The sequence below is a fragment of the Hemicordylus capensis genome, chromosome 4 (assembly GCF_027244095.1).
Source record: "Hemicordylus capensis ecotype Gifberg chromosome 4, rHemCap1.1.pri, whole genome shotgun sequence".
Lineage (NCBI taxonomy): Eukaryota > Metazoa > Chordata > Lepidosauria > Squamata > Cordylidae > Hemicordylus > Hemicordylus capensis.
Window position 1 is genome coordinate 308022227 of NC_069660.1, and position 144179 is coordinate 308166405.

Genomic DNA, 144179 nt, shown 5'->3' on the forward strand with positions numbered 1-144179 from the left:
GCAATGTTTTTCCTGGTCCCGGCGACTACCATGAACAAGGAGTCCAAATGCCCCCAACAGTCTGGTCTCCTCACAACACATACCCATGTGTTGGGGTTGGGGTTTTTTTTTTCCCCCCTGCTGGGCCACCAGCCTGCCAGGGAATGCAGAACGCAGTGGGCGCTCCGACCAGGGATGCCCCACAGCAGCCAGTTTACACACACCGCAATGCTGGCTCCAGCCTGGCAAGTCTAGCTGTGGATGTAGGATTCATCCCCTGTCTTTCCCAACTCCATGCACCTGAAATTGCTCAGACACATGGAGCAGACTGGGCTGCTTGGAAGTCTGGAAGGGTTGAGTGGAGCTGGGAAGGTCCAGAGTATGAGTTCTATTCTTAACCAGAGATATGCGGGGTGTGTGTGAGGAGCATCAGCAGGACCTCCTAAAGTTGGTGGCCTACCTCATGAGAGTGCAGACCAATGGAGACCCGAAGTTCACAGAACCTCTGGGCCTCCCTAGTGGACTGGCCCTCTCATGAGAGGGTGAATCCCCATTGGAAAGCTGACACAGGAGTGTGTTGAGGCTTCCAGGACTACTTGGCTGGGTCTACGAGTCCAAGAGCATCCTTTGTCATCGTGGACCAAAGCCCAGGATCCTTTGCCTGCCCTTATATCCATACTTCCTCCCAGGAAGAAGTCATGATCCCTTCCCAGAGCAACAGAAAACTAGTGCCCCTCTCCATTCCCAGTGCCAGTAGTTGTGCTTCTGTGAGAACGTATGGCTGCAGGACTCTTGCAAGGGCAGCAATTGAGGAAGGGGTTAAATGTCTTTTCCCTGCCAGGGGTGGGTGATCCATGCCAAGGCAGCATGATCGCACCAGGCACGCCCCCTTGAAGATTGTGGCCAATGGTTGCCACTCTACTGACGCTGTGACACCTTGCCCGCAGTCTGGCGATGTTCGCAGCAAGGGGCTTGCTGGGATGAAGCCTTGGCAGACCAGGAGTCCTCTTGCCCAGAAGGCAGAGGTGGTGAAACCACAGCTGGACAATCATCTGCAGAATGGCTTCTGGGTTCACATATTGACGGGTTCATCTACCCAAAGTTTCACGTTATGTCCGAAGGCACCCAGATTGTGTGTTGAACATAATGTGTGAATTGGGACTGGCTTCCAACAATAGTCAGCTGGATGTCCCACAAGCAGGATAACACAAGGCCTTTGAAGCTGGGGAAGATGAGGGTTGCAATCTATCAACTTCTGGGGCCCCAAGGAGAGGAGAGCTGGTTTCGTGGTAGCAAGCATGACTTGACCCCTTAACTAAGCAGGGTCCACCCTGGTTGCATATGAAAGGGAGACTAGAAGTGTGAGCACTGTAAGATATTTCCCTTAGGGGATGGAGCCACTCTGTGAAGAGCATCTAGGTTCCAAGTTCCCTCCCTGGCTTCTCCAAGATAGGGCTGAGAGAGATTCCTGCCTGCAACCTTGGAGAAGCCACTGCCAGTCTGTGAAGACAATACTGAGCTAGATAGACCAATGGTCTGGCTCAGTATATGGCAGTTTCCTGTGTTCCTAATCCCTGCTCCAACCAGTTACTGATATGTAAGAGGACCAGCCTTCTTATCCCAGAACTGCTAAATGTATGCAGGCATTTTTTAAAAAGTGCTTTGTTAGAAGCGTTTTGGAACTCCTAGTATACAAGTTCTAAGGCTAGCGAGAGTACAGGATATTGACAGATGTTCACAAGTACAGATGGGTAAAGGTATTATGCTAGGTAAGCCAAATTAACAGTGAGAGCTAAATGTAAAGAATGCACTTCTGCAGCTTGAGTATAAAATAGGATCACAGCACATAATTGAAACATTGCCTATATTTGCTGGAGCATCAAAGCATGGGTACCAATTGCTACAACAGCAAATGGAAGACAATTCATTTTAGTTGTGAGATAGCAAGGCATTAACTCGATACAAGAGATGGTGCCTGCAGAAATCCATATTCCAAGAATCCCAGCTCCTCTTCATGTTAGGCCTTAAGGCAACGAGGACATGAACACATATGGGTGAACTGAGGGTACACACAGACTGCTAAACTTTTCTTGCTCTTAAGGAATGCCATGCAAGCTTTGCCCGTCTCTTGGCCAACAGATTATGCTGCAGAAAGGCAACCATGTGCCAATTTAAAATTACACAATTTGGGAGTTTGGGGCAAATTCTGATTTCTTGCACCATGACTAGTACACAACCATAGAACTAGTGCTAAACAGAAACCAATTCAGACAACACTCCAAGGGGCCCTTTAAACACATGGGGAGGAGTGTGGGTACAGTCTAATTGGTTATGAACATATGAAGCTTTTTATGCAGAGTCAGTTCATGGGTCCAGGTAGCTCAATATTGTCTATGCAGATGAAAGAAAAAACAGGAAGCACCCAGCCAAAAAAGCAAAATGAGACACAAAATCTCAAGGTGCTATGAAGCATTTATTTGAGCCCAAAGCATTTCAGCCACAAAAGGCTCTCTTCAGGGGCAGCAATTTATAGTGTTCCAAAGATAATTCTACAAGTAATATTTTGCCTTCTCAAACATCAGTTGTGGCAGGTTGACTGAACTGAGAGGGGTATGCCCATTTTAAAGAACAAAGACCTGTATTTCCCCCAAAGATTGTCAACATGCTCAGAAGACAGAACAGATGCAAACCACTGCAAAGTTACAAATTTATTTTTTCTTTGAAATAAATACAAATAATTCATTAATAAACTTTCCCCAAATAGACAAGTCCAACCTCTCAATTACAATCTTCTGTTCCTCCCTACAAACCACCCGGGAAACTCAAGTTGTCAATTTTTTTTTAAAAAAAAGGTGATTAACCTACATTAGAGTTCAGTTCTCTTGAACTACCAAAGATATTCAGGCATTGAGATACGATGCTTTAAATCCTCAATATCTGAAAATCATTAGCTATATTAAGAATTGTGATGTAGCAAATAGATAAAAAGCCAGCGGCCAAAAAACCCCCTGTAAAAGTTACATTCCTATCGATGCTGGAAATCTGTTGGGTTGCCCACTGCTTCCCAAAATATGGCTCAGCATACATCAGGAGGATAGCTTTAAGTTGCAGAATCAATGTGTGCCTTTACATTTATAGTCATTTATATCTTCAGCCTAGTTTTGCATCTCTTTCCCTCAAACATTGGGGAACGTGCTTATCCCATACCAGGCCTAATCATGAATTATTAGGGCCTGATCCGCATGGTAGTTGAATATACAGTACATTTCCACCTTCTAAGACAATTTTCTGCTGGATTTGGTTAGAGAACCCTGTATGTGCACAATTGCCAAAAACACTTTCGGCCAGCAGAGACCAGAGAAGACAACTTGCAGAGAAACTGAGAGGCCACATCCGCCACTCCTCCTTGCCAGCCAGGCACAATCACCCTGAGTGGTACAACTCTGAAAAGTCACTTTGCGACCTCCAAATGCCCAATGAGATGCAAGACCGAAGACTGAATGCTAGTATACTTTTTATAGCGATTTGAACTTTGCCTTTACTTGGTTAAGCAATAGAAGTTCTAGAAGGGGGAACACTGCAACTAAGCTTCAGACATCAAATTGAGGCGTAAAGATTTCGTTTACGTGAAAGTTGCATTAGGTCCCCTATTTAAATCACATATTAACATAAGAAAACCGGCCTTAAACACTACTCAAAAGGCCAAAATGCACAATACCATTTGATTATTTAAATATGTACAGTTTTGAGTAATTCCAGCTTCAACATGAGGCTGCAACTTTTTAAAAAGCCTCCCATCATGCATTGCTTTACCCAAAGCAAATCTCACTCAAATGGGGCATGTTTTAATAAAGTGTCAAAAGAGGCAGGAGGCAGAATATTTACTTCAAATATTTTCTCAGCAAGACTCTCAGTAGGTTTAAGTTTCAATCTTGGCGCTCACAAATGCTGTTAGCTTTACTACTGGACAAGTTTCAAAGAATCTAAGATTAATTGGATAAAAGAATAGCAGCAATCTCTGCTAGGAAAACAGAGCAATCGAGATGTTTGGTTTATTGGTCCCTGTCGAATGCTGGTGGGGAAGAGAGTGATGTGTTACAGTAAACACTTCAGGTTAAATATCAAATATTGTGATACACAGTGGGTGCCTGTTGGATCTCAATTCCAATTCAAACCCTTTTCATTTAACAGGAAACCTCCATGGATTTGGGACTCGGTTGCTCAGCATTGTTTGAGGAGTTAGGAGTGAGCTCAATGTGGGTGTCTGTGTGAGCACGATTCCGGGAGGCATCACCGGTATGGGTCCGACTTCTGACCCCCTCGCCGGTGTGGGATCGGCTCCGGGCAGCTTCACCAGTGTGGGTCCTGCTCCGGACTCCTTCAAGGGATGCGGTACTGGAACCGGATGCTGTGCGGGATCTCATTAGCCTGGTCATACTTGCAGAAGGCACTACAAAGAAAGTCTACATGTTAGGAAGCTGCTAATTCCTGCAGACCTGATTGTTTTCCCAATTCAAATTATGCAGATCAACGATCATCATATGCTACACGGAAGACAGAATGTACAGATAACGGAAGTGTTCAGAAGTTATGGTCAAGAGAAAGATTGGAAAACTCAGAGTGGTGGCTGAATCAAATGGCCCATCACCAAGATGCACTGCTTTCATCAATCTAACTGCCACCTGGCCCCGCTTTTCCAAGAATGGCACCTTCTGGCCACCATTTCAACCAGGCTGTAGCAGAAGGCAAGGCCAGGTCATAAGGCCTCACCCTCCAGCCTCAGAGGCAAGATACCTCTGAAAACCAGTTGCAGGGGAGCAGCAGCATGAGAGAGGGCACACCTTCGTCTCTTCCCTGTGGGCTTCCCAGAGGCATCTGGTGGGCCACTGCGGGATGTTTGGCTAGATGGACTTGGGCCTGAGCCAGCCAGATTGTTCTTAAGGCCTTCCACTAGTCTGAAGGATGCTTTATCTAAGTCTATGGATTCCCCAGGGTTTACTATACGTGTTTGTGCTGTATTGTGGCATGGCCACTTTTCTTAAACTATATTTCAAGGCCTCTGTGCCTAAAAGACGAGATACAAGTCTTGCAAATAATCCATCTGAAATAGAGCAGGCGAAGAACTGTGGATGGTAGGCCAAGATGCAGGGACCTGAAGGCAGGTGGCAAGAGGTAGAGGCAATGCAAATCTGAGGAAAAGGCAAACATCCTTAATGCTTAACAGAAAGGCCCGTGGCAAGTAGTGGGCAGATGAGGGAGCTTTGCAAAACAGAAGTCAGAGGTGGCATGGGACTGGGTTACGTCTAGCTAGTTAGCCAGTGGCGCCTGGCTGCTCACCATGGTGGAAGAAGGCAGAGAACACTTTTAGGAATCAGTAAAGTCTCCCATCGCAGTCTGGCCTCCCACACAGCCAATCTGCCCCACACCTCACCCCCACTGCCAATGTGCATGCATAGCAGCCATTTGTGGGATCAGTATGGCAAAAGCTTGCTGTTTTGCTGTGCTGATGGGATGAGGTGAGAGGAAAACGGGTCCTGTAGGATAATGGGCAGTGGTGGGAGGTTTTACCGATCCTTAAAGGTATCCTCTGCCTTCAACACCCCACCACACCCTCAGCTCCAGCAAGCACTGGCCACCACTGCAGTTAGGGTTCAATATTGCTTCAGAAACCTGGTCTAGGAAGCAAAATGGTCAACGTTTTGTTCCACTTTGTGGAGGATTCTTCATGCCCTGGAGTTTCCAAGCATCTGGGACAAGCAGGGCCTCCCATTTCTTCAACAAAGAGGCAGAAGCCCTCTCCCCCACATCAGTCCACTAGTTCCAAGGATGCTCAGCCTTGACACAGCCATAAGAACAACCCTGCTGGATCAGGCCCAAAGCCCATCTATTCCAGCATCCAGTTTCCTACAGTGGTGCACCAAATGCCTCTGAGACACTCACAGGCAGGGAGATGAGGTCTTGCCCCCTCTCCTGCTGTTGCTCCCCTGTAACTGGTATTTAGCAGCATCTTGCCTCTGAGGCTGGAGGTGGCCTATAGCCACCAGACTAGTAGCCATGGATAGATCTGTCCTGCATGAATTTGACTAAGCCCCTTTTAAAGCCATCCCAGCTGGTGGCCACCACCTCTTCCCAAGCCCATGGTTTCCATCCATTCCTGTGCATGTCACATTCTAACCACAATTCTGGAACAAAAAAATATCAAGCCTCTATTGCAGCTCCAGCAGTGTGGCACCTAACCACAGCATATGGCTAGTTTGTGTCAAAATATATACTCACTGTATCCCATTCCCTGTATAAAGTATTTGAAAGCTTCAGCAAGCTTTGCAGGCTGTAAAAGAAAATAGTGTTGAATTAATTGCATGTAGTAACTTGTAAATGGGAGGCAACATTCTATTCCTCCCTCTTGTCAGCAATATCTGCTACATCAGTAACTCCCGATGACCAAGCCCTTGACTGCTGAAGGGTCTGGGGCTGGCATCTATGGCACCCAAAAGGTTATACGTGATAGCACCCCTCCCCAGCCTAGATCGGTGTTGCCTGCACACTAGTGGATAAAATGGGACAATGCATGAATGCCACCCTGAGCTCTCTTAGGAGGAGAAGTCTGTGACTAGAGGGGTTACTTTAAAACCTGTGTGCCTTGGGGAAGAGGCTGAAGCTTAAGCTATGGAGCTCATGCCTTCAGCTCCAAAAGTGACCACCAATGGCTTTAAACAAGTTTGCTGTTTTATTAGAGGGGTATTTTTTTGTTTTTTTAAAAGATTGTAATCCACCGCGAGCGCCTTGGCACAATAGTACATAAATGCGGTAAATCCAAATTAGAAATAGTGAGCAACATCCCAACTAGGTTAGTCATGACTAAGCATCGATGAAATCAGTAAGGCACAACTAACTCAGTCTCAATTTCAACTGTATTTATTCATGACTAGCTAATCTGGATGTTGCTCAGGAATATATTACATAGCCAGAAGATTCACAGTAGCTTGATGGTACAATTTGAATGAACTAAGTGATTTGGGCTATGGGGAGTTTAGACCCCACTATTTTTGTGCACTAGGAGGATTCTACCAAGAGAGACTCTGATCTCCCACACAGTGTCTTTTCCAGCTGTACACAGACAGCCAAGCTTAATATATGTTCTCATCTTATCCCAGAGAAGACAGGGATGAATATAGAGGAGAGCTGGTCTTGTGGTAGCAAGCATGACTTGTCCCCTTAACTAAGCAGGGTCCACCCTGGTTGCACATGAATGGGAGACTAGAATTGTGAGCTGTGTAAGATATTCCCCTTAGGGGATGCAGCCTCACTGGGAAGAGCAGAGGGTTCCAAGTTCCCTCCCTGGCATATCTGAAATGATTCCTGCCTGCAACCTTGGAAAAGCCACTGCCAGTCTGTGAAGACAATACTGAGCTAGATAGATCAATGGTCTGATATGTATAGATAGTTAGATCAATGGTTGTATATGTATATGTATATGGCAGCTTCCTATGTTCCTGTACAGTAGCAGTAAGCCATGCTTGTCTGAAAACACCATCTTCTGTTCTCTGCTATGCTGTGTCCTGAAACAGGCTAGCAGAGAACAGAAGACAGTAATATTTTCAGATAAGCATGGATTGCTGCTACTATGAAACAAGATACTAATAGGCTCTACTAATAGCAATTTTAATTGAGCAATCTACCACAGTTTAGGGTCTGTGGGCTGCACTACCCTAGAGAAAAGTGCACTGCAATTAAGTTGATCATCTGCGGGGGCTGCTATGATGTCATTTTAGAGATGGGCATTTTAGGAGTACAAATAGATGTTGGCAGCTTGTAACAGGGATTTTAAGAAAGCCATCACTGCAGGGCTGGAAGTATGTAGGTCCAACCTAGTAACAGTAGGCATTATCACTTGAATACAGTATTCTTGAAGGACAGCGAGAGGAGCTAACTGGAGTCTCCACAGTGAGTTCTCTCTACTCAGATCTTACCTGGGAAACCTGAGGAAGACCACCACAGTCTGCCATCTGCAAAAAGGTAAATGAGTTTGCTTTAAAATTAAGGGACCTTGTGGTAGTTTTATTTTGTACACATCTACAGTTTACTCACAAGCAAGATATTTTGCTAAAAGGCAGTGTGTGACTGGCCAGCAGCACAGACTGCTGTTTACATCTTTGTCTCGAGACGTGTGACAGCAGGTCACACAGTCGTAAACTCCGTTTCTGGATTGACTACAGCAAATACAAATATAAATATTCAACGTATTCATAATATTCATGCAGTGAGACAGAAGCCTGCTTCCAGTGGTTTTTTTCATTCATTCATTGATTTGATTTGATTTGATTTGATTTGATTTGAATACTGCCCTTCCAAAATGGCTCAGGGCGGTTTACAGCATGATAAAAACAATTAAAACAAATTAACAATTAAAACCAAACTGTTAAAACACAATAAAACCAATCAAGCAGCTAAAAGCCCTGGAAATCAGGGCAACAATTTAAAACAATGTAAAACAGTTAATCATTTAAAACCCTGGAAGGCCAGACCAAACAGATAGGTTTTAAGGGCTCTCCTGAAGAACAGCAACTGACAGCCTCAGTTAAGGTGTCAACTGAGAAAGGCACATCTGCATGCCAAGGCAGCATCAAGAGGAAAAGGATCAGAAGTGTAACGGCATCCGCCTGCACCCTGCAGACTGCAAATGCCTCCAACAGGAATGAGCCAGTTTGTTGTTTTTTTAAAGATGACCTACACAGCTAGAACAGTGTTTTACTGTACTACTGATATCCTAGTGTCCTCTCATGGATTAGTTACAAGCATGTTATGCTTCCAGGATAGCAGAAGGATTTAACATTAACCCTTAACCTCAGTGGGGCGGGGTGTGTGTGTGTGTGTGTCATCTCCCGGCTGCAGGTGACCAATGGACTTGAACCACATGAAGAACAAGCAACCATCCCCACAAAGACTAGGAGGTCAGAGCCTGTGCACATGACTGGCTTGCTCGTGGCAGCTGTTGGCGTCTTGCACACCATTGCTTAACCCCCGCTTTCCCCCATGAACTTCATAAATCCTTGTAAGCAAGTCAGCGGTGTGTGCCAACCTGCTCCCAGCAGTAACCAAGATGCACTGTCAGATTATTTTTATTTATTTACTTACTTACACAGTCAGACAGGTGTTATTGACTGGTTTGTTTTATCCAGACATCATCATCATCATCATCAATTTGATTTCTATACTGCCCTTCCAAAAATGGCTCAGGGCAGTTTACACAGAGAAATACCAAATAAATAAGATGGATCCCTGTCCCCAAAGGGCTCACAATCTAAAAAGAAACATGAGATAGACACCAGCAAGAGTCACTGGAGGTACTGTGCTGGGGGTGGATAGGGCCAGTTACTCTCCCCCTGCTCAGTAAAGAGAATCACCATGGTAAAAGGTGCCTCTTTGCCAAGTTAGCAGATTAAAGTTTCTGACAAAGAGATCATTTAATTTTTTTGTTTTCTTTTGCTGCAGACTGGATGTTCACCGACTCCCACACCTGGATATATACACAAGTATTGTAAGGAGCCAGTTACACTTCTCTATATAAGAAGGTTTGGTATCCCACATCATACAGGACAGAGCTTGGCATTTAACCTGAAAGTAGTGTTCCGGGAATTTTCCATTCACGAAACATTTGGGTTTTGTAGCTTAACAAAATTCCCCAGAGACTACTAAATTATATTAAAGTAACTACAGCAACAAGAGCATGCAAGTGCCCTTTCCTTTGGCTAAACATGTTATTGCCACACAAAATGAAATTCAGCAATTTTTGTCTAAAATCCCAATGTGTTATTCTCCTTGGTTAAAACCAGAAGAGTTTTGTAAACCGCCCTGAGCCATTTTGGAAGGGCGGTATATAAAATAAATAAATAAATAAATAAATAAATAAATAAATAAATAAATAAATAAGAGGGAAGTATCTGCTAAAGATCAGCAATTAGCAGTTCCTTAACATAATAAGTATATTTTGTTTTCCCCTCCTCGGGAGTTTCCAGCTGTGGCACACAAGTATGTCAACAAAAAGTCAAGATTCGATACATGAAGAAAACGAAGGCACTGAGGCACTATGACTAGAGGTGCAAGGGTGTAAATTCAGCTCCTGAAGAAGCAGCCATGCTGATCATCTCCCATGTCAGACTTTCCATCTAACTAAATAGCTTAAAAAAAAATTAAACCATCTATACCAGGGGTTCTCAAACTCGGGCCCCCAGTTGATGTTGGATTCAGCTCCCATCACCCTCAGTAACAGGGGCCAAAGGGGATGAGAACAGGATGAGAATCTACAACATCTGGTGACCCACGTTTGAGAACCCCTGATCTATACGCTAGCAGAGAGGTGGGCAAACCTGGCCTTCCAGCTTTTGTTGAACTATAACTCCCATCTTCACCAGCCACAATAAATTGTGGAGTTTGCCCACTCCTGTTCTAGCATAAAGGGCCTTGGCAGTGTAACGGCAAGCCACAGAACGTTGACATGAGTGAGATGTCAAATCACTGGAAGACCTCCATAAACACTGAAGGAGTTAACAGATTTTTGCTTAATTAGGCTGAGTGCAAATGTGCCTTCTCATTAGCTCAGGGGCAAAGATGGTAGGAGAGGAACTGTTGCACTTTGCTATACGACCTTCTGAAATCAACCCTTGCCAGGATTAAAGCCCATTATGGAATGAGTTTCTAAATGGAGCATTGGTGGCATTATCTCCTGACCTCTAACAATGCTTAGAGTCCTAATGAGTACGTCAAAATATAGGTCAGCAGCTCTGCATATTGTGGAGTGAGGGGAGGAGGGGAACCAGGATCAGCTGCACCACTTGAAGTCCCTGCATTAGCACTTGTCAGTGTTTGCTAGCTCAGGGGAAAAAGGTTCATTTCTTTAGCTTTTATAAAGATTCTTTCTGACAATTCTTCTCTTACCTTTAGGAGCGTGGTCTTTGTTGGGTCAAGTTTAGCATTGCAGTCAACCTGTTTGGAAGACGAGAAGGTGAGCGACCCCTTTACATTTAAGCCAAACACTTGTCTTCAGCTCTGCTGCAGCTCTGATTTCAACATCAGAGGACTTCCTGTGTTTCTTTTTCTTTTTCAAAGAGTATTCACACATGGTGCACAGTGCTTTCCAATACTGAGAGGATAGATTGTGCTCTAACCAAACTCCTAAGGGCTGTTTTATGCGGTATTCTCTCCAACCTGACGGTTTCTTCCCAATGCAAAACACACACAGGGAAAAGCCAGTGTGGCTCAGGGGATCTGATCTGTGCCTAGGGGGAAGTAGCTACACAATCATGAAGCTTACGAGGTGGCCTTAAGCAAGGTTAGGCTGAGACACACGACTATAGCACAGGGCTGATTTTGAGGTTAAGTGGAGAAAGACCACAGCCCTATTCTGTACACTCATACATGTTTTGTGGGAATGACTGTGCCTGTATTCATTTTAAAAGTGAACCTGGGTACAGCACCCCCCACCCCAATGCATGGTACAGATAGGAAGTGTACTGCTGTACCTGCATTCAACACATGTAAATAACTGTACCTGTGTACAGTGTAAACTTGTACAAGTGCTGGAAATATGTAGGAATAGGGCTCATGTATGTGGTTGCAGGTTTCTTGGAAGAAGACTGAAATAAATTTAGAGTAGCTTCCACCAAAAGGTTAATGTGTGCCAATAACTGGAGATCAGGATTATGAACTGTTACAGACATGGGGCCACAGGAAGTCACCTTGGACAGAGTCAGACCATTTGCCCATCTAGCTCAGTATTGTCTACACTGACTGGCAGCGGCATCTCCAGGCGGGAGTCTCCCTCAGCCCTATCTTGGAGATGCCAGGGAAGTAATTTGGAACCTTCCGCATGCAAACATGCAGATGCTCTTCTCAGAGCAGCCTCATCCCCTAAAGGGAATATCTCACATGTCTCCCATTCATATGCAAACCAGGGTGGACCCTGCTTAGCTTAGCAAAGGGGACAATTCATGCTTGCTACCACAAGACCAGCTCTCCTCCCATTAGACCAACTCTAAGCCATAGGGGTAAGTGGCTATTTTGAAGAGAACACAACAACAGCAACTTGACAATAGTGACAAGGGCCTCCAACTGGTCAAGTTTTTAAATACCATGTTTTCCATTTCTTTCTCTTGAGTTATATCAATTCTCTAATTCTGTCCCAGTGTGAAGCTATAGACAAGAATACAGGAATATGAACTGTACACCATGCATTACCATTAGCCATTCAAAAGCTAGCAGAATATTGGGTTTGAAATAGGGTTCAAAAATAATCAGGCCAGCCTTTGCTTCCCCATCTGCACACCTGGGCCAGTGGGCTACGTTGCATGGTTGTGGAGGACAGGGCAGTAAAGCACTCTGGACATTAAGTGCTATACAAAGATTAAGCACCACAACACAAGCAGAAGTACAACCGAGCAAACTATTTCCAGCATTGGATTAGTGTGAGCCGAAGATGGAACTAGACATTTCGGACTGTACATACCACAGCATCAACTGCAGGAGAGCTGTCTCCAACCACTAAGAGTGCAGGGCACCTAAAAGGAAAGCATTAAAATAGCAGTCAGTTCTGTAATTAACATTTGATTTTTTTAAGGAAGTTGTTAACAAGTCACTGAAGGCTTTAGGTTGTCCGTTCAACAACCCAGAGCTAAACTGGCAGTGTTACAGAGAAATGGAACTGCCTGCTTACTGTGTTTTGAGCCATTAGGATTGTTTTATTAATTTACAGTTGCCTTACAAGCACTAGGTTGCCATACACAGTGACATACTAGTATCCAGACCAGTGGTTCCCAACCAGGGTTCCTGCAGATATTGAGGAACTACAACTCCCACATCCCCAGCTACAATTTACCAGCCTAGATGACTTTAGAAAGAGACATTCATGGAGGATGCCTCTGAATACCAGTTGCAGGGGAACAGTTAGAGAGGGCAGTTCGACCACATGTCTCACTTCTGGGCTTTCCAAAAGCATCTGGTGACTACTGTGGGGAGCAGGATGCTGGACTCAATGGGCTTTTGGTATGTTCCAACAAGACATTTATGTTCTTGCCTCTTGGCTGTTGTATAAAAGCTGTAAATTATCTAATAGTTTCACATATGCGGGCAGGTTAACCATCACCAAGGAGAGAGAGAGAGAGAGAGAGTGTGTGTGTGTGTGTGTGTGTGCGCACACACACACACACACACACACTCTCTCACACCCCTTTCCAAAGCATCATGAACAGATTAGCCCTGTTATGGGCAGCAGCTGATAGGCCGTTCCAGACCCAATTTCTTGTGGTACAGATTAGGCCTCTGCAAACAGGCAAGTATTTGATTCAGATTCAGTATTCAGAGGATGTGCTACTTGATTCACTATTCAGATTGCCCCCTCTGTTTTTTGTATTTGGATCTGCATATTCATCCATGGGATATAATGGAGAAAAGCACTAAAATGCCCATGATATCTTCACTTCTTTGTAGAATGGGATCAAAACAGGGATGCTAGCCCATTAAATGGAACTGAAGCCCATCATTTTTCAAGACTGAAAGGAAACAGAGGGCAGAGCAAAGTCACTGGCCAGCTGTGTGTGTCCATTTCACTCTCAGCCCCTCTGCATATTCTCATTCCCTCTCTTTGTCACTTTTAACAAAGTATATTATTTGCCAAAAGAAAATGGAAAAAAAAGCCTCCAAATATGTTTTGACCCAACAGAGATATTTGAGCCCCAACTATTCAGTTGTGTGTTCAGTGAGTTATTTGGACTGAATATCACCAAATCTGAAGAGCCAAACAAATATCCGCACAACCCTAGCACAAATGACTTCCCAAAGAGCAGACATATGACTCGGCCATCGGCAGAAATTAGCTCTCCGAATGGTGACTAACAACCATATCCACTGTAAAGTGTACATCAAAGAAGCAGTTAGACAAGGCAGCTATGCTGAATAAGTGCACAAGCACTAAGGCCCTCTACAGTGATCCCCAGTAGAGCCATTTATGTACGGATGGAATAAGAAGAGACAGACATTTCAAACAAGGAAGGTCATGGGCCTTTAATTCCTCCCAACAGAATGGTTAGCTAAGATTTTATTTTTGGTATCTACATTTCACACACACACACACACACACACACACACACACACACACACACAAACACCCTTTTCCATTTACTTAGCTGTTTATGACTAAGAGAATTTGGTTTTTCAGATTAAATGTTTCTGGGCCGTTTTTATGCCAAGAAATTGGTTATCAAGAAGCCACATCCATTGCTGAGTCTCAGAACTGGGACAGCTCAAGAATAAGCCAGTTACTGCCCATTTCTAAGCAGTTGAGCCCCGTAAGCTTCAGCTTGTTGAGTCACCAGAGGTAAGAGACTAAGATCTACCCACCATCACCTTTCATAAATGAGCTTAGTAAGCAGTTTGGTACCACTTCATCACATTTACGGTTCCAGATAATAGTATTTTTAGGGCCGTGGAGGAAGTGGCTGAGTTGGCAGGGGAAGAAGGAGAGACTGCTAAGGTACCACAAGTAGGGCAGGGCATGAAGTCACAAGGAGTCCTTTGCAGATGATGCTCTAATTATGAGCCTGACATTTCTGTCTATCAAAGTAGGACACTGTGACCTTTGGCTCCATCCATTCAGGTTCTTGCTATCTGTCCAAATGGCTGGTGGCTACAATTCCCAAGAGTTATAGGGCTAATTCTGACACACCAGCTTTACCACCACAGATTCACTTTTTAACATTACATGTGAATATTTACATGGGGACTTTGCCCAGTTTGCCTGGGCAAAACTGCAAGTGGAATCCCAGACACAATGTAAGGATTCAATTCAGGAAAACACATGCAGACAGAAGACTCATGTGGATACATGTATATGCAGGATCCCACTGCTAGTAAAAGCCACAAGAATCAATGCTTGAGCTTCGATACTTAATCATCCCTATTCGACATTTGCTAATTCAGTTAGTTAGCAATCCATTTGAAGTGCAGTATTCATATGTACTTACTTTGAATAGCTGCTTATTGACTGAAGCAGTCATGCTGGTATTAAGTGCTGTTACTTATATAATTCATCTCTTAGCAGACAGACGGGCTTGCATCAAAAAGCGCATTGCAACATTTTCATGATTTCCTAAGACTTTGTTACTTGTGCCAGAAGGAACCAGAAAAGACACATGCTCTCCCTCCCCACACAGAAAATGACCAATACTTACTGTAGGGTAACAACTTGTGATCCAGGTGCAGGACGCTCAATGTCTAGATCTCTTCGGCTGCAAAATGGAGACAAGCAAGCATGAGGGCTTTAGACAGTTCCTATGCAGTTGCCTTGAAAAGGCAACTAAAACTGGCAAAAACGTGACCCATATGCAATCCCCAAAGTGCCTGCATAGGCCATGGATGCTTGTCAGTTTTAAGCTCTAGCTTTCATTCATGTTTCTGGCCTTCAAGGTTGCCGAAAACAAGGCCAGTGTTTGAGACGCTCAGATACTGCAAGGCAGATAAAGTCACCGCAAACATCCTTTTAAAACCCAGGCTCTCCCTGCCTCCCACTCTCTTTCAAGGGAAGAGGACAAGACTCGATTTTGGGGGCAATAGTCAACAAAAAACCTGACTGCTGGAAGCAATTCTGAAGCCAGGTATAAGCCTTCAGCTTTCAGTTCTTTTGAAAGAGTGACATGCAGGGATGGCCTTCCATGAGGGTGAGATTGTAGCCTCAATCACAGATGCTAGGAGCACTTTGCCAGCATGGCCTGAAAATGCTGAGGACCCATTCACAGTTGGGGCCATCATAGTGTCCTTGACATCAGGCAGCATAACGTCTTGGACCACCCCCAGTAGATACCAAAATGGCAAGTCTGTTTGGAATAATCCAAAATTTAGCACTGAACTGAACTACTATCTGGAAGACCTCCTGAGGTCTAAATGGGTGCCAAGGACATACTCTTAAGGAGGGGCCCAATAGTGGTTTACCTGTTGTAGGAGTTGACAAAAAGATGCAGATTGTTTTGATTCATATCATTCATGATGTGCTGGCGATACGTTTGGATCAAATCCTGGTTGTTGTGAATCTCATCCTGCATTTTCAAAGTGCTCTGATAAATATCACTAATAAACTAGAAATGCATACCATCTGATGACACCCAGTGCTGGGTTCTCTTAATAGGGGCTTTTACACACAGCAGGCTTCACCGCAAGTTTACTGGGAGGCTTTACTGCAATCTCAAAGTTGTCCCCCAAAGCTGACGCAAATAGTGGATTTTTTTACCCCAGATATAAATCTAGCGTGGGGCTAAACTCTAGTTTGCAGTGAAATACCCAAATCGTGTGTGAACTGCTCCCCGATAATTCACAGAGACTTCAGGGTAGATCTGGCATATATGTGAACACACACTCTCCATTCCGGAGGAGAGGCAGGTTAAAGGGCTATAAAAGCCTCATATGAAAAACTTCCAGGCAGTATACTGTTTACGTTAGAAGACTTTTTCAATACCAATACTCCCCATATATATGCCTAATCTCCAATCCTACACCTCTTGTGTGGTTTTACAAAGAGGAAATCCCTCCCAAGACTGTTACACAACTAAGAATTTACTTGACTGTAGGAATATCAAATATGGAGCTCTGTTTCGGAAAGGCAAACAAACTACACAATGAAATATTTTAGCAATGTTCAGTAAATACTTCTTGTAGTACCAGTTGTGTACTACACAACTATACTTCTTGTAGTACCAGGAGGTCTTCCTGTGTACCAGTTATGGGGGAGTAACAGCAAGAGAGAGGGCATGCCCTCAACTCCTGTCTGTGGCTTCCAGCGGCATCTGGTGGGCCACTGTGCGAAACAGGATGCTGGACTAGATGGGTCTTGGGCCTGATCCAGCAGGGCTGTTCTTATGTAGGCAGGACTATTGAAATATCATCTGAATTCACACCCACACTCCCACTCGGGCTACACAAATGACTTGATTTTAATTCTAAGTGTAATGCATATTGCTGAATTCCAACATGAGAATTCACCAGATTGAAACGGCAAGCTGGGCCCTGCCGCTGCTCTTAGAAGCAGTATCTTTATGAGCTGAGCAAGAGAGATGTAATTCAACTGAACAGTGTAAGAAACCCTAAAGTAGTATGATCAGTTACGCATGACCATGAGGCACTGAATCCAAGGCATGGCAAGCTAGGGTTTCATGTCAACTCCAGCACCTCTTGTTCGTATGGAAAGAGGCACCACTTTCAGAGAAAGCTGAATCTTTAAAAATTTTGATGTGAATGTCGTGAAGAGTTTTGCTAGAAAAACCTATCTCCGAATCCAAGTATGTTTAGATAAGCATGTGTATGTCTGAATGAAGTACAACATACAATGTTAAGAGGAATCAAAGAGTTTTAAAACATTTACCTTGCCAAAAAGATGTGAGATTACCATATCAGGTAGGGCATGAGCCCATCCAGAGATCTAGAGAATTCAGAAAAACACCACATTAAGGCAGTTCAAACACACACTCTCAGGTTTTAGTGGTCAAACTCACTCAGCACGATCTTCATATGTGACAGCAGACCATACTCAAATGAAATAGTCATTCATGCTATGACTGAGACCTTTATTTTAAGCACTGATATTTGCTGTTTAGCAACATTTTGTTGTTTAGATTTATACTCAGAGAATTATATTCATGCATCACTGGCATCTACAGCACCATGAGTCCAAGGATCAATAATTTCAAGATCAATATATTTTAAACAACGAACTATGGAGCATTAACAATTAACACCAATCCTTTGAGCAAAGAGATGTACTGATAAAGCACAGGCCAAAATTGTGAGGGTCTCTTCAAGAAGAAAATTCGATTGTTATCTTAAAATATATCAAAATCTCTAGAGTCGATTGCCCAAACTGCCAGAATCAAGAGACACAAAGGAGAGTCAGGAAAGGGCAATGCAAAAGGTGCCTAGAGAGGACTAACACACCATATCCTGTAGCCAGAACATTTTGTGTACAAGCAGCATAACTGAGTTGTGTCAGGGATCTGCTACCAATGGGAAGGAAGCAGCAACAAAATCCCACATGGAGTCAACAATGCCCACTCTTGCCATTGAATATGGGACTTCTAGTTCACCTTCAAGCTTGAAAAGCTCTGCATGCTACTACTGTTTGGTTTCAAGAGTTTTCAGACACTAAGGCAAAGAGGCATGATCAAAGTCGGAAGCAGAAAACTACTGCAGTACTATGGCACAACTGGCTAGTACATTTCAGATGTCCTTGTACCATCTATGAAGCCCAAAGCAATAGTCTGAATCTGCAATCATATTTTAGTCTAACACATTTGTTCAAGCTGAAAATCAACAATGGTATTTATGAAGTGTTGAGTGTAAAATACTGATGATACCCAAATATATTTCTCCATGTCATCATCATCATGAGAAGGCATAACCTCCCCAAATGCCTGCCTGGAGGCAGTGATGGGCTGGATGAGGGAGAACAAACTGAGACTGAATCCAAATAAGATGGAGGTGCTTATTTTGTGAGGTCAGAACTTGGGAGACAATTTTGATCTGCTAGTTCTGGATGGAGTCACATTTCCCCAGAAGGAACAGGTACACAGTCTGGGAGTGCTTCTGGATCCAAACTTCTCCCTGGTGTCTCAGGTTGAGCCAGTGGCCAGAGGGGCTTTCTATCAGCTTTGGCTGATACACCAGCTAAATCTGTTTCTAGAAATAAATGACCTTAGAACCATAGTACATATCCTCCATACTTGACTACTAAAATGTGCTCTATGTGAGGTTGCCATTGTACATAGTCTGGAAACTGCAGTTGGTTCAGAATGTGGCAGCCAGGTTGGTCTCTGGGTAATCTCGGAGAGACCATATTACTCCTATATTAAAAGAACTACACTGGCTACCAATAAGTTTCTGGGCAAAATACAAGGTCCTGGTTATAACCTATAAAGCCCTAAACAGCTTAGTCCCAGAGTATTTAAGGGAGTCTTCTTCACTACGAGCTCCATTGCCCATAGAGGTCATCCGGAGAGGTTCGTCTGCAGTTGCCACTAGTTTGATGGCTACTCAGGGACGAGTCTTCTCTGTTGCCACCCCGAGACTCTGGAATGTGCTCCCTGCTGAAATAAGAGCCTCCCCATCTCTGACAATGTTCAGAAAGTCTCTAAAAACACATTTATTCATCCAAGCCTTTTAACTAGACTTATGGTTTCAAGTTGTTTTGAGGACAATTCCCGCCCCCAATTTTTCAAATTTGTTTTATGTTGCTGTAAACCACCCAGAGATGGAAGTTTGGGGTAGTGTATGAATGAATGAATACAAACAAGCTTTAAACAGGCACAGTGTTTACCTTGGTTGCTGCCCAATCCATCCATCCTTCGGCACATGGGTTGACATTGATAAGAACAAGCCCTTCCACCATGTCAGGATAGTTAAGCTGCAGGTTGAGAAATCATTTGAATATGCATGTGAATAAATAGCCAAACACATTAGAGGTACAGGATGCAACACTGAATATTTCATTTTTAAAAGGAGAACTTAGATGATCTGGGGCAGGATACAGAGCATACCAATATCTTCATTTTGAAGGAGTACAAATCGTGAAAGTGTTTTCACTAATGAAGTTTGGCCGTGCAGTTTTCTGCCCCTATTCTGGTGAAGAGAACTGGGCTTGATGCAAATGTCCAGGACCAAGACACGACTCATCTGCTAGCCCTGGGCAAGCAGTACTGGCACATGAAAGTTATGAACCATGTCTTAAGGCAAGGATAAAAACGTACAGCATTTCCACCTAACCTTGTACAACACTTTCAGCTAGGTTTTGGCTACACACATTTTTATCCAGATCTTTTTAATGCAATAATTCAACTGAGAAGTGATGGGCTTTGATTTTTAAGCTAGCCATATGCTAGTCAGTTCTATTAAAGTTTATATACTACTTTTCAACAACAACAAAACACCGTTCTCATGGCATGCCGCACGTCAAGAGAGCATGCTTCTACAGTGCAATATGAAACTTCATGCCTTTAGAAAAGCCCCATCCTAAAAAAGACAACCCCCACTTACCGCAAATCTGGTTAAGATGTAGGCGCCAGCTCCAGTCCCCATTCCAATCACACTTTTCAATCTATAAAGGGCAGTTAAAATGAAAGTTTTCCTTTTTTAAAAAAAGGTACGGTACACTAAACCCAATCCCAGCTTAAAATAGGCTTCCCAATTGTGGTCACACCTATTTCATACTAAAACTGCACTCAGTAGTAGCTCTGTCAAGGCCTTGGAAGTAGTGAGACATATGAACAATATCACCTCCTGTTAGTCATGGTTCTGCTCTCAGCATGCCTAATGACCCTCAAGTTGCCAAGCCCTTTCTCATGAGCCCTAAAGAGCTTGCCTCTTACCTATAGAAATCATTTTTTAAAAATAAATAAATAAATAAATAGATAGATAAATAAATAAATAAATAAAAATAAAAAAACCTCCCCGCTGATTATCATTTCACCTTCCCTGAGTTGGTAAATTGCCCACCCAGATGAGCACCGCCTGTTGCCAGCAGATCCGAAGGTCAGGGTGCTGGGACGTGCCACCCCCCCCCCCGAGCTCCAATAATGTACTGCGGGAGTTCATGGTGTATTATGGGGACCCCCCTCCCTTCCCCAAGTCTGTGAGCCATGGCTCTTTGCAACCACAACTGACAAACAATCCAGAAAATGAGGTTACGGGAGCACTTGCTTCCTTAACCTCGTTTTAAGAAGGAGGCTTCATTGGGTTTGCCGTCGTGGTGGCACCGGGATTGGTCCCGATCCCGATGGTACACACATTTGTGCAAAACTGGGCTGGACTCCCTTAGCCCAGTGTTGCATGTGCGTGTGAATAGCCTCACCTTGTGTATCAGCCCTGTTGTCACCTCCAGTGCCCCTACCCTGAAATGGTGTGGCTTTTATGACGCAGCCTTTCTACCAGAAAATACGGAAAGCATCTGATCTCTGGACAGCTCAAATCGCTGCAAAAAGCAAGCTTTGCCACAAACAGAAGCACCACCAAAATTTTCCTGATCAATAGCTTCACCTTATCAGCAGCACTGACTCTTGACCAGGACAAATGTAAGAGTGCAGGAGAAGCAAGTAAGTTCCACAGTTGCAGTGTCAGGGAATGGAGACATTAGAAAAGCAAAGCTGACTCTTATTTACTGTAACAGATCAGCAGGCATCCTTATTCAGACAACCAGGAGATCTCCCTAGGATAGCTTCTGCAGTCACTGGGGTTCATATGGGATGGGTTCACACATACAGCAGCATTTGAGGTTTGTGCAAGCAGCTGGTTCCCAGGGGGTGTGCTTCCCCCCCGCCGGCCCCAGTCTTTATCTCCTGCCCTGGTGCCTATATGCCAAGATTGGTGGGTTCAGATGACACAAGCAATCTCAGCATATCCTGCCCTATTTCCATCAGGGAGCCAGACATCTTTAACTTATTTCAAATCTATATTACAGAGGTTTGGTTCCCTGAAAGAAGAAGAGCAGAATATACCAAGACTGGTGCATTTGGACAACACAAATCTTGGCATGGTCAACACAGTGGCAGGAAGTAGTGGCTCACACGGGAAGCATGCCCTCCCAAGTAACTGGCTGCTCACAGGAACCTCAGGTGGTGCATATGTCTGGACCATGGATAAGATCAGGCTATAACCCAAGGGTCTAATATACTTTGGATTACAGGCTTACTGCATGGCAAATTCAATAGGCTGGAAGTGACAGTACATCAGGTGTTAAAATAAACCTTCTAATAGTATGGTGCAATGGGAAGACTGCTTGTCACAATTTGCACTGGAAATCCTAAGCAACTTGGCTGTAGGCGAACAATGCTACTCACCCAAACTGTTTTAGAATTCCAGGGAGCATTTCAGCCAGTTGATCCATGGAAGGGTACATGTATCTAAGAGAATTGTTGAAGAAAAACATGATTTAGTCAAGCTTCAGTTAAAGGACAGGATGCTACACCTGAACAGACAGCAAATTGGAACATCTCTAATGCAAGTTTGATTACCGTTGGCAGAAAATAATCTATGCTAGTTTGCCAAGGCTGAGACCAAGTCCCATGAGACTGAGGTCCTTCAGAAACAAGGCAGAAACTGTTTATGCATATGGATGCTGCTAGTTCAATTCATGTATAATAAATATGGGGTAGCAGATCGCTCCACTAGACTCATTCCAAACTTTTAAGGTTGTATGGTGTGGTTTGCCTTGCTATTAAAGAATAGCCTTCCCATAAAAGGATATCTATCTATATATTTAATTCTCTAAGGCATACCTGTAGCTAATCCTATGCATGGCAGCTCTTGCGAGAGTTTGGAGAACTGCCGGATAGCCATGGGACAGGTGGGAGGGAGGGAAGAAGCTGGCCCACCCGTCAGCCAGCCAGAAAGGGGGGGTGGAGAAGAAGCCAGTGCCCAGCTGACCAAAAAGCGGTGGGCAGGCCACCTGGCCAGAAACAGAGGAGAGGGAGAAAAAGCCCACCTGCCAGAAAGCAGGGGGCAGGGTGGGAGAAGAAGCCGGTGCCTGGCCAGCCAGAAAGCAGCAGGTGGGCCAGCTGGCCAGAAAACAGGGGGCGGGAGAAGGAACCAGCACCCAGGTGGCCAAAAAGCGGCTGGGGAGGGGACAGGAAAAAGGTAGTGTGCGGGCCGGTGGCACAGATGCTCTGTGCCCGGCCCAGCTAATTTCAAATATTCCATGAGACACAAGCACTGCAGAACAGAGTGCACTAGAATATATACTGGACAAAACATTTTATGGACTCCCATAATACTGTAGTGGTAGTATAGCCAATAGCAGTAATAGCATGCATGTAGCAAGTCATATTTCCAGCCACATGCACTGTACAGGGAGCCGGAGGCTGGGATTGGCCACAACTCTCTACCAAGTGGACATGCATTTGCTGCCAAGCAATGACAGAAGCCATGCTGGGTCACACGTTAATCTAAATCAGACTTCCAGAAAGCATTCCTTAAAAGCTCAAGGGTCCCAAACTGGTTTAGATGGCAATTCTGAAGAAGGCACTTGGACTTCAAGGAAACCAATCCAAAGGCACATCCCTTCTCACTGTAGAGAGCCTAGTCCCTTAACCTTCTGGCATCACCAAGGCACAGAAAATGAGACAGGAGAGGTTATGGAGAAGCAAGAGGCTCTCCTAGCAACTGATGTTACTCCTTTGGGAGTATCCTTTCCAACCACACACAAAGCCTGCACCTTGGGGTCTTGTTTCAGATTTTTAATAGCCAAGGAAGTAGCGAATCCACCTCGGGTTCCTCTGAGCACAGCCAACAACAAGTGGGAGGGCCTTTTCTGCTGTGACATCCAGCAACTGAACTTCCTGCCACGGAGATCTGATCAGCTCCCACTCTTCCAGGGTTCCACAAAAGTGTTAAAAGTATGTTCTAGCCAGCTTTTGATTTAGTTTATGCACCGATTGGCTTAGGCCAGAGATTCTCAAACCCACGTCCTCGGATGATGCTGGGCTGCAACTCCCATCACTGCAGTCCAATATCATCCAAGGACACATGTTTGAGAACCCTTAGTTTGGGCATGTGGTGTTACTGATTTCAGACAACTCGTTGTAATGCACCTTGGGCATGTCCATAAGGAGAGGATGGACATGATGTGGTTGCTTTTTTATATATAAAAACCAAGCACCATTTATGAACCGATGTATTCTTTAAGCTTGTCCCTCTATAGCCTTGCTCCAGGAATGCACACCACCCAAGTTTGAGCAGGTAGCAACCAGGGAGAGGGCCTTCCCTGGGGTGATGCCTCACTGAAGGAATTTGCTCCTCAGAAATATCCACTCTGTGTTAACTTATCTTTTAGGCACCCCATTAAAAAAGTGAACAGGCTTTTAATGGATTACCCCTGTTCTCGGCCATTTTAACTCATTTTTGCTTTTATTATTAACATAAATATTATAAGCTGCCTTGAATGCTTGAAAAAAAGCAGAAAAGCGGGACATAAAATTTTAAGTGCATTTCCAGAACCAACTTACCCTGTTGGAAAAGAGGCGGCTCCATCTTGCTGTCCAGGGGCATCCACATGGCAGACTGCAAAGTGATGTGTGATTTCTTGCATATCTTCATAATTATAGAGGGGGTTGAAACAGGTTTTATCTATAGGGAAGAAGAGGAGAGCCATGAACAGATGTGTGCATCTGAAACAGGAATTGTGCCCCCACCCCGCACATGTACACACACACAGCTAGAGTCTGTTAACATCTGAAGCAACACTTAAGGCTTTACTTTGCAGGTAAGTGTGGCTGTCATCACCTTGTTCCCAAGGTGGCAAGGAAGTTCCCAAGGAAGATCTCTTAACAGGGAGATCATCAAGTCATGTTTTAATACCAAATTTGTCTGATAGGCACCAAGTGGGGGAAAAGTCTTTCAAAAGAAAAATAGCCATGGACTGCCATAATATGTTCAAGCCAGTGACAAACTCAAGTTTTTACCTGTGTTTATTCCCATTTCCATCCCATTTCCATACTACTGTTGCTGATGCTGTGTTTGTTCTCACTGCATTTCTACTTAATAACTGCCCACGTTCTTTTTGGAAGGTGAGGTATGAATTGTTTTGGGGGGGAAATCATGTTTAGGATAGGCAAGCCTGAAACACCAGAGAACAACCTACAGGCTCATTTCCATCATAAATGCTGATCTATGCTCAATTTCTAGGCTATTCTTTTCATGAGCCTCTCAGAGAATTTATAACCATGAAGTAGCCTCCAAGGATGCATTTCTACAAGCCCCTGAAACTGTGCAGAGATGGTATTGAGAGAACATTCAGCTGGTCTTAAAGATCACAAGGAGAGGGACAGCGACAGCCCAGTTGCCCTTGGACCAGGCATATTTCAGAAGCGGAAAGGTTTGTGCTTTCAAAAGCACTGAAGCCAGGACTTTATTATTTTCTCCAACTTAGAATTATTATTATTCCCTTTATAGATGTAATCTTGAACTGGCCTTCCTCTGATCCCATCCAAACAGAATACAGTAAACCTGTTAGCCTCAAGTACACAAGGAACTGCGGGTGAGGTAAAGGGATGGAGAAGGGGGAAGGGGTAGAAGGTTTAAGAGGAAGTACAGGAATCTAGGTTTATAAGGTGGAAACTCTTCTTAGCATACACATTCTGGAACTGCAACATCAGCTATAGGACCCTAGGATACGATAGGATAGGATACAAGCACAAACATTTTTTAAGTGGTCAACTTTTGCAGACTGCCTTGTAGAGACCAAAAAGGCCCTCATTTAAAGGCAGCTTTGGTTTATTCTCTATTGTCCAGTCAACACACTGAGCAGCATGGCAAAGAGTGATGCCAGCATTACCTTCTTTTCCACTAGGATAATTTGTTATAAGACGAATCAGTTACTCCTTTACCACCACGTCTGCTGTTACTATATTTTTTAGTAGCTAGGAAGGTTTTGCTGCCTTGTAAGTGAAATCAAAGGGATTGTTTGCACAAACACTTCTTACTTAAGGTATTGCATAAACTAGATCATACATGAGAATACAGAAGACAGCTCTTCACACACACCAAGTTATGGGATGTCCCAAAGCCAGCTCATCATCACACTTACGATTCAGTCCAATATCATGGTATGTTAGAATGGCAGGTCTGTTTCCTCTTGGAGTCCCACACATGGTGACATGGACCGAACCATGCACCGTCTCAACATCTTGTTCCTGTGGAAGAGAAGGACCATTGCTTATGAGCACTTTCCTCAGCAGCCAGGGACCATGTCTCACCACCAGCAAAGGGATACCCAAATTCCTTAAGTCATCAGATAACACCAATCAAAAACAGGTTCCCGTATCATAATGTGTTCCCAACCATATGTCCAGTGGTAAAGTAATAGCCATTGCCAACTAGGGACTTTTATCGAGGGCATGTGACTATTTGGGAGACCAAACAACTATCTGAGGGGCCCAAAGACTTTTTTTTAAAAAAAATTGTTATGTTGTCGGAAGTTCTGGGGGGCAACTGTAACATTTTGTTGGCTGAGAACACTTTGCTCCCATGAGCAGCTTCTCTTCCTCTGTCTGCTTCCCCTTCTTGCTGCCCATCCATCCAATGGGGAAGCCAGAGGGGAGGTTCTGCTTCAGTGGCAGCTTGCTGAGTCATGTGATGCAGGAGCACCAATAGGTGGGCCCGGCAGCTGCAGCTTGCTTCCTGCATGTGGTGGCAGCAGTGAGAAGTCCGCAGTTAGCTAACTTTACTCAGTCAGCAGCTTCCCCTGCTCACTGAGTCAAAAGGCACCTTTTAAAGTGGTGAATCTCTTCTGTTTATCATGGAGAGAGCATCTGGCCCTATCCAAACCCATCGCGGCATTCTTTCAGTGGCTGATGTTGCTGTTGCATTTTGTTTTAGATTGTAAGCCCCTTGGCATCACAAAGGGCTTATTTTTGGCATTATTTTTCTTTGAAAACCACAGTGAAGCCTTCTGTTGAAATGTGAGATATAGATGTTTGTAGTCAGAGAACAGCAAGCGAGTGGGAGACCACGCATACACTGCAGTGCCAGCATGCAAAGAGGCTGGCTGCCCTGCCTTGAGCCCAGAGGGGAAGTGGGGAGGAGAACAGAGGACTGGGGGTGTGGTAAACCTAACCAGATGAATCCAGAGTTAAGGAGCAGGGGCCTTGAGAACTCAGCACCTAGGTAACAAACTGAGCAGACATACAGCTCATCTGGTCATCAGCTTCACAGTGATGAGCTGTATTTATTCTCAAATTATCCATTTTAAATTAAAATATGCATATAACACATCAACAACCATATAGTAAGTTTTAGGGAAATTTGAGACTTTTTGTGTGTGTCAAAAGGGTCCTCTATTTCTGCCTTTTTGGTGATTGATATCAACTTTTTCTACCATCTGGACCTGGCAACCCTATTAGCCACTAGTTTCTGGTGCAGAATTGCTCAAGAGTAGGAAAAGTCTTTGTTCATTCACACACACACACACACACACACACACACACACACACACACACACGGTACTATGCCCTGGGAGCTTATATTTGATCAAGTGATTTGGCCATTTCGTTTTCTCCACAAGCTAAAAATCTACTAGGAATTTGAAGCCTGCTTTAGAAACATTGCAACACACTAAACAATATTAAGTTTCATTATGCTGAAAATGTTGAGTAGATAGAATAGCACTTGTTCTACTTCAGATCCCAGGCATAGTTTGAAGAGACGTGATACAGAAACCTAACTAAAGCTAAGCAGGTCCAGGTCTGGTCAGTGCCAGTGTGAGAGATCTCTTGGGAACCCCAAATACACCATACTACCTTGAGCTCCTTGGAAGAAAAGTGGGATACCTATTTTGACATTAATCCATTAGGTATTGGTATTTTAGGAGTCATGGGAGATACGTTCTGTATTTCTACACGCCAAGCTTGCTTGAGATTTTCTCTAAGGTCTACAAAAGTAGCTTTAAAACAGCTGTCTGAAATTAGTACATAGAAGTTTATAAAAATGTCTGCACTGTTAGCAGTTACCCTTTTGTGGTGCCATTACAAAAAGTATTAGTAAGAGACTGAGCAGAATAGATGGGGGAAGATGCATGCATATGGGAAACTGACAAGTTTATTGCCAATTTCTAGAAATTTACTCCTATTATATGTATTAGTATCTGCGTTGCTGCCAGTGAGTCTGTCCTCCCTCTTCAAATAGGAGATTTTGTAATTTTGTTCTAAACATTCAGTATCTACAACATGTTCCCACACGCAGTGCGAGAAGAAAGTCAAAGGGCCAGTTACATGCTGTTGCTTCATAGACTCAATGTTTAGAGCTCTGCACTGGAAGGTTTCACCCAGAAAATGTCCTTTATTATACTGTACACCACAGTGGGTAGCATCTAGTGTTGCAACTTGCCAACTGTCAGAAGCTCCTTCTGCAAGCAAAAGGCATTGTGCTTACACACAACCCCGTCTGCTCTTACAAGAAGCTTCCATCAACAGGACACGGTACCAAAGGTCTGGATGCCACCCAGTGTGCTTCCAGAGCATCTGTTCCTTGCTGCAACGAGCCTTAAAAAATACACAAAACTCATTCAGGGGTACAACTCAGGAACACATCCCTTTGCATCCAGTATTAAACACACTGGTGAAAACTAACTCACAATCAAAGCAGCAAAGTTCTGCTAATTCTAAAAACTGTTACCATAATTAAAGTACTTTGGTAAAGAGGTACTTGGCAGTGAGGTCAGTTCAAAATTGCTCCAATACTAACGGAAGTCAACCCCCACAAAAACTAGACCCTTCAAATTTTCGCCATGTCTTCCTCATTAGAATACTTACAGCATTATGCAATAAATAGGCAGTATCTTCCACATCCAGCACCATTTTTAAACAGTGCAGTTTGGTATTAATCTCAAGGAGTCCAAAGAGAAAACGAGGACCAGATTTTACTTGGACTTTGTGGTAAGCTGGGTTATATAGCCAAGCTGCTGGTCCGCCTAAGCCCACAGCTCCCAGAATGCCTCACAGAAGAACACTAACTAGTCCAGAAGGACGTCATTCTTAAGCAGGATTTAGAACAGGTTGACCGCAAGAGCCCATGCCGCACAGCTCAGACCTGAAGGGTGGGGGCGGGAGAGGGAGGAGAGAGTCAGGGCCTTTCCAGAGAACATCACCCTATATCGGACATGTAGCAGCACATTCATACTAGTGTTGTATAGGAGCCTTAACAAAATAATCCATGCCAACATAAATGGACTGCCTTGCTTTGGGACAACAGCAATGTTCCTGTTTCTTTTGGACATAGCTGCAGAGGTGCCCTCCTAGTCTTCTCTTTGTCAAGGTCACCCAGTTTTGTGAAAGGATGAGGCACTCCATGAATTAACAAATTATATATATATATAAAAATGGCAAAGTGTTCCCAGGGGTGCAGCTGAGGGGTAGGTGGTGGCATGCAGGTATGTGCATGTATGGGTCTGCGCATGAACGGGAGGCAGGGGGTTCCATCCCCCCACCGCTGCTGTCTCCAAAAAATGCTGGCGTGCCAAGCACCGGCCACTTCAGGTATGATGCTGACTGGGGCTGCAAGGAGAGATGTAGCAGCCCCACACCAGCGTTTTTGGAGACAGCACCATTGGTGGGAAGATGGGCACCCTCTCCTTAAAGGTAACCCCCACCACCACCAGACCTCTGAACCAGTTTGCACATCCCTAGTGGCATGGACATTTGAAGGAAAGAGTCTTTTTTAAAGGTCTGATCTGTGTGGCATTGAATGCAAGTGTAGCTATTACAGGAAGCAAGTTCAGAGTAGCTTCCACCTAGAGGTTACAGTGTACCAATCACTGGAGGTCAGGATTATGAATTGCTGTAACCCCCTCTAAGCCGTAAGGGTAAGCTGGGTGCTTTGAAGAGTGCACGGCAAGTGCATCCTCTGGCCCATTTCCTGAGCACACCAAGCTGTGCAAGAAGCACTTCTTTGTGGTGCCCCCCATGCAACCACATGCCAGGCTGCCAACTGGGTGGGGAAATACCACTGCAGTTGGCTTGTTGTGGATAGCCTGTTTTTGTGTACCGCTTTCCCCCAAAAGAGTTTCAAAGCAGTTTACAAAGAAAAAGAACGATGGTATATATGGGGCCCTTTAACGAACGCTCAAATGAATAGCCTCTGAGGTGCGAGCCAACTTATTTTCATAATTCTCAGATCTGGCTGCAGTATGGAGACAGCCATAGCCAGGAGCAGTCTCCCTTGTGAACTGCTGCACAGGAACCATGTGGAGCAACAGCCACATAGGGATGTGTTCAAGCTATGTCTGCATGGCAGTCATTTTGTGAGAAGTGATCCATAACGGTAAGAACCTCATGCAGCAATGATGTTTCCTGTGGCAAATGTATGGCGAGAGAAAAGGGAAGATGTATCTTTTAGCATCTACAAAGGAACTGCAGCCAATTCTGCGTCCCTGATGCACATCTCCATGTGCTTGTGAGATGTGCATCTCCCTTTCACACCATGCACTTGCCGCAATAAGCATCAATATCATTGCAAACACCATTGCTGTATGAAATGACTTCATCTGCAGGTACTTTGACTCTTGGCTTTGTTGCAGAAAACATGGTTATTGGTGTAGATTATAACTACTGCCTTCCAAGCCAACCCCATACTTCTTGATTATATACTTTGCCAGATGGTTAATTGGATTCGACACTTTCTCATGCAAGAGCAAGAGTTTTACTCACAAAAGAATTTGAAGGCGCACTAATTACACTAGCAAGTCAAAACCCTCTCCACATTGACAAAGCTCCCAGCTTCACTTCACAACTGACCTAGAAACCTGCTGGTGTGATTTCAGGAAGAATTCTTCTCTGAAGATGTAGCACACTAAAAACAGATGGAAGCACATCCGAATCAACGTCAGTGTTATAGTAAGAGGCTCTTTACTGACCGATTTGTATTAAAACACTATCTTGGAAAAAAAATATCCAAGGTACACTAATCCGCTAGAAGGATAAAGACAAAACGTGCCATCTGTTCTTGTCTCTCTAGCTTTTCAGCAGGCACATCCCTGCTTGTTCGGCTAAACAATGGCACGTGGCCGTTAAACACAAGTCTGAAGGGTGCCAACACCGTCTGAACTGTGACAGTTTGACTGACAATTGTCTCAATTAGAGGAGACATTTGTATGTCAATGCCAAATGAAAAGGCATTAGTGGCAGAATGCACAAATGTCTGGGCTACATTTAGAAGCTTAAAGAAACTAGAAAGGGGAAAAGGTTTCAGAGACGGAGAATAGGTTTTCTGTGTCCCTTTGACAACTCCTCCTTTTTCATTCTTGAACCTGCAGTCTTTCCCTCTTTCATACATCGAAGAAAAACTACATAGAAGCAGTACACACACACACACACACACACGATCACTTGACTACAACATCAAGTGTGGTTTGTCAAGCAGAATTCTTTACAAAACATCCACCACTGGGAGAACGTTCATGTAGCTCTCATATAATACTTCCCAAACCTAGTTCACAACCTCAGTTGCAAGATATATTTCATTTCTCATCATAGCACATATACATGGTAGAAGACAGCCTGGCTATATAAGCTGTTACTCTGGGGTTTTGCCCCATTTCTTTCGGCAGACTTAGCAGCTCCTGCAAGACATTGTGGGATTCTCAGGGAAGCACCAAACATTTATGGCTAGCAGTTCCTCAGAGAGTCTTGCAGATCTCCAACTTATTTTATACCAACTTTTGAGTCAAGAAAGGCTCCACAAGGTGAGCAGTAGCTGCATTATAAGTGCACATTAATACAATCTATAAACCAAACAAGTTGTTCTAGTAAGAACTAATCAGCCTATTTTCCTTTCAGTGTCTCCACAATTGGACTAAATTTGGTTCAAATCAAGATCCACAAGTTAGATCTCTTGCACCTCAAATGTTCATGTATCCACCATCTTGGATTGGAGTGGATGACATCACAAACTACGCCACTGAGGGGTCCCTATGTGTCCCTACAGCTGCAGCAAATTTGGTTCAAATTGGTTAAGCGGTTCACAAGTTAGCTCACTTGCACTTCAAATGTTTACACATCCGTCATCTTGAATCAGCATGGATGACATCATCACAAGCTATGCCATTGAGGTATGCATGTGTGTCACTCATTGCAACTGTACCTAATTTGTTTTAAATTGGTTAGACAGTTCACAAATTAACCTACTTGTACCTCAGATGTTCATGTGGCCGCCATCTTGAATTGGAATGGATGACATCACACACCATGCCATCAGGGCATACCTATGTGTCCCTACAGTTATAGCAAATTTGGTTCAAATCAGTTAAGCGGTTCACAAGTTAGCCCATTTGTGCCTCAAACGTTTACGTGTCTGCCTTCTTGAATCAAAGTGGACGACATCATCACAGGCTATACCATTGAGGTGTCCCTATGTGTCCCTACAACTGTACCCAATTTGGTTCATATTGTTCCAGGCATTGCGAAGTTGATATTGAGAGACACATGGAGACACAGAAAGCCAGGTGATCTCATAAGCTAAAAACCAATTGGATTCAGCAGCAGTAAACCAAAGCAAAGAACCAGCAAGACGACTTCGGCAGAGCAGCCCTTCAAAACCTCAAACTCTGGAAGACCAACACAGGCCTACCAGTAGAAAAGAGTCGTCCACAGAAGGGAGTTAGAGAGGCTTCATGGTTTGAAAGATGCATTCCTTCCTGGGGAGCTTACCACCATATTCCTTTACACAATAGGGCTGGCAAATGAAAAGATAAATTAGTGAACAAGTTCTCTGCATTCATCCGGCCAGGAGTTTAGTATGCCATATGTTGTTCAGAAATTTCAACACTCTTTAGCCATTCTAATACATGACTAATCATTTACTCCTTTGGGCCTGTGTAAGTAGATGCCAAATCAAGTTCAATTTTAGTTTATTTGAGAAGCAATACAGCACATCAAGCTCCTACTTTACAGAGGCAACACACCACAGTGCTACAGCACCAGGCTGGGAGTCGAGCAGCCATTATAGCCAAGGCTACCACATGCTACAGTCCTGACCATCTTATATTATTTATTAGATTTGTACACTGCCCCAAACCGCCGTCTCTGGGCAGTTTTCAGCAACATAAAATAAAGTACATCAGAAATTAAAACCATGAAGCAATTTTAAACTACAAGTCTTGATAAAAAAGCTTGGGTTAATAAATGTATCATTAGAGACTTTCTAAAAGTTGTCAGAGATGGGGAGACTCTTATTTCAGCAGAGAGCGATTCAAGATTCTTGGGGGCAGCACCAGAGAAGGCTTGTCCTTGTGTAGCCACCAGACCAGCCGATGGCAACTGTAGATGAACCTCGCCAGATGATCTCAATGGGCAATGGAGATCATAGTGAAGGAGATGGTCTAAACCATTTAGGGCTTTATAAGTTATAACCAGCACCTTGTATTTTGCCTGGAAACTTATTGGTAGCCAGTGTAGTTCTTTTAATCTAGGAGTAATATGGTCTCTTCAAGAAGACCCAGAGACCAACCTGGCTACCGCATTCTGTGCCAACTGCAGTTTCCAAACTGTGTACAAAGGCAGCCCCACATAAAGCGCATTGCAGTAGTCAAATCTCGATTATGGCAATCAAGACAGGTCTGTGTTATAAGGTCCACTAATGTGTTTTTTAGCAGTAGAGCAGGATTTGTTTTTTAAAAGCACGCATGCCCAAACAAACAAAATTCATTCTGTGGAATGAATGGTTCTGAAAAAATGCAGGAAAGTTAACAACAGTTCAGTACAGCTGTGCTTCGGAATGTCCCAAGTTGAATACAGTATGTATACTACGCTTCAGAAATGTGTGGAATAGGGGTTTACATGAACCACAGTTTGAGCACTGGTTCGATGCCATGGAGTGTGAGCTTTAAAAAAAGAGGAGAGCAGATCCTTACTTGCTCTCTGACACCCCTTGCAGCTTCCTGCTGGGGTGATGCTCATCCCAAACAATCCCACGTGGCACCAGCACGCACATGTGTCCACAAATGTGTGGGTGCCATCTTCATGGTTAGCATGGTGTTGCTTACCACACAAATGGTATCATAATGGATATCATGTGCATGCTGGTGTCACATGGGGGTACTTGGGATGAGCGTCACCCCAGCAGGAAGCTGCAAGGGGTGGCAGAAAGTGGTTTTGTTCCTGGCAGCAGTATCAAAGCAGTGTGCACGCACATGCATTCAGAATGGGACCTTCCTGATTAAACCTGAGCGGGATCTAAAATGAACTGTGCGGACACCCAAGAACTTGTGAACATGTGCATGTGGCAGAGAGCAGGTAAGGACCTGCTCTTTTTCTTAAAGCTCCCATTCTCCTCCCCATGGCACCGAACCAGTGCTCAAACCATGGTTCATGCACACCCCTAGTGCAGAGGCTCCCAGCATGCCCATCTCCATGCAACACTACACACTTCTGGTGTGGGAGTATGTGCTTTTTTATGAGAAGTAAAGCCCAGTACTGCCCCAGCAATGGCTGGGTAGGCATGTGAGGAAACACTGAGGTTTAACCCTTTCTCCAATGAGCTCCGTGGGGGAAGAGACCATACCTCTCAGCACTTGCCACATACCTTCCCAGCCATCGCTGGGGTAGTATGGGGCTCTGCTTCCCATGAAGGAGTTCCCTACCATTGGAAGCGTGCAGTACTAAATGGAGACATGTGCTCCCAGAGCAGTGCACGGTCCCAAAGAGGTGGAATGCATTATTCAACTAGATGTTCCAAGGCACAGCCCTGCAAACAGTATGCTTACAGTAGGGGTCATTGTGGCTAGGGATTATGGGAGTTGAAGTCCAACATCTGGGGACCCACGTTTGAAAACGTCTAGTTCACAGAGTATGTACTTTGGACCTACAGGTATATAATGTGTGAAGCTGTGATGGCCTTGGAAGTTGTGACAGCATTTCCTACCATCAGTTTCCTCCTAGACAAGCAATAGCACTATCCTACCCAAGCAGAACCTGCTTCAAAGCTATTCTACTGGTAATTGTTATTTATGTGTGTAACAATGCCAACCAAGAGGTCCTTATGATGGTTATCTGGGGTCTGGGAGTGTACCACTTCAAGCTATAGGTGGGGCTCACATGATTAATGCTTCCCCAACAAGAAAATTCCTTCAGATGTCTCTGCAAGTCAGAGAGCCGGCTACCATTTAAAACCAGGCAACTATGAATTAACTTGCCGGCTCACCAGTGGCGAGTGCCTCCAGCCCTCTGGCAAGCAGGATACCCAGCACCACACATTTCTCCTCCCTAGAAGTCTTGTCTCCACTGCCATTTTTGAGACAGTAAGCAACAGCTGGAATCCTTTCTGAGCAGTAGCAAAGGACTCCCACCATTTCTTACCATCTCCATATCCCAGTGCAAAGAGCAGAAGACCTGCCTCTCTCCTAAGCCCTCTGCCTATTTGGCAGAAAGGGATCTGGGGGAAGAGAAGGGAGTGGTGGGGGAGACCACAAAGCCAAGCCTAAATTTATGGATCCCCGCCTTTAGCCCTCACTATGCCAGTTTCCCATATGAAGGTTCTCATATGGAGCACACTCAATCATGCAAGATTCCACCTGCGTGATTCACCACCTCAGCCACAACCATGTCTAGATCGGCTGATCTGGCAGTTGAAAGCACACCACAGGCTTGACTAGCATTGTATGAGCACACACCATCCTCCAGGCTGCTATATCTGGCATTTTTAATGCTCTTAAATGCTCAGGGCACAGCAGAGGATATACATTAGGTGCTCACTTTCAAGGGCGCTCTTTGGACCGGATTTCTAGGACAAAGTCTGGTCCTCAGCACTGACTCCTGCGGGGGTGGGTGGGGTGTCTCCAAATGTGCGGGTGGGTGGGGTGTCTCCAAATGTGCAGCCTGCTTGCGGCCTGCCTGACATGCCCACAGGGCTCACCTGCTGATCTCCTGTTGGATGTGGTGGGGTGTGGGCTGGGCTGAGAGCCAAGCAGGCCTGCTGCCTGTGGTGGCTAAGGCAGTGGGCCTAGCCTGGGCGCCCATGATGCTCATGCCGGAGCGATTTTACTAATGAGTGGCACAAATGCATAACTAGTACATAAAACAGTCACATAGTTGTAATGCACACGTGTCGCACTGCGCAGGCATTAGCAGCCAGACCCAGTGCCTTAGCCACCAGCAGCAGCTAGGTGTGCTCGACTGTCAGCTCCAACCCCCCACAGCGCCCAACAGGAGATCAGCAGATGAGCACAGCTGTGGGCTGCACATGTGGACCCCCCCCCCCCACCAGCCATTTGGAGGCCACCATTTGGATAGCCAGGAGAGCTGTGGGCATGAATTGTTTTTTTAAAGGTTTCAGATTTCCCTGAAGTGGGTGTGTATGCTCCAAGGCCTCTTAGGTCTGGGCTCCAGAATTGCCTAGGAGTGCCACTGCTCACCTTTGAGTTCTATTTACTAGCAGATATCAAACTTCAGGAATATTGTGCAATTGCAGAGCTAGGAGTAACAGTTAGAGGTGTGCACAAAACTGGCTGGCCGAGTTCGGTTCGAGTCCGAACCAGACCCACACTGGACTGGGCCAATTTGGTTTTGCCCCCATCGAGCCCCTTCCTCGGTTCGGTTCGGGGGTGTGTGTGTGTGAACATTTGATTTAAAAAAAAATTCCTGTCCTAAGTTTCCCTCTCCCCCCGCCAGCCTCAGTTCGGGCATTCTTCGGCCCATTCCAGGCCTTTCCCCCTCGCGGTAGCCATTTTTGGAAGGGTGGTATAGAAACTGAATGAATGAATGAATTTTAGAGGCTGCCACACATGTTCAGTGGCCTTCAAAATGGACAATGTGAGGAGGAAAGGCTTGGAATGGGCTGAAGAATGCCAAAAAATTGGTGTTTTTTGGCAAAATGGAGGCCAGTGGGGAGGGGCCCTGTGCAAAACGCTCCCTGGCCTTGGAGAAGCCCCCCCCGAAGGGGTAAGTACTAAACAATTTTTAAATTAAAAAAATCACATGCAAACCACCAGCCCCCCATGGCTGGAGGGATGAAAGAAACGTTCAGTCAAAATGTCAAACCTAACTAGTTAGATGTCGAACCTGTTTGCACATTCCTAGTAACAGCTACCATTGTTATGAAGTTGCAATACCTTGATGCGATGCAAACTGTGTCTTAAGGGTTGTGCTATTGCACTACCACATAAAACACTGACTGCCCTCCTGTCTAATCAAGCACTCGCAGAACTGAGGCATTTGGGGGGTGAAGGATAAAGAACTGAGTCAGATAGAAGTGACAAGAGATGATGGTCTAAACTGTCTGGAAAAATTAAAAACTAGCAAAACGCCAGGGTCAGATAGCATCCATCCAAGAGTCCTTAAAGAACTCAAATGTGAAATTGCCTACCTCCTTGCTAAAATATATAACTTATCCCTGCAATCAGCCTCTGTAACAGAGGACTGGAAAGTAGCCAATATGATATTCAAAAAGGGATCCAGGGCGATCCAGGAAATTACAGGCCAGTTAGCTTAATGTCCATTCCAGGCAAACTGATGTAAAGCATCCATAAGGATAAAATTGTAAAGCACACAGAAGAACAGGCCCTGCTGAGAGATAACCAGCATGGCTTCCGCAAAGGTAAATCTTGCCTCACCAACCTTCTGGAGTTCTTTGAGAGTGTCAACAAGTGTGTGGATTGAGGTGATCCAGTTGACATAGTCTACCTGGACTTCCAAAAAGCTTTCAGCAGAGTTCCTCATCAAAGACTGCTGAGGAAACTTAGCAGTTATGGAATAAGGGGACAAGTAAACGTGTGGATTGCTAACTGGTTGAAGGACAGAAAACAGAAGGTAGGTATAAATGGAGAGTTTTCACAGTGGAGGGAAGTAAGAAGCAGGGTCCCCCAGGGTTCTGTAGTGGGACTGGTGCTTTATCCATAATATATTCATAAATGATCTAAAAGTAGGGGTAAGCAGCAAGGTGGCCAAATTTGCAGATGATACCAAACTCTTTCAGGTAGTGAAATCCCAAACGGATTGTGAAGAGCTCCAAAAGGATCTCTCCAAACTGGGTGAGTGGGCGACAAAGTGGCAAATGTGGTTCAATGTTGGCAAGTGTAAAGTGATGCACATTGAGACAAAGAACATTGGGACAAAACCACCCGAGCCATTTTGGAAAGGTGGTATACAAATTGAATAAATAAATAATAAAAACCCCAACTTCAGGAGAGGGATCTTGGGGTTGTGGTGGACAGCTTGTGCAAGATGTTGACACAATATATGGCAGCTGTGAAAAAGGCCAATTCCATGCTAGGGATTATTAGGAAGGGGATTGAAAATAGAACTGCTAATATTATCATGCCCTTATAGAAAACTATGTTGCGGTCACACTTGGGAGTACTAGAAAGGGGGCAACCAATAAGATCAGGGGCCTAGAGCACCTTCTTTATGAGGCAAGGTTACAACACCTGAGGCTTTTTAGTTTAGAAAAAAGACGACTGCAGGGAGACATGATAGAGGTCTATAAAATCATGCATAGTGTGGAGAACATGGAAAGAGAGAGAAACATCTCTCACACACATAACACTAGAACCAGATGTCATCCCATGAAATCGGTTGCCAAGAAATTTGGGTCTAACAAACCGAAGTACTTTTTCACACAACACGTAATCAAACTTGTGGAATTCTCTGCCACAGGATGTGGTGTTGGCTATTAGTTTGGATGGCTTTAAGAGGGGTTTGGATAACTTCATGGAGGAGAGGTCTATTAACGGCTACTAGTCTGAGGGCTGTAGGTCAACTTCAGCCTCAGAGGCAGGATGCCTCTAAATATAAGCTGTAGGGGAGCAATAGCAGGAGAGAGGGCATGCCCTCAACTCCTGCCTGTAGGCTTCCAGTGGCATCTGTTGGGCCACTGTGTGGAACAGGATGCTGGACTAGATGGGCCTGATCCAGTAGGGTTGTCCTTATGTTGCTGCACAATATCCTTCTGCAAAACTGTAGGCACTTGCCACATATGCAAAGTCTGAAGCACGCATTCCAGACGAGTGCTGCACTACTGCCAACATGCTTCTGCAACAGTTATGCAATCCACAGCAAGCCTCATTTGCTTTAAGGGGAACTTTAAGTGCCATTCTGCAAAACCCTGTCCAGTACAACAATATGATCTTGTGCCAGCACAACTTTGCTCATCACACAAGCTCTTAATTACTCAGAAAGTTGGTCAGTATTTTTTTTTTAATTTTGTATGGGTTGTGGAATTGTCGAGCAACCAGGATTTTCAGTGAGAAAAAAACTATGCAGAGTTGTGACAGCAACCATCCAATTTAAGTCACAAAATCAGAGCTTGTATGGGGAAAACCTGTTCAACAATACCATATAAATGAGACAATCTAGCCCTCCAACAATACAACAATGATTCAATGTTTACATTATTCCAGGATAAGGCATCCTGGAGAGGCTGGAGCCTCAGACCTGAGCAATAAGGTCTGCCCAAACACTCACACAAGCCTGTTAAAGCCTTCCTTGCAGTAACACAGACCTTCAAGGACCTCAGGGTGGTATACACAGTTCTCTCTGCTCCCATTTTATTTTCATTAACAGCTCCGTGAGATAGGCGATGCCAAGAGAAAGTGGCTGGTCTGAGGTCACTCAATGAGCTTCAGGGCAGTGGAGTAATTTGAAGCTGAGTGTGAAGGTTGCCAGCAGCTCCAGTCCTGGTAATCACCTTGGAAAGCCCAAGGAACAGGATTCCAAGGGAGGTGCTTTAGAATGGAGCAGAGAGTGGCAGTTAAACCATCCTATTGTGAGCTCGGAGTGTCAGAGAGGGCTTAGAGACGCCAGGAGATGGGGGGGGGTGTCTGTTCTGATACTGGTGGGATTCCAGGGAGGGACTGGGTAGGACAGGATCAGTGCCCATAGGCGATCCGCAGTCCCTCTGTGGCAACCTCAATCAGATTGTTCTTTATCTGCCCATGTACACAGCACAGAACGTCTGCCAGTGGGTGAAGTCTGCGTGTCACAAATCTTACATCATACCATCTGTACACTGTAGCCAAGCCTTGTTTGTGTTGTTATAGAAACCATTACGAGTGTGGAGCTTGCTTTGGCAGAAACCTTTAAGCTGCTTGTATATAAACTTGTTTTTCTTTTATTTAGAAGTCCATCCTGTGTCCAGAGTGCTATACTTCCTCCTCACGGAGCCCTCAGCTCAGGGGTTGTCGGGATAAAAACCCAAAGCAGAAAGAGCTTGGTGGCGGCAGAGAAAGCTAGACACAGGGAAGCAGAGATGAATACATATTTCTCAATCATATCGGTCCACATAAGTATGAAGTTGTTAACCTCTCTAGTTTTGGTACAGACCCTCTCACCAGGTGGAGCAGAGTGCCGATCGTCACACGGGGGGGGGGTCTCCCTGGTCCGAGTCCTGCTCTAACCACCCTTGCTCCCTCCAACAGGGATACCCAGATGTTGACTACAACTCCCACAATCCCCAGCCCAAGGCCACCATAGCCAACTTCTCAAAGCAGCACTAAGCACTCGTCATGGTCCTAAAGCTGTGAGAGCTGGGAAAGGCTACGCATTTCCAGAGAGGGAGTTCCATAGCCTTGGGACAACTGTGAAGGTCCAGTCCTGTATACATGATGATCAAGCTTCAGAATCTAGTTAAGCCGTCTCTGAAGATCTTGGGAGGAGGGTAGATTCCATGTGGAAGTAGGTTGTCTTTTAGCTATTTTGGACCCTAGTTTTTAGGGTTTTAAAAGTCAAAACAAGCACCTTGAACTGAACTTTAGAAGTGAATTGGCAGCCCGTGCAATTTTCAGTACTAGGGTAAAATCATCCACTTGAGCAACCTGGCAGCCACAAATTGCAAGAACTATAGCACTTCACACTCTTGTGTAGACAGGAGGTAGAAACAATGGTTTTTAAAAATTTAACACAAGTTGTGTTGTTAAGAGACCCACCCCACACCATGGAGAATAGGACAAATGAACGACTCTTTGCTATTAGCATACACATTACGATTTCCCCATCCCCTGCATTTTCCATATGTGGACTTCTAGGAAGTATTGTAGCAGGTTTTTTTAGTGCAGTGTATCATGTCTGGCTTGCTCGCTGGCTCTTCTGCTCCAGGAGTGGAAGAGACAAATGCCTGCCTTCTCCTACCTCCCCCATATTCCAACATAAACAGGGAGATGAAGAAAGGGTGGAGGAAGGGCAGGGGTCCAGCAGAATGTAAAAAAAAAGTCTGAGTTCTGACCAGATAGTTTTATAGGGGCATGTTGGCCCTCCTGACAATTTTTCCATTAGATCAGATTGTATCTGACATTTCTCAGCATGCAGAAGTCTAGTTTTTAGTTCTGTTCAGATCATCACAGCATAGTGGAGTCTAAAATTAAGAAGCAAGCTGATTTTTAACAGTTCTGAATTATGTTCTACCAAACTGAAAATGCACTTACTTCAACATCAACGTCAGGCAGAAGACGTGAGATCACCTAGAAAAAAAATTTAGTTGTGTATAGTTACTAAAGTAGTTCATGAAAGAAGACTCTAAAAGACTTTATTCCAGTGCTAAAATGCAGATATAACAGGTGCTTAATGTTGGGTTTTAGCAGTTCAGAATTTTTACTTTTAACAACTAAACTGTGCTGAAACATGTACCTCAAAAAAAATGGCCTGATTGTGAACAAGTCTAAGTGATCTGCAGGTTCACATGCTCCCCACACTTTTCCTATACCCGAGAACAAATATGTGGTTTTCCTTTAAAAGAAATTACAATTTCATGCTATGTATGATCTTAGGAAACTATGTTTTGCTAACCAACGAGAAATGGAACAAGGCAGGACATTAAACCTGGGTTTCAAATGCTGGTTTGTTTCATCTCTAGCTAGTTAAGTCCATTTTTCCCAAGTTCATCTGTAACAGTACTGCAGTTTGAAGGAAAAATCAAATGCTTTCCCTCTCTTCCTCTTGTGTGCAAGAGCCTATAGCTCTCTTTGGTTCATTCATGTAGTGCTAAACCATGGTTCAGAATGGTACCTGATCTGGAATAACGATTTATACTGAGGGAGGGGAGGGTGCAATAGCAGAGATGTGGCTCTCTCTCACAAACATCCATCCACCCAGGGATGAGGCCGTAACCCAGTGACAGAGAATCTGCTTTGCATGCAGAAGGTCCCATGTTCAATTCATGGCCTCTCTAGGTAAGGCTGGGAAATACTCCTGGTTGGAAACTTGGAGAACAAATGCTAGACAGTGTAGACACTGCCAAGCTAGATAGACCAAGGGTCCATCTAGCTTCCTACATACTCCATGGAAACTATCAGTACGTCAAGTCAACATGAATACTGCATGACAGCCATGACAACACATCCAAGGTGTTTCGCTTATACTAGAGCAGAGACCCTGGGGACTTAGTGGGACAGCTCTGCATTTCACCAATCTAGGCAGCAAGCTCAATTAAGCAGCAGCAACAATTGAGATAGATGCATCTCTCCCATCTAGAATCCCTACCGTGTCTGTCATTGTAAGGCCCAGGGACCAGTGGCAGCCCATCAATCTTAAATGTGGCTCCACTTGTTTATTGTGTCTGTGTGATGACTTAGCCAGAGCTGAACAATCTGCACAGTTCCCCTGGCACCATGCAGAGGTAACCATTTCCACGATGCAGTGCTCCACTTTGTAGGGATGTGCACGAACTGAGGTTCATGCAAAGGTTTGTCGCAGACGGGTGTGTGGAGCAGGATTTTTTTTAAAAAGGAGGAGAGCAGGTCCTTATGTTCTGGCACCGCGAATCGGTTCTTGGGACAAGCGTTGCTGCAGCAGGAAGCTGCATGGGGTGGCAGAGAGCAGGTAAGGACCTGCTCTCCTCCTTTTTAGAGATCCTGCTCCCAGTTCTTCCTGCAGAGCTCTTAAGAGAGGCCTCTGTCTCTCTTAAAAGGCCCTCTCAGCACTGGAGAAATGCACAGCACTGTGTGCAGGTCAGCACAGTGGAGAGAAATGTTTTTTTGCCAAAGTGGCCCCTGCTTGAAAAATAGTGAAGATCACTGCCTTAGGACATTAATGTTTGCAAGCAAGACAGTTGTAGTAGCATAATATTCCTTTTCCCCGCCCATCAGGGCCACCATAGAGCATTCTGCTAGCATCTCAACAAAACAGGAACCTTGCCAAGCTATCAGAAGCCAATTCTTGACCCAACCCCAAGCAGAGCATTGCCGTTCAAGCCTACCTCATCTCTATCTACTAACGGTTTCACCTCTGCCACATGAGAGTCGTGGGTTTCTGCCGACATTGTCAGTAGCTGGTACCTGGTTAAAAAAAAATAGGAAGCTGTTTTTAGCTGTATAATGCAATACTGAGAAAGTTGAGAAAAATGAAATATGCATCTTATAACATATTTGCCCCCCCCACACACACCTGCCATTTTAAGCTTAAATCCTTAAAAAAGAAAGCATAAAATTGCAAATAGGCCACTGCTGAGAAAATGGAAACTTTCGCAGTAATCGACTATAGAAACAGAACCAAAACATGCATGAACCAAGTACCTGTTGACTTACAAAGCTTTTTCAGATTTCCAATTACGGCAAAAATTGTTGTTGTTAATTGGTATATTATTAAACAACAGACCAACAACTATATACAAATATACCACCTTCAACCTAGTTTCTTTGGATTAACAGAAGCTACACAAGAGCAGAATATCGGGAAATGCAAGGCTTATTAGACTTCTACCAGTACATGGAAAAGGAACATACCAGTCTATTCACTTCAAGTAACTTGCATAAAAATAATGAAGGAAACTGCAGGAGAGAAAGCTGGTTTCCTGCAGTTTTCCAGCAGGTGGTGGTTCATGGAACATGCCTGAGGCCCTTGCAACACATAATGAAGTTTATACATAGTAGCTTTGGGTTTCAAGAGGTCAGCTGCGGAGTCTTAGCTGCCCTTTAAACACGAAAGCAATCCATCAACAATACCTCATAAGATTAAGAACTAAACCATTACATGCTGAACAGGTTTTTGGTAATCAAGCTTTTTATATGGCTAGCAGTTGTTTTTTTAAACAAGGATTAGATATTTATACCATGTTAATCTGGTGATTTTTTCCAAGTTTTGAGTTAGTGCAAAGAAAATAGATTACATCAAATATTAGTTGCCTAATATTTAAGTGAGAAACGATGATATGCTGCACGAAAGTCAATTACAAGAAGGTGGCTGGAACAGTTTTACCAAGGGCAGAGGTCTACAGAAAGTCGGGGATTGCCTACTGAGGGACTGAAGAACACATGACGTGAAACCACTCTGCCCTGGCTCCTTTGAAGTAACCAAGGACAGGGTTTTCTAAGTGCCACTTTCTGTGTTATAAATTTAAGCCATGCAAATACTTATGCATATAAATATGTGGAGCATTTACATAAGACTAGTCACAGTTGGAAGGATCCTTTTAATACAAGATGCCCCTACAGGATCTGTCCTCCTTTGGCAATGAGATATACCATATCTCTCTCTTGCCTTTCCTCCACACTCCAAATATCCAAAGTTTGACTTGCACACAAACAACTAGGGCTAGTGTTTGTGGGCTAGGGCTTACTTTTCATTTATATACTGCCCATCCAAAAATGGCTCAGGGCAGTTCACTATAAAACTATAAAACCATTTAAAATATTAACCTAAAACTCATTTAAAGACACTAAAGTCCTCTTAAATACTATTAAAAGCCAAGGTCTTTATGGCTCTCTTGAAAGCCTCCAGGGAAGATAAACCTCTTACTCCCGCAGGGAGAGCATTCCAAAACCTAAGGCCTGATCCCAAGTTGCCACCAGACAAATTGGAGGCATGCAGAAACAGACCTCTTCTGATCGTTGCAATGGGTGGTGGGAATTTTGCAGAAGATCACCATCTTTTGAAGTGGAACTGTGGGGAAGGTACCTTCATGACGCAGGTTGGTTGTTTTGAGCCGTTGTCCATGCAGTTCTGATTTTCATGATACCAGTGCAAACCTGGGCCTGATTATTTTTAAGACCACTGATAAGTCATTGGTAGGGCATGTTTTCAGAGAGCCTGAGGTCCACAAAGCCTAGGCATCTGCAGGAAATTTATTTACATTTCTAGCCTGCCCTATACCCAAAGGTCTCAGAGCAGGTTACAATAAAAGCAATATAAAACAAAATTCAGCATCATAAAATCAAACACACAGTAAAAAAAAATACATTGCTTGAGAGGGGAAGAACCACTACATCTCTAGTCAAAGGCCAGAGTAAAGAGGTGCATCTTCACCATTTTCCTGAATGTACACAATGTTGGAGCTTGGTGCACCTCAGAGGGGAGGGCATTCCACAGCCTAGGGGCCACCACAGAGAAAGCCCTCTCACGTGCCCCTACCCCTTTAACTGCTGACAACGGTGGCACTACCAAGAGGGCCTCTCCTACAGATCTTAACTGACAGGCAGGTCTATATGGGAGAAGGCATTCCTTCAGGTACACCCAGGTTGTTCAGTTTATAAGTCAGCATTAAAACCTTGAATCGGGCTCGGTGGCAAATTGGCAACCAGTGCAGTTCCTTTCCAGTGCATCTTACAAGGGAGCATGAATTGTATACATTAGTGTTCATTGTATACAATTGTATACGTAAACAGAAATCAAGACGAAGGCCATGAACCCACGAGGGCAAATGACCCTCCCTGCCCCCAGATATCCATGCTGAACATAACTTCATATCTTTACTCATGCAGCAAAAAGACACCAGTTCATCTGACAAGTTGTACACAGATTACTTCCATCAGACTGATTCAAACATCAGCTGTGTAGCATGTATGAATTTGACCCAACTCTGTACTGCACAGAGAGGCTTGTGTCTTGAAAGGATACTGAATGCACACAAGAAAGCAAGTTATGAATTACTTTCTCAAGTGTTTACAGCTGCATTGAGCCTACTGAGTAGCTCTGCTTTGAGGAACAAATGCTATTGTTTCCTATGATGAGTTTAAGAACTCCAGTCCTAGAACAGGATCCCTGTCCACTAAGATGCAGCAACTTCTACAAATCAGTAGGTTATCATGCTTCTACGGGATGCTACAATGGGAACTTGGAGGCTTTATCCTCTGTGCAAATCACTGTGCAGAGACTTTTTCATAGACTATAATACAAATTGAAACTCTCTCTCTCTCTCTCTCTCTCTCTCTCTCTCTCTCTAAGAAACCTTAAAACAACTCCGCTGCCTCTCCCAGCTGGCATCTGCTCCTCAGTTGCCATTGCAGTTTTTAGAAAACAAAATGTGGCTCTTCACCCAGACTTTTATATAAGAGCACAGTTTTTACTGCTGCTGCTTTTTGTTTTGTGAGTTACTGTTTTATATAGATTTTTACACTTTTAAATAGAGATATTTTTATATTTAATATTTGTACTTTTAATTTGTATTTTGATCATACATTTTTAATTATATTGTAAACTGCTTTGGGATTATTTTAATTAAAAGCAGTATAGAAGCAGAATAAATAAATAGGACTATAAATTCTGGTTAGCTCAATAGTACAGCTATAACACTGGTTTTAGAGTTAACTGGAGAACCTTTCCCATCTTCCAAAGGTTAATTCTATATCTGTAGTAGTTGGTGCTAGGAAACATGCAGCTCTGTGCTAAACAAGTTCTCCCCTTGATTCTCTCACCATTTGTAGGGTTGCCAGGTGCAGATGGTGAAAAAAGCCAATATCCATTGCCCAAAAAATAAGGAATGCTTTTCACTAAAAAAATATATCTCTTTAAAGTCTCTATTTTGCATAAAATTTGCAAATGTTTTTATTGGTATTATGTCTGCCTATTTTGATAAAAATGGGATAATTTGAGAATAAATGCAACTCACCACTGAAACTGATGAGCATGTGAGCTGTACGTCTGCTCAGTTTGCTGTCTAGATGCTGAGTTCTCAAGGTCCCTACTTCTTAACTGTTAATTCATCTCCTGGTTAGGTTCACCACACATAAAACCCTCTGTCCTCCTCCCAAATGGGCTACCCAGCCTGCTCTCCCCAGCCAGGCCAGCAACTTCACATCCTTGCTTGAGGCAGGGCAGCCACCTAGCTATAGAGCCAGCCTCTGTGCATGCTGGCACTGCGGCGTGCGCACCATCTCGCTTGCTGTTCTCTACAACTACAGACATTTGTATCTTGCATTTCAACAGATGGTTTCGCAGCAGTTTTCAAAAGGAGGGTAAATAATGATGCTCCTGTCCCCAAAGGGCTCACAATCAACATCAGCCACTGAAGGAATGCTGTGCTGGGGCCTGATAGGCCCAGTTGCTTTCCCCATGATAAGTAGAAGAGATTCACCGTCACCACCACATGAAGGAAGCAAGCCACACCTGCTGGGCCCATCTATCCATGCTCCTGAATCACATGGCTCTGTAACCTGCCTCTGAAGTAGAACCTCTTCTCCTGCTTCCCCATTGGATGGATGGTCAGTAGGATGCCAGGAGGAGAAGGAGACAGAGGAAGAGAAGCTGCTCATTGGAGCAAGACATTCTGAGCCAACAAAATGTTCCAGCTGCCCCCAAGAACCTCTGACACCACAACAAATGCACACACAAAAAGTCATTTGCTCCCCAAGGTAATCTCATGTCCTCTATAGAAGACCCTAGTTGGCAACCCTAACTATTTGCCAGTTCAGCATTTTAGAGATCACAAGGTCTTGCAACTGAATAGCCTGCTTACGTAGTTCTAGTAGGCTCCCATCAACTTCAATCTCATTAAATGAAATTCTGGCCAATTTAGTTAAGGATTAAGGCTCAACACTGTCACACTTGTTAGAATTAATGGACCTTAATTGTGTGGCATTTCCCCATCCAACAGATGTTGCCAAAATGGCAAGGAGGAAAAGGTCACGAGACCCCAAATTTATAGCCCTACAGTATGACTGAATACCTTTGGTGTTCCAAGATCATACAATGCCATTGGTGGTGCAATTTACCCCTTATGCACACATTTCTGCTCTAACAAGGGTACACACATGGAGAACCCAAGGAGGTAGATTTCCCCATCTGATCTGCAAAGATCTCTACCCACACCTTTGCCTCACTGCATGTAGCACAGAGCCAGAACAGATATCTATGCACAACCATTTTCCAAGTACTTTGCTGCCTTAAATTCCAAAAACAAGGGTACAAAGTTTACTGTTGATTCGGGTTTTTCTTCTGAATATAGTTTTGGCTGTTATTCATCCTACCTGGACAGTTAAGGGCTCCAGACACCTCATAAAGATGCCTTTTTTCACCTTTCATTTGGTAGTTCATTCAAAATGGTCCTATCTTCAGCATTCTAAATAGGTGTCTACAATTAATATTAAGGATGTGCAGAACTTTTTGCCAGCAAAACGTTGGACTTGAAATGGGCTATTTTGAGCTAGAAACAGAACACCCTTTAAATAAAGGGCCTGTTTTGAGCTTGAAGCAGAACCACCCCCATTTCAAATGAAATGTTTCGACATTCCGAGCACCATTTTGGAGGTCTGTTTTTTCCTTTGCTGATTGGTTTTCTGGCACTGGCTTCCAATTTGCTTGTAATCTCCTTGCTTTTTGGTTGGCTTGTTATCATACAGATCAAGTGTTGTCATGGGCAATCGGGCCCCTTTGGCTGGGGGCGAGGGGGAACACACAAGGAGGGCATTTCAAATTCAAAATTTAGTCAAAGGGACTGGGAGGTTTAGAGAGAGAGAAAGAGCACACCCTTATACTGTGCCTCTCTTGAAGTAGAGGATACCATCAGGAAAGAAGGTTTGATTTTGTGGTTTTCTTTTTTTCAGCAGAGTAGAATATACTATTGCTGCTAAAACTACCTGATTTTTGCTGGATCTCAGATTGACTACCTTCCTTGTGTTGTGGTTTGTTTTGTTTGTGAGATAGTGTTGTGGTGAGAAATGGTCAGTGGCAGCTCTCCCTCTCTCTGTGAGAGTAATATTTCTTGGTGATTGCTGTGATGAGCTCCATGTCTGGCCTTGAGACTAACCTGTGTTTCACTCTCTGCTCTGCAATCTACACTTCAAGGTGTACTCAGTCAAAATGTGTCTGAAGTTGCTCTAGTTGAACTTATGGCTAAGCTTGCTGCTGCTAAGGGTGCTGCTGTGGCAGCTGTTGAAATGCTAGGAAGTAAATAAAGTGAAGAGTAATAAGTGTGTGTGAAAGAGTAACTTGTGTCAATGATGTTACTACAGTGCAGGCACTATGGCTGGCAATGGATTCTGGGTCAGTAATTCACATTTTTGGACTGTGTTTGAAATGTGTGTTCTGTGTTGGGAGCGACAGATTCCCTTTTACTGTTCTTCTGAAGTGTTTTTCAAGGCAGTGCTGCAAAATGCACTGCAAATGCAAAACATGTGCATGTGCTCAGTGAGTGCAGCTTGTTCCTGCCATAGGGAACAATAGGGAACACAAAACACCCCATTGTTCCCTATGGGTAGCTCTTAGGGACACCGAAGTGGGTTGGTGGTAGGGCATGATCGGTGCTACCTACCATCCAATCCACAAAAGAAATGGGCAATCAAGCAATTTTAACCTTTCCCCAAAACCCCCATAGGATTCTATGGGGGTTGTGCAGAAAGGTCAAGAAAAAATGTTTAGAATTGCCAACAAGTCCATTTCTTTTATGAGTTGGGTGGTAAGGTAGCACCCATCATGCCCTCCCACCAACCCAGTTTGGTGTCCCTAAGAGCTACCTATGGGAAACAATGTGGTGTTTCAAGTTGCCAATTGTTCCCTATGGCCAAAACACTCAAAATGTTTCGAGTTGTTCCATCAATACAGCCAGCTCGACTGCTGTTTCAATGGAACATTTTGTGTTTTGTTTTGAGCTCAAAACAGAATGCAAAATCCATGTCTTGGGGGTGTTTCTGGACGCAACGCTGTCCTTGGAGGCACAGGTGGCAGCGGCGTGCAGAAGTGCCTTTTACCAGCTACAGCTGATGCGCCAGCTGCAGCCCTACTTGGTGAAGTTGGTCCTGACCTCAGTCACTCATGCTTTGGTAACATCCAGATTGGACTACTGCAATGGTCTCTATGTGGTGCCGCCCTTGAAGATGGTTCGGAAGCTTCAGCTGGTTCAGAATGCTGCCTCAAGGATGCTCGTGGGTACAAATTGCTTCATGAGTATTATACCCATCCTGAAGCAGCTTCATTGGTTACCAATGCACTTCCAAGAGTCAAGTTGCTGGTATTGACCTTTAAAGCCCTACGGGGTACCTGCCAGACTGCATTCGCCCATATGAACCTGCCAGGACCTCCACTCATCATCTCAGGCCCTGCCACTAACAGAGATCCAATTGGTGGGGACTAGAGACAGGGCCTCTTCAGTTGTGTCCCCTTGGCTTTGGAACGCCCTCCCTGAAGAGCTTCGCCATGCTTCCTCTCTCAGTGTTTTTAAGAAACAACCAAAAACACATCTTTTTAAAGAGGCCTTTTAATGTTTCACCTGTTCTTTATATCTGGTAGTTTCTTTAGTTTTTATTATTCTTAGTTTTTAGCTTTAAGATTTTAATTTGGAATTTTAAAAGCATTTTAGCTTGGATTTTTAACTTGTTTAATTTGGTTAATTTTATTAGTCTGATTTTATCTTGTAACTGTTTTATAAATGTTCTAAGTGCCCCGAGCAGTAATGTACTGGAGGGGCAGGGTATAAATGTTTTAAATAAATAAATAAATAAAATAAATGCACACCCCTAATTAATATCTGTTTTACAGAGCTGAAAGTCAGCCCATTATTAAGCAAGAGCCCACGTTTTTTTCCAGAACTGAAAGCAGCCAGTTTTCAGGAGATTGTATGTTCAGTTATGCAAGGTCCCCTCCCCAAAAAAGTGTTTTTATTGTTCCACTGTTGGCACAAGGCACACATCAATGTTTTAGGAATGTAAGTTGATAAATGGAGTTGGGTGCAAAAAAAATAACTCACAATCCACCTCTTTGCCAACAGCCTCTATGACCTTTTGCTGAAAGTTTAATGTCTTGAAGAAACCTTTTGAAACTTGGTTGCTCCTAGCTTGGCACTCAGAGAATAATATGTAACCCTTATTCTCTACTTGTTTTCCACTTGTTCTTGCTGATCAACTGTATCTTACCCAGTTTACAGGGATTTACAGGGCAATCACCTATGTGCACCAAGCCATCCTAGCAAGGACAGAACCAGTTTTAACCTTGCTGAACATTTACTATCACTTTTTAGCAAGTGAATTTCAAAGTACATCTATAAAAACACCCTGAATGAGAACCTCTAGCTTGCCTCAATGTGTGTGACCACATAAGGAGGGGTACATGGATTTGCAAAATTTTAAGATTGCCTGTCAGAAGAAACATCTGTAATCCCTAGGAACACAGGAAACTGCTTTATAGAGAGTCAGACATTGGTCCAACTGGCTCAGCATTTTCTACCCTGACTGGCAGCAGCTCTCCAAGGTTTTAGGCAGGAATCTCTCTCAGCCCTACTTGGAGATGCCGAAGGCTGAAACTGGGACCTTCTGCATGCAAAATGGATGCTCTACCACTGAGCTTTGACCTCATCCAAAAATGTGCAATGCTTATTAGGATCAACCTCACAATTAAAGCATCAGACAGCAAGCTTTGGAGAACAGATTTGTGCTATCGAGGTTCACCATAATATCATCCAATTGGGCCCTAAACAGGTGGGCGTTTTAGTGTTAACAGTGCCTGTACAGAAGATGGTGCAAGTCAATGCAGACATCACAAACGTAAGCTACTGTTAAACTCAACCCCTGCTAACTTGACAAAGAGGCACCTTTTAATGTGGTGATTCTCTTTATTTAGCAGGAGGAGAGCAACTGGCCCTATCCAGCCCCAGCACAGCATCCCTCCAGTGACTGTTGCTGGTGTCTGTCTTATGTTTCTTTTTAGACTGTGAGCCCTTTGGGGACAGGGATCCATCTTATTTATTTATTATTTCTCTGTGTAAACTGCCCTGAGCCATTTTGGGAAGGGCGGTATAGAAATCGAATTAATAAAATAAAATAAACATAATTCCCCCCAGCCAGCTTCTTTAGGGCTTATCTTCATTTACAGTCATTGTCGAAAGAAACGAATCTTGCCACCACACAGTGTGTGTCAGCATGTGCCCATGTTTCTCCTGAAGGCACTTGGGCACTTGTTTTAAAAATCATTTGAAGTGCTGGCAGGCAGGCATTTCCTTCGGTCCACTGCCAAAAGGAATGCAGAGGAGAATAATTCTGTGCCAGGTCAGTGCTTTCCATTTATAGTTGAACATGCTTTAAATTCCAGCTCAAGGCTGGGTCTCAGGCTGCAGGAGAAGGCTAGGCTACCCCCTCTCCCAAACGTGCTAGTTTTCTATGTGCAAGGCATTTTCAGTGGAGGAGCCCTCACTTGTAACCTGAAGTTCAACCTGAGCCCGACACATTTGCCGCTTCAGTGAGAGCTAGGCCTGGTGCTCCCTGGAGCACTGGCTGGAACGAGAGAGATGGGCTTCACTTTTATCAAGGGACCTCAAACTTGGGTCCCTAGTTGTTGTTGTTGTTGGACTTCAACTCCCATCATCCTAGCCACAATAGCTCAGGTTTGAGATTAGCTGGCTTAAGTGAAGCTCAACTCCATTGCAAACAGTGTTCCCCTCGAACAGGGATTCCCAGATGATGTTGACTACAATTCCCAGAATCCCCAACCAAAGGACACTGTAGCTGGGGATGCTGGGAGTTGTAGTGAACAACATCTGGGAATCACTGTTAGAGGGAACAGTGATTGCAATCCGATCTTACCTTGTGGTATGTGGAACAGGATCCTCCTCAATGAATTCAAAGAGCCTCACTCCCAAGTGTGCATAGGAACAAGATCTTGGGCAGAAAATATTCCAGCCACCCCACATATACAATACCTGCCCCCCGCAAGTCACAGTATATTAGGTCTTTCATTATATACAGTATCATTTCATTTCATATACAGTAGCTATGTTCCACCATCTTCCACAGTATTTGTCTATAGGACATTTGAGCTAATACACGTTTTAACATTTTTACAATTACATGTTGCCTATGAAGCAACAACCTGCTGCAAAATGCCACTTCAGAGGCCAAACTGCTGCTCCGGAGCGGGCAATTCTCAGGGAGAAAATGGTGCAGGGGGAGTTTTAAACCGTCCCCTCACCAGACACTACACTGGGCAGAAGTGGGGCTATTTTCCACCCTCTAAAGATGCATTTAAGGTCATGTGGAGTTTGGCACTTGGCCTCAGTGTGTTCAGCACTGCTTTCAGAATGCCTACTAGGCTTCTGGGTGAAAGAAGAATGGCTGGTTCCTTGTTTTTAGAAAATAAAATCTAGCAGTTAGGGTTAGGGTCAGGTATGTAGCTTTGGAGTGCTCCTGGACCCAAAGCTCTTTCTCTTCCCAAGTTGAGGCAGTGGCCAGGGGTGCTTTTTATCAACTTCAGCTGATACGTCAGCTACATCCTTTCTAGAGGTGAATGGCCTTATAACAGTGGTACATATGCCGGTAACCTCCAGACTTGACTACTGTAATGCACTCTACGTGGGGCTGCCTTTGTACGTAGTCCGAAAACAGACAATTGGTACAGAATATGGCAGCCAGATTGGTCTCTGGGACAACATGAAGGGACCACAAACCGGTACTAAAACAAGTGCACTGGCTGCCGATATGTTTCCGGGTGAAATGCAAAGTGCTCGTTATTACCTATAAAAGCCCTTAAAGGCTTGGGTCCAGGCTATTTAAGAGAACGCCTCATTTGTCATAAATACCCTGCTGCCCATTATGATCTGGAGAGGTCCGGTTACAGTTGCCACCAGCTCAGCCAGTGTGGTGTAGTGGTTGTTAGAGTGCTGGTCTAGGACCAGAGAGACCCGAGTTCAAATCCCCATTCAGCCATGAGACTAGCTGGGTGACTCTGGGCCAGTCACTTCTTTCTCAGCCTAACCTACTTCACAGGGTTGTTGTGAGGAGAAACTCAAATATGTAGTACACTGCTCTGGGCTCCTTGGAGGAAGAGTAGGATATAAATGTTAATAACAACAACAACAACAACCCCCAGTGAGGCACTACCTTGGCGTGGTTGTGGGGCTTGCGTGCTCTGAGGAAGGTGAGAGCTATGCCAGAGGTCCAACCATACTGGACAGGTCTCACCAGAGGAGCCAGACAAAGAGTGCCTCTCCCATCAACAATATGGTGAGACGTAACTTTAATAAATCTATACCGGAATGGTCATCGCCCGGGTCAACAAGGACTGCGCCAGGTGCTATAGTCCCTGGACATCTGGTGGCAAGTGGGCAACAGGACTCAGGATCTTCAGTTGAGCAACCAGGGCTGAAGACAGCAAAGTTACTGGAAGAAACGCCGCTTAACCGAAAAATATATATGAAAAATGCCAACAAGGAAATAATGATTTGCTATTACAAGTCTAGTCCAACTAGAAGAGGTTATTTTAAAAGAATGTACCAAATTTGGAAAGAGAAGCATCCAGATACAGAAATAACAGAACAAAGGCTAGCAGACCAGAGAAGATTCATAATAAGAAATAAAGTATTCACAGGAGTTGAGCTGGAAGAACTGCAAAGAGCAACAGAGGCTCAAGATATGGAAAAAGAATTACCACCAACTGAAGCAGTTGCTCAGGCACAGGTGGAGGAGGTGTTGGAAATAGAGGATACCACTGTTGCTGAACTGTTTCAAAATCAAAACCAGGCAGCCTCCCCTTTGCCTTCACCTCAAAAACCCAAATGCCGTTTAACAGAAAAGCAACAAGAACTAAAGCAAAAAAATAACTGAGCACATGAACCAAACAACCACCAGGGTTCGACTTCCAGCTCTAAAAACAGTTGCCAAAAAACAACTTGCTCAGGTATTAAAAGATGTCAATGCTGCACTTGCAGAAATAACAACCAATAATTTGCAAGAAACAAACCAACTAATGTACAATGCAGAAACAACAACAACAACACCACAAGAGCTCGGATATAAGATCAGTGGACCTGTAAAAAAAGAAAGTAGTACATCATCTAAATGGAAGATTAGATTAGAAAATAAAATCTCCAGGCTCAGATCAGATGCTAGTAAATTGAAAGATATGAAAGACAAGAAGCTGAAGAATGAAAACACCAAACAGTATCTGATCCAAAAATACCACCTAGATTCAAGGAAAATTAGAGAAGTCCCGGAAATAATAAAGCAGCAAATAACAGCAGTGTCAAAGATGATTAACAGATATGAAGCCAGAACTACACAACACAGGCAGAATCTCCAATTCCAGTCGAATCAGAGACGTTTCTACCAAAGCACAGAAGGAGAAACTGCAAGAAACCTAGAAACACCAAATAAAGAAGAAACAGTGCAATTCTGGGGGAAATTATGGGACAATCCAATAGACTAAAATAAAAAAGCAGGCTGGGTGAAAGAGGTTGAAAAATGTAACCAACAAATGCAAGATCTAATAATAACACCAGAATTAATAAGTGAAAGAGCAAAGAAAATGAAAAATTGGACTGCTCCAGGCGATGATGACCTGCATGGCTTTTGGCTTAAACACCTAACAAGCCTTCATAAACAACTATCAAAACAGTTCAATCACATTTTGCAAAGAGGTGATATTGAACAATGGCTAACAACTGGGAAAACTCATCTCATCATGAAAGACCCAGCAAAAGGTGCAGATCCAAGTAATTATAGACTGATAACTTGTCTGCCAACCATGTTCAAATTATTAACTGGAATAATAGCAGATGAAGTGATGCAACACTTATTAACTAACAAACAGCTTCGAGTTGAACAGAAAGGAAATTGCCTGAACACCAGAGGCACAAAAGACCAGCTGCTGATTGACAAAATGATTTTAGAAAACTGCAAGAGAAGAAAAACCAATCTAAGTGTTGCATGGATTGACTACAAGAAAGCCTTCGATTCATTGCTTCACACATGGACACTAAAACGTTTAGAAACAACTGGTGTCAGCAAAAACATTCAGATATTTATTTAAAAAGCAATGAGCAGGTGGAGTACACAGTTAACAATCAATGGCGAGACATTTGGACAGGTTAGCATTAGAAGAGGCATTTTCCAAGGGGACTCACTATCCCCTCTGTTGTTTGTAATCGCCATGACCCCACTTGCACAAATACTAAACAAAACAGGCCTCGGATACCAAAGATCTAAAACATCAAGTAAAATCAATCATCTGCTGTACATGGACGATCTGAAGTTGTATGGAAAGTCCCAGTCAGATATTGAATCACTGCTAAACACTGTCCGTATATTCAGTAGCGATATAGCAATGGAGTTTGGACTAGACAAGTGTGCTGCATTAATAATGAACAGAGGGAAAATAAGAAAAACAGAAGGAATAGAACTGCCCAATGGAAGCAAGATCAAGAACCTGGAAGAGAAAGAACCTTACAAATACTTGGGCATTCTCCAGGCTGATAACATCACACACACTGAAGTTAAAAGAAAAATGGGAAGTGAATACATCAGGAGAGTTCAAAAAATCCTCAAGTCCAAACTAAATGGCGGGAACATCATACAAGCCATAAACACCTGGGCTATACCTGTTATCAGATACACTGCAGGAATAATAGCCTGGACCCAGGCAGAGCTAGAGATGCTAGATCGTAAGAACAGGAAAATCATGACCATCAATCATGCTCTGCACCCCCGCAGTGATGTCGATAGGCTCTACCTCCCTCGCAGCTCAGGTGGAAGAGGAATGCTGCAAGTCCATCAAACAGCAGAGGAGGAGAAAAGAGGCCTTGAAGAATATATCAAGGACAGTGAAGAAGATGCACTTAAATGGTCAAGAACGAGAAACTATTCAACACCAATGAAACAAAGCAGGCCAACAAGAAAGAACAAGTCAAGAACCGAGCAGAAAAATGGAAAAATAAGCCACTGCATGGTCAATATTTGCACAATATCAGACATCACCAAGACCTGGCAATGGCTTAAGAATGGCAACTTGAAGAAAGAAACAGAGGGTTTAATACTGGCTGCGCAATAACAGGCACTAAGAACAAATGCAATAAGAGCAAAAGTCAAAAAGTCAACAACAAACAGCAAGTGCCGCCTTTGTAAAGAAGCAGATGAAACCATGGACCACCTAATCAGCTGTTGTAAAAAGATCGCACAGACTGACTACAAACAAAGGCATGACAAAGTAGCAGGGATGATACACTGGAACATCTGCAAAAAATACAAGCTACCTGTTGCCAAAAATTGGTGGGACCATAAAATTGAAAAAGTTGAAGAAAATGAAGATGTAAAAATATTATGGGACTTCCGACTACAAACAGACAAACATCTGCCACACAATACACCAGATATAACTGTAGTCGAGAAGAAAGAAAAACAAGTCAAAATAATCGACATAGCAATACCAGGGGATAGCAGAATAGAAGAAAAAGAAATAGAAAAAAAATCACAAAATACAAAGATCTACAAATTGAAATTGAAAGGCTGTGGCAGAAGAAGACCAAAATAATCCCAGTGGTAATTGGCGCCCTGGGTGCAGTCCCAAAAGACCTTGAAGAGCACCTCAACACCATAGGGGCCACAGAAATCACCATAAGCCAATTACAAAAAGCAGCTTTACTGGGAACAGCCTATATTCTGCAACGATATCTATAACAGCAGCAACAACATTGACAATAAAATTCTGGCATCCCAGGTCCTTGGGAAGGACTCGATGTCTGGATAAAACAAACCAGTCAATAACACCTGTCTAACTGTGTAAAATAAAATAATAATAATAATTTGGTGGTGAGCTGGGACCAGGCTTTCTTTGTGGCTGCCCCAGGGCTTTGGAATATGCTCCCTGCTGAAATAAGAACATCTCCTTCATTGTTTATTTTCAGGAAGACCCTCAAGACTCTCCTGTTCTTGCAGGCTTTTAATTAGAACCAACAACAATATTTATATACCGCTTTTCAAGAAAAGCTCCAAAGCGGTCTACATTAAAAATAATAATAAATAAATAAAATGGATCCCTGTCCCCAAAGGGCTCACAGTCAATAAAGAAACAGAAGACAGGCACCAGCAGCAGTCACTGGAATTACTGTGCTGGGGGTGGATAGGGCCAGTTACTCTCCCCTTGCTAAATAAAGAGAATCACCATGTTAAAAAGGTGCCTCTTTGCCCTGTTAGCAGGGGTATTTAATTAGTTAATATCAATACAATCAATATTTAAATTTTAATAATTAGTTTTAATAACTGTTTTATGATATTGTAGTTATTGTTTTGTGCATTTTAATCTGTGTTGATTTTTAAAAATTTTAAATTTTGTACTCCGCTTAGAGATGTACATATCATGGGGTATAAAAATAGGATTAATAAATAAATAAATAAAGTGCTTATATCTGATACTAACAGAAGCACTATCAATGTCTCATTTGTCTTTCTGAAATGTATGTACTATTTGAACTTTCCACATATCTGTCACTACATGCTAGTTTTCTGTACCATTGTAAGAGGTTGTTACCAGCAACTGATACAGTTTCAGTTGCAATACTGGTATGCATGTGCACATGTGCGTAGGTAGGTAGGGCAAGCAATATGCAGTAAGATAAGGGTCCTCAAGAACTTCCCCAAAGAAAGGCATTTCATGATGGGCATAGCCATTGTGTCCAAGGCACCCTAGGGAATGGGAAACCAAGATCATTTACAATATCAGAAATGGCTTTCTTCTTGCCCGTTTTACATTGTTCTGAGGACCATTTTAGACATATATGTTCCACATGCATGCTACTATAAGCACATGTGCACTATTCCACACACATATATCACAGAACTCATCTCTTAAGTTTTTGTTGAAGAATGATCAGCTGAGCTAAATGAGCAATTTATTTTTGGTCAATTTACTAGATTATATTACTTGTAGTTGTGTGAAAGTCACAATCTAGCCATCAACACACATTCCCTATATGGGGAATATCTTTCATCAGCAACTCTGCCCCCCAGCCGACTTTCTGCTTCATAAATCATACACTTTCCCAGAAACATCTGCTCTCTCTCTCTTTTTAAAAACCTAGTCTAAATAGAGTTCTCTTTAACCTGAAAGCTCATACCACATTGTGAACTTTGACTGGTCCAAGTAAGTTATCTCCTTAAGAACCTTGAACTTTAGAGTTGCTTTGCTTGCACCCCACCCCTTTTATTCCTTCCTTACCAGTTTAATGAATGTTCAGCTATGCTCTTTAGGACTTTGTTAATGTTCCGAACAAGGAACATCTTGTCTTATTTTGCTATGCTCTAACTCAGTTTCCCTAAGCTATGTACAATTTTGTGAGTTGCTCCTGTGAGGATCACTGCCAGTGTCCAATTGCTCTATACTGCTTTTGTCTTGCTTGCAGGAGACCAGCCCATGAACAACATACATTTAGATGCACCTTTTTGTCTTCTGTGGAGTGTCCTGTAGAGTACTGGGCTGCTACACAAGCAGAGCCCTTTCTCACAACCCTGTGAGCAGGCTTGAGGGCGGGAGATGGGGAAGCATTTCCCCGCTGCACCACTTAAGGTGACTTTTGCAATGTGCACTCATCCATTTTTTAGTCTGGAGCAAACCAAAAACCTGGGAGATCAGCATCAATGGGTTTTTTAAAAGGCACCATGAGGAAAGTTGCATCTAGCAAACTGCTTTTCACTCTAAAAAGCTATTGTCCAGATGAAGTTCTGCTCTGCATCAAAAAGGTAATGCTGCTACTGCCTCAGAATTGCTTCTTCCTAGTTCCTATATGGGCTGTAAAAGCCATCAAGTTCAATGCCAACTTGAACTGTGCTTGGAGTGAAACATTCAGGACAGAAATTAGATATAACTACTAAAAGCAATATGATTACCATTCCCCTCTTCTCCACCCTAACGTTTAGTAATGTAAATATGAAATGACATCACCACACTGAGGGTTTTCTTGGTTCATAGCTGCAAACAATGCAGAGCAAGGAAATGCACCACATGTCAGACCACAGGTTTCACTGCATTATGTAATGGGGAGAGGAGGAGCAGGAGGAGCTATCATAGGGCCACTGTTTCCAGCAACAACCACATGATTGGTTCACTTCTTGTTCCATCCTCAAAATTTCCAATTCAACAGCTGTAAATTAAACAAAAGCATACCAAAAATCCATCCAGGTTGAAGCACATTGCCTCCCTGCTGTGTGTGCGTGTGTGTGCACAAGTGAATTTGTATTCACTTTTAATCAAGTTTTACACCCCAAGAATAGATACACCCCAAATAGATACACCTCCAACAAAGCAGAAGTTAGGCATGTATGCTTAATGTGGTATCCGCTTATGCCAGGGCTGCACAACTTCGGCTCTCCTGCAAGTGTTGGACTACAACTCCCATAATTCCTGGCTACTGGCCACTGTGGTTGAAGTTGTTGGGACTTGTAGTCCCAAAACAGCTAGAGGGCCTAAATTGTGCAGCCTTGACTGTGGTGTTTTTGGTTAATCCATTCATTGATCCAGGCCAGCTTTTGAATGGTGCTTTAGTTACTGGTGCAACAGGGAAATGCTTGACTGACAAGCAGAAGGTTGCCAGTTCGAATCCCCACAAAAGCAATATATCAGGCAGCAGCTATATAGGAAGATGCTGAAAGGCATCAGCTCATACTGTGTGGGAGGCGGCAATGGTAAACTCCTCCTGTATTCTACCAAAGAAAAGCACAGGGCTCTGTGAGTGCCAGGAGTTGAAATCAACTTGAAATCAACTTGATGGCACCCTTTACTTAGTTACTTGCATTCCAGTGCTGGAGTAGAGGTGGGGCTAACAAATGGCCAGCAGCAAGAGCATTGAAAGCAGTCTCCACTTGCCTCTCTGTAAATAATATCTATTTCATTAAACCATTAATATTCCTGATTCAACTCCACGGTCTTGTCCTTGCATACCACAACTCTCCCTCTGAATTTTACACTGACTTGCACAAATGTTTCCACATCCCACAGGATTATGGTACTTACACATTGTGCAGTGTCTCAGGATGAGTTATGTACCTCAACGAGTGCAAATCTCACTGGGCAATTGGCCAGGACAGTGACATTGAAAAGTCATCTTGGATGACAATTTGGAATAACGCAAGAAAACATACTGGGCAGTCTGAATACTGACACCCAACGCTACCATTTTAGAAGATCTGCATTTCCCTGCTGAAATATCAAAATCCTCTTAGTAAGAGGATGACATCAGGAGTTCACATTTATCTACTACAAACCCTTTTCTATGCCAGTGATTCCTAATACCTCTTTCCCCTTTTGGTAAACATGACCTAGATATATGCCAAAGCATTTAACGTGCTCAGATGTACACAATGAGCCAACCAATTCCTGCAATTGATTATTTTATCAGCAAGCATAGTTCTTTGAACAAAGTACAAAAACATGACAAAATTAAAAGCTTTGGCTAGTCACATTTGGTATGTAACAGCCAAATTGGCCTTTCAGATCTAGTTTAAGTCATGCCTACTAAACAGCTAAGCGCTGGAAATCACAGGCATCTCATGCGGAACTCTCATTTTGAAGAAGACACAACACAAATGTAGGAAGATGTACACCACACTGCAGGGGGCCTGTACATAAAGCAGAATGTTTCTTTGATGTTTCCACTGCAGGTGCTCGCACTGCTGAAAAGATGCTTCAGCAAGCGTGATAGAAACTTGCTTCAATCAGCCATCAGGGGCATAGCAAGGTTGGAGTGGGCCCTGAGCAGTGTTCCTTCTAACAGGGATTCCCAGATGTTGCTGACTACAACTCCCAGAATCCCCAGCTGCAATGGCTTTTGCTTGGGGATTATGAGAGTTGTAGTTAACAACATCTGGCAATTCCTGTTAGAGGAAACACTGGCCCTGGGCCAAGAAGGGAAGATGGGCCCCTGCTCCCCACCACCTTCTCTGGAGAAGTGGGAAGGGGAGCGCAAAGTGCAAGCTGTTACCTACCCAGCTAGTGCAGAGATACTCGGGGTCTCCAGCTGTTATTGGACTCCAACTCCCATAATCCCCAGCCCTAGTGGCCTTTAGTTGGGGATTATTGGAGTTGAAGTCCAACAACATCTGGGGACCCAATGTTGAGAATCCCTGAGCTAGCGGACCTCCTCTCTCAGGGTCCCAGGGACATCCCCACCCTGGCCTGCTCAGTTACAATTACATCCCTGCTTTAGGAACAGATTTTTCTATAACACTGACAATCAAAGCTGGATTCCCAGAATCCTGCACATGCTTAATGAACTGTGTCAGAAGACAATCTGCTCTGAACCTAGTCACGTGGCCACTTGTTTTTCTACTTACTTTCTAGCAATGGATGCTGGCTATTCTGAGCAGTCCCATTTATACCACAGAGCCTCAACCCTGGGTCTCCACAATGGCTTTCGGCCATTGTGGCTTGGGTTGATGGGGGTTGTAGTCAACAACGTTTGGGGAACCAAGGCAGGGAACCCCTGGCCTGTACAGCCAAGTGAGTTTACGACAGGATGGAAAGACCACACTCAAAAGGTGCCCATTAATGGATCTTCAAACTGGAGAGAGCTTTTGACGTGGGTGCTGCAAGACTGTCCTGGATCTGGGACTCTTCAACTTTTTTTCAGCAACCAATGTTTGTAGAGGGCAAAACTGGGAGGGACACCTCACATCTTAGAAGACAGAAATAAGATTCAAAATGACCTTGATAAGACAGAAAATTGGGCTGGAACTAACAAAATGCAATTCAGTCACAACTGTAAAAGTTCTGCATGCAGGCAAAGGGGGGGGGGAATCAAATGCACAGACACAAAGTGGGGGATAGTGGCCTGGCAATACTGTACTACAAGTGACAAGGTCCTTAGGATAGGAGTTCATCCCAGGCTGAACATGAGCCCACAGTGTGAGGCAGCTGCAAAACACACTAATATGACTCTAGACTACATTAAGAGAACTACTGTTTCTGGGTAAACAGTTTCAATTTATTCCTCACTGGTCAGACCTCATGAGCAATACTCAGTATTCAGTTCTGAGAACCACACTAAGGAAGCAGAAAATTGGAATGGGTTCAGAAGAGGGCAACAAAGATGGCCAGGGATCTGGACAACAGGCCCTATCTGGACAGACTCAAGAAACTGCATATGTTTAGTGTGGATAGGGAAGACTGGGTGGGTAGTGGGGGACATGACAGCACTCTTCAAACCTCGTGAAGGGCTGTCACGCTGAGAAGGACACAGGCTTGTTCTCTGCTGCCCCAGAGAATAGGACTAGATCTAGTGGGCTTAAGTTTCAGGAGGACAGATTTTGGTTGAACATTAGCAGAAGCTTCTGAATGGCAAGAGCAGCCAGTTCAGCAATGGAACCATCTGCCTAGTGGGGTTATGGGCTCTCCTTACTTGATTGTTGGGGATGCTCTGGCTATGGATTTAAGCATTTAACAGAGAATTTCACTAGGTGTCCTTCAAAGCCCCATGCAGCTCTATGATGCTGAACAAGAATGAGTTGCATATATTACAAACATGCAGAAGCAAATTTTATTTGTGTTTGGGGACAATTCTGTTTCTTACTATTCTCTGATCCATTGAGACAAACAGAAGTACTGAAGGCTTATCTCTCTCACACTAATCCATTATGTAAAGTTCCATGTTGTTTTTATAGTATATTCTACTCCTTGTGGAGCTGGTAGGTTGCTTCTGCTTTGAGTTCTATAGTGAATGATATTGCTAGCCATTGATTCCCAAAGCAGATTAACCCAGATTTTAGTTTATCAGCACATTGGCATACAGCACAATATCTGAGAAGAGCATTCCCTTTTGTTGTAAGCAATATATGGATTTTGGATTCTGTTATGTGCAGCTTTCCCAAGAGGCAACATTTTGCAATGCAAGAACCTGGTAAAGGAGATTCAGCCATATTTTGCTCTACATAGCAGTGGCCATAACTTGTATGTTTGTAGCAGCTTGTAGGAACGTCAAGGTTTTCAGGCTTTAAACTAGGTTCCTACCCTGTAAGGCTGCAAAACGATCCTGACAATTAATATGACTATGCAGTAATGGAAAAAATTAGGACACAACAGTCTCATGCACCAAAGTCTCTGAAGAAAAGCCAAAGTTCAACTTCTTGTGTTTCAAATTGGCTTTTCCAAGCCCCTTTTTTTTAATTTAAGCAGGCCTTGATAGATTTTCCTTGGATCTAGGAGTCAGCCCAAATATTTGGAAGCCAGACAATGGACACTTGACAAAATTACTTGATTTAGTGAAAGACATTGTGGAGGGGAAGGTAAATGGGCTTCTCTTTATCCCCTTTGCAGAGTAAATGGGGATCTGCCAAGCCTTTGAGAACCTGACTGAGCACTTGCCCAGCTTTCTCAATGTCCCTGAGGGTTGCACAACCCTTGAGGACATATTTTCAGATGGCACAGAAGGCTTCCTAAGGAAGGGGAGGACATCAAACACTGCCGCTTCTCCACTGCATGGATGCAGTTAGTTGGGGAGCTGTTGGGCTACTCTCTCATTGCACTAATGCACCCTTGCACTGTACTATTAGAAGCCACACGAAGCATTTGTTGCAAGCTCTGATTAATAATGGACTAATATCCTCCATATACTTTTGCATGCTTTTATACAAGTGAAGAATTTGGCAGTTGGGGAAATTAATACAGTTGGCAAAGGTGAGACTGCAAAAAGTTGAACTTCAGAGGGTGGCAGGACACACAAGGGAGCCTCTTTGAAAGCTCTCATAAGGCAAGTAGATCCAAGTGAGGAAAAGCAGTCCTGCATAATTTGGTCCTAAGCCATAAAGGAATCTGCCACATTGGTCTAACCACTAGAAGCCAAGAAGACAGAAACCAACACTACTTTACCTTCCCCACAAATGGAGCAAAACAGAAAGAGCAGTGTTTCCCCATCTCCTGTGCCAATTAAAATAATATATTAACATTTAAACACTCATTTCTTCCTGCTACTGGGATAGCCATGGATGTTATCATAATTTTCCAACAATGGCCCTAAAATGCCCCTTTTCCTTGTTATCCTTCTGCACAACAGTGCTTTAACACATCTACAGCAGCTGAAGTCTCCCAATACAAGTAAAACAGGAAATACACTCGTGCCCATTTTACATATAGTGAGGCATGGCTGAGAGACAGAGACTTGCCCAAGACCATCCAAATGTGGTCTCTCATTTGTGGATCATTGGAGATTGCAGTCTGAGACTTCCCAATTTATAGCTGTGCTTCCTGCTACTATTCTCTGGTCTACTTGACAAAGCATAGAGATATGCGAGATTACTCCATTATTACTGTGCAATTTTAAGCAGGAACAATTTGTACAGCTAAGCTCTGCTACTTCAAGATATGGGGGGGGTAATTAAAGAAGGGTGTTTTTTTTAGCTGAACTACAGATTCATTGAAGAAAACTCTACAGAGGTGAACTACTCTAATACCTCACTTTAATATTTACTTGCTCTTTGCACTACAACTGCCCATTACTTACTCAAAGGGCCAAAGTCAACAATTTCCATGACTACTTGCGGCAGAAAGCAGGGGTTGCTGCTTAGGAATAGCCACCAGCACTACAAGCTTGGTAGAGGCCCACGATTGCCCTGGCTGTTTACTACTTTGCCACATGGCAGCTCATTTCATTTCCACTTGTGCTCATTGTTGAGCCCTGTGTTCAAATACAGTCTCTCCTTCCTAGGATGCACTGCATCTGTTCCACCAAATTACTGGGTACCAGAATCAAACTCAAAAACCAGAAGCAGCATTTACAAGTTTGAGAGTTTTGTAGACTGATCAAAGACAACAGCGCAGTTAACCTCAGTAGCCTGATAAAAGGTGGAAAATATTACAGTTACCGATACATTCTTAATGCACTGTACAGAGAATGGGCAACATCGTGACCATTACTTTCATGAGTTTAACTCTGCTCTTGCCAAGGAGGAAAAGCACTTTTTGGCTATCCCCCCTTCCTCCTGCTATCTCAGGCACACCCATGGAAGTCTGCTCCTGAGGATTCCCCAAATGTCAGAAGCATATTTACAGCAGGGCACCGGGCCAGGGCAGAGACTCGGAAAAGCCACCCTTCCCACCCGCTTTCCACAAGCAGAACTAGGCAGGATGTTACTTAGTTAATGACAAGACCCTGGCTTCAGGCTCACAAAGCATGCACGCTTCCCTGGAATTCTGTCTTATTTACCAGCTTCTGAACTTTAAATCTTTTTAAAATAGTCTATTGGATGTTTACCCTACAACAATAGCCAAAAAAAGAGAAACACACATGAGAGCAATTCTTCACTTATAATCTTCTCCTGTGACCTTTCCCAATTGCTCCCCACATTCCAACACAAACACAAAACAAAGAAACAGATGACAAATGATACCTGCACCTTGAAGTGGCACATTGTTTATAGAAATACATGGGATGTCAATTTTAAGATATGATCTGACTCCCAGTCAAGTCTTAAAATTGACACTCCAGGTATATCTATCAACAGTGTGTGCCACACCAAGGTGCACTTATACTGTAGATTCCCTTGTGTTCTCATGCTATTAAGTTTGCTATTTTGCCAAGACATATTTGCCAGTGCTCCATTTATGCAGAATGCTCATCCCAACATGGATGCCTCTCTCAGCTTGGTATCTGCTTGTTCTGGGTGCACTCAACACAAGAACTGCCCTGCTGGATTAGACAGAGGCCCATTTAGCCTGGCACGGTTTCCAATAATGGCCAACCAGTTGACTCTGCAAGTTGACAAGCAAAACTTGAAAGTGAATACTTCCATCATCTGGTTCCCAGCATCAGGCACAGATATACTGCTTCTACCTGAAGGCTCCGTTGATCTCTTGTGGCTAAACAGCTGAACTTCTTAAACGGCAGCAGAAGAGCCCCCCATAACTAAAAAGCAACTGCCTGCTGCAATCTGTTGCAATCACAGGAAGCAGTTCTGCTTGGAAGTGTTCAACTTGCCAGCAGTAATTTCAGTGTCTGCCGCCACCTCCCTGCAGAGAGGCAACCACTTCCTTGTTCCAAACCCAGCCCTAACTTCTATAATGTTCCAGACCAGTCATTTCTATTGTTGTTCAAAAGGAGTGAAGGGGGCGGGGAGAGATCTAGAGTTATTTACTCTCCAAATAGGATCTGCTAAGAATTTCTTTCCATCTTCCAAGAAGCAGAACCCCAGCTGATTTTTGCCCTCTCTATTTCACATGTAAGAGACAAGTCAAGCACCAATCTCCTTATAAATCAAGTGTGCCCTGGGCAGGTGGGCTTCAGGATGCGAGCGGTTTCCTTTAGGGTGAACTTTCACTATTCACTGGAGGCATACACTTCCCCTTCCTAGCTTCCCACTCTCCGTTATTCCACTCTCCCCAATCCCAAGAGCACATTCCTGTTTGCAACTAACCATGTCAGTGCCAGGAACAAAGGCAGACCACCTTTTCCTAATCATGGGTGGTTCTTTGTTCACCCTGCCACTGCATCCATTCCTGGAACAGTCCACATGTGCACTTGAAATGCCCTGTTGAGTACAACCCTATCGGACCCAGGAAATTAGTGCACTTACAATCACAGCCCCAGGGACCCAGACACTCCATGTCATGCCATTCTGAAAGCACGGAGCTTCTCTTTAAACAAGCCACTGTTTCTTGCTAGCATGTATATTTATTTTTGCCAGCAGCTCTGCTGCTCTACCGCAGGCTCTCCACTTATTACCACAATTAAGTCAAACTACGCCCACTAATAAAAGGATTAAGAAAGCAACAGAGAGCGAGCAAAGGGGCCATTTATAACAGGGCTTGAGTTGTTTATAACCTTAAAAGTGTCTTCGGACACCTTAAAGACTAATGATTACCATGGTGTACTGTTTGTGGACTAGAGTCCACTTTATCTAAGGCAAGGGGCTTAGCCCACAAGAATGCACACCTCCATAATTACCAGTCAATGCCAGGGCCCCTTCCAGTTAATTTAAGTGGCAGCAACAAAAGTGGGGGCCCAGGATGTCATCCTGCTTTTCCTGCCCAAAGGACAGCCTTGTGTTACTCTAGGGGTATCCCAGGTCTTTTGTGTTTTTGCTATAACCAACTGATGCAGCTATCCTATGGAATTCAACACCTGACATGTGCAATTCTATCATCGGCTCAAAAAACAAACACAAGCCCGACATTTCAGACCCCGACCCCAACACAGCTGGAAAGGTAACCATTAATGGAGAAATTGTTCCATCAGTCCTGCCCACCACCTCCCCATTTCAGGATGGGTCAGATCCATGAAGATGCCACCTCCTCTACAGAGCTTTAGAAAGGCATGCAATTGAAGGGGCTTCCACCCCTCCTCAGTCTACATTTTGCAATGCAATAGTGATGCTATGAACAACTGCCATTTACTGCAGGGAATGCACAGTGCAAACAATACACACACACACTTAAGAAGAATCTTACCCAGTGCCAGAAACTGTAAGGATTATGTCCACCCTCCCATTTTAAGAATTTAGCTAAAGTTCAGCTCAACCTCCCCCCCCCGCCCCCAAATCCAACTTCCATCTCCCTCCAAACTTTTCACTGGATAAACTAATTTTGAACTGAGCTAGATGTAAGTTAACTCAGTTAACAGAGTAACAGAGTAACAGAAGCTGTTGTGCTGAATTAACCCAAAGATCCCCATCGCTCTCGTGCACCACCATGCCGCCTCTCCTCGGGACCAGAATTCATCAGCCCAATGCCCCTGCGAAGCTCACAAAATCCTTCAGGGGGGAAAGGAGATGTGCATCCCATTCACTTTAAGAGCTACTCTTCCTCCTAAGAACACTTCAATCACGCAAACGATGGCTGAATTGCTTCCTCGCACCTTCAAACACACATCAGACGGTCAGATCTAAAAGACAATATTCCTAGCTATTTGCTGCGAGACCAACTTGAACCTCCCCGATCGGTGGGGCATACCTCTGAGTACTCAATACTGGAGGCATGGAGGGTAGTGGGCGTGCTACAAAGAGGTAGAACAAAAAGACACGAAGCCTTGCGGAAGGGAGAGAGATCGGAGGGTGGGCGCACAGAACAAGAATATACTTTAAAGTCCTCCTCTTCCCCATGATGGAAAGACTCCCCTACCATACGGACTTTGGAGGAGGAGAGCATGATGGCAGGTTTGGGGTAAGGTTCTCAAACTTGGGTCTCCAGATGTTGTCGAACTACAACTCCCATCATCCTCAGCCACACTGGCTAAAGGCTGTGGATGATGGGAGTTGTAGTCCAACATAATCGGGGGACCCAAGTTTGAGAACCCTTGGGAAAGGATCCCTTCCACACACAAGACACCTTGAAGGAGACTGTAGCAGATCTGGGCGGCGGAAAAAAGGGGTTGTTTTTCTTCTTGCCACAGAGAAGGAAAGGAGAAGAGTCAAGCCTCTTACCTGGGCGAGAAGGAGCCCTCCAAACGTTAGCAGCAGCAGCAACAACAGGCAGACACCAAAATGGAGACGGATGAAGCTGACAGGTCTTCACCCCTCCAGAAAGAGACGCCCCGCTCCTTAAGGAGCGCCTCTGACCGCTTCCTCCCAACAGTCACCCCGCAGCAAGAGAGCCGCGCGCCCAGGCAACCCACCCAACACGCGGCCCCCAAAGCTTTGTTGATGTCTGAGCGCGCGCCGGGGCAGGAAGAGATTTTATAGGCTCTCTTCGGCCACGCCCCCTTCTACACCCCCCCCCCCGGCTCAGGCGGCTGCTTGTGGCGATCTCCACCGGCTCTGGCGCCGCCCCTTTCCCGCGCCCTAGCTCTGCCCCTCTCTTCACCCCGCCGGGTCTCTGTCCTTCTGGAGGAAACCATCTGTTGCGCGCAGAGCTTTTGTGGGGTGTAGGTTTACGGGGGACCCTCGCTAGCTCTTTTCCCGCCAACCCCAGCGCACACGCGCGTATATAAGGAAGGAGAAGAGGGGCTGGGACCGGCATCGCTGACTGCTGCTGTTAGTTGACGCGCACAAACCTTGCGTTGCTGACGGCCGCGTGATGGTTGCGGCGTGCTTTTCTCATAAATAAGCTGAGCCCGACGGTGTTGCTCAGGGTTCCCGAGTCAGCTTGCAGAGGACTCGGAGGCTACCATGTGTGCATGCGTCTGCTCGGAAGTCAGCAGCAGACCACGCTGATCTTGGGGGCCCAGCGGGGCGTAGCTTTCGAGTAAAACATGCAAAGGATCGGGGATGTTTTCCTAGACATTTCGATGTCCGAGGGAGTTCGCCTCCTTACGCGCAAGTGGGGTTTCGTTTTCAGTAAACACGCACACGGATCAGGCTGGGGGAAAGAGAGCTTGCTTCTCTGCAGCCGGAGAAGGAAGAGGGTGGAAGGCAAGGAGGGGTTTTCTTGTCACAGAGAGAAGGAAAGGAGACGGGTCAAGCCTCCTATGCTTCAGATTTGCATGGACACGAGCTACTTCTTCTTGAAATCCTTGCTCTTTTTCTACAATTCCAAAGTATGATTGCCACCTTCCTTTTTGGGGCAGGGCTCCTGTGCTTTTAACAGGACAGGGTTGGGCAGAAATCTAATAAGTAGTAGTGCAGCTTTATCAACTGTAGTCATGGGAAGACTAGGCAGTGAGAGCAGGAAAGTGTTGCTTGATCTAATCAATTAATGTAAGTCTTTAACATATTTATTTGCAATAGCAAAACAATTATATCATCATGCCCTGTGAGGTTGTCTCAGGTGGACCTCCGCAGAGTTCCAGGCCCAGGGGAGATACGTGGCTTGTGGAAGGGCTGTCTCCGTTGCAGCCCCCTCCTTATGGAAACACCTGGTCTCCTGAGATTCATAACACCACCTCCCTTCTGTCCTTTAAGAAGCTTTTGAAAACTTATTTATTTTGCCTGGCTTTTAGTTCTTAATGTGTGTGTGTCTGTCTGTCTTTCCCTTCCCCCCCCCCTTGTTTCCATTGTTTTAATTTATGTATACCGCCTCATGTCTATGGAAGCCAGGTGGTCAATAAATTTGTATAAATACATAAATAAATTATCTATACCTCTCAGGGCCTGTTACATGTTCAGGGTGAGGCAACATTGGACCCAATTGGCTGCCTGGGAAGGAAGTGATTGTAAGAAGTACCTTGCTGGATCAGACTCCCTAGCCCATAATGAGGTCGTTCACACAATCGAAAACTGTGTTCTACCCAGGTTTGGGTGTGTGTACTCCCAATTTTTTATTGTGTGGAGGCAAAGTTAGAGGAAAACCTGGGTAGAAGTGATTGTGTGGAAGCAAGGTAGGAGAAAAAGCTACCCAGATTTTCCTCGAACCTTGCTTCCACACAATCAAAAATTGGGAGTACACACAGTTCCCAAACCTGGGTAGAACACAGTTTTCGATTGTGTGAATGACCTCATTATGTTGCTGCTGAATACAGAGGTTCCCTTTAGCTATCTTTTCTAAGGGTCAAATGGCTGGGGAGGGGCTGGCCTATTCAGTGCAATTCAAAGATACCACCTACACATGACAAAAGTATAAAAGAGAGAAATTGTGCAAGTGGGCTGCACGTTAGTGGTTAGCCACTGTCCATTTAACAACATTCAACATTGCACCGTTGTGGTTAACCTCCATCCATTTAACAACATTCAAGACTGTATGCATTAGTTTCGCAATATAGCTGTGTGTATTAAATATAACCCAGCTAACTGTGTCAAGAAGCACCTTTACAAGAGGTTGCTCTTGCAGCAGAGGGAGATCCACAGAGATGCAGGTTTTCCAGAACATTCCAAACTGGAAAATTATGGGTTTTTTTTTTTTTTCCAGACTTCCCATTCCCCCCCCCCCCCCCCGGAAGAATTTCCCTTGCAATTTCTTCTATTTTGAATTGAATTTTTCTCAGACATTTTTTACAGTGCAAGTTTTCCCAGTACCCTAAATAGATTGTGATCTAATCTGACATATTCTTTGCTCTATGTATTTAATTAAATCCACACACCATATTATTCTCCTATTTACTAAACAATAAAACATATGCGCACTCTCTGACATATTTCCTGTGGAAAATCACCTGATAAGCATGAATTACAACTTTGAAACTGCCAAGCTTACCTAAGAATGCATTGACATGCTCAGCAGCTTCATGTGGGAGCTATATGGTGAATACAAACTTTCAGCTTAAAAGCTCTCGGGAGTACTGAAGCAAAACAGACTTTTGACATTCCACTTTGGTATGCGTGATAACTGTTATGGTTGTATGCAAGTATATGGCACATAATTAGCCAGCTGGGTGTCATGGGATAGGTCTATTAATGGCTATTGGCCAGGATGGCCAAAGGAAACCTCCCTATTCAGAGGCAGGTCTGCCATGGTATATACCATTCGCTAGTGAGCAAAAGAGTAAAAGAAGTGTCCAAACCTAGGAGCTTTTTCAAAGTGTGACTGCTGCGACATTACTTTGGGAGGGCTGGTGCCTCGTGGTAAAGCCTGCTGCCTGAAAAGCCTCCGGGATAAGCAAAGCAAGTTCCCAAAGGGAGCTGCTGAACCTACAGGAGTCTGATACCGATGGAGGGCTTATGTAGGGAGTATGAGCCCCACCCTTTCCTGGATCCTGACTCCAGACCAGGGGAGGTATCCAAACTGGCGTCCCCCACCTCCTGAGTAGGCCCATCGGGAGGGAGGCCCCCAGCCAGGCGAGCCCTCCACCTTCAGAACTGGAGCAAGATTTGAAGAAGCCCACCCCCACCCCACCATCTTTGCCGGTTCCTACTTCAGCCACAGTTCCATGCCACTTTCACTGCCACAGCCCCCTGCCTGTCCCCGCTCCCTCACCAGTTCCTGCCTTGTCCCCCTCTCTGCACTGGCCGCTCTCTAGCTGAGCTGACGCAGCCTGATGAAGTTGGCAGAGCTGCCCAGATGTTCAGCGAAAACAGGCCTGCCTTAAAGGGGGCAGCTTTCCCTCATGGAGCCAGTGTGGTTTGGGAGAGCAGCTGGTATGAGTTGGGGCTGAGCACCTAGTGTAGATGGGAGGTGGCTGGTGGCCCCAAAGTGCCCATGGCATTCACTCCCACAGTCTCTCACTTTCTATAGTATGATTGTACTATATAGCTAGTACAATCATACTATAATCTAATAGACCACAAATAGGTGAGGCCCATTGTTGACCAGGCAAAGTCATTTTGCATAGACACTGGAATTTCTTGAAGCAAAGCTCAATAAATTACACAGAATTTTTTATTAATGGGCTTGCAAAAGAGCAGTTTGACATTTGTAGGATTTCAACTTCAAACATTATTCATTTAATTGAATAATTACCCTAACCCCTGCTAACTGGACAAAGAGGCTCCTTTTAACATGGTGATTCTGTTTATTTAGCAGGGGGGGAGTAACTGCCGCTATCCACCCCCAGCACAGGACCTCCAATGACTGTTGCTGGTGTCTGCCTTATTTTTTTTTTTTTAAGATTGTGAGCCCTTTGGGGACAGGGATCTATCTTATTTGTTTATTTCTCTGTGTAGACCACCCTGAGCCATTTTTGGAAGGGCGGTATAGAAATCAAATTATTATTAATAAAATAATAATAATAATATATGATAAATTTGAATCATAGTCAGTTTGAATCTGAGAAAAATCTTCCAATTCTCTTCAGCATGGTGTTGTTTTTGAATTACTGATCTGATTACTGAGTGTTAAAATCTGTTGAGAACACTAACAGTTAAAATCTGCTGATTATATCCAGAATTTATTTTAAACACACACACACACACACCCCAACAACAACAACAACAACAACAACAACAACAAAACACCCAACAACTTAGTTTATCCTTTCCCCCAGCATATTTTCCCCAGTAAAAAGTAGTACATTCAGTTAATTTCACTGGCAGGATTACATATGCAAAACTTGGTATCTGTAGGTCATCGGGAAGCATGAATGTATTTTGCACAAACCAACCAACACATTCTTCAATATATACAGGTGAAACTCAGAAAATTAGAATATCGTGCAAAAGTTCATTAATTTCAGTAATGCAAATTAAAAGGTGAAACTGATATATGAGACAGACGCATTACATGCAAAGCGAGATAAGTCAAGCCTTAATTTGTTATAATTGTGATGATCATGGCGTACAGCTCATGAAAACCCCAAATCCACAATCTCAGAAAATTAGAATATTACATGGAACCAAGAAGACAAGGATTGAAGAATAGAACAATATCGGACCTCTGAAAAGTATAAGCATGCATATGTATTCAGTACTTGGTTTGGGCCCCTTTTGCAGCAATTACTGCCTCAATGCGGCGTGGCATGGATGCTATCAGCCTGTGGCACTGATGAGGTATTATGGAAGACCAGGATGCTTCATTAGCGGCCTTCAGCTCTTCTGCATTGTTTGGTCTCATGTCTCTCATCCTTCTCTTGGCAATGCCCCATAGATTCTCTATGGGGTCAGGTCAGGTGAGTTTGCTGGCCAATCAAGCACAGTACACTGTATACTTTTCGGAGGTCTGATATTGTTCTATTCTACAATCCTTGTCTTCTTGGTTCCATGTAATATTCTAATTTTCTGGGATTGTGGATTTGGGGTTTTCATGAGCTGTACGCCATGATCATCACAATTATAACAAATTAAGGCTTGACTTATCTCGCTTTGCATGTAATGCGTCTGTCTCATATATCAGTTTCACCTTTTAATTTGCATTACTGAAATTAATGGACTTTTGCACGATATTCTAATTTTCCGAGTTTCACCTGTAGTAGCAGTGGTAGTAGCCACACACCCCCTGCTGCCCCTGCTGCAACCTGTTCTTTTCACAGACACCCCTTGAAGGAAGTGGGGGATCTGTGATATTCCTCTTTGTGTGGGATACAAACCCCAGAAAGATCTTACTACAGTCATCCTGCACCAACCGAGAGGGTTCCTGGAAACACTTGTGGTTGGCGAATTTGCGGCTGGAGATCCATTGGTTTCAACAGCAAATGGGTTTAGGGGAATCGCAGTCATGAAAAAAGGTGCAAAATTGGAAGAATCTCCCCAACCCCCGGAAATGTCCCTCTGACCCCTGGAAATGTCCCCCTGATCCCCAGAAATGGCCCCTGACCTCCGGAAATGGCCCCTGACTCCCAGAAATAGCCCCCGAACCCCCCAAAATCACCCCAGAACCATGAAAATCACCCCCAACCCCCCCAAATCACCCCTGACCCCAGAAATGGCCCTCTGACCCTCGAAATGACCCCCTAAACCCCAAAATTACCCCCAAACCCCAACACTGGAAAAAAATTGCCAAACCGCAGATACTAAGGTCACGGTTGGTGAGGGTGGTCACAATTTCCCAGTCACGGATACTCAGATCCACAAATGGGAAAACTGTGATAGGCAAAGGATGACTGTATTAGAAATACATTTGCCTCTGAAGAAGAGCATAGCTCAAATTGAAATGTGTCAGGCAATACTGAATAAACCATTCATTAGTCTATCCAGCAACTTTGAGATCTCCCCCCCTTTTTTCCTTCAGACCTTTTTAGTGCTGCATCATTCTCACCCCATTCTATCCCCCCACTTTCTTTCTCGGTGGAGAGGAATTACCTTCCATCCTCACCAGCAGTGCTGAATCCATCAGGTGGATTCAGAAGTGCACCTAGGTAATTTTGGAGCCTGGACCTAAAGACTTTTAGAGCCCCGCCACACTCTGCAAGTTAAGCATCTTCCCTCTAAACACACACACACAGTGACACACACAGTATTTTTAACACATGGATTCTTGAGGGCACAAACAGCAACTGAACTCATAAAAACGTAAGAATATAAAACAGGTATATTTATGCAAATATGCATTAGCAGAAATGTTTCAACATGCAACTCAACATATTCCCATCCCATTTCTTTCCCCACTCCCCACTCTGTCTAGCACAGGTCACAGTCACTGCTGCACGATGCAGTGTGGGCTGGTAACATGGTGAGACCACACCACCCGGGGTAGACTAAAGAGGATTTGGGAGGGGGTCCAGGGGTGTGGAGCACCTCTGGGTGGATTCTACCTATTTCTTAAGACCCTTCATGGCTTCCCCCAGTTCACTCAGGGACATGAACTAATTTTCTTCAGCTATTAAGAAGAATCCCCTGAGAATCTCTCCTTCCGTCTTTTTGTTAAAAGTTGGTTTGTAGCCCTTACAACTCCAAAGATAGGCCGCAATCCTAGACAGCCATGGTGTGGGCTGGGCAGGGAAGAACTATGAGCACAACTGAAGGTGTCCAGACAGTCACTTGATCGAACAAGCAAGTTGTTTTTCTGTTTAAACTTGCTTGTCAGCTTAGCCAAATGATCAATAGCAGGGGGGAAAAACAAGTTCCACACGCTTGCAATTTCATGCATTCTCGTCCCTCACCGCCGGTACAATGACTCTCTAGTAACAGCAACACTGTGGGTGATCGTTGTCCAAAAACCTGATTGTCTGGAAACCCATGAGAATTAAGAAGAGTTCGGACATTCTCCAGCTTTGGACTTGGTATCGTCGTTTGTCTTCCCTGAGAGGCGGCGGCAGGAGCTCTGGTGGGAAAGATTGGCTGTTTGGTCACCCACAGCTGGAATCAAAATTTTGCAATGAAAACAAAAGAAACTCCCTTGGTTTTGGACATTGTTACTAGTCAGGGTCATTGAGAGTTCTCCTTGAGTTAGACCGGAAAGAACGTGGCCTTGTTGAGGTTTGTTATTCTGAGAGCTGCTGGTAAAGCTTCACCTTCTCTTGAGTAAACTTGGACGTAGATGTGGCGGGAGAACAGAAGGACCGCGGCCTCCTGATTAGGACTGCCAGATCTCCAGGAGAGAGAGAAAAATCCTGCCTGGGCTTTTACTGGAAGCTTGATTAGAGTAGTGGCATCAGACAAAAATAATGGGATAAGGTACAGAAGGAGCAAAGGGCATTTCTGGGGAAAGGCAAGGCGCACAGTAGATTTCGGAAAGAGAAATAATGCTACATGGCTGGCGCATGACTGCTCTCATTTGAAACATACAGGGGCCATTCATGTGACCTACAGGCAGGCAGGGGGAAGGCGTCCCAAGCCTTGTATCCCCCCCAGACCAGAGTTTCTTAACCTTGGGCCCCCAGATGTTGTTGTACTACAACTCCCATCATCCCCAGACATGGCCTTTGTGGCTGAGGATGATGGGAGTTGTAGTCCAACAACATCTGGGGGCCCAAGGTTAAGAAACCCTGCCCTAGACCCTAGTGGTCCCAACCAGGGTTCCTCCAGGTGCTGCTGAACTACAACTCCCATCATTCCCAGCTACAATTTATTGGAGCTGGGGGTGATGGGAGTTGTAGTTCAGCAGCATCAGGAGGAACCCTGGTTGAGAACCCCTGGGCTAGATGATCATTGTTCTCCTGGTCAGAGCGTGCTCCATGCTCCCACATCACACGGATCGCTCTGAGGCCAGGACTCAAATGGGCAGTGCATTGTGGGGATCTCCCCAGCAATGGGCGGGTGCCTGTCAGTGTCAAAAGCAGCCAGCGGTGACACTCAATTGATTAAATGGGGTTAAAGGAGCGCCCACTCCCTTCACCTCGTTTAAGAGCACGGCTTCTTAGCCGGGTTTGCCACTGAGGCACCACCGAGCGGTTCCCACGAACAGCCAAGCCCAGGCTTAGCTGCCCTAGTCCAGTCTTGGCTGCTTGGGATACCAGCCTCACAATCTCTGACATCTACGTCCTGTCAGTTTCGATGGAGTTACTTTTCAAATAAGCCTGTTTAGGATTGCAGCCTTATTTTAAATTACACGGTATCATTCTGGAATGGGTTCAGCAATGGGGCAGCAGAGGGGCAGAGAATGAGCTACTTGTCAGGAAGGTCGCCTGCCCCACTTTGCCTATGCTTTGTCTGCAGAGAAATAACAAGCAAGCATCTTAGACTATTGTCTGTTGAGAAGAGTATTGTCTCCTTTGGCTCAGGGTCAAATGTGCCCCAGGGCCTTAGGAAGAGGTTTTCTGAAATTCACTTACCAGAGGAAGCAGAGAGACTGCTCATTTAAAAAAGGAGGCAAATCTCAAAGAGCCGCATTTTCTTTGCGGCTAAATATTGCTAGAAAAATGTGGTATCTCTCTGCAACAGTAGTGGTCCTTGGAAAGAAGAAAAAACAGTTGCCAACTGACCAGAAGAAAGCCTGGCTGCAGGTCAAGCTGCTGTGCAACTTGATCTGCAGAAGTTAGCAGGGAAACATTTTGGTGTCTGCAGACCAAATTACTGCTGTAGCCACAGGGACAGAAGGGATGTGTGTAAAAAAAACCCACAACTTCGTCAACCCAAGGAAGCCACTTGCATCCTGCACAAGTGAGTAACTGCAGCACATTTATTAGGGTTGCAAACGAACCAGAACACACACACACACACACACACACACACACACACACACTGTGGCCTGGCTGAGTTGTTTAGAGTCAATTTCCAGAACAAGAAGGAACAAGGGCATTGTTATCCTCAGCCTTAGGTCAGGGATCTCAGCCTTGGCTCCCCAGACACTGCTGGTCTACAACCATTATTCCTAACCACAATGGCCAAATGCCATTGATGGAAGTTGTAACCCTGAGTATGATGGAAGTTGCAGCATCTAGGGACAAAGGTTGAGAACCTCTACCTTAGATAGATAGTTTTTTTCCCCAGGCTCTGCCATCAAACCAGGCAAAATCCTCTGGGCCATACCCCTGACCCACCAAAAACCACTGGATTCCATTCCAAAATTCTACCCCTGGACCCACTGCTCCTCTTCTGATCCAGAGAGGCTCTACCTCCAACAAGTTTTACTTCAGCACTTGGCATCTCTAACATTTTGGGATGGAAAATGCAATAAACTAGAAGGGCCCTCACCAATCTAAGTGAAAACAGATGGAACTTGGATGTAAATATTCTGCTGATATGAGCTTCAAAGAATTCAATGAACACAAAAGAACAGCATGCCTTTTCCCAGGTACAATGTGGAGATATTTTTTTTAAGCTATCTATGAAACACTGTTTACATCCGAACACCAGTAATGTGATTAGCCTCTGCACGAGTAGCTCTGGGGCTTTCCATTTGTTTATTCACCATCACAATGCTGCTATTGCCGGGATGCTGGAAGTGGTTATACTACAGACATAGCATGTTAAAATCTGAATGAAATGTTTGCTCAGCCATGTCAGAGTGAAACAAGCCTTTTGTGGGGTGGGCAGCCCACTGTTTACAGAACACATCACTGTGCTTGCTAAGACCACAGATGCTCTAGAAGCCATTGCTGTTGGGGATGATGGGAGCTGTAGTCCTACAACATCTGGTGACTCAAGGTTGATAACCCTGACCTAACTGATCAGGGAAAGGTCCTGTTTGCCCATTCCTGCCCCTGATGCATCACTGTCCCTATTGATGTATTTGGGGGGTACCATTCAAACATTTTGTTAGTGTGAGTTGCTAGTACTGTCATTCCTAACCTACTTCACAGGGTTGTTGTGAGGAGAAACTTAAGTTTGTAGTACACCGCTCTGGGCTCATTGGAGGAAGAGCGGGATATAAAATGTAAATAAAATAAAATAAAATAAAAATTCTTTGACAGGTTAGTGTGCCCACAGCCAGATATTTTATGAAGGCACATGTTCAAATTTGTTATCTGTGCATCTCATGTTAGGTTTTACTTTTAAAGTGCATTATTTGTCCTTAAAATATTTTATTCTTGATACTAAAGAAGATACCCACTCCAGTTACAGAGCAGAATGCAGAGTTTGTTTCCACGTTTCTTTATCGTTTTTAGGTGCCATGTACTGCTCTGAGAGCAGTCTGCAAATTTAAAGACAAGCAAACAAATTAATAATTTAGCATTGATAGACACCTCCTTCAGAATGTTTTCTAATTTGAAATCCAGTTTGGATTCCAGGCTACAGTAAGATTTTTAACCATATAGCCATACTCATGCCATATGGGTACTTGCATATTATCTTTGTTATTTACTGCCTCTTTAAGGAGGCGCTCTTACCCCTGGGCCTCCACACCCCCTGGGGGCCCCCAAATCCTCTTTAGTCTGTCCTGAGTGGTGTGGTTTGTGCCCTCAAGAACCTACATGTTAAAAAATGATGCTTGCAGTGGTGTGGGGGGCTCCAAAATCCTTTAGGTCCAGCCTCCAAAATTACCTAGGTGCACCTCTGGCCTCGGGATAAGAATGCCATGAGGGAGAACTGGAAAAAGTTTTCCATGTTGAAGCAGAAACCTGAAAAGAGAGTTGGGCCTATACTATGGTCCTCAAGTCCTGAACAGTCCCAGGACCAGATGGACCAGAAACCACATGAAAATATGAGCCTTGCTGGATTAGGTGTAAGGTCTATTTAGTCCAGCATCCTGTTTATTGTATTTATTTATATTTATATTTATATTCATATTCCACTGTGACCCACCAGATGCCTCTGGGAAGCCCACAAGCAGGAGATGAAGACATGCCCCCTTCTCCTGCCATTGCTCCCTTGCAACTTGTATTCAGAGGAATCCCGCCTCTGAATCTGGAGGTAGCCTATAGCTATCAAGGCTAGTAGCCACTAATAGACCTGTCCTCCATGAATTTGCCTAAGCCCTGCTTAAAGCCATCCATGCTGGTGGCCCTAACACTGTCTCATGGTAGATAATTCCACAAGTTGATTATGCGTTGTGTGAAGAAGTACTTCCTATTGTTGGTCCTAATTTCCTGGCAATCAGTTTCATGGGATGATTCCTGGTTCTAGTGCTGTGAGTGGGGGAGAAGAACGTCTCCCTATCCACTCTCTCCACACCATGCATAATTTTATAAATCTAAATCCTCAGGTAAGTTTTTTGCTCCCTGAGCTTTTCCAACAAGTTGCAAACAATAAATATTATACTCACATATCCAATAACCCCCTCTTCCAGTTCCATTTTCCTGATCTGAATTTAGCTGCTATTAAGTTTTTAAAACACAAGTTTTAAATTGCATTATAGTATATAAACAGTCTTTCAGGACACTTATAGTTAATCTTACTTCTGTCAATAAAATTTAAAAATGATAACCATGTTTCTAAAAAAATATTAACATGACTCAGATTTAAGCTTACTTTGATAATGTTCTGACAATTTTTACTGGACTAAAAGATCCCATATATCTTTTCAAACCAAGTTCTAATAGGAGGCTTTTTCTTCTTCCAGCACTTTGCTATAACAAATTTTGCTGCTGTTACTAGTTATATAATCAAGCATTTTATGCTACCAACCCATCTCAAATCATCTAGCTAATGCAATAAAATTACCTTTAAATCTAGTTGTAAATGAATATTGGTTATTGATCTTATACATTGCAAAACTCAGAACCAAAATATTTTTGTTCTTCAACAACTATACCACTTACAAGTATAAGACCCAATTTGACAGAATTTTCTCCAACATGAAGAGGAATAATTATTAAACAAATGCAACAATTGAAATGGTGTTCTATACCATCTACTAATCACCTTCACTTTCATTCCCTAATATCCAAAGATTGTGATTCTAAACAGTTGAACCCATATTTTCCTTTAACAATCAGATCCCCAAACTGTATCTAAATCTAACTCCCACTTTTCCATATAATTATGGCTTTTTTGTTCCATCTACATGCATTTAATATTTTGTAAAGAATACTGTAGATATTGTGCCTTTTGGATAGAAAATATTATTTTTGATAACTTTCAAAATCCATTTATTTTCTATCCAACTCCACAGATGTTTTCAAATCTAGTATTACGTTCCTAATATGAAAATATTCAAACCAAGGTATTTTTCCTTCCATCAATTTTTAAAATCTAATTTTATCTTTGGTTACCATATTTCCATGTATTAATATGTTATGAAATCGATGTTTTCCATTCTATAAAAAGTGTTTTGTGTCCAGCCAAGGAATGAAAAATGGCTGTCCTAGAAAGGCACTAGCTGGTGAAATCTCTGGTGCCAAATACTTTCTCCATTTATCCCAAATATACACTGTTGTTGACAATTGGGAACAGAAGGCCTCATGTTCCTATACTGCCATATTATATCTTACGGAATGTAATTATTCAAGGGCTGTGACTCTCTATTTAACCATTAGCTATTTCTATCTCCATTAATCTATCTGACTATTTGCTTTAATTGGCATGCATTGTAGTATAACTCTAAGTCGGGTGAGCCTAAACCACCATTAGTCCGGAGACTCCTAATTGTTCTCACAGCCAATCTATTTATTTTACTTCCTCCTATGAATTTATCAATTACCTTCTGCCACTTTTTTTTTTTTTTTTGGTAATACATGGGATAATGAATTGGATAAATCTGGTTTTGTCTGTGGATCAAATGGGTTCTTGATCAAATGGGATAAAGAAAAATTACATAAAGGGGTGGGGGGGTGTGCACACACACACACACTTTTCCAGCAAAAGTTCTCAAAGTGGTTTACATAGAAAAATAAATAAATATCTCCATGCCATTGTTTCCCTACCCCAAGAGAGCTCGTTTAGGCAGCCCTCTTGGGACAGGGATCTAAAAAAGGGACAATCAGCCACAGCTGCAGGAGGGATGCTATGCTGCATCTGAACAGGGATAATGGCACTCCCCCTGCTAAATATAAGAGAATCGCCACTTTAAAAGGTGCCTCGTTGCTCAGATAGAAGGGGATTTTGTATCTGTATATAAAAGGGATGTGCACCAATGGCTCAAGGTGGCCGGCGGCAGGGCAGGGAGCTGCTCCCTTAAAAAGCAGGTAAGCAGCTCCTTACCTGCTCATTCCCACCCTGCCGCTCTCCAAAAGACCAAGCAGGGCTGGGGTATTGTTCCCTGCCACCTCTGTGCACATCGGCACACACATGAATTATCTTATTTTTGTACCACGTGTAAATTTGATCATTATTTATGAACTTATTTATAATGGCTCTTTTCTTTTTGTGTGTGTTTTAATTTTATATCTGTTTCAGAAAAATAAATGATTTATTTTTTTAAGCAAGAGATTCTATTCCCAGATCCCCCATATGTCACATCTCATTTAGCCCTTGTTCTCCATACCATCAGGCCATTTCCCCCCTTGGGGAAACTGACATGTACTTTCTGGATCAATTGTCCTTCTAGCAATCATCCATTGCCTATTTGCATCGAGGATGCTGACCTTAATTGCTAGAATCGAAGTCATTTCATTATTTAAAAAAAAAAAAACTGCCTAGCCAAACGCTCCTACTGGCTGTTGCTGCATTCAGAGACCTTGTTTTGCTCTTGAGTCAGACAGAAGCTTACCTGAGTTTGCGCACGTCTCTGCAGAGGGCCACACCTAAAGTTTAGAAAGCAAACCACTCTGGGCAGATTCTTCACATGTGGCCTTTTGGAGAGTTTAAGAAAGCATTTATAGTCATTGGCTTCATTTTTTTTTTATGCTAAGGTGATGCAAGGTGATGCAAAGCAGAGAAGGGACGAAATGTGGTAACAGCCAACAACCCGGATGGCTTTAAGAGGGGTTTGGATAATTTCATGGAGAGGTCTATTGACGGCTACTAGTCGGAGGGCTCTAGGCCGCCTCCAGCCTTGGGGGCAGGGTGCCTCTGAGTACCAGTTGCAGGGGAGTAACAGCAGGAGAGAGGGCATGCCCTCAACTCCTGCCTGTAGCTTCCAGCAGCATCTGGTGGGCCACTGTGCGAAACGGGATGCTGGACTAGATGGGCCTTGGGCCTGATCCAGCAGGGCTGTTCTTTTCTTATGTAAGGGAGGAAAAATGAAATGAAATGTCTCCTCAGATCTACTAATTCCACCTCTGTGGGATTCAGATGGGGGTCTAGGTGTGCATGGATCAGGCACCTGTGCCTTAGATAACAGATAACTTGGGAAACCTTCTAGACTGTTTGATGACAGGTTGCAGCTTATAAATGCAGAGTACACAATTCCAGTGGTCACATATGGAAACATGGAACAAGTTGTTGTGTTCTCTCCCATCCCACCCCCAGAATTTTCCTAAGGGATGCAATCACATGCCTTTGTTTCCAATAAACAAGAAATACAACATGTTTTTCTTCAGGGATTTTCAATCAGGGGTACTTGAACCTCTGGGGGTAATTTGAAGCCTCATGGGGGTACACAAAACCCTCCCATCTTCCTGGTTCACTTACATCCTACATTGTTGGCTCCCTCTACAGGGCGCCTTCCAGGTTGCACGCTACAACGGTGTCACTACTGTCCACTAAGTGTGCTTCCGTACTGTCTGTGTCTCAACATCGCAGTCCTGTTAGCAAGGTGCCGTTCACATTTTCAATGCCTTCTTTCGGATTTTATCCTTGCATTTTAGTCCTACAACGTTGCAAGTCCGTTGCAGAAAAATAGCTGTATTTCCCCATTTTAGGAGGGTTGCGCAAGCTATTTATGTTTTCAAAACGATCCTGCCAAGCCAAAGCATTTTACTGCTGAACAACAGCATGTGATCAGGAAAGCGCCCAGGAGGGGAGGGGGAAGAGTGTCAGGCAGCATCCCTCCCGCTTCCTTTTCTTGTGACTGGCTGGCTTGGTGCTCAGGCTCAGCTGAACCCCCTCTCCCTTAGCCTGATTCCGATGCCCTTGGAACTGCCTGAAACTTCAGTCTGGACCAAATGTAAAACACCTTTGCACACTATATATTTTCTTGCGGGCGTGGAGAAAAAATACTCATAAAGTTCTGGAACATCTTAAAAACTTGGAAATATACTGAGGTATGAACTTTTGTTTAATCTTTAAGGTACCATAGAATTTTTATAACCTTTTCAATAGGAGACTCAAATGGCTGCTGCTCTGTCACTTAACATCTTTAAACATTGGCATTCAGAATCATAAAAGAACTTCAAATGGGAGCCTGAAGGCCTCAGACAACCATGGCACCATGTATGTTTTCTATTGAGGATAACAAATAAATCACAATGGGTGGAAAATCAGGCCAACTGTTTTAATAGTTTGATGGTTTTTAATAGTTTTAATGTCATTTTAAATTTTAAAGTGTTGTAATGTTTAACCTTTTTATTTGTTGTTTTTATTGTATTGTTGTAAACCGCCCAGAGACTTGTGTTTTGGGCAGTATATAAATATGTTAATTTTTAAAATAAATAAATAAGAAGGCAGCTCCCAGAGAACCAGTCGAAATGTCAATAATATTCATCTCTGGGCTCTCAGAGGAAGGCAGAAAGGAAACCACTGGCCAATCCCCCACTAGTGCCTCTGGTTGCTACGTGTCTTGCCAAGAATGTTCAGCTTAGATGGACTTTGCTGTGATCACACAAGCTACTTGTGTGATCTCAGATGGACTTTGCTGTGATCACACAAGCTACTTTACTGTTCAGCAGTAAAATGCTTTGGCTTTGTGATCACACAAGCTACTTGTGTGATCTCACAAGCTAATATTCACATGCAAGTGTGAATATACAGGATGACTTAACATACCAGTAGATTGCTTATGCCATATGTATGAAACGATTCCAAATATATGGATTTTGCTTTGTAAATTTAAGACACAGTGAGTCAGTTTGGGCAATGAGTGTAGGCAGGGCCAGTTCGGACCTGATTAGGGGCATGAGCATGGATGTCCTGCTCCCTCTCCTGGTGCACTGTTCCACTTTTCAGAACAGCATGGTGTAGTGGTTAGAGTACCGGACTAGGACCGGGGAGATCCGAGTTCAAATCCCCATTCAGCCATGATAGTTGCTGGGTGACCCTGGACCAGTCACTTATCTCTCAGCATAAACTACTTCACAGGGTTGTTGTAAGGAGAAACTTAAGTATGTAGTACACCGCTCTGGGCTCCTTGGAGGAAGAGTGGGATATAAATGTAAATAAATAAATAATATGTGGGGAGTTGTTCATTTGAACCGCCACTCACATGCAATTAAAAATGACTTTAATGCGCACGCGCGCACACACACACACACACACACACTCCGTATTGTATGTGAATGAGGCTGGTTTGGGTATATTGCTCAAGTCAGCCCATTGGTGGACCACTGGGGACTCTAACAGACTACCCACAACTGAAGTCAGTTAACTCTGTCCTGCATACTTTCAATACCACAAGACCAATGGGAGTCAGAAGGAAATATAGTAGTTGCCCATTTGGCTAGTGGCCAGCTCACACAGTCCAGAGTTCCTCTATGCCACATGTCCCCAAGAATGCAACCATACAGGGCATGGGATGTGTGAGCTGGAGCACTCCTCAATACAAGCCATATTCAGACATTATATTGTAAGCACATGCCCATATCTTTACATGTGTTTGCATGAACGACCTTAAATGTAAACCTGAGTACAGGCCTCCTCAAATACAGGTACAGATAATGGGTGTACTGCTATATGTGTACTGAACACAATGTGTGACTAACTGTACATGCATAAAGATCTGTGTGCACGCAATACATAGATTGCACATGGAAAGAACAGGGCTATGGTTGCAACTTTCTCAGTGGCGATTCCCACAAGGAAAGCAGTTTGAAGAAACATTGTGGCTCTGAAGCAGGGCTGCACAACTTTGACCCACCAGCTTTTGTTTGTTTGTTTCTTACATTCATAGACTGCCCATCCAAAGGCTCTGGGTGATGCACAACAAATTTAAAAAGACATAAAATTAACACCACCTAAAAGACACTACTTAAAACAATATAAAAACCATTCAAAACCAATTAAAGTATCCCAAAACAATATAAACAATTTGTTGGACTACAATTTGTTGGACTACAACTCCTATCATCTCCATCCACAGCAGTCAATAGTCAGGGATGCTGGGGAGCTGCAGTCCAACAACAGCTGCAGGGCCAGAGCCCTGCAGAGCCCTGCTTGGAATCACTTAAGAGTGGGACATTCTGGATGTGTCCAGGGGCATGCCAGGTCATAGTAGGGTTGCTAGCTCTGAGTGAAGGTATTCCTATTTCCCCGCCAAAAAATTTAAATGGCCACTTTCACACATAACATGAAACTGGAGGTTGCTGAACCCGCGGTTAATTTTTCTAACCGTGAATCGCATCTCAGATGTTCATCCAACCACAGCCAGCAACCTCCATTTGCATGTTGGGGGAGCATCTCCTTCTTCCTGGTCCGCTGAGGCTGCATCCCAGCAAGCTCTGTAGCGCTCGTGTTGCCAGACTGTGGACAAGGCATCAGAACGTCAGGAGGGCGGCAGCCATTGTCCACAATCTGCAAGGGCAGTGGGTTGCCAAGTATAATCGTGCCTTTTTGGAAAGGTCTGCCCGCCCTTGGCAGGGACAGGGCATTTAAATCCCTTTAAATGCCATGCAAGCCCTTCATCTGACAATGATTGTACTGCTGCCCTCGTAAGAAGCCCTGCACCAAATCAGTCTCTCACAAGCACAGTTCCTGGTGGTGGGGGGATGGTGAGGGCACTATTTTTCTGTTACTCTGGTAAGGGAACATGATGACTTCCTAAGAAGGGATATGCATATGAGGGAGGGCAAAGGATCCTATGGGCTGGCCTGCTGTGACCAAGGATGTTCTTGTAATGGATCACCCCAGCAAAGTAGTCCATGGAGAGCAAACAACACTCATGTCCCCATGTCGGCTTGCCGGCTGGGGATTAGCCCTCTCATGAGAAAGCCAGTCCACTGGAGAGGACCTTAGGCTTGCCAAACTTTAGTCTTCCATTGGACTGCACTCTCAGGTGGGGCCCCTGTTCTCTCTGGTTAATAATAGAATTATTGCAAAGCAACTCCCTCCTTTCTAGGGAAACCTTTGATGCACGCACCCACAGGACGCTCCACGTGTCCGGGTGTCGCTGGTTGGGCAGACTGGAGAAACACCAAGACCATGAACTGATCATTACTTTCATTCAGTTTTTCTGGATTCAGACCAGCATTATGGCATATGCAGATAGCCCACCACAGGGAATCGTGGGAGAGGTGAGCCCTGGTTTCCAGTGACCCCAGGAGAGTGGGGTTGCTGAGCCAGGAAAAAATAAAGATGGATATGTTCTGGTGGGTAACTGGACTGGCAAAGGACCTGCTTGGACTGCCTCCTTGCAGCAGTTGCCAAGACTGGGAGATGTGTAGCTAGGGTACCAGACCCCACAGATTCCTTGTGTGCAGCAACAAGGCTGGATGGCATCTGCCATCCAGCCCACATGCATGTCTCCACGTTCTAACACTCTCATGAGAGAGCAATCCAGGGGAGGAGGGCTTGTGTCACACATTCATCCCATTTCCCCTCTGCCCCCAGATGGTTCTTCTCATGAGTTGTGAATGGGGATCCCCATGGCCTTCCACTCTCATGAGAGCACAGTCCGTTCCGGAGCAGCATCCGTCTTCATTGCACATGCAGAATCACGCCTTTCAATGGAGTCAGTGCTGCTCCTGCTGGACAGTTCTTCTCATGGGTAAGCCTACGGGCCACATGCGTAAACCCAAGGGAAAGGGGCTGTGGCTCCCTTCCTCAACATCACTGTAAAACAAAAATTGACCTGGGACATTCAATAACTCCTGTGTGGGGCTGCCTTTTAAACTCAACCCTGCCATATGTTGCCTTCCCAGTGATCTAATGGGGTTACCCTGCTTATGTTGCCACCACAATTGCATGTGCTTGTGAACATACTTCTGTCTTGCTTCATTCTCAGGGAGCAAAGCCCATCTTGCCATCCTGTCCACTTTCTCTCCTGATTGCCAGGAGGGAGGAGCAAGGGACAGAGTGGGAAGAGGGCATGCCCTCATGTGACAGGATTACAAGCTTGAGATGGGACGTACCAGCATCCCCGTTGCTGGGCAACCACTTGATTAGATTGGAGACAGGGGGGCAGGTCAAGTGCTCGGAGAGACAGTGAAAGAGAAGCACCACAGGCATGGACCAGGCATGGTCCTGGGTGGACCTGGGCTGCCCTGTCTATGATTGTGGTTCCATAAACAGCATAAAACTGTGATTATGGTGCTGTCCACATTTGGACATAAAACTGCCACCCCAAAAACTCAGGTTGGGGTGGTGAAGCTCACTACAAACTGAAGGTTCAAACTGGAGTTTGGTGAGGGAGACAGCAGACTGATTTTGCTGCAAAAACACAGTTGCACGCATTGGGACATACACAATTTCCAACCTCTGTCCCATGTAACTATGGTTTTGCATTATGTGCGTTTGCAGCCAATGTCAAGGCATTTAAATCTCCATGGCTTTCTTTCAGTCTGGAGACTGTTGTCAGTTTCTGGAGACTGCAGACCAATCCTGAAGTTTTCATACAACCCTAGGTCACATATTTCATCCTCCATATTCTGAGGACAGTGTGGGCTATAGAACATGTGGAGGTTCTTTTTTGAACAGCAATTTCCAGTTCACACCAGTTATGATTCCAAAGCAGGTCATGGGGCCTTGAATCATCACACTGTGCAGGGTTTTATAATGGCCTTGCATTGCATTGCCTCAGCTTCCAAGGAGTGCCTCCAAAGTTGAGACTTGTAGACACTAATGATTCACCCAGATTACTGGCTGGAGACATGAAGAAACAGTGCTGAAACAAAGCACAGAGGATGTGTATTCCAGCCAGAAACACACAGAGTGTTTTTATTTATGGAAATGTCTTTGAAAAGAACTGATAAGGAATGATACGCAGCATTTTTAAAATTCAATTTAAAATAACTTCTTCTTCATGGAAAGTATTTCATTTTTAAGCTGCTCTATAAATAGGCAGGGAGTTCCCTTCTTTTGGTCAAAGGCACTTTTACAGATTTGCAGAAATTAGCAAAGTCTACTGTGGGGTTTGAGCTGTCTTTGGAATTGTTTGTGTAGTATAAAACTCAAAAGGCAAAGAAAACCGGCCACATTACTAGGACACATTTAACACACATGGACCCCATAATCTCACAGCATTTAAACAGACAAAGAAAAAGTATGCTGGTGTGGGAAAAATAAAACCAAAATTCATTTACATTTATATCTCACTCTTCCTCTAAGGAGCCCAGAGCAGTGTACATAGCTATGTTTATCCTCACAACAACCCTGTAGAGCAGGGTGAGAGAAAAGTAGGTTAGGGTGAGAGACGTTACGTTACTGGCTCAGAGTCAACCAGTAAGTTTCATGGCTGAACGGGGATGTTAACTTGGGTCTCCTCCACAACTAGTCCAACACTCTAAACACTACACCACACTGGCTAATCAGTGAATATTATTATGAGTTTGACCTTCTGATGACTGTGAATGGGTCTCTCCCTCACTACACTTTTGCCTAAAGCACAGAGGTAATTCTGGAGCCTGGACCTAGACCTTTGGAGGCCCCATTCCCTGCAGATTAAGCAACTTCATGCTCTGCCAGGTGACCACACCATCGGGGACAGACCAAAGAGGATTTTTTTTTGCGGGGGGGGGGGGGCTGTGGAGGCCCTGTACTTCGGCCCCGAAGTCCAGGGGTAAGAACACCTCTGAAAGCACAGCCTGGGGGGGCGGGGATTCAGGGATGTGGCAAAACCACCTTTATATTCCTTCAGTGGCTGTAGATGTTCTCTTGAATGTCCAGTCTACCTACAGGCGGTGGGAGGAGCCTGAGACCAGTAGTGAAGGTAATGGCAGTTTTCCAGTTGGGGAAGTTCTGATAATCGCTAGCTAGATTTAGCCCGGGAGCTATGCAACTTGATCTCTGGGGACCGTACAGGGTGGTTCAAGGCGTTTTGTTGTCTGAGGCAAAGGCCAACGTAACACCAGCGCCACTCTCGCCCCAGGTGCTCAGGTATTCTCAGCCCATGCTGTCAAAGCATTAGCAGCAGGGAACGAGAACTCTCTGCAGTTCCAGCTCAAAGACTGCTGCTGCCCTCGGCAAGGCCCATATACTGTTGGCCATGCTCTCTGACACTGACGACAGCATCAGGGAGCAGGGCCAGCACCCCCTCCCTCGCTCACCCCCTCCACCTTTCCCCATAACCAAGGGCTTTCAACTGCAGGTCCGGCAGCCAGGAAGGAGCTCCTTTCTTGTCTTGCTGCAAACCTGAAGTTTGAAACCTGTCCCTGTGGTGATGGGGAAGGGCGGAGGAGAGGTCTGTGATGGACTCAGTGCTGTGATGGACTCAGTGATGGACTCAGGCACGGGCATGGGGCTGGGGGCAGCACTGCCTTCCTTGCACGCCTATTCCAGATTGGTCGTTTGATTACATTACATCTAATTATAAGTTCCCAAAATTCCCTTTATCCAGTTGTTAAATATATCACACATATCTTTTTCCATTAAGAATAATTTATGAGATAACACCACTGCATTATTTCCATTCTGAATAAATAAAATCCATTTTGGCATGCATGTGCTGATTGTGGTTGTATGATTCTTGATTGACCATCAATACGTTTTTCCAGATATAACATAACCAGTCTAATCTGGAAGAAGAAATTTTCTTCCATGCTAAAGCAATGCATTCCCTGGCTGCTGTTCAGATAAGTCATCATTTCCAAGTCATCTTTCAACATTTCCTCCCCTACGTATCCAAAAAGGAGGACTCTAAGGTTGTATCTTAAGTAATACAGTACAGTCATTTCTTCAAGAAAGGGCTGAACTTTCCAGTACTGAGTGATCAAGAGATAACCCCCCACCCCCAAATATGCATTATCTGTCTGTTTACATTGAGCTACCCAGCAGCTGCCATTATGTACATATGTTTTAATCAGGAAAGTGTCAAATACTGCTATACTGTAATTTGTATAAACATTTCCTTAGACATTTAGGATTCAATTTAAATTATTTTCCCAGATCCCTTTCATTTCATAAGACTATAAGAACAGTCCTGCTGGATCAGGCCCAAGGCCTATCTAGCCCATCATCCTGTTTGCACAGTGACCCACCAGATGTCTCTGGGAAGCCCACAAACAAGAGGTGGGGGCCTGCCCTCTCTCCTGCTGTTGCTCCCCTGCAACTGGTATTTAGAGGCATCCTGCCTCTGAGACTGGAGGTGGCCATAGCCAGTATTCCCTCTAAGAGGGATTCCCAGAGGTTGTTGACTACAGTTCCCATAATCCCAAAGCAAAGGTTGTTGCAGCTGGGGATTCTGGGAGCTGTAGTCAAAAACATCTGGGAATCCTTCTTAGAGGGAACACTGCCTATAGCCCTCTGACAAGTAGCTATTGATAGACCTGTCCTCTATGAATTTATCTAAACCCCTCTTAAAGCCATCCAGGCTGTTGGCTGTCACCACATCTTGTGGCAGAGAATTCCATAGATTAATGATGCATTGTGTGAAAAAGTACTTCCTTTTGTCAGTCCTAAATTTCTTGGCAATCAGTTTCATGGGATGACCCTTAATGGTAAAGTTGTGCCATCGAGTCAGTGTTGACTCCAGCCCCACTTTTCTGAGTTAAAAATCCACTCAAGAGGCTGGTTAAAATTGCAAAGAACAAAAAGGGGGAAAAAAACTTTATTCAAAATACTGCAGCCAGCTTCTGTCTGAGGCTTTCTCAGCTTTTAGTTACAAGCAAAAGGAAAACTCAGCCGACACAAGACTACTTCAAAAAGCACCCTTAGATGATATTGGGGTGGCGCACTTTACCCAATTGCAAAGAACATAGATGTAAGAAAACACCAAAAGCACCGTTAAGAGTTTAGAGACTTTTGCAGTGCCCTGGATGGATAGATGGGCTTAGACTATTTGTTCCTTAGCTTATTTGCATTACAGATAAACACTATAGAACAGTTGCAAGGATATGCAAGGCACATGAAAGGAAAATAAGTATCTAATGCAAATTGACTAATGAACTGTTCCCTAGGCCAAAGCTTTCTCCAAAGCCAAAGCCCTGGCTTCCTCCTGAACACACCAAATCCATGGTAGAGAATTCAATCCCCAGCAGTCCTAACTTCCCAGAATTGCAGTCCTCCTTGTTGCAGCCATTTGCCTGACCCACGTCCTGTTGCCAAGCCCAGCCTAGTGTTTCCTTTTATCTTTTCTGAGAGAAGAATGCAATACTCTTTCCCACTGGATCATACAACTGGGTTTATTCAAATTCATTCTTAACAGTAAGCAAAACCATCAAGTCACCTTTCCTTTTCTTTCCTTGTGTATAAGCAGCTGCTGCTTTCTCCCTGCTTGGCAGCTGTTTTCTCCCTGATTCTGGATTAGGGTTAGTACTATTTTCCTAAATCAAAGAAATTGATAAAAACTATGGCTATTATTAAAAAATATGGGGCACTGGTCCAGATCAGGATCATGGTGTGAAGAGGAGAAGAGGGTGTAACCCTTTCCCTCCTCCATGGTCCCAACGCAGATCACCCAACTTTGCAGCTGCTATTTGCTTTGGGAGTGATGCCAATGGGGGATTCCCTTCAAGAGCAAATAGAAGCTGCAAATAGAGGTCATGGATTGGGACCACGTGTGCGCAGCACTTCCGGTCACTTCTGGTAAGGAAAACAATGGCGCGGCAAGGAGGTATGCTGCTGCCCCACTGAACTATTTATACACAGAGCACCGGAGGGGGAAGCGTGGCGGTGGGGTGTGTAAGTGCACCCTCCCCTGTCCCTAAATCTGCCCTGCCTCCAGGTTCGAACCAGTTCAAATGCGGGGGTTCCGTACCTGTTCGGCGTTCTAAGAATAGAACACCGAACCGGTTCGTGTACATCCCTACTATTTATAAGAGAGGAACAAGTCACATGGGGCCTGCATTTGCATTAAGTAGCATCTTTAGCCTGATTCAGATATTATGCTGTACAAGTGTACAGATGTTTATACACTCGTTCATGTGTTTGTGTGAATGACTGTACCTGGGTTCATTTGAAAAGTGGACCTGGATACAGGCCCTTCATATGCATAGTACAGCTAGGAAGTGCATCTCTGTACCTGCATTCAGCATAACATGTGAATGCCTGTACCCGTGTGCAGATCTGTACCTGTGTACATTGTACACCTATGGTGCAAATGTAGAATGTAACGTGTGAAAGAGCCTTCTGTTATCCTGAATTCTGAGACATCTCAAAGGGCAGGTTCTCATGATCTCAGTGATGCCTGATAAACCTTAAATCCCAGATCACTGAGACATGGAGCATATCATTTGGGAAGCAAAAGACCTGCCCATTGGCAGTGTGACAATCTGTTGTGTAACTAGGATCAGTAATCTGAGATTGGAATTCAACTGGTTGATCTCAGTTAAATGTCTGGTTGGTGCACCGCCAACCTGGGATTGGGAGGTTTTTTGCTTCCCACGTGGCACACTCTGTGGAAGCACAGCACACAAGGCTCAGCGACCAGGGATTCAAAGTTTACCAGGGATCACTAGAGAACCTGCCCTTAGAGAAGAACAAGGGATAAGAGTTTGAAGCTGAGTAATACAGACTTATGCTTCTGAAGTGTGCACACTTAGTTGGGAGTAAGTCCCGTTGAACTCTATTAGACTTGTTTCAAAGTAAGTGTGCTTTGGATCAGAGTACAAGACAAAACTTCAGGAACACTTTAAATGCTGGTGAAAAATATAAAACTTGTGCTAACTAGTTCAGTGGTAGTCAACTTTTTTTAAAATCACCTTCAAAAGATCATCATGGTGCCACTTCCTTACTCACAAACAACCCTCTGTGTCTGGATGTAGTTTTGATTAGTTTACACAGGGAGCAGATCTTGATTTGCCAGTACTTATGGTCAACAAGAGAAGCAATTGTGGTTCAGCAGTGGTCAGTATGTTATGCTAAGGAGGAAATCAAAAGCAGAATTGGCTATTTCTCAAGAATCCAAGCCAAGAATTAAGATATGGCAATGGTTGGCTAGGCTTCCTAGGTTCCACAGCTGTTTCAAGATGTTGCCTTGTAAAAGGAGGAAGTTTGTCCAATCATTATGACCAGTTGCCTAAATCAAAGCAGTGTCGATGCTTCATTAGAGCCCTTGTGCATTCAGAAAAATCATAAAGCAATACAACTGGATATATGAGAACAGCAGCACACAGCAAACCTCTCTTGATAATCCAACAATTTCCTGGTAATAACAACCCACTGAAAAAGTTCAATGCATAGAACTTAAGATTGCTGAAGAATGAAACAGGCACAGCTTGTACAGGTGAAACACAAAAAATTAGAATATCGTGCAAAAGTTCATTAATTTCAGTAATGCAAATTAAAAGGTGAAACTGATATATGAGATAGACGCATTACATGCAAAGCGAGATAAGTCAAGCCTTAATTCGTTATAATTGTGATGATCATGGCGTACAGCTCATGAGAACCCCAAATCCACAATCCCAGAAAATTAGAATATTGTGAAAAGGTTCAACAGTCTAGGCTCCAGGTGTCCCACTCCAATCAGCTAATCAATCCATAACACCTGCAAAGGGTTCCTGAGCCTTTCAATGGTCTCTCAGTCTGGTTCATTAGGAATCACAATCATGGGAAAGACTGCTGACTTGACAGTTGTGCAGAAAACCATCATTGACACCCTCCATAAGGAGGGAAAGCCTCAAAAGGTAATTGCAAAAGAAGTTGGATGTTCCCAAAGTGCTGTATCAAAGCACATTAATAGAAAGTTATGTGGAAGGGAAAAGTGTGGAAGAAAAAGGTGCACAAGCAGCAGGGATGACCGCAGCCTGGAGAGGATTGTCAGGAAAAGGCCATTCAAAAGTGTTGGGGACTTTCACAAGGAGTGGACTGAGGCTGGAGTTAGTGCATTAAGAGCCACCACACACAGACGGATCCTGGACATGGGCTTCAAATGTCGTATTCCTCTTGTCAAGCCGCTCCTGAACAACAAACAACATCAGAAGCGTCTTACCTGGGCTCAAGAAAAAAAGAACTGGTCTGTTGCTCAGTGGTCCAAAGTCCTCTTTTCTGATGAGAGCAACTTTTGCATCTCATTTGGAAACCAAGGACCCAGAGTCAGGAGGAAGAATGGAGAGGCACACAATGCAAGATGCTTGAAGTCCAGTGTGAAGTTTCCACAGTCTGTGTTGATTTGGAGAGCCATGTCATCTGCTGGTGTTGGTCCACTGTGCTTCATTAAGTCCAGGGTCAACGCAGCCGTCTATCAGGAGATTTTGGAGCACTTCATGCTTCCTTCCGCAGACGAACTGTATGGGGATGCTGACTTCATTTTCCAGCAGGACTTGGCACCTGCCCACACTGCCAAAAGTACCAAAACCTGGTTCAATGACCATGGGATTACTGTGCTTGATTGGCCAGCAAACCCGCCTGACCTGAACCCCATAGAGAATCTATGGGGCATTGCCAAGAGAAGGATGAGAGACATGAGACCAAACAATGCAGAATTGCTGAAGGCCGCTATTGAAGCATCCTGGTCTTCCATAACACCTCAGCAGTGCCACAGGCTGATAACATCCATGCCACGCCGCATTGAGGCAGTAATTGCTGCAAAAGGGGCCCAAACCAAGTACTGAATACATATGCATGCTTATACTTTTCAGAGGTCCGATATTGTTCTATTCTTCAATCCTTGTCTTCTTGGTTCCATGTAATATTCTAATTTTCTGGGATTGTGGATTTGGGGTTTTCATGAGCTGTACACCATGATCATCACAATTATAACAAATTAAGGCTTGACTTCTCTCGCTTTGCATGTAATGCGTCTGTCTCATATATCAGTTTCACCTTTTAATTTGCATTACTGAAATTAATGGACTTTTGCACAATATTCTAATTTTCCGAGTTTCACCTGTATATGATAGTGCCTCAAGCCCCTGCAACAGACTGATGCAGTTCATGGCTTTCTGGGCTATGTTCACTGGCTAATTAATCAAAACTCATGATTAGGCATAAGGAAATGGGGATCAATAAACTAGAACACAAGAACTAGTGAACTGTGAAATCCAGCATTGGGGGAGAGATCACCCTCATTATTTTGGCTTTTAATCTGATCTGTGGGGAGGTGAAAGCTCACCTTCCAAGGCCCACATTTCATTTCAGGAAGCAAAAATTGACCGGAAAGGCCACCTCGGTCACATGCAGAGTGATCTTTGTAGGGTCCTTTGTATTGCTTCAGGTGAATTATCTGAAAAGAGCTTTGGGAAACTCTAGCACAGAGTCCTGCATTTTGTCCTTGTAAAACTCTTTTGGATCAAATTCTCTTAGCCTGTATTCATTGAGTTTCTGTAACAAAGGAAGAAAAAAATCAGTCTTTGGCACAGGGCGGAGACAGACATTTGCTCCATTCTCCTGACTACAATTGACAACATTGTACTTAAAAAAATTACTGGTCCCTTGGACAGGGATGGGGCTGTGGCCAAGAGCAAGGCCTGAAGGAATCTGGGGGATGGGGTAACGCCAGGATTCTGGTGGATCAGAAAAGAAGCCAGGAAGAATTGGAGGATAGTCAGAGTGGATTCCAAACAGAAACTGATAGATCATCAGTAGAGCCCAATTTAGACATCAAGTTCAACATCTGTACTATGGGTATACTGTGTAAGGTAAGTGTAAAGTGTGCCGTCAAGTTGATTTTGACTCCTGGGGCCCACAGAGCCCTGTGGTTTTCTTTGGTAGAATACAGGAGGGGTTTACCATTGCCTTCTCCTGCATAGTATGAGATGATGCCTTTCAGCAACTTTCTATATTGCTGCTACCCAATATAGGTGTCTTCCCATAGTCTGGGGAACATAACAGCGGTGATTCGAACCAGCAACCTTCTGCATGTTAGTCAAGCATTTCCCCACTGCACACAGTGTACACAGGTACGAATCTGTACACAGATACAATCATTCATACATTATGCTAAACACAGGTACAGCAGCACACTTCCTGTCTGCTCTATGCATTTCAGGGGCCTGTACCCAGATTCACTTTTAAAACACAGCTACAAGCCTGATTCAGACATTATGCTGTACGAGTGTACAGATGTCTGTACACTCGTACACATGTTTGTGTGAATGACTCTGCCTGTGTTCATTTTAAAGATGAACCAGGATACAGGCCTGTCAAATGCATGGTACAGACAGGAAGTGTACTTCTGTACCTGCATTCATAAGAACAGCCCTGCTGGATCAGGCCCAAGGCCCATCTAGTCCTGCATCCTGTTTCACTCAGTGGCCCAGCAGATGCCACTGGAAGCCTACAGGCAGGAGTTGAGGGCATGCCCTCTTTCCTGCTGTTAATCCCCTGCAACTTCAGCGTAATGAATGACTGTGCCTGTGTACCCTTGCTGTACGGGTATTCAACATAATGTCTGAATCAGGCTACAGTCATTCACACAAATATGTGTACAGGTCTACAGACATCTGTATAATTGTGCAGCATAATGACTGGACAGGGGTTTGGCAGAATCCAGCCCCGTAGCCAGCTGGTCGCATGGTATGTACCAGTGATTCTCAGCCAGGGTTCCTCCAGATGTTGCTGAACTACAACTCCCAGCATTCCCAGCTACAGTTTATTGTGGTTGGGAATACTGGGAGGGAACCAGGCCTTTAGCCAGCTGGTGGCATGGTGTGTACGTGCCACACCCAAAAATTCTCTTCCTCCGTAAGCCTCACTGACAGTTTTCACTCAACATTTTATAACCTGCCTCCCCCGACTTCTGCAATCCCCACCCACCCAAATTTTGCAGCTGGTTACAGGCCTGGCAGAATCTAGTATCAGTACAGTACAGTATAGTATCTGGCCCAGTACAGAGTGCTGCCTTGCCCCCCAACCCTATTGAGGTCTAGCCCCACTTCAAGCCCAACCCTTGCAAGCTCTGACAATGGTGCAGGGAGGAAGGAAGGTTGCCAGCAGCATCTTCTTCTCACCTTGTGATTCTTGCCAGTTTTGCAAAGAGTGTGGAGAGGCACTCCTTGTAAAGCTTGCAAGGGTCAGATTGGTCCCAAAGAGCTGCTCTGATGGCCATGGTGAGGGGCATATTGTGGATTTGCTGGCACCCGAAGAAGCTGCCTCCTGAAGTGACCTCCTCACTTTACCTTACAAAAAGCCTGTCTAGAAGTTACTGGGCTGGCGTAGACATAGGAACATAGGAAGCTGCCATATACTGAGTCAGACCACTGGTCTATCTAGCTCAGTATTGTCTTCACAGACTGGCAGTGGCTTCTCCAAGGTTGCAAGCAGGAATCTCTCTCAGCCCTATCTTGGAGATGCTGCCAGGGAGGGAACTTGGAACCTAGATCCTCCTCCCAGAGTGGCTCCATCCCATAAAGGGAAGATCTTACAGTGCTCACAGATGTAGTCACCCATTCATATGCAACCAGGGTGGACCCTGCTTAGCTAAGGGGATGCATCATGAGTTTTTCCACTCATCAGGTATAATTTTTCACTCAAGGATGACTAGTCGAGTTGATTTCCTGAGCCCTGAGCACTGCCAAATTGCTCTCAGACAAGTAGACCTGCTGAGTGGTGCCCAGGCATCAGTACCATGGGCTTGACCACCCATATTTCTGCTCACACCTCACCACCTGTGCCTGCCTCAGGGCTAAGCTACACACTATGTTTATTTATTTACTGAATTCCTATACCGCCTAATATAGAAATCTCCAGGCGGTGTATGTTGAACACATGCATGGTTTCTTTTCCTTAAATATTTCCTACAGAGGGCCAGATCCAAATCACTTACAGAGGGCCCAACCACAGCAGGGATGGAGAGAGGATTTAACCCCTTCCCTCCACCACACTTCCAACCCCTCCCATAGGTGATATTTAATAAAAGCAGTAAACAAGCACGCAAGTCAACCTAAATATTCAATACAACATGCCATTTGGTCCTCAGTTTCCCCAGGGACGTCCTGAGGCTCAATGGTGCTCAAAACCTACCTATCCATTTTTGAGTCCTCACCCACCTTTCCACATCTCCACCGGTATTGCCACATCTCCACCTGTCAGGCTGAGCCATGGGCAGAAGTTTTGAGGTGGTACATGCTTCAAACCTGTGGCTAGAAGAGTTAGAGCCAAGAACTGGGGGATAAGGCAAACACAGAGTCACATGGGGAGCTGGGAACCATGTAGGCTGGCCAGGAAGATGCAATGAGTCAGGGGTCAGGAATGGAGCAAATTGCAGACAGGTCAAGAACTAAGGGTCAAGCAGGGACAAGGGCGTATCTAGGGTAGGGCAAGCAGGGCATGTGCCCCGGGCGCCACTTGAAGGGGGCACCATTTTTAAAAATTAAAAAAAATGCCACCAAAAACAAAATGGCCACCATGCATGCTCAAATGGCCTCTGTGAGGCCCTAGGACATACCAGGCCTCACAGAGGCCATTTGAGCATGTGCAATGGCCATTTTGTTTTCAGCGGCCATTAAAAAAATTTTTTTTTTTAATTGCCGCTGCACATGCTCAAATGGTCCCTGTGAGGCCCTAGAGGCCAGTGGGGGGAGGGGAAACCTTTGCAGACCCCCTCATGGCCTTTAGGAAGCCCCCCAAAGGTGCTACAGGTAATTTTTTTAAATAATAATAATAATAATAATAATAATAATAATAATGATAATAATAATAAGTCACTGTACACATATTCAGATTACATATGTACAGAGAATCAGGGCTTGTGAATACTGAGCTGAAGCTTATGAGCTAGGATTGTATTCATTTGCTCTTACTTTGCTTCTTGTAATAAGTGAGTTAAATGTGATGTCTTAATAATATGGCTATTAATGATGAGTTTGTCTTTGAATCAATGTGAAATCCTTAGTATTAAGCTCCACTGGGAGTTTCTTGCTCTCTTTATCTCATTTTAACTGTCTTTCTGAAAGACTAGAATATATTCCAAGCAGTGACACAGTTTACTCTGCATATCCTTTAATGATTTTCAGAGTATCTGGGAAAAGTCAAATTCTCCATTTATTTTTAAAACTTATGTAATAGTGATGCTACAATGCATAGTAGAGAATTAGACAGGCACTTCTGTTTAGTTTTCCAAGTACACCTCCACATAGTATTTGGGTATTTCATGAGCCCCAAATTTTGGTCTGGCTACATCCACTACTAAATAGTTTTTGAAATATTAAAAAATTAACGAGCTTGACTTGTATTTTTCAGCTGATATTATGGTAAAGTTATCTGAAAGATGGGTGTCAGATGTTTGGACAGGGGGCGCAATTTCAGTGCTTGCCCTAGGCGCTATTTTCCCTAGATACGCCTCTGAAGCAGGCACTCAAAAACAGAGCCAAGAGTCAGGAAGCCAAACAATTAAACCAGGACCATGGAGACCTTGAAATTGAGGCAAGCCTTCCTCCAAACAGAAGGCTTCTTACTTGCTTCCTGATGTAGGGAGAGCCAATGACAGGCCTCACAGTGTGGGGCCAGCCAATGACTTAGAGATTCAAAAGCTGCTGCAGTGCTACAAATCACCACATGGGGCAACAGTAAGCAAACTCTCCACCTCAAGTCCCAGTGAATCCTGACACTGCCCCCGGGATTTACTTTGAAATGTATATCTAATATTATTAGGTCCACCTCTCCGGCAAGTCATTTAGATCGGATTAAAATCTGTGGGAGATTTTTCTTTTCCAACCATATAACTAAAAAATAAACGTTTCTGCTAAATCTTGCAAAGATCCTTTCTCAGGCAAGGTGTTTCTGAATTGTTATTTCAGGTGCCCTTCTCTACGTGTCTCTAATGAACAACATGCAAAGCACTCCAAGTTATCTGGAAGCCATATGGTGATGCACATCCTGGCAACATTGGAAAGCAGGGAGGTTAGATTGACTCATCACTGTTGTAGCTATGGGCAGCCTACAGTAGTGAGTAAATCGCAGTGCATCAGTTCCAAAAACAGGGCCTGGGGGAGATGCAGAGGAAATAAGCAGTTTGCACTTTTCAGTCCAAAGTGCTTCAAGACAAAAAGGTTTACAGAACTACCTCCCAAAGAGTGGGACCACCAACTACCGAAAAAGCGAAAGGAAAGAAGCATTAAAGGAAACCTGGGAAACAAGAGCTTGTGTTATTGTTTACAGGGCCCAAATAAATGAAAACCGGGTGGGGTTTCAAGTCAAGCTGTTGAGGTCCTCTTTCAGTCAGTGGGTATTATTCGACCATTCTATTTGGTTCCCCCCACCTCAAAACCAGAGGTAAATTAAGCAACCTGTTGCTTTGCCTTCCATTATTATTTTAAAGATTTTTAAAATTGATATTATGAAGCTCTGTCCTTCCCCTTGAGACCTCAGTAAAGGGAGGTGATGGGCTTTCATAAGAATGTAAGAAAAGCCTTGCTGGATCAGGCCAACGGCCCATCTCGTCCAGCATCCTGCCTCATGCAGTGGCCAACAGGGTGCATCTGGGAAGCCCAGAAGCGGGGAAAGGAAGGCAACCACCACCCCTCCCATTGGTGTCCCCTAGCCACCCCATCTCCTCCTCAGTCTCTCACTCCTTGCTCAATGCCCATCTTCCAGACTCAGGAAGAACTTCTGTGCTGTGCGCTAACTATACATAGTCTGGCCACAATCAAAAGATAAGTAAGGCCTAGTTAACATAATCATTTGAATCTAGGTTTAATGTGGGTTACCAACATTAGTGTGAATGTGTGAGCCCACACCAAGGTGGTTTATGTCCCAAGACAAATCAGAGATTCCTGCCTTGGCGTGGCTTCACACAATCAAGCTAATGTTGATAACCCACATTGGAATGATTGTGTGAACCAAGCCAAAGTAATTCAGAATTGTCTTTCAGAACTTCTTCCCTTTTATACCCTAACAAAAGAAAGGCTTTCATTATTTATACAGACACAATAATGCCTGTACCCTTTAGGTAAGGCTCCTAACCTGGATAAATTCCATCATTATAAGCGCTAAACATTGTTACCAGTCATAAAAAGCAAATCATTCATCTAATTTGCCTGAAATTTGGCATGGAGCAATGAGGTGACAAGCACCACCATTTCTTCAAGCTAAACAATTTTTGATGTTGTTACATCCCACCTCAGAACAAAGGGACAAGACAGATGTCCTGTGGCAGGGAGTTCTGTCACCTGAACAGTGCCTGCGATAAAGCTGTTGTCTTCCACATGCTTGGCAACCACAAGAAGCAAAAAGTGGAGGAGGGCCTCCTCAAATGACAACAAAGAGTGGACAGGTTCATATGGGGAAAGGGGAAGAGGTCCTTTAGGCACTATTATTGACTGCTAATAGAGTGTGCAGATAGGGACAGAGTCTTTGCAGGGTTGGAGTTAGGGTTAGGTATGGGCGGCATTTGGAGTTTTAGGAGGAACCACAAGGCATGCCAAAAAAGGTGTAAGCATTGCAGGGGAAACCCAGACCTCCTCTCAGAACCAAAAGACACTCGCTCCCACCCCTGCAAAAAGCAGAAAACACATAGACTTTATAGCCATATAATGCTTGAATGACGGTTCAGAAAGACAGCTCTTCTCCTGTCAATCAACAGGGCACAGCCAATAATATTGCAAGTTTGGGGGGAGGCAGGTGAGAGAAAGAACTGGGAGATGGGGGTGAGGGAAGGAGGGAGCAAGGAAAACCAGTTCAGATGTGACATCTTTGTCAGGTTCCACTTGTAGCAAATAATTGGCCACATTCGCATGTAACACAAAACTGAAGGTGAAGGGACCTCTGGTTTCATTTTAAGTTATGTCCGAATGTGGGCAACCACAGTTTCATAGAAAAATGGACCCCCCACTTTTTCTCCCCTGAAAAAGATTTGTACCTTTGGTTTGTAGTGAGGTCTGCCGCCTGGACCTCCAGTTCCGTGGTGCCAGTGTTATGTCCGAATGCTGGCACCACAGCATGGTTGCTCTGCAACTGGAGTTGAGGGAGAAAGCTCTTCCCTCACTCTGACTCCTATTGGCTGCAAGGGTTGTCCTTCAGTAAAGAAGGAAGCCCCAACAGCCAGTTCCCCCCTCCTCCCTGCAGTCAGCGTGGATGTCAGAGTGGGGGGAGGGTGGGCAGAACTGATGGTCCATTGGACTGTGGCTCTGCATTACTTCCAAAGGCAGCCATTTTTTTAGAAGTGAACATTGAGATGGATGCCATATTCTAGTCTAGAAATCTCGTCCCACTGTTGTGTGGCAAATCTATAGATCTGCAGCATTTCCTTGGCTCCTTGTTTCGTTACTTGCTTCTGAACAGCAGCTGCAGCTTTTGCCTGTCTCACTGGGATTTTCTAAATGGAAGCTTTGTTTAGCTCACTGGCTATGATCTCTTCATTTCTCATTCATTTGCCAAAGTATCCTAAATCTTTTGGGGAAACTGATACATAAACATCCCAACTCCACTTTTGCTGGTGTAGCCCTTCTAAACAAAGGAATGTTCTTTTTGTTAAATGCTCTCTTGTGCCCTACGCTTCTTGGAATGATCAGCAAAACCCGGATCTGTTGAACACTAAAGCAAGTTATACTAGCTAACCTCACCATTTGCAACGGTTGTTGTTGTGTTTTTCAACTTGCCAAGCCAAACGAAGCCTTTTGTGCTGGCATGGAACACATACTTGTCAAGAAGTCCCTATTTTCCCATTGAGGTTGGGAAAATGTTGGGACATGTTGGCAGGTATGGGAACTGATCTAGAAGGGAATTGCAAGATGTCAAATACAGCATGGACCAAAGTCCATCTGAAAGCCAAGCACTGGACTGAACAAACTCCAAGCCTGCTACTCTTCCAGCAATCTGATAGTTTTGCAAAAGCATTTCCTGGCATTTAAAAAATCAAAATGATGCCTTTACTGAAGACTCAAAGAATTTGAAAGGATGAGTGCAGGACTGCAGGTGCTTGCAAACTAGCCCTCCGCCCCGGAATGACATTAGGGAGGAACATATTTCTTCTGCTCTGCTCTGCTCTTGTTTTGGTGGTTCTGCTGGAGTTTGGAATGTCAGTAATGGATTTTGTGCATTAAATGATGATGATGATGATGATGATAAAATAAATGCCCAATATGGGGTGGTGCCATATGGGATGGTGCTGAGAGGTAGAGGATCTGCTTTGCGTGCAGAGAGTCCCAGGTTCAATCCTTGGCAGCATTTCCAGGTAGGGCTGGGAGAGACTCTGGCCTGAAACCTTGGAGAGCTGCTGCCAGTCAGTGTAGAGAATACTGAGCTAAATGAACTAATGTTCTGACTCAGTATATGGCAGTTATGTTCCTATCCGCCAGCGTGGTGTAGCGGTTAGAGTGCTGGACTAGGACCGGGGAGACCCGAGTTCAAATCCCCATTCAGCCATGAGACTTGCTGGGTGACTCTGGGCCAGTCACTTCTCTCTCAGCCTAACCTACTTCACAGGGTTGTTGTGAGGAGAAACTCAAGTACGTAGTACACCACTCTGGGTTCCTTGGATGAAGAGTAGAAGATAAATGTAAAAATATAAATAGATAGATAGATAGATAGTTTGGAACGTTGATCTCTGTGGCTTCCCCCCTCTTTCTTTCAAGAAAATAAAAAATAGTTATAAAATGTGGTGACTCTTCAAGCGTTTTTGATGTGTTGCCATGTGAAGGCCCATAGTTACGAACCAAGGGCACCTATCCAGAGCTGGCTGTGGGTTTGGAGGAATACCCTTCCACAGGTCACCCCCATGCATGTGGGCCCTAGTGGGCTTACAGGATTCTGGGAGTGGCAGCGGGCAGCAGCAGGGTCAATTGCCTCAGTGCCGGCACAGCTGAAGCCAACATTTTGATTCCCCACACAGGGTAGCCCGTTCATGAGGTGAGGTTAGGCAGTTGCCTCAGGCCAGCACTGCAAGGTTAGGGGAGGCCCAAGGTATTTGGGTGCCTGAGGCAAGGCATCAAATGCTGCAAGCCTCCTTTCCAGAACAACCTTTGCAAGCTTGGAAAGTGGTGTGGGAGGAAAGCCTGAAGGAAGTTTGGTAGCAGCTTCCTCTTTTCTCCTCATGCTTCTTGCAAGTTTTGCAGTGAGTGCGTGCAAAGGCTCTCCTTGCAAGAGTCAGAACAGTCCCAAAGAGCTGCTCTGATGGCATCAGCCGAGGATATTTTGCCACCCGGCTGGCGCCCCAATAATCTGTCTCCTGAGATGACCACCTCACTCACCTCCTAAAAGGGCTGCCTTTATGTGGGGTACTTAGTACGAAAGGTAAAGTATGTCGTCAAGTCAGTTTTGACTCCTGGCGCCCGCAGAGCCCTGTGGTTGTCTTTGGTAGAATACAGGAGGGGTTTACCATTGCCTCCTCCCATGCAGTATGAGATGATGCCTTTCAGCATCTTCTTATATCTCTACTGCCTGATATAGGAGTTTCCCATAGCCTGGGAAAAATACCAGTGGGGATTCGAACTGGCAACCTCTGGCTTGCTAGTCAAGTCATTTCCCCGCTGTGCCATTATGTGGCTTCCACTAATATTCATATACCACTTTTCAACAGAAGTTTCCAAAGCAGTTGAGAGAGAGAGAGAGAGAGAGAGAGAGAGAAATAAGGCTCCCTGTCCACAACAGTCACTGGCGGTACTGTGCTGGGGGTCGATAGGGCCAATTGCTAAATAAAGAGAATCACCACATTAAAAAGGTGCCTCTTTGTCCAGTTAGCAGCGGCTAACAAACAACAAATAAGAAGGTTCTCTGTCCCCTAAGGGCTCACAATCTAAAAAGAAACACAAGGTAAAACACCAACAACAGCCACTGGAGGGGTACTGGGCTGGATGGGGCTAATCAAAACATTGGCTCCAGCAGTTCCACCACCGAACAAAATGACCCAGCTGCTATCCGCCGCCAATCCCAGCATCCAGTAAGCCCACCAGGCCCACATGCATGGGGTGGCCTGCAGAAGGATACTTCATCAAGGCTCCTTCAAACCTGTAGCCAGCCCTGGATCTCTGCCTTTGGTTTTGTCAAAATGTACAGCCAACTGGCAACGCAACTCAGAAAGCTTGATGAGTCACCACATTTTATAACCAGTATTTTTTTTTCTTGAAAGAAATCAACAAAAAAGCAGCAGAGATCAAAGTGCCTTACAATAAATGTTAATTGCAGTCACACACTTGAATTTTCAGGGCTGTTTGAAAGATATCCAAATAAAAGACATTGTTGTAGTTGAAAACTGGGGTCTAGCTGGCTAATCATTTGTAATGGGTGTTTACTTTGTCCCAGGCTTATCTATCTTGTAAAGATTTCAACAACTTTCATGACCGGGGTGGAATTCTGACCCGGTTTGAATCAATGGGAGTTGTCATTGATTTCAGTGGGTCAAGAATTCACTCCTATTTTTTGTGTGTGCAAGCTTGCATAATGAAAGGGTCAGTTGCATGACTGGGGTTTCAAGCTTTAACTAAACAATCCATGTGATGCTTCAGCTAATGGTGTAATTCACAACCCCCTGTCTGCACTGATGCTCCAGTGTGAACCTGCCAAAGGACTCCATTACCAGCATAACTAGTTTTTTTTAAAATTCTGTGACTGATGATGATGAATATTTATATAGTGCTTTTCAACAAAAGTTCCCAAAGCGGTTTACATTTATATTGGCCATAGATATAAATAAAATGGCTCCCTGTCCCCAAAGGGCTCACAATCTAAAAAGAAACATAAGATAGACACCACCAACAGGCACTGGAAAAATGCTGTGCCGAGGTTGGATAGGGCCAATTGCTCTCCTGCTGCTAAATAAAGAGCCACTTTAAAAAGTTAGCAGGGGACTAAAGCTGAAGGAAACAATCCACAGCATCTATTATGCTGATACTCATCCTGAGCTTTCTTCCTGGATTGCAAACAGGGGCGGCCCTTTCATAAGGCGAAGTGAGGCAGTCGCCTTAGGCAGCAGGTTATTGGGGCACCAATAGATCCTGTGCCATCAGAGCCGCTCTACGAGAACAACCTGGGCCTTGCAAAGAATGCCTTTCACACTCCTTGCAAAACTTGCAAGAAACACAAGGAGAGAAGAACAGGCTGCTGGCAACCTCTCCTCCTCCCCACCACTTTCAAAGCTTGCAAGGGGTGGCCCCCACCAGAGGCATGGAACAAGGCAGCATTTGGTGCCTTGTCTCAGAGACTGCAATACCTCCTTGGGCTGCCTCCGTTTTCCCATCTCCTGTGGATACAACGATCTGGGCTTGATCCACACCCTCCAGTTCTCCCTGTTTGCCAAGGGCAGTTTCAATTATGTTATCTGTCCCTATTTTCACATTTACTTTTTGTTTTGACATTTCTTTCCCACCCTTCCTCCTCCAATATGTTCAGGGCAGCACACATGGTTCTCCCTCGTCCTCTTATCTTCACAACCCCTCTGTGAGGTAGGCTAGACTGAGACAGAGTGACTGGACTGACGAAGGTCACCCAGTATGCTTCATGCCTGAGTGGGGATTTGGACCTAGGTCTCCCCATATCTGGAGAAACTGTGCCCCTGTGGGGTTGAGGATGTTGAGCTAGTTAGCCATATGCTCTTGTATTGTTCTTTTTATTGTGACTTATGTTTTAGTACTACTACTACAAATATTTATATACCGCTCTTAAACCAAAGTTCACAAAGAAAAATACATAAATAAAATGATCATACACACACACACACACACACACACACACACACACACGTGAAACTCAGAAAATTAGAATATCGTGCAAAAGTCCATTAATTTCAGTAATGCAAATTAAAAGGTGAAACTGATATATGAGACAGATGCATTACATGCAAAGCGAGAGAAGTCAAGCCTTAATTTGTTATAATTGTGATGATCATGGCGTACAGCTCATGAAAACCCCAAATCCACAATCTCAGAAAATTAGAATATTACATGGAACCAATAAGACAATGCGTCTGTCTCATATATCAGTTTCACCTTGTAATTTGCATTACTGAAATTAATGGACTTTTGCACAATATTCTAATTTTCCGAGTTTCACCTGTGTGTGTGTGTGTGTGTGTGTGTATATATATATATATATATAGAGAGAGAGAGAGAGAGAGAGAGAGAGAGAGAGAGAGAGATATTTTAATCCTCTTGCTTTTAGATATCCAAATAATTCTGCTGAGTTTTATATAAACTTATCTCTGATAATTACACCGATGTTTTGCATCAAGTATCCAGATTCTGTAAGGCTGCAATTAAGATCTGTACACAGTGTGTCAGAAATGGTTAATTTAGGGATTTTTATAGTTTGCTTCATCATTTATTTTATTCTACTTCTATATAAGTGTGTGTGTGTGTGTGTGTGTGTGTGTGTGTGTGTGTGTGTGTGTGTGTGTGTGTGTGTCTAAATATCTGTACCAATATTATCTTTATCTGAGTTGAAATCTGTATATTTGATTAAAGATCGCAATAAACTGAACTGGTAGGCAATGTTTCGCTCCCCAGCTGTAGCTGCATACATTTCCCATCAACCCCAATCACAACGTATTGTGGCAAGTTGCATGATGGGAGTTGTAGTTCAACAACATCTGGGGAGCCAAGGTTCCCTACACGTGCTCTACACCACACTGGCTTGGGGCAGTTAGGAATACATGGGCTTGTTGCCTTTGTCTGTTAGCATGCCCTGCAGTAGATATCATCCTTCAGGGTTCAGTTCTCCATCCCAGGGTCTTCGAAATTAAATCTCTAAGTAAGTGGATGGATGCATTTTGGCTCCATGTTTGTAAATGCATATACACACATACATGTGTACATGTTTGTAAATGCATGTGCTTGATCACCTGTTGCAGCTTGTAGTTTCACTAACTGCAGACGTTGAGTTATATTTTGACCTGGGATTATATTTTCCTAACATTTTCCTTCCCTTCCTAAGAGAGAAGATGCCTCTAAATACCAGTTGCAGAGGAGCAACAACCTGAGAAAGGGTGTACCCTCACGTCTTGCCTGTAGGTTTCTAAGAGGCATTTGGGCCTTGGACCTGATCCAACAGGGCTCTTCTTCTGTTCTTAATCTTATACATGCTGCAGTGCTCCACAAATATTGGCTGAGCTTACTAGTCAGCTATTATTTGTAGTTGCCATCAATCCCCTCTCCTCTTTGTCCTGTGTCCTCTAGCCTCCTGCTTATCTCATCCAAACTCATCTTATCTCATCAGTGATTTGAGGAAAGAAACTGTCTCAGTTCTTTGCTTGAGACCCAGAGGGTCACTTGCTTTTTGTGAGCAGAGCCGAGGACACTCGAGTTAATTGCTGCAGTTATTTGCCTCATGTCTTTTGTGCCCCAAACATGTTTCCTTGCTTGTGCAAAGGAATATGGAGGTCCGATACAGGAAATTCTGTTTATCCCTGCAATAGTGATGCCTTGGAAGATGACCCCTGATACGCATATTTTGCTAAAACCGTGGTTAGTTTGTTTCCCATATGCACAAACAAATACAAGCCCCCTGTGTCAGAAAAAAAAGAGTGCATGTCTGGGGAATGCTGACTGAATCTATGCATCTATGGGATATAAAATATTACACATATGTAATGATAACATTACAATAACATTGATAGGAGTTGTAGTCCAGCAACATCTGGGAACCCAAGGCTGAGAACCCCGGGGCTAGGTAATAAAGGGTACCCGCCCCTGGAGTGACTCCGCCTACCAAGGCTGCCCATTGGCTCCCCTCACCAGGAAGCAGTATACACACTTCCTTTGAAAGCTGAGACTTCTCCCAGACAACAACGTTCTTCTTGGCTGGCTCTGCCTCCAGTTTGACTTCCGACTCATCTCGGACAACGAGGGAAGGGGAACAACTGCCAACTTAAATTAGGTTCAAATCAGGCATTTCTGAAAGCTTATTTTACTTAGCTGTTAGGAGGATGGATCGATTGCAACATGGACACATTCCAGCAGCCCCAGGCAGGGTGGCAGAGTTCATGGAGTTCCTGTTGCCCCAGACACTCTGGATCCTGGCTAACCTGCCAAGTTCTCTGTGACATCATCCAAAATCAAGTCTTCAACTAGCTTGGCTTAGAACAGGATAGCAGACAGAGATGGGTTGGCTACAGATAGTTAAGGGTGCATTTCCCTCTTCCTCAACTATTTCCCTGTCCTTCAAGAGAGGAATTCTATCCTGCCTCCAGAAAGATGTTCATATAAAAAGGCCAGGGCACTCACTGCTCCAATTCCAGAGTATCAGCATGGTGCCAAACCAAACACCACACTACTGTGTAAGTACTGCAGTTGCTGAGGATTATTTGGTTCAGGTGTAACACTTGTTGGAAAACATGTGAAGGAGGTTCTCTATTGGAGTGCAACACAATTACATACCTGAATGCCAGGGATTGTATCATTGAATGACAGGGATTGAGCCCAGGACTTTCTGCATACGATACAGACACTGAGCTATGGCCTTATCCCAGCAAAGCTTGGGAGTAAAGTCTGCTGGAAGAGCATTCTCTGCCATTGACACTTCCCTTAGAAGCCACCTTGGGAACACAGGAAACTGCCTTATACCAATTTAGACCATTGGCCTATCTAGCTCAGTATTGTCTGCACAGACTGGAAGCAGCTTCTCCAAGGTTGCAGGCAGGAGTCTCTCTCAGCCCTATCTTAGAGATGCTTCCAGGGAGGGAACTCGGAATCTTCTGCATGCAAGCAGAAATGGCCCCATTACCTGAAGGGAATATCTTACAGTGCTCATACATATCTCCCATTCAAATGCAAACCAGGGCAGACCTTGCATGCAAAGGGGACAAATCATGGGTGACCATCACACAAACAGTGTGGAGAGCCTGCAGGGGGTTTGAGAGTGAGCTTGACCCGCTCTCCCCACACACAAGCACACAGCTCGCCTTGGGCAGCTGGATCGGCTGCCCACATGATTACTGGCTCTGTCATGGAGCTGGTTGGGGCAGCAGGGATGGGGGCCTCCCAGCCCCTGGAACTCCCAGCATGCCCCACCTGAGTGCTCTGGGCATGCAGCCATCTCAGAACAGTGATACATATGCTGGTAATCTCCAGACTGGATTACTGTAATGCGCTCTATGTGGGGCTGCCCTTGTCTGTAGTTTGGAAAATACAATTGGTACAGAATGTGGCAGCCAGGTTGGTCTCTGGGTCATCTCGGAGAGACCATATTACTCCCGTATTGAAAGATCTACACTGGCTGCCAATAAGTTTCTGGGCAAAATACAAGGTGCTGGTTATAACCTATAAAGCCCTAAACAGCTTGGGCCCTGGGTATTTAAGAGAACGTCTTCTTCGTTATGAACCCCACCACCCATTGAGATAATCAGGAGAGGTCCATCTGTAGTTGCCACCAGTTCGTTTGGTGGCTACTCGGAGACAGGCCTTTTCCACTGCTGCTCCAGAGCTTTGGGATGCGCTCCCTGCTGACATAAGAGCCTCCCCATCTCTAACAACTTTTACAAAGTCTTTAAAGATGCACCTATTCACCCAGGCTTTTAATTAAATATTGTTTTAACAGTTTTATCATTGTTTTAAAAAGTTTTTAAAATTTAAATTGTTGTAATGTTTTAACTTTTACTGTCATTTATTTTGTTTTAACTACTGTTTTAATTTTTTTTTTTTTGGTTATTTATTTTAACTAATATTTTAGCTTTTTGTTTGTTTGTTGTAAACCGCCCAGAGACATGAGTTTGGGGCAGTATAGAAGTGTGCTAAATTAAATGAATGAATGGATGGATGGATGGATGAATCTCCTCTTTCTATAAGAAATGTTCTAATACAGGGGTTCCCAATCTTGAGTCCCCAGGCATTGTTGGACTAAAACTCCCAGCATCTCCAGCCACAATGGTTGTGGCTAGGGATGAGGGGTTGTAGTCCAATCCCGCCTGCAGGGACCCATGATTGGGAACCCCTATCCTGCTATACCGCATGCAAGGAAAAAGGTTGGTAAGGGTGATGCGAAAGACCTGGGGAGTCAGTGGAAGATTGCCTTTGAGAAGACTCTGCAAGAAAGACTGAGTTGGGAATGGGATATCCTTGAAGGAAGTTTATGAGTAAAGCAATAATTAAATACACTAATTGTTGCATCAAAATTCTTAGGAAACATCCCCATGTAGCCATTACTCCTTTTCCGGTGTATTTTCTACTCACACTTGATCTGCCTCTGCAACTGTCTGGTAGATATTCCTATCAGAATCCTTTTAACAAACAACTTTTATTGGTTACAGTAACTGCCAGTACAAGGTCTTCTGCAAGTCTGAGAACAGTATGGAAAGTTACATCATACAATGCTGCTGTAGAGTTTAGGCTGCCAACTTTTTAGTTACCTCTGCTAACAGACAAGGGGATCTCTTCCAAAGTGCTGGCTTTCTTATCTTTAGCAGGGGGAGAGCAACTGTCTTTATTCACACACAGCATACCTCACAGGGGTTGTTGCTGAAGTCTCTCTTTAGATTCTGATCTCTTTGGGTCAGGGAACTGTCATTTCAATGGGCAGGTCTGTTGTAGGGAAGGGATTTCAATTACCCCAATTGTAACAGAGCAAGCATGTGTGAGAAGAACCAAGCCCATTCAGAGTATCTTGAAAGGAAATACTGGATCCTCTTTATGTATCTGACAGCAGCAGCAAGACTGACATTTGCTGGCAAATGGAAAGACAGTCATTGCCCGAGTAAAGAGGACTGGATACTTAAAGTATTAGAATTGGCATAAATGGCAAAATTAACAGCATTATTAAGAAATAAACTTGAAGTATTTAAAAGGGATTGGGACCCTTTTCTTGTTTATCTAAAAACACATTATAAAAATGGATTTTTATCAGGCCTTTGAGGGGTAATAACAAATGCTTAAAAAATGTCCCAGAGTTTATTTCTGTAAGATTTATCGGGGAGAGAATGATGAAACTACAGGCAAGACCTGGGTATTGTTGCTGACACTTGTATCAGTGATGAGATGAAAGTCCTTATGCGCTCTTTCTCCCTTTTCTGTTTGTTTGTTTGTTTGTTTGTTTGTTTTATTTGTGCTTTCCTTTCTGTGTTGTGGAAAAACTGAATAAAAAATATTTTTTAAAAAAAGAGTATCTTGAGAGAGACATTTTAAGGCCCCAAAACTTGCAAAGGCTTATTAAGGAAGTTGCATACCAGGGAGGGAGTGAGTGAGTGCTGGACTAGGACCGGGGAGACCTGAGTTCAAATCCCCATTCAGCCATGAAACTAGCTGGGTGACTCTGGGCCAGTCACTTCTCTCTCAGCCTAACCTACTTCACAGGGTTGTTGTGAAAGAGAAACTCAAGTATGTAGTACACCCCTCTGGGCTCCTTGGAGGAAGAGCGGGATATAAATGTAATAATAATAATAATAATAATAATAATAATAATAATAATAATAATGAGAGGGAAGGACCAAGAGTGGAGAAACAAGAGACACGAAAGGTGTGTATAAAATTATGCATGGAGTTGAAAGAGTGGACACAGAGAAATTTTTCTCCCTCTCTCACAATATTAGAACCAGGTGTCACCCCATGAAATTGATGGCCAGGAAATTTAGGACCAACAAAAGAAAGTACTTTTTTCACATAGTGCATAATTAATCTATGGAATTCTGTATCAAAGGATGAGGTGATGGCCACTAGCTTGCATAGCTTTAAAGGGGGCGTGGACAAACCCATGGAGGACAGGTCTATCAATGGCTACTAGTCTGAGGGCTATAGGCCACCTCCAGCCTCAGAGGCAAGATGACTCTAAATACCAGTTGCAGGGGAACAACAGCAGGAGAGAGGGCAGGCCCTCACCCCCTGCCTGTGGGCTTCTCAGAGGCATCTGGTGGGCCACTATGTGCAACAGGTTGCTGGACTAGATTGGCTTTGGGCCTGATCCAGCAGGGCTGTTCTTGTGTTTATGTTATCCTTGCTTACTATCTCTATTTCCAGTGCTCCTAGTGGTCACTAGGATAGAAAGTGTGAAGAGTTGATGCTGCTGGAGCTGTATCTCTAACAGGCTTCACAAGTAATTTATTTTTATTCATTTATTTCTGACATTTCTATACAAAAAGGTCCCTGGGCAGTTCACAATCTAAAAACCATTAAAACATTGACACAATGAAAACAATTTAAAATACAAATAAAAACTCTAAAATGGCAACACATCCAGTTCTGTCAACCACCAGTTCCCAGTGAATGCACACTTCCTGCATGAGCCTCTAGCTGCCTGCCTTCCGTATTGTCCAAACCCACCAATGTCCAGTTCCCCAGCTGCCCTTCACTCCACCACCCAGCTTCAATCTTGGTTACAGATGCTGGGTGCTGGAGAGAAATGCAGCTGGGGAACCCAACGTTTCCAGGTTCAGATGTCATGAAATGCGCAGAAATGCATGCACTCACCAGAAACCAGCAGTTGGCAGAACCAGATGTGCTGCCATTATGTGCAAAACCACCCTTTGTTAATTCCTTTGAGAACTCTTTCTGCTGAAAAGTGGCATACAGCTATTCAAAACCATAATTTCCCACTGGCCTCGATATCTCCATGCAGTGAAGGTTGAATTCTGTGCTTATCTGCATGTTAAGCTGTACTGAACTGTTGTTAAAGGCCCAAGAACAGACTAGGCTAAGTTTTTCTCTTGTCAGTTTCAGCCCTACTCAGGGGACATTTCCTTCTTGCCATTAGTGCCAATTGCACTAAGGTTCACCAGCCTCACAGCTTCTAAAAAGCAAAATTGTATTTGTTTATCTATTTCAACAATTGAAACAAAAAATCAAATTAAAAACTACCAAACAGCTTAAAAGTTTGGCTGAAGAGATGCATCTTTTACTTGTTTCCTAAAAGCGAGTGTAATTTGTGCACATAACATGCGCTGCTATAACACACAACTAGGCATCGTCCTTAGGAACATAGGAAGCTGCCTTCCACCGAGTCAGACCCTTGGTCCATCTCGCTCAGTATTGTGTACACAGACTGGGACCAGCGTCTCCAAGGTTGCAGGCCAGAGTCTCCCTCTGCCTTCTCTGTGCACACATTGTGGCCTAGAGTCATATTCCATGACATTTAGAAGCTCACATAGAGTGGAAGAAAATCTTCATAACTGGGGATTTGACAGCACTATCACAGAAGAGTATTATATTGATGGGTGAAGCCTCTGGGGAACAGCAGTGGAGTCTGTGGGAAACGTCTTTGGCCAGGGGTGAAGAAATGGATCCTCTTGACCACGGTTTGGGTTCTCGAGGAGCGTATGCTACTCATTCTATTTTTCTCATTTTCATCGGTCACTTTCTAATACCATGTAAGATCATACAACTTTTGCATGACTTGCATTTTTGAATTGCACACATATTCTTTTGGAACTGAACATTTTTGGGGGGAACTGCATGTTTTGTGTCTGGTTGCAATTTTTTTTAAAAAGCTCTGCCAGGATGGAGCCTTGATCAGTGGAGACAAAGGAAACAAACCTGTTTTATCTACCTTCCTTCTCTTCCCTCCCAGACACATTCTAACTTTTGGGGGAAGCTTTCCCTAGCAAGCAGGACATGCTTGGTAGGATTTAAATACAAAGCTTCTAATGGATCTTATGATTGTCAGCCCATTGGGAGTGGGGCTGGCATGGAGTCTCAAGAAATCTAGCAGAGAGTCCACACACAATCAGTTCCAACATTTCTGCAGTTTACAGATGGCACCTGTAGCATATACATCTACACCAGTTCCGTGTGCACAGTCAGAAGAATCAATCAAAACACAAGGGTCAAGGAAGGGAGAAGCAGCTCAATCCCACGGTCTCATCCACATGTTGATTCCACATACAACTGTTTTGTAAAGTAGGAAATCTAGTCCTGAGAGCCAGAACATCTAAAGAGGCAATCTTCTAAATGCAAATGGTAATAAATTGCCGCTTTAAAGGACCCAGCAGCCTTGCCAGCTTTTGAAAATGCAGATGAGTGAGAAACCAGGCTGTTCCAGATCATGAGCAATCTACCCCCTTGCTCCCACAATTTCATCCAAAATACAAACACAAGAAATTAGGGTTGCCAACTCTTTATCAGTCCTTGCTCCTTGGCCTTTAACAGCAGCTCGATCTGCAGACATTACCTGGTGATGATTCTTACCTCTATGCCTCCCCCCACTCCCCCCCCTCTTGTTTTTGCATACAAAACTGCTGTTCTTAACTCTTAGGAGGAAACCAAGTCTTTTTAGCTCATCATTTGGTCACGTCGCTAACCAAGAACCAAGGTAGATATTTGTAAAACCTTTCCAGCATACAAGAGCACTAAACTTGGTCACTAGTATGACCAAGGTCACACAAACTCAGCTCTCCTATGCTGGATAGCTGGGATTTGGGCAAGGTCAACTTTCCTCACCCTTCATTGAAAAGCTTCACTTACCAAAATCTCCTTAGCTGAAACCAGACTCTCCCTAACAATTTGGACTCAGTCATATCATACTGCTAAATTTGTGTTGCCACCTTTTAAAATGACCTGTTACTGTACCTTTAATGGCAGCAGAAAACCAGCTGGTGAAGTTTTTCTCGGCATAAAGATAAGTAGTGAGAAAATGACTGGCTAAGTTTCTACTTCTCGCTCTTCTGTTCCAGGCAAAGAAGCAGGGCTACTAGAAAGCTGACAACCCTATTTTAAATTGGCACTAACTGAAACATCATTTCAGATGTTGCCACAGTCTGGTAACCACCCTTTTTCTTGTTAGGGCTCCTATGCCTTTCTACAGCTGTATGACACAGGCAAATCAGCAGTGAAGCAATTCCACTCCTGAAAGCTCTTCATTCATGGAAGTTCAAGAAAGGAAAGTTTCCATGAAAGGAAACTAATTTTTGCCAGCTGCAAAGTTGTCACGGGTGTAGAAAAACATAAGGAAAAGGTGGCTGTTCTAGCCAAGGATGAACAGTAGATTAGAACTTGCAAACAGAGCAGAATAAATTTGGTCTAGACATCTCCTACTTAGTTTGCTGGGAAATGAACTAATTAATGGACTAATTAGGAGTTAATTAGAAACTATTGGCAAGCCTAGGCAGCAGATACCTCAGATCTAAATGGTTGTCGGGTTTGCTCCTGTGACCTTAGATCTGAGCTAACATTTCAGATTTAACATGTTGCAAAGTTTGTTGTTTTTTCTGCCGCCACTCCCACCCACACCACCCTCATTCATAGACAAAAAGCATCCCATAGGAAGCAAGCAACCTTGGAAGAAAAATCGCTTCTCTTCATTACTTCAACCCAGTCATGGAAAAAGCTGTACCTACAGAATTTCTGCCTGCTTCAGACTAAGAATAAGGTTGTCATGTTTCTCTTCCTGGCAGGATTTCTGTATCTTTAACAAGTACTGTGAGAGGCAAAAAATGTAGCAAGTGAAGCTTTCCCCATCCATGCAGGCCAGAAAGAGCACCATGTGCTATATTTCTGCTACTTGCGTATAAACCTGTTAAAAGCACAGGAGCCCTGCCAGAAAAAAGCTGGCAACCTTAGCCTCAAGTTGGAAACAATCAACTATGCAGCAGTCCAACTAAGCATCCCACAAGCCTCTTTTTCCCTGCTACAGCGTCTACTCTACTACACCCTCACTCTAGCCTTCTCCCACCCACCCTCGTCAGAATTCCCAAGGGCTTCAGGTATTTGGGATGTGCTAGTCGGTTTGAATTTGAACCAGCTCAACATTGAACAGGCCCGGTTCGAGGAATTGACACGGAACCAACCTCAAACCAAACCTTCTCCAGCTCGACCTGAAATCAAGCCGAACACCCCCAGCCAATTCAGCGGTTCTAATAGTTAAAAAAAACCAAGCTCACCACCTTCGGTGGTGCTGCTGTGGCCACGGAGAGGTCTCCGGAGGTTCCTCCTCCCCCTGCCTGCCTCCCCCGGCATCGTAACAGCCTGGTTTGGGCAGTTTTTTGCCCATTCCGGTCCTCTGTGTTATTGTGGCAGCCATTTTGGAGGCCACCATGCTTGCACAATGGACACCTGTGTGGGCCAAAAACCACCCAAACCAGGCCATTATGATACTGGAGGAGGCCGGCGGCGGGAGGGAGAACCTCCAGAAACCCCACCCCCACAGTTGCAGCAGTGCCCCTGGAGGCAGTGAGTTTGGTTTAATTCTTTTAACCCTCGAACCTGAACCAAACCAGGGGTTGTTGGGGGGTGTTCAGGGGCGCATGATACCTAGCATGCCTGGTCCTGCTTGGGTCTGGTTCAGGCTCGAACTGAACCAGGCAAACCGGTGTTCTGCACACCCCTATCAAGTATCCAGGAAAATCCTCTAAAGCAGGGGTTCTCAACATGTGGGTCCCCAGATGTAACTGGACTTCAACTCCCATAATTCCCAACCAAATGCCACTGGGGCTGGGGATTATGGGAGTTGAAGTCCAATAAGATCTGGGGACTCACACACTGAGAAACCCTGCTCTAAAGGGAATAAAATTACCCTTCCTCTATCCCATATGCTGGAAACAACATGGTCTGAAATCTAATAGCAACTGCACCTCCCTCCCCTAGTTTTCCCATCTGCAGATCAATATTTTCTTCCCTTCATTCCATCCACTTAGGGCCAACTGAGACCTGATGCCAGGGATCGGTGACCACTTTTAAAAAATAAAACTAGAAAAAAGCTTAAAAGCCACTGCAGGGAGGAGGGTGTCAAACTGGATCTAGAATTCCAGTCCTGGAGAAGGAGGTATCGTCGTGCCCCCTTTTCTGGATTGGCATTGCCCTCTGCTGAAGCTTCCATTCTCTTCCCTGGGGTGGAGTTGCCAACCCTCTAGAACTGGCCTGGAGGCGTCTCCAGGAAACCTGGAGCTTTTCAGAGCTTGATGTGGTGGAAAATATTGGAAAGCAAACCTCTAGGAATAGCTTCAGTCAGAGCTGGCATCCCTACATAGGAGTCAAAAGATAGAGCGCTCAACAGGAGTACGAGCAGCTGCCGCAGGGAAGCACAATATTTTGATCAGGGAAATGATGCCAGAGGCGGCGGGGGGGGGGGGAGCTTCTTCCTCTGTGCTACTGGTCTGCTCTGACATCCACCCACTCACACCACCCCTCATCCTGCATCTGCTTTTAAGCTTTAACACACGGCGGAAGAGTCACTCCCGGAGCTTCCACATCACGGGTAGTTTGGCCATTATATAAAACAGGGGTTTCCGATGGCGGGTCCCCAGATGCTGCTGGACTACAATTCCCATTGCCCCCTGCTGCTATTGTCACTGGGGATGATGGGAGTTGTAGTCCAACAGTGTCTGGGGACCCACAGTTGGGAAGCCCTGTTACAAGAGATGGGGGGAAAGGGCGTGATCAGAAAAATGCCTTGGGAGAAACACAATTCCACACCTTACACCATATAACCACACACACACACACACACACACACACCAACTCTAAGTTTTTACCTAGGGCAGCACAGTCAGTGGCCCTGAGGTCTGCAACATCCCTATGTTCTATACAGTTGGCACTTAAATATATATTCGGTATTAGGGCTCAGCACTTTTGATCAGGCAGAACTTGTGCTGTGCCTTTAACAAAGGCATGCCAGGCAGACATTTAACAGGTAACACTTTCCTCATCACTGCATGACCATTGTATGCCAAACAGTTGCAGGAGAGAATAACAGTTGTGAGAGAGGGGACATAGCTTCATCTCCTGCTTGTGGGCTTCCCACTGTTGGAAACAAGACTATAGTCTAAATGAACCTTTGGCTTGATTCATCAGGACCTCCTCTTATATCCTTACCTGTCAAATTTCTGCCTGCCATGCAGCTTCCAAAGGTACAGGAACTCAACCACGGGGGGGGGGATCCACTCTGTAAACCCTAGTAAAGAACATCAGCAAGAAGCAAGCTCGCTGCCCCAAGTATCTTGCACTATATAACCAGTCCGTGTAGAAAGTTGAAAATTAGCAACAGGCATAAAATGAGAATAACTTGCTATAAAGAATGCCACTTTATTTTCTTTACCTGGTTGTCGATACCGCATGCATTGATCTGTTGTCTGCTCCCTAAAGTTGGCGGCAAACTAGTATCCTGAGCTTTCTTCCCTGGTTGGCAATAAAAAAAATGACACGGTCTTTCAGAAAGCTGCATCTAATAAAGCCGGCTTTTTTGGGGAGGGCATGACATGATAATACAAGGAGAGGCATTTGTAGCCGCTCAGCTGCTGACCTGGATTCTGCCAAGCTCCAAGGCCATTTCCCCACCCTTTTCCAAGCCTGGAAGACTCCCTTTTTATAAACACTGTAATTATCTTCTGGACATAATTCCTGTCACAGTTCTGATTGGAAAATGGAGCTGCTTAGAAAGGCTTACAAGATGACATCTGTTCAAAAACGGACATTTGGGTCAGGACGGGAGCTGCTGGAGGTGGGGGAGAGAGGATTAAATTGCTGTACAGATGTGAAGTGATGGAAGGAAACCCACAATGCACTCCTTAGAACCAAGTGCTCCAGCTGCTAGCTTTGAGAAGCACAAAGGTTTACAGACTGGAGATATCAGGGCCACACAGCCTCTTCCTCTTTCCCTTCTCTTCCCTCTCATTTTTATTACTGTGAAAGTGCACATTCTCTGATTCCATGGAGGTGGGGGCACAGCCTGTGGCACTGAATTCAGCTGCCATTTTAAGGCAAAGCATGTTGCTAGTCCTCATTGCTGTCAACTGTACTCCTACCAACTGAGGATATCCACTGCATGGATTTGAGGAAATGGACACCAGTCCACAACAGCTTCTAAGACCTGTATAAGTAGGATAGACAAGGCCACAGAGGACAGTGCTGCTCCTCTACTTTTTAGATAATTGGAGAAGATAATTTTGACTAGTGTCACCTTTTAATTGGGGTGTGCAATTTGATGCAATCTTGAATCGATTCGGGTCGAATTGGGGGTAATTTGCAAATTTGACCCCAAATCAAATCATCCTCAAAATAGACAGCCCGGTTCAGGTTTGAGGGGAATCACCCCTGATTTGACCTGAATTGATTTGGGTGATTTGAATGCCATTTTGGGGCCTGTTTTGCTGGGAAAATGGGCCTCAGAATGGCGCTTTTCCCCAAGGAGAGCTGATCTATCCATTGGGGTCAGCAGGTAGATCAGTCCTATGCTCCAGACCATGTCTGCCTGCCTCAGAGGACTGGTCTACCCAGATAGGCCAGTCCTCCAAGGAAAACTGCTGCGCCAAGTCCAGAGCAGAGGGCTGGTCTTCCTGCCAATCACAATCACAACCTGTTTTTCCAGGGAGCTGGTCTACAAATTGGGATTGGCTAGTACTCCAGTCCTCCACTCTGGACTTAAAGTATATGCTGATGGGATCTGAGCTGTCGGTGACTGACCAGGAGAGGGATCTTGGGGTCATGGTGGACAGCTTGTTGAAAGTGTCGACTCAATGTGCAGCAGCTGTGAAAATGGCCAATTCCATGCTAGGGATCATTAGGAAGGGGGATGAAAATAAAACTGCTAATATTATCGTGCCCTTATACAAAACTATGGTGTGGCCACACCTGGAGTACTGTGTACAATTCTGGTCACCACATATAAAAAGGAAATTGAAGAACAGGAAAAGGTGCAGAAGAGGGCAACCAAGATGATCAGGGGCCTGGAGCACCTTCCTTATGAGGCAGGATTACAGCACCTGGGGCCTTTTAGTTTAGAAAGAAAGATGACTGTGGGAATAGAGGTCTATAAAATCATGCATGGTGTGGAGAAAGTGGAGAAAGAGAATTTCTTTTCCCTCTCACATAATACTAGAACCAGGGATCATCCCATGAAATTGTTTGCCAGGAAATCTAGGACCAACAAAGGGAAGTACTTTTTCACACAACGCATAATCAACTTGTGGAATTCTCTGCCACGAGATGTGGTGACAGCCAACAACCTGGATGGCCTTAAGAGGGGTTTGGATAACTTCATGGAAGAGAGGTCTATCATTGTCTACCAGTTGTAGGGCTAAAGGCCACCTCCAGCCTCAAAGGCAGGATGCCTTTGAGTACCAGTTGCAGGGGAGTAACAGCAGGAGAGAAGACATGTCCTCAACTCCTGCCTGTAAGCTCTCAGCAGCATCTGGTGGGCCACTGTGTGAAACAGGATGTAGGACTAGATGGGCCTTGGGCATGATCCGGCAGGGCTGTTCTTATGTTTGCATGTCAGTCCACCTCGGAGGACTGGTCTACTCTAAGGTGGGCAGACATGCTGTCTACCAATTGGGATCAGCTGGTAGACCAGCTTTCCCTGAAGAAGAAAAAAAGCAGTATTTTGAAGCCCATTTTTCCTGGAAATATGGGCCTCAAAATGGCCGTTGAATTACTTGAATCGATTTGAGTGATTCAAGGTTGATTTGTCAAGGCAGCCGGCGAAGCCAGTTGTTTTTGATAAAGCTCGAATCGATTCACAAAAAATGATTCATGCACACCCCTACTTTTTACTATCTTGCATTACCAAGAAACCTGCCAAACAGCCTTGTTCTACACCAGGGCTGTGCAACTTTGGCCAGCCTGCAGATGTTGTCCTACAGCTCCCATAATTCCTGACTGTTGGTCACTGTGTCTGGGGATGATGGAAGTTGTAGTACAAACCCAGCTGGGGGGGGGGGGACAAAGTTGTGCAGCCCCTTTAGATGCACTATTAAGTAGGGAACCCTACCCGCTGGTTCTGCTATAGATAGGAAGGGTGTGCATTTGATTCGTGACGAGCCAAAAATGGAACAGAATGGGATTCCTTCAGGTTCATTTTTGTTAGTTAAAAGTGAACATGATGTGCTTTGAATGGGTTCCTCATTTATTATGCTTTGGCCAGGTTGCTTACCTTGTCCAGCTGCACCAGAAGTCTGCTGCTCAGCTGCCTGCCATCTTGTTTTCTTGCAGTGCCCTGGATGAACGCTCTGTCAGGGGCATCATGGGATAACAAAATGGCAGCCACCTGGTGATGGCTGCATTGAGTCCCTTGGAGGCAGAAATCAGTAAAAAGAAAAAAGGGGTGGAGGGGGGGGAGAATAGAAAGAAAACTGGGGGAAAGAGGAATAAAGGCTCAAAAACAGATATAAGGAGATGAAAATAAAACAACTCTGTTCAAATGAATACTTATAGGAAAGCCATTTTTAACAACTAAAATAAAATCAACAATAAAACAGCTTTTTTACTTGCATGCCCATAACAGGTTGTTTTCAAAACCCCTTTCAGGTGAGAGACTTGAGACTCTCCCTACTCTTCACAGCAACTTTTTTTTAAGTAGAAAGGTTCATCCCAAAGGAGCAGTTGTGCTCCTTTTGTGCTTCATAGACCAAACAAAAGTGCCATCTATTCCAGATTCTAAGGGATGTAAGAACATAAGAACAACTCTGCTGGATCAGGCCCAAGGCCTATCTAGTCTAGCACCCTGTTTCCTACAGTGGCCTCTGAGAGGCCTACAGGCAAGAGGGGAGGAGATGCCCTGCTGTTGCTCACCTGAAACTGGTATTGCCTCTGAGGCAGGCAGTGGCCTATAGCCATCAGAGTAGTAGCCATTGATAGATCTGTCCTCCATGTCCTTTCCTCTAGAATGGGATTTCTCAACCATGGGTCTCCAGATGTTCTGGAGTCCAACTCCCATTGTCCCCTGTTGTGGCTGGGGATGGTGGGAGTTGTAGTTGAACAACATCTGGGGACCTCAAGTTTGGAACCCAAGAGCTTCATGGTCCCAGTTTGCTCCTTAATTCAAAACATCAACATAGGAAATTCAGCATTCTACTCTGCTCCCTCTTGGCAATTCCTGCCCTCATAGGAGTATCATGCTGCAATGGTGCAGTGATGGGAGAAGCCAGAACTGGAAGGATTTGTCTTTCTGTGCCATAGGAAGCTGTCAGGATTTAGCCCTGGTGATTTTTTTTAAGGGAACCTTTTTATGACTGAAAATCATGCTTGCGGTGCTTAGGATGAAGCACGTCCCCTTGTATTGCTATAAGCTTTACTTTTGCCAACACAGCTACTAATATTCTATGTCAGATGAAGTCTTTATCTTCTTTGTGAAGAAGATAATCTTTACTTAAATGTGTTGGGCTTAAACACAGATAATTTTTGCAATAAGAACAACCCTGATGTATCAGGTCCAAGGCCTATCTAGTCCAGAGTCCTGTTTCACTGGTCCACCAGATGCCTCTGAGAAGCCCACAGGCAAGAGGAGAGGGCACACCCTCTCTCCTGCTGTTGCTCCCCTGCAACTGGTATTTAGAAGCATCTTGCCTCTGAGGCTGGAGGTGACCTATAGCCACCACACTAGTAGTCATTGATAGACCTGTCGTCCATGCATTTGTCTAAGCCCCCTTTAACGCCATCCAAACTAGTGACCATCAAGACATCCCAAGGCAGAGAATTCCATAGATTAATTATATGTTGTGTGGGAAAGTACTTCCTTTTGTTGGTCCTGAATTTCCTGGCCATCCTACATAGGCTGCACCCTTTGGAGTTTGCCTCCTCCTTTCCCCCTCTGCTCTTTTGGGTGTCACCCTCCTTTCTTTCTTGCTAAAAAAAAAAAGAGGGGGAAAAAAGAGTCATTACTGATGGTTTTGCATGTATTAAAGGCTTAGAGATTCCAGACAGTGGGCCATTACTCATCAAAAGTCAAAGGCAGCTTACAGAAGTACCTATTTCAAGTCATTCTAAACGGCCTCACAGGTACAGAGATACCCATATTTCCTCGTCGTTTCATTAGCTGTGGACCCAGAGTAGAAAAGCGACATTCCCTGCTGACTCAATTTCTTCTTTAGCACTTCAGTTATGAATTTCAGCAATAAAAAGATCCCTCTCACAAAAGGTATGGACTTCACGTGTATCTTAACTGATTTCTGACATCTCCCACTTAAAAAAAAAAATTCTTCGGAAACAGGGCTGGGAAACACTTCTGCGCTGCTGCCAGTCACTGCAGATGATACTGAGCTAGACAGACTAATCTCCTGACTCAGGATAAGGATGTTAAAAAATACTGTAAACCAGAGCCACATCAAGATACTTTCAGGCAACAGGTGTGGCCCATTCCCACTTTCCTCTCCCAATCCCAGCTGTCCCACACTGCCTTGTCCCACCTGCCGTAGGCTTAACCCTTGGTGTGTGGGCTGGTTATTTGCCCAGTACCCCAACAGGGTGAATAACCAGCTGGGTTATTAATGCTGCAGTGGGCAAGACAATGCAGAGAGGAGAGCAGGAATGAGCCACACCTGTGACTGATTGACCCCCACCCCCAACCCACTGGTCTCGCCCATCCTGGCTGCTAATGTGGTGAAGAGTTTCTCCGCTCTCCATCTCCACTGAGGAAAAAGCTTCACCTAGTGACATTTCTGCATGCTAAGCTGTTATGAAAAGTCCAGAGCTGGGCAAGAAAAATCGATGCCAATGGTGCTAACTGGGCAAAGAGGCACTTTTTAAAATGGTGGCTCTCTTATTGCTGGCGGAGCAACGGTCCCTATTCAAACCAGCACATGGGATAGTTCACCAATGAGAGAGGAAGCCACCCAAGCAGCTAGCGAATTGCTTGCTAGCTGGCATGTGCAGACAGGAAACCAGCACTTGTCCCCCAGTTCCGGCCATGCCCTCTGATGCCAGCATATTGGCATTAGGGTGTGGCCATTGCCAGTGCTTGAACTGGCACTGCCAGCACAGCAGGCCTCCCAGGGGCTGTTGCTGATGTCTCCCTTGTCATTTTTTTTAAGGATGGTCAGCTCCTTTGGGATAGGGAACCATTTTCTCGTTCTTTTTGGCCTTCTGTTTGCTACATAAACCACTGATCTCTTTGCCCTATACTAGAGGGACAGGCAATAGCCTGTACTGGAGTTTTCACTCAGAAGAAAGCATGAGGCAATTGCCAAGATGCGTCATGCAAGCAATTAGACATGTGAGGCTGGTTTTTGGAAGGTTCTTCCCAGGACTGCCAAGGGACGTGCAGAAGATCACACACAACATCTCTCTCTCGCTCTCTCTCTCTCTCTCTCACGCACACACACACACACACACACACACACACACACACACACACACACCGCCTACCACAGCCACTGAGTTATGTTTGCTTTTCCTTTTAAGACTGGAGATAGAGAAAGCAAACAAAAGGAACTGAATCTATGTGGCAGTTGCAGAGCAGGAGAGGGGCTGGGTGAAAAGTGAGAAGGAAGTGGGTAATCCTGATGTTTGCCCAATCTCTGCAAAAGAAATGCTGCATTAGAGCTGCCAGAACAAAACTGTAAGAATAAAACTTGGCCAAAAAAAAAGAAAAGCCAGACAACCCCCAAATCCCTATTGAAATACTGTTGATCATATATTTTATTTTTATTTATTTATTTATTTGACATACTTTTATACCACCCAAAACTCACATCTCTGGATGGTTTACAACAAGAACAACAACAAGAAAATTAAAACATTAGTTAAAACAAATAAATGACAGCAACAAAAATTAAAGCATTGGTTAATTGGACAGCAAAAAGTTAAAACATTACAACCATTTAAAATTTTAAAACCAATATTTTAAAAGAAAGTTAAAACTATTAAAACAGTATTTAATTAAAAGCCTGGGTGAACAGATGTTTCTTTAAAGATTTTTTTAAAAATTGTCAGAGAGATATGAAACCCTTTTAAAGAAGGAATCCCAGGATGAAAGAATCAATTTCCCCAGATCATTATATAATCAAATTATCTCCTTCCCCAATGTTTCCACTGTCCAACCGCTGCAGATACTCATAGGATTAGTTCAATGGTCCCAACATGCAAAGAGAGGTGAGGATGCAACAACAGTATGTTGGGAGCAGGGACTGTGTGGGTGGTGGGGGCTGCTCATCCAAATGGCCTCTAAACACGTGCTACAAAAGCCTGTTTAAACCGGGTTTGGGAATGCTTGGTTAAGGGCCATACGGATGAACAGCTTCCACACATAAGGACATCCTGACAGTGCATCAGGCATCTTTCAGTGACGTCAGGACAGGTGTGCTCTTGGCAGTCCCTGCCCTTCTTAGCATGTTGGGCCCACGGTCATTTGAAACACCCCATAGTTCTTCTGAAATGGCGGTTACAGAAATGCTTATCGCCACATTAACGAAAGGGAATCGGCTGGGGAATCATTCCAGGAAATGATAGACAGGATGAAAGTCGGATAAAAATGAATGGATCAAAAAGGTTAATCTAATTTAGTAGTCTGATTCTGACAGAGACCTACCAGATGGTCCAGGAAGCCCACAAACAACATGAATTTGACAGCTTTCCTTTCACTGTCATCCCCCGCAACTAGGATTCAAAGGTATAATTCCTTCCCAATATAGAGGTTCCATTTAGCTATTGCAGCTATGAGAGATCATCCTTCCATGCATTTGTCTGATCCAGCACCTGAAGCTAGTGGCCATAATCATATCTTATGGCAATACATTCCATCAGCATGCATTATGCAGAGAAATGCTTGTCTTCTTTTTTGTCTGTAGCCTATTGCCAATCAATTTCATTGGGTGACCTTGAAGAATATGAGTTATGTAAGTTTCCAATGTGTCCCTTGGAGGGTGCAAAGTTGGGGACAAGCAGCCCATCAGCCACACTCCTCCTTCATCCCACCCCCCAAGTATCTAGCACGTGCAACACTAAGGAGGTCTGTTGCCTCGCTCCTCATTTGAGCCACAAGAGAGGTGACTGAACTTCCCAGGGCTGTGTGAGCTTGATATTAAATGAAAGGTGTGCTTTTTAACATGTTCAGTTAAACAACCAGTGCTCTTTATCTCGTTCAAAAATGATCTAGAAGTTGGAGCAAGCAGCTAAGTGGCCAAATTTGGATCTCTCCAAAGTGTGGGAGTAGGTGACAAAATGGCAAATGATGTTCAATGTAAGCAAGTGTAAAGGGATGCAAACTGGGCCAAAAAACCCCCAACCTCACATATACACTGATGGGATCTGAGCTGTCGGTGACTGACCAGGAGAGGGATCTTGGGGTCATGGTAGACAGCTCATTGAATGTGTCAACTCAGTGTGCAGCAGCTGTGAAAAAGGCAAATTCCAATGTAGAGATCATTAGGAAGGGGAATGAAAATAAAAATGCTGATATTATAATGCCTAACTGCCCTCTAATGGCGCAGTGGGAAAGAAACTTGACTAGTGAGCAAGAGGTTTATTTAATTTAATTTATTTATTTACCATATTTTTTTATACCACCCAAAACCTACGTCTCTGGGCAGTTCACAACAAACAATGACAACAGAAAACAGGTTGCCCCTTTGAATCCCCTCTGGTATGTTTCTGAGACTATGGGAAACACCTATATCAGGCAGCAGCAATATAGGAAGATGCTGAAAGGCATCATCATTATTCATAAATGATCTAGAAGCAGGGGTAAGCAGCGAGGTAGCCAAATGTTCAAATGATACCAAACTCTTTTGGGTAGTGAAATCCAAAAAAGATTGTGAGAAGCTCCAAAAGGATCTCTCCAAACTGAGTCAGTGGGCGACAAAGTGGCAAATGCAGTTCAATGTTGGCAAGTGTAAAGTGATGTACATTGGGACGAAGAACCCCAACTTCAAGTATATGCTGATGGGATCTGAGCTGTCGGTGATTGACCAGGAGAGGGATCTTGGGGTCATGCTGGACAGCTCATTGAAAGTGTCGACTCAATGTGCGGCAGCTATGAAAAAGGCCAATTCCATGCTAGGGATCATTAGGAAGGGGACTGAAAATAAAACTGCTAATATTATAATGACCTTATACAAAACTATGGTGTGATCACACTTGGAGTACTGTGTACAGTTCTGGTCACCACATATAAAAAAGACATTGAAGAACTGGAAAAGGTACAGAAGAGGGCAACCAAGATGATCAGGGGCCTAGAGCACCTTTCGTATGAGGCAAGGTTACAACAGCTGGGGCTTTTTAGTTTAGAAAAAAGACGACTGCGGGGAGACACAATAGAGGTCTATCAAATCATGCATGGTGTGGAGAAAGTGGAGAAAGAGAAATTCTTCTCCCTCTCACATAATACTAGAACCAGGGATCATCCCATGAAATTGATTGCCAGGAAATCTAGGACCAACAAAGGGAAGTACTTTTTCACACAACCCATAATCAACTTGTGGAATTCTCTGCCACAAGATGTGGTGGCAGCCAACAACCTGGATGGCTTTAAGAGGGGTTTGGATAACTTCATGGAGAAGAGGTCTATCATTGGCTACTAATAGGAGGGCTAAAGGCCACCTCCAGCCTCAAAGGCAGGATGCCTTTGAGTACCAGTTGCAGGGGAATAACAGCAAGAGAGAGGGCATGCCCTCCCTGTGGCTTCCAGAGGCATCTGGTGGGCCACTGTGTGAAATAGGATGCTGGACTAGATGGGCCTTGGGCCTGATCCAGCAGGGTGGTTCTTATGAGACAAGAGAAAACAAAACTTTTGGAGAATCTATCTATCTATCTATCTATCTATCTATCTATCTATCTATCTATCTATCTATCTATTACATTTATATACCACCCCATAAATGCATCTCTGGGCGGTTTGCAGATTAAAACATAAACAGCAATTAAAAAAATATATCATTTAAAAACCTTTAAAATAACTCTTGATAAAACTTTAAAACACTATTTTTTAAAAAAATGGTTGTGATTAAATTAGTATATCATGCTCATTTCCTTTAAGGCAGGGTTCTCCAACGGGGGGCCCCAGATGTGGTTGCATTACAGCTTGCATCATCTCCAGCCACAATGGTGCTTTGCTAGCTGACATCCCTTGCCTCTAGGGGATATGAAAAAGAGAGTTTGCCTTATTGGTGGGGTTTTCAAGCCCTAAGGTTGGCCTGGAGTTTCCAAGAATTGGTTTCAATCTCTAGGTGACTATGGAAGACAGTCCTACGTAGGGGTGTTCATGGAACCGGTTTTGCCAGTTTTGTTCGAATCCAAACCAGAATAGAACTGACCCGGCCTGGTCTGGTCTGAACTGGTTCGCAGACTGGTACAAGGTCTGCTGGTAAAGAGAAATCCAGTGAGGATTCCCCTTTACCAGTGAAGGGGGGGGGGGGTTCCCTAGGCCTAGAGGGGGTGGGAGGGCAGACAGGGTACTTCCAAAAACAATTAGCAGTGGCCACAGGCCGGGGGGGAAGTGGGGGTGGCGGCAGTTCTCTGGTGTGGTTCGGACCTCCCGTGCATGTGCGGACACCATTTTAATGATCGCCACACATGCATAGAGGCCAACAGCTACACTGGCTGCCAATATGTTTCCGGGCAAAATATAAAGTGCTGGTTATTACCTTTAAAGCCCTGAACAGCTTAGGTTTGAGTTACCTAAGAGAGCGCCTTCTTCTACATGATCCCCTCCATACATTAAGGTCATCTGAAGAGGTCCATCTCCAGTTGCCACCAGTTCTTCCAGTGGCGATGCAGAGGCAGGCCTTCTCTGTAGCTGCTCCTGGGCTGTGGAATGCACTCCCTGCAGAAATCCATAATTTGAATTATTTATTGGCTTTCAGGAGAGCCCTTAAAACCTATCTTTATGGCCTGGCCTTCCAGGGTTTTAAATGATTGATTAAATGTTTTAAAAAAATTTAAATTGTTGCCCTGATTTCCAGGGGTTTTAGCTGTTTAATTGGTTTTATTGTGTTTTAATAGTTTGATTTTAATTGTTAATTTGTTTTAATTGTTTTTATTGTGCTGTAAACTGCCCTGAGCCATTTTGGCAGGGCGGTATATAAATCTAATAAATAAATAAATACATTTGTGTGACCACACATACATGGAGATCACTAAAATGGCCTCTGCATGTGCATGGAGGGCTGAATCGGGCCAAAGAGCTGACCTTGGCTACTTTGGGGGAGGATGGCAGAGGTGGGGGGGAGCCACCCCCACTGCTGCCCCCCACTGCCTCCCCTCCTGCCCTCTCTAGGCCCAGGAAAGCCCCCCTGCCCCTTTAATGCCCCTTTACTGGTAAAGGGTAATTCTCACCAGATTCCCCTTTACTAGTATTATTCATTCATTCATTCATTCATTCATCCATTCAATTTCTGTACCGCCCTTCCAAAAATGGCTCAGGGCAGTTTACACAGAGAAATAACAAATAAGATGGATCCCTGTCCCCAAAGGTCTCACATTCTAAAAAGAAACATAAGATAGACACCAGCAACAGTCACTGGAGGTACTGTGCTGGGGGTGGATAGGGCCAGTTACTCTCCCCCTGCTAAATAAAGAGAATCACCACGTTAAAAGGTGCCTTTTTGCCCAGTTAGCAGGGGTTTCCAGTAGACCCCTGAACTGGTCTGAATCAGTCCAAATCAAACCAGGACCAGTCCATTTTAAACTTGGACCAGCTCCCCCTTTTGGGGTGGTGGTCCGGTTTGATCCCAGACCACTCAACCACCCCTGGTTCAAGTCAAACCTCAGTTTGAAAGAGACCAATTCACCCATCCCTAGTCCTAGGGTTTGATACTATAGAACATATTTAATGGCTTGATGTTGTGAAAAATACTGGAACACATGTTGGAGGAAAAAATATCTCCAGGAAAAACTTCAATCAAGGTTGGCAGCCTTATTCACTGCCCAGATGCCTAGGTGTTCCCTGGATTCTAGGCATGTGACCCATAGATGAAATTAGCTGGCCTCAGCCTTCATGCCATTGAAAATAGAACTTGAGTGGCTGGTTTAAATGTTTTCCACCAACCTGAATTGTCCCCTTTGCTAAGCAGGGTTCACCCTGGTTTGCATTTGAATGGGACATAACATGTGTGAGCACTGCATGATATTCCTCTTAGATGATGGGGCTACTCCAGGAAAAATACAAATATGATGAATATTTATATACACAAAAGTTCCCAAAACAGTTTACATAAATATAAATAAATAAAATGGCTCCCTATCCCCAAAGCACTCACAATGTAAAAAGAAAAAAGAAACATAAGATAGACAGCAGCAACAGCCACTGAAGGGATGCTGTGCTGGGAATGGATAGGGTCAGTTGCTCTCCCCTGCTAAATATAAGAGAATCGCCACTTTTAAAAGGTGCCTCTTGGCTCAGTTAGCAGGGGATGAAGAGCAGCTGCCTGCTTGCATGCAGAAGGTTCCAAATTCCTTCCCTGGCACCACCAAGACAGGGCTGAGGGAGATTCCTGCCTGCCACCTTGGAGAAGCCGCTGCCAGTCTGTGCAGACAATGCTGAATTAGATGAACCAATGGTCTTACTCGATGTATGGCAGCTTCCGATCTCCCTATGTTCACCTTATTGAACATCAGTTCCCAGAGTTGTTTGGGGGATGCCATGACAGTTGAAGTGATTGAAAAAGGAAAGCCAGATATAGTGAAGGTAGAGCTTTAGTCTCTCAGAGCGTGATTAGAAATAGCAGGAGCACCCGCATCCATGGCATATATTTGAAACTGGAAGTAGCAGTCAGTCCATTTGGAAGGCTTTATCGGCCTTCTTCACTTTGCTGCCAGACTTTGCTGTTTGTTTTGTAGACATTTATTAAACCTTCAAAGGTGACTGGGCAAATTTTATCTTGAAAACTCATCTTGATTGCACACAATAAAAAGTGGCTGTCATTAGTGAGGAGAAATGCCTCGGTTCTTGCCTCGGTTTGCCAATTGATCGGGGCGGGGGACCGGGGTGGGTGGGAACCCAACCTAGCTTGCTCCTGTGTCTAACAGCAGCATGAGCAGCAGAAATCAGCAAGCCTATTTTTCCACTTCATGGAAATAAGTATTATCACCTCTTAATTCCTGCAGATCAGACTATTAAAATGTATTTGTCAAATTTGTATTTGTTTTATTTAAAAGGCAGAACTACAGAAGTTGGCTCAAAGGTCGACAACCCAGCCCTATTCCCCGCACCTGCTGCCCCACATTAGAGCAGTGCCTTTTGCGGTAGCAGCCCATGCTAATGGGCTGGAGGGGCAGAAAAATGAGCCCCAGCTGCTTTGGGGCCAGCAGCCACTCTCTTGCTTTCTTCTGGCCCCGCCCCCTCTGTCATTGAGCAGTGCAGGCTGGTCATTCACCCAGGAAGGAAGGGAAATCCCCAAATGGGTGGATGATCAGGGTTGGGGACTTCCCTCCCCTAACAGGTGAATGGCCAGACTACACGGGTCAATTACAGCCAGTACGGAGCCAGGAGGGAGAGAAAGAGAGCGGTTCCCAGTACTGGAGTAGATGTGGCTCATTTTCCACCCCTCCAGTTTGTTATGCAGGCCACTACTGACCAGAAGCCTGCAAAGAGAGCGAGAGAGCGAGAGTGAGATAGGTTTGCTATGTCCCCAGGAATTTAGGGTAGCCCCCGGATTTTGGCTCCTCCACCCCGCTGTTAAATTCCACCCGGATTTACACATATTTCAAATGCCTGGATTGCCCAGATTTAACTCTGGAACCGATCACATGGGAGGGCAGAGAAGGAGGGGGAAGTATACAAATATGTCAAATAAATAAATAAATAAAATGCAAATTAGTTGCTGCATAATTTGCATACTATTCAAATTTGCATACTATGCAGATTAGGCCACCCGGATTTGGGAAGCTTAACTATGGCAAACCGAGAGAGGGAGGGAGGGGGCGGTGTGGGAGTGGGAGAGAGAGAATTCAAATGGGACTTGGAACCAGCTGCTGGTGACAGACAGTGTTCCCTCTAACAGGAATTCCCAGATGTTGTTGACTACAACTCCCAGAACCGCCAGCTTCAATGGCTTTTGCTTGGGATTCTGGGAGTTGTGGTCAACAACATCTGGGAATCCCTGCTAGAGGGGACACTGGGGATAGAGACATGACAGAGTAGCCCTTAAACTGCCTTTTGGAAAAACTCCCAAAGGAGCTGAATAGCATCTGATTCGGGATGACTCATCCCTAATGAATGATTGCATCAATGTTTTGGTTCCTCAAAGTGTGTATAAGGCAGAACCTGGCAATGAGTCTGTAGAAACAACTGACAATTAATTCAAATGGCTAAATATATTATCGGTGGCACATCCATCATGTGAATATGCTATTTCCAACTGGGCGTTCACTTCTTGGAGAAATACACACACCCGTTTACATGTACGTATTTATATGTATGTATGTATATACAGAGAGAAAGATAGGCAGAGATCCAGAGAGCTACTTCAGGCATAGCCAAGGCCTTGGGTGTGTACAGTGGAATTTTTATACTTCTTTTTCCTTTGAACACGAGATGTCCCAAACTGCTTATGAAACTCTCTCCCCACATTCCAAAGAGATGTGCTATGGAGCATTTGGGATGGAGTGGGGGCAGGGCTCTGTTCAAGAAAATCGAGCCCAAATCAACCTTGAGCGTGTGGAACCAGCCACACGGTTCTTCAGATCTAGGCCACAGACAAGCTCCATTAATAAGAGATTTTCTGCATATTGTGGGCAGAACCCTCAAAATATGACGAGCCCATCAAAAACACGACCAAACGTTCTTTGTATGTGGGATTCTAATCCTCCAAGACTTCACTTAATATGGCCGACTTGTCGTCAGCATTGCTGTGGGTCGATTGGTTCATTCTTACATCTTTTGTCGAAATGCCACACAGTGCAGAGGCTGGGATGTGACTTGGAGAACCATTTCTTCATGTTAGACCACAAGTGCCCCCTACATCATTTTGAAGCAAGTGACCTCATCTTCTTACACACAGGAACCTAGGAAGCTGCCTTATACTGAGTCAGACCCTTGGTCCATCTAGGTCCATAATGTCTACACTGACTGGCAGTGACTCTCCAGGGTTGCGGGCAGGGGTGTCTCCCGTCCCTACTGGAGATGCCAGGGAGTGAACCTGGGACCTGCAAGCATGCAGATACTCTTCCACTGAGCTATGGCCCCATCCCGTAATAAGAATATCTTCCAGAGCTTGTGTTGCCCATCCAAACACAAACCAAGGCACACCCTGCTTAGCAAAGGGAACAGTTCAAGCTCACTACCGCAAGACCAGCTCTCCTCCTAGAACAATTATATCCAGCAGCAAAATCCAGTATAGCACATAATCTGAAATCTCCTAAACAACCTTCTAAAGCAGGGTTTATTAACCTTGGGCCCCCCTATGTTTTGGACGACAACCCTCATCATCCTCAGCCACAAAGACCATATCTGGATGATGGGAGTTGTAGTCCAACAACATCTGGAGGGCCAAGGTTAAAAAACCCTGTTCTAGAGAGTAGTGGGTTGAAGAGATCTAGAAAACTGATGACTGTGCACACACTTACTCATCAAGAACATGGGCCATGGGTGTGGTCCTGGTGTGGTCCAGGGTGGGTCCTGACCAACACCAACAGCTCAATACAAAAAGTCATAATTACTACTCCTATGAGGGCTAAATGTTGAAAGATTGCTTGTATATTGTGTAACTTTTTCTATTGAGCTTTAACTGTTCTAAGCCACCTTTACACTGCAGTGTTCTTCAGTGGCCTATTAACCAAGAGGGTGGTTGCTCCTTTGGTTAACGAAACATTAGAAAAACACAATTCTCCTACAAACAATACAATACATTGTCAAAATTCCAAACAATACTTCAGCAGCACCAGAGGGGTTTGGCTTGGCAGGCTGGAAAGTGGATGGCGTTCATCATGTGTGTGCATTTATTTACTACATTTTGATCCTGCCCTTCTCCTAAGCAGGGGCATAGCCTTCTCAATTTCTCACGGGGGGCATGGGGCACATGGGAGAAGAGGTCTTGTGGTAGCAAGCATGAATTATCCCCATTGCTAAGCAGGGTCCACCCTGGATTGCATTTGAATGGGAGACCACATGTAAGCCCTGTAAGACATCCCTCTTAGGGGACGGGGTCACTCTGGGCAGAGCACCTGCATGCATAGAGCACCACCAGCTTTTCTCCTTGTCATACTACTTCTAATCAGAGAATAAAAGGGCCCTGAGAGGCAGCCGTGCCTCCGAAGAACTTGCTGAGTTGCTACAAAGACAGCACAGGACTGACTGTGTTGTTCAACTGACTGATGAACTTGAGCACGAGAGCTTGCTGATGCTACCTGACAGGGGCGGGGGCATTGCCTCCTCCAAGAAATCCAGAGGAGGGCTTGAGCCCTGTTGCCCCCACCTGGCAGCCTGGTTGGGGCTTGAGCCCCACAACCCCACAAAAGTTCACACCCCTTCTCCTAAGGAATTCTGGGTGGCATGCACAGTCCTCCCCTATTTTACCCTCACAGCAACCCTGTAAGGTAATTCAGCTGAGAGTGGCTAGCCCAAGTCACCCAGTGAGTTTCACTACTGAGCGACGGATTTGTGACAGATTTGAACCTCGGGGTCCCACATCCTGGTCTGACACTTGCCGAGGGCTAACTTTCAATAGATCGCAGTGAGGGAGCTTGTGCCATCCATTCCCCACATGGAGATCCCCACAGAAATTTCCCCACAGAGATTTCAGTTCTAAAGCCCCAAAGATGGAAGCTAACCCTTGCTAACTGAGCAAAGAGGCACCTTTTAATGTATGTATGTATGTATTTAACATGTTTATATGCCACCCAAAACTCACATCTCTGGGCAGTTTACAATAAAACAAATGTTACAAATGTTAAAACAATGACCAATTCTATAAATCTGATTAAAAGTCTGGATAAGACTTTTGAGGATACCATGGACAGCCAGGAAAACAAACAAATGGATCTTAGAAAAAATCAATCTAGAATTTTCACTCGAGGCACAAATGACCAGGCTCAAACTATCACACTTCGGACACATTATGCGAAGATCCAGCTCCCCTGAGAAGTCCATAATGCTGGGAAAAGTTGAAGGAAAGAGAAAAAGAGGATGGTCAGCAGCAGCAAGGTGGATGGACTCTGGACTCGATTACAACAGCAAGGAATGCACCACTGAGAGACCTTAAAGGCCAAGTTGAAGACAGATCATCCTGGAGAAAATCTCTATGTGGTTGCTAAGAGATGACCCTGATTTGACAGCACTTGATCAATCATCAATCAATCAGTTAAAAGCCTGGATGAACAACTTCATCTTAACAGTCCGTTTAAAAGCTTTCAGAAAATGGGGAGGCTCCTATTCCATCAGGGAGCGCATTCCAAAGGTGGCGATGGAGAAGGCCTGTCCCTGAGTGGCCACCAGACGATCCGGTGGCAACTGCAGAGAGACCACCCTGGATGATCCTAAGGGGGGGGGGGCCGAAATGGAGAAGGCATTCTCTTAAATATTCTGGGCCTAAACTGTTCAGGGCTTTATAGGTTATAACCAGCACTTTGTATTTTGCCCAGAAACATACTGGTAGCCAGTGCAGCTCTTTTAATATAGGTGTAATGTGGTCTCTTTGAGATGACGTGGAAACCAACCTGGCTGCTATGTTTTGTGCTAGTTGCCATTTCTGGACCACGTACAAAGGCAGCCCCATACAGAGCCTCACATTTAGCTGGAGCGACTGTCCCTCTCCACCCCCAGCACAGCATCCCTGCAGTGGCCGCTCCTGGTGTCTGCCTTCTGTTTCTTTCTAGATTGTGAGTCCTTTGGGGACAGGGAACCATCTTCTTTAATTTTCTGTGTAAACCACTTTGAGAACTTTTGCTGAAAAGAGGTGTATCTACATATTTGTTGTAGTAACAACAGTATAGAATGAGCAACTCGACATTTCGACAGGGCAGCCCCTGAAGGCAAACAGAGAGACAGGGATGGCCCTTTCATGAGCCCAGGGAAGGCAGTTTTCTCAGGCAGCAGATTGTTGGGGTGCTGATGGGGGGGCATGAGGCCCCCTGCCACTGCCTGCACAGCAGCTCTTTGGGACAGCTCTGGTCCCAAGCTTTGTGAGGAGTGCCTCTCCGCCTCACTCTTTCTTATGTTCTTATAATCAATCTATGGAATGCTTTGCCATGGGACGTGGTGATGGCCACCAGCTTGGATGGCTTTAAAAGGGGCTTAGACAGATTCATGGAGGACAGGACTATGAATGGCTACTAGTCTGTTGGCTGTGGGCCACCTCCAGCCTCAGAGGCACGATGCCTCTCAATACCAGTTACAGGGGAGCCACAGCAGGAGAGAGGACATGCCTTCGTCTCTTGCCTGTGGGCTCCCCAGAGGCATCTGGTGGGCCACTGTGTGAAACAGGATGCTGGACTAGATGGGCTTCTTTGGGTCTGATCTAGCAGGGCTGTTCTTATGTTCTTTGCCAAGCTTGCAAGAAGCACAAGGAGAAAAGAGGAGCTGCTGGCCACCTTCCCTCCTCCCTGTGCACTTTCAAAGCTTGTGAGGGCTGATTTTGATGTCCCCACCAGGGATGTGGGGCAAACCAGCATTTTGCACCTTGCTTCAGATGCCGCAGTACTTTGGTTCACCCCTGCAGGAAAGAAGGCAACAAAGAGAATGGACCATTCAGATGATACCTCCCCTCATCCTGTTGAATCATGCAATGAGGGCTGTGAGCATGCACATCATGCCCACCACTGCCCATGCACTGCACTGTCCCACCACTGCATAATTGCACGGGGGCTGTAAGGCCCAATCTGCATCCCACGGCATAATTTAAATGCTATTTTAAAACAGTATTGGCTCATCCTAATGAGCTGGGGGGTGGGGTGCCAAAGGAAGCAGCATGGGTTGCTTCGCTCTCTCTCCCGCCCCTCCCGATAGCCACACTGTCTGCAGGCTGGCCATTCATCAGGTAGAGCCACACAGCTCTACCTGATGAGTGGCCAGCCCTCAGGCAGTGCAGTTCATGGGTGGGGTGGGAGAGAGAGGAGCAACCCATGCTGCTGAGAAGGAGAGGCAGCTGTTCCTCCTTGGGTGCCTCCCTGCCTCCTTAGTATGAGCCACTACTGTTTTGAAGTAGTGTTTAAACTGGGAGATGTGGAACAGTTTTGGTGTTCTCCCTCCCTCTGGTTTTGCAGAGCAGAAAGGCAGGCACACTGCGAGGGGAGCGTGAATGTTCATGCCTCTCATCATGCGGTGGGCAGGGCCAGCAGATGGTATTATTGAACTTGGCCCAGTGATTTAGCTGGCAGAGGTACCAGAAAATGCAGTCCATCTCGGATAACTAACCCCTGTTAGCACTGATGTGAAGTTACCCCTGTCTGTGGTAGGTCTCCCATGCCTATAACAGCTGCATGGCAGATAAAGAAGTATGATCACTGAATTAAAAAGATATTAAGGAAATGTTAGCAACCACTCTGGTGTTGTGAAAGCTGCAGCAGCGTAATCCTTTCCTGTAGGCATCAGCCTTTTGCTGAAGATCACTCTATAGACTGGCAAGTTTAATAAGGGTTTTTATGATGTAATCAGCCACATTCTTTCTGTAGATGGAGGGTTCGGACCAGGGTCAATGAGGATTTTGTCTCCATCAGCCTGGACTGATCTTTGGACATAACTGTGCAGCTTGTTTTTCTCGTTTAGATAGATGGGGTGTTCAGCTGCCAGTTTTTTATGGTCCGACTAGCAGAAATTAATCGGGGGTGGGGGGGCTTTTTCCTGACTTGGAGATAAGTGACTGGAGATGTGTCATTTGCCAGATTTCTATATATATCTGGCTTCTGTTAAAACCACAGCAGCATGGTCAGTTAAAAAAAGCTGAAACCCCTACAAGCTGCCGCCGGTGGGCCCTTTCCCCTACCAGCTTCCAAAAGTAATGGGAGTGCTCTCTCGGTAAAACACCCACAAAAAGGAAAGGCTGCCAGCTTGAGTCAGACTGCAGCATTCCAGCTGAACTCATCATTTTTCAGTTTGGAAAGAGGCCTTCCAAATGCCACAGGGAAGTTTGGAAGATCAGAAGCATTGCAACATTAGTCAGGACTGGGCAGGGTTGTGCTTATAATCTTGAGTTTGGCAGTGCTGATGAGAACAAATGGGCCTGTCGCTATGGCTTTGCCTGACAAACTTGGGTGATCAAGGACTGAAGGAAAGGGCTGAGTGTTCCTTAATCCCTGTCTGCAAAATGTGAGATTGGCCTAGGCCCAGAGACAGAAAGGAGGAATGCTGGCATGTTTTTAGAAGTTTGGATCTGGGCAGAGGTTTTGGCTCAATTTAAATGTCACATTTCCGTATAACCACAGGGCAGTGTTTCCCAACCTATTTCATCTGGAGGCACACTTTTTAAAACAAGGCACACTGGCCTCCCCAGCATAGTTACCACACAATCTTTATTTACTTATTTATTTGGAGCTACCTTCAAATTAAAAGACATATATCAGACATATCTCAGATATAGCTTTAAGCATAAGTGTCCAGTTGTGCGTCATCTGTGGACACCCTCAGCTAGCCCATGCTGATCTCTCTGTGCTTGAAGAAAGGAAATAGGAAATCTTCACCCTGGAAAACAACAGCTTCCCAGGCTTATTTTTAAAATGTCTGCTGGACTTTTAGTAGGATGTTCTTTTCAATATTCTGGCTTTGAAAAGAACTAACAACTGATGATGAGGAGGTTTGTATCCTGACTCTCTAAGATAGAACCAAAGCAGCCAACAACAGTGTGAAACTAGGATCATCCAATAATAAGCAAAATTAAAAATACCCCTTGTTCTCAGATCACATCATCCATCAATATTGTATAACTATCAGAGTTGTATTCACAAAAAAGAAAGCAACACATTGCTATGCTAAGTGAGCAAATATCCCTTGCTAACTGGGCAAAGAGGCACCTTTTAAACCAGGACTGCACAGTTTTGCCCCTCCTGAAGATGCTGAACTACAACTCCCATAATCTCTGACTTTTGGCCACTGTGGCTGAGGATTATGGGAGTTGTAGGCCAAAAACTGCTGGAGGGCTGATGTTGTGCAGCCCTGTTTTAAAGTGATGTCTCTTATTTAGCCTGTAGAAAGCAATTGTTCCTCTTCAGTCCAAGATACCATCCCTTCTGGTGGCAGTTGCAGTGTCTCTCGTGATTCTTTTTTAAATTATGAACCCCTTTGGTACAAGAAATTACCAAAATCTTTTTGGAGATTCTTTTTGCTATCTAAACTGCTTTGTGAACTTTTTGTTGATAAGTGGAATATTGCTACTAATAATAACAATGGCCTTTCTTGCTGGAATCTGTGAGCCCTCTTGAAAGAATGAGTTCCATAAGATTAGGGCCACTGCAGAGAAGGCCCTGCATGACAATTTGGATGGACAGTGCACAAAAATATGGACTAGTCAGGGCCTAACTCTGTGTTATACCCAAACACGGGGATATTGCGTGGAGCTTGGCTGTAACCAAGATTCTATGTGACATCTGAACCAGCTCTAAGTTTCTGGTGCTCTCTCATTCAAAGGGACTGCTACACTTATTATTATTATTATTATTATTATTATTATTATTATTATTATTAATTATTATTATTTATTCGATTTCTATACCGCCCTTCCAAAAATGGCTCAGGGCGGTTTACATGGAGAAATAATAAACAAATAAGATGGACCTCTGTCCCCAAAGAGCTCACAATCTAAAAAGAAACGCAAGATAGACACCAGCAACAGTCACTGGAGGAAAAAGACCTGATAAGATGTTTGACTGTGGTGTTTGAATCATGCTTATTGGTTAGAGAGAATTAAGTGATCCACCAAGGGAAACTAACCCTGTGCAAATCTCTCCTGCAGTACCTCACAGCTCAGAAAGGCAGGGAGCATGGAACAGCAAACACCTCAGCAATGTAGCAGTTGAAGTTGCCATGAGAAAGCAAACAGCAATAAGAAAGAGGTCTGTGGAGGAAAGGTCCAGTTTCTTTTATTTCCAGCTTGCTGAGCTCATATTCATCTCCCAAGTAAGCCAACCCCACCTTCGCACTAATAATTCTGCTCTCTGGATAAATAAGGAGCCTGTAGCAAATACACACCCCACAGCACATGACCTTCTGTCTCGACCCAGCAATGGCATGAGAGTGTGGGTGTAAAGTCACATTTCGTGGAGTCAGAAAAACTGGAAAAGCAAGGGCTGTTGGAAAGGCTGCACTTTGAGGCAGCCAACACAGAGAAGGATGGACACCTGCCCTTTCTTCCTCTTCCAAGTGCAGGGGTGGGCAATCTTTTTCGGCACAGAGGGTCACGGCGCTGCCCAGTTATTGAAGCTGGATGAGGATTGGCAGAGAGACTGGTGGAGCAGTGAGGTGAGGCAGAAGTGCAGCGGCTCCCTTCTGTCTGGTTGCCTCCGAGCACATCAAAGTACAGGCCAACATTTGCCAATCTTCTCATACCAGGAAGTCCGCTGCGCATTCTAAGTTACATTTTTTCCTGGCGGCACACTTCGCTCTTACACTCAAAGAGATAAGATTTAGATATATTTCCTGGATCAGCTCCCAGAACAATGGGCAGGCATCTTCCTCGCAACTGCAGGATAGTCCTCTTAGGATGGCCTTCCAGCATCCTGCCCTCATCTTTGTCCAGACACCCAGGACTCTGAGATGGGCCCATATTTAGGGGGTGGGGTGGCTTGGCAAGAAGCCCTGCAGTGGGTCCTCCCATCGCTGCCTGTATGGCTCCTCCTTTCCCCCATCTGTCACATGGATGGGCAGGCAGTATCAGCTGCCATCAACACTCACCGTCTTGCTTGCTTGCCGAAGCAGGTGGATTAGCAGCAGGAGCAGCAAGGTGCACTCCCTCCGATCTGCCCTCTGTGTAGGCAGAAAGCAGAGCTGCTGCTCAGGTGATTGCACGCAACTGAGGAGGGAGCCCACTAGAGTGTTGGAGGGGAGGAGTTCAGTTCACCCCAATTACAGCAGAGCAAGCAGGAGTGAGAAGAACAAGCCCATTAAAGAGTGGCCTGGTTCAGATGTAACATTCCATGCTCCCTCCCCCTGTTCTCCTGTCCGTGTTTGGACATTGGGGAGAGGGGCCTCTCTACAGTCAGCGAGACTGTAGAGAGGCAGGAGAGGTGGCTTTGTGGGCTTCCTTCTTTCCTGAAGGATAGCCCACACAGCCAATAGCAGCCAGAGTGAGGGTGGAGCTTCCTCCCTCAGCTCAGGTTTGGGACAAGGCTAACAGTGGTGCCATCATTCGTATGTAACACTGGCCCTACCAAACCGGAGGTTGGGGCAATGAAACTTGCAGAGAACTGAAGGTAAAAAATGGAGGAGGGAAATTTCATCCCGACTGAAATTTGGGGAGGGAAACTACAGGTCCATTTTCCCCCTTAACTGCAGGTTGCTGCATTCAGATGTTGAGTTAGTGAAACTGGAGGTGAAGCGACCTCCAGTTTTGTGTTACGTCTGAACCCGGCCAGTATCTTGAGACAGATGTTTAAGGTTCAAAAGCAAGTTAGGTTTGTTGGGGAAGTCACATACTTGGATAGAAAAACCCATGTCCCAGAGCTTTCTGTCTTCACAGTGCAGAGCAGAGAGGGAGAGAAAGAGACCGCATGGCTACTGGAAAACACAGGCTGAGCAGGGATCAAGAAGAAGAGACCCCTGAGAGTATCAGTCCACAAATCAGAGGAAGCCAGAACAGAAGGAGAGACAACAAGAGGGGGGAATAAAGAGGAAGTCCCTTCCTCACACTGTCTCTGTGCCTAATACCTCTAGTGATCACTCGGATAGAAGGTGCAAACAGACGATGTAACTGGAGCTGCAACATTTTCTGTCCAATTTTCCCAGGAACCTGCTGCTCACCACTGCTGGGGGGTGGGGGTAGGCAGCAGTAACTGATACCAGTCCTGGTATGGCAACCTTGGTCTGGGCCCAAATAGGCTCTTTCTTCATTAAAGCCCACATCCACTATGTCGTGCCAATCTCCCTGAGAATACTAAAGGATTTCCCAGATAAGCTTTTATCTAAATTATGTTATGATCAGTTGCAAACCTGTGTGGTTTGAGTTTCTAAGCTCCAAGTACTGCTCCAGTCTTATTCTCTCTCTGTGGATTATTTTCTCTTTGCAAATCTTTTGCCTGTCTGTCATTCAAAGAACAGTCTTCAAGGCTGGATTTTTAGTCATAATGTTTCTCTGGAACACCCGTCAATTTTAAATTCCAAATATTTAAAGTGGTGTCAAAGTGGAATTGACAAAGATAACCATCTAAGAGCTCCTTATTTGGTAAGCATTATGTTCTTGAGTTTTCCTAGAATTTAAGGGCCTGCACTGTGTCTCTGGTAAGTTAGCCATTCTAGTCCAGGGCTTCTCAACCGTTGGTCTCCAGATTCCAGACATCCCGGCCACAATGGCAATCATGACCAGGGATGAAGGGAATTGTTGCCCAACATGATCTGGTTTGGGAACCCCTGGATTAGATCGTCTTGTCAGATTCAAGTTGGGAAACAGTGAAGCCCATCTACAGTAAATAGGCCTATCCAATGCCTCCCATGAATTGAGTGTGTTGTTACAGAAAATTGCTTGATTTGTTTTAAGGATATCAACGTCATCTTTCCTGTTAAAAACAGCCCAAAGTGGCTAATAGTAAATGCAAATTAAAACAACACATGTAATGCAATAATGAATAGAGAATACAAAGAGCAACAGCAAAATATCTCTCAACAGGATTAAAACAAAACCAAACAT

The 144179-nt window shown here is 44.5% G+C and overlaps 1 protein-coding gene across 5 annotated transcripts; it reads right to left on the reverse strand.

Moving 5' to 3' along the window:
* Positions 1-2672: 2672 nt before the first annotated feature.
* On the reverse strand, positions 2673-119928 carry NDRG1 (N-myc downstream regulated 1). Of its 5 annotated transcripts, none has more exons than XM_053248648.1 (16): positions 119804-119928; positions 42670-42748; positions 40901-40936; positions 25586-25691; positions 24006-24126; positions 21843-21905; positions 20044-20104; positions 19328-19414; positions 17381-17437; positions 15958-16061; positions 15201-15257; positions 12482-12533; positions 10915-10962; positions 7950-7985; positions 6256-6307; positions 2673-4429 (listed from the first exon to the last, which is right to left on the reverse strand). In XM_053248648.1, exons 1-16 carry the CDS (start codon positions 119824-119826, stop codon positions 4164-4166), a joined length of 1248 nt encoding a protein of 415 aa, XP_053104623.1. In that variant the 5' UTR covers positions 119827-119928; the 3' UTR covers positions 2673-4163. The 5 variants fall into 5 exon arrangements, with proteins under 5 accessions (XP_053104623.1, XP_053104622.1, XP_053104624.1 ...); XM_053248647.1 differs by lacking the exon at positions 119804-119928 and adding an exon at positions 69349-69410; XM_053248649.1 differs by lacking the exon at positions 119804-119928 and adding an exon at positions 68780-69014.
* Positions 119929-144179: the final 24251 nt, after the last annotated feature.

What these genes read in the sequence shown, in the direction of transcription:
- NDRG1 (XM_053248647.1), bottom strand. Translation starts at nt 69,395, where the DNA reads ATGAGAAAAGCACGCCGCAACCATCACGCGGCCGTCAGCAACGCAAG. An exon ending in GGAATTCTAAAACAGTTTGG is followed by an intron (nt 20,105 to 21,842) that starts GTGAGTAGCATT and finishes TGCCCTTTATAG; the next exon opens with ATTGAAAAGTGTGATTGGAA. An exon ending in CTCCTGCAGTTGATGCTGTG is followed by an intron (nt 10,963 to 12,481) that starts GTATGTACAGTC and finishes TCTTCCAAACAG; the next exon opens with GTTGACTGCAATGCTAAACT.